The sequence below is a fragment of the Falco rusticolus genome, chromosome 7 (genome assembly GCF_015220075.1).
Source record: "Falco rusticolus isolate bFalRus1 chromosome 7, bFalRus1.pri, whole genome shotgun sequence".
NCBI lineage: Eukaryota > Metazoa > Chordata > Aves > Falconiformes > Falconidae > Falco > Falco rusticolus.
The window spans coordinates 71766103-71868390 of NC_051193.1; the positions used below are offsets into that span (position 1 = coordinate 71766103).

General features: G+C 42.6%; 4 protein-coding genes and 1 long non-coding RNA gene across 7 annotated transcripts; 3 read left to right on the top strand and 2 right to left on the bottom strand.

Moving 5' to 3' along the window:
• Positions 1–1300: 1300 nt before the first annotated feature.
• On the top strand, positions 1301–21861 carry LOC119151125. Its single transcript, XR_005105314.1, has 5 exons — positions 1301–1411; positions 6627–6663; positions 7229–7460; positions 8244–17578; positions 20012–21861. It is a non-coding gene; the product is annotated as an uncharacterized LOC119151125 (long non-coding RNA).
• On the bottom strand, positions 18351–24456 carry OIP5 (Opa interacting protein 5). 2 transcript variants are annotated; one of them, XM_037394617.1, is made up of 5 exons: positions 24135–24456; positions 23896–23962; positions 23026–23148; positions 22470–22551; positions 18351–22189 (listed from the first exon to the last, which is right to left on the bottom strand). In XM_037394617.1, the coding sequence occupies exons 1-5, from the start codon at positions 24439–24441 to the stop codon at positions 22154–22156; spliced, it is 615 nt and encodes a 204-aa protein (XP_037250514.1). In that variant the 5' UTR covers positions 24442–24456; the 3' UTR covers positions 18351–22153. The 2 variants fall into 2 exon arrangements, with proteins under 2 accessions (XP_037250514.1, XP_037250513.1); XM_037394616.1 differs by having other exon boundaries at positions 18351–21094; positions 24135–24448.
• A 251-nt stretch (positions 24457–24707) lies between these two features.
• On the top strand, positions 24708–36804 carry NUSAP1 (nucleolar and spindle associated protein 1). 2 transcript variants are annotated; one of them, XM_037394613.1, is made up of 12 exons: positions 24708–24876; positions 25863–25928; positions 26960–27145; positions 28131–28305; positions 30048–30140; positions 30861–30973; positions 31746–31811; positions 32001–32185; positions 33740–33912; positions 34525–34635; positions 35207–35318; positions 35745–36804. In XM_037394613.1, exons 1-12 carry the CDS (start codon positions 24784–24786, stop codon positions 35830–35832), a joined length of 1461 nt encoding a protein of 486 aa, XP_037250510.1. In that variant the 5' UTR covers positions 24708–24783; the 3' UTR covers positions 35833–36804. The 2 variants fall into 2 exon arrangements, with proteins under 2 accessions (XP_037250510.1, XP_037250511.1); XM_037394614.1 differs by lacking the exon at positions 31746–31811 and having other exon boundaries at positions 24710–24876.
• A 751-nt stretch (positions 36805–37555) lies between these two features.
• On the bottom strand, positions 37556–46486 carry NDUFAF1 (NADH:ubiquinone oxidoreductase complex assembly factor 1). The gene is made up of 5 exons (XM_037394615.1): positions 46298–46486; positions 43489–44114; positions 41397–41582; positions 40231–40305; positions 37556–38023 (listed from the first exon to the last, which is right to left on the bottom strand). The coding sequence occupies exons 2-5, from the start codon at positions 43996–43998 to the stop codon at positions 37883–37885; spliced, it is 912 nt and encodes a 303-aa protein (XP_037250512.1). The 5' UTR covers positions 43999–44114; positions 46298–46486; the 3' UTR covers positions 37556–37882.
• A 56-nt stretch (positions 46487–46542) lies between these two features.
• Positions 46543–77037, top strand: RTF1 (RTF1 homolog, Paf1/RNA polymerase II complex component). The gene is made up of 18 exons (XM_037395066.1): positions 46543–46724; positions 49281–49391; positions 58179–58326; positions 59828–60032; positions 62148–62262; positions 63866–63977; positions 65432–65567; positions 66139–66316; positions 67244–67326; positions 68497–68584; positions 68674–68781; positions 69368–69445; positions 70543–70664; positions 71031–71088; positions 71655–71732; positions 72918–73013; positions 73319–73430; positions 75234–77037. Exons 1-18 carry the CDS (start codon positions 46647–46649, stop codon positions 75338–75340), a joined length of 2013 nt encoding a protein of 670 aa, XP_037250963.1. The 5' UTR covers positions 46543–46646; the 3' UTR covers positions 75341–77037.
• The last annotated feature ends 25251 nt before the right edge of the window (positions 77038–102288 follow it).

A 102288-nucleotide genomic window follows, 5' to 3' on the forward strand; every position in this document is an offset into this window, starting at 1 on the left:
ACTAAGCTGTAGAGATAAAAGCAGATTTCCACAAAAGTATTTTTAGCATACTTGATTGCTTGTAGACATTATCTTAAATCTTCTTGAGAACAAAGGTCATCTGTGAAGGTTGAAGTCTGGAAGAGGAATAAAATAGCGCAAAGGCAGAGCTGCTTCACGTTACATCTCTCTCTTTTAAAAAAACAGCGTAAGGGATAGGTATTTAATCAGACGAACCATTTGGCCGTCTACCGGCAAACAGCGAGTCAAGTCCGTTTGCCAGTCTGCAGCGCGTTCTGTTGGGAACCGCCGGCTGCGGGGGCCCGTGGCTGCCGCCAGGTTGGGCTGTTGGGGCGCGATGCAGCCTGCAGAGCGGCAGCGGGTGTGATAGCTGACCGATCCTGGGGGGCGGCGAGCGGGCTGCCTGCAGCACCGGGCATCCAAACACCGCACCTGGCGCATGAGGAGCAGGAGCGACGTAACTCTGCAATGGGAAATGGCTTTAAAAGTCCTTTGAGACCGCGGCTTCGGTTGTGAGTAACACATGGATGTAACATGAGGTTGGCAGAAGCGTTTCACCTGAGCCGGCAGTCTGCGGGAAGGCGCCCAACACGCGGACCGAGGCCCCAGCGGCGGTGGGTGTCGGGTGGATCACGGTTACACGGGGGTGTTTCCTTGGAGCTTCTGAATGGGAGTGCGCCTCTCCTCACCGCTCGCCGCGTTCACCCCTCAGGCTCCAGCGTAACATTACCGGCTGCTAACAACCCCACAAACAGTAACGAAACCCGGCCCGCAGCGGCGGAAGCCCGGCCGCAGGGCGAGGGACCAGCGGCCCCGGGTGCCGGGCCGCGGTGACGCGCAGGCCGGGGGAGCGGCGCTCACGCCTCGCCACAGCAGCCCCGGCCGGGCGGCCCCCGTGACGGGCATGCTCCCCACGCCCCGGGTGCCGGCCCGTGGCGCAACCCCGGAGCTCCAGGCGGGTGCTGGTAGGGCTGCTAGAGCGGGGACACCCCCCCCCCCCCCCCGCCGAGCCGGAGCCGCCCCACCGCGTACCGCTCGGCGAGCGGCTCCTTTAAATTCCTCTGGAGGTCACCGGAGGCCTCGCCCCTGGCCGGCCCTGTTCGCGCGGCTTCAGCCAATCCCCTTCCAGGCGTGGGCCCTCCCCGGGGCCAATCGGAAAGGAAAGCCTTGGAGGCGGGAGGCCAGCCTCTGTGACGGACGGCTTCGCTGGCCAATCGCTGCCAAAACTGGACGTCTGATGGCATAGGAGCGGCACCCAATAGGCCTGCGGCCGAGTGGGCGGGCCCGGCGTCGCTGGGCGCTGCGAGCCCCCCGCCGGCTGGCCGAGGTAAGGAGGGGAAGATGGCGGAGTGAGAGGAAGAGGCGGAGGGGCCGGGGCCGGCCGCAGCCCCGCGGCCGCGGCCGCGTTCAGGTGAGTGCGGCGGGGAACAACGGCGTCGGGCGTGGGGCCGCACCCAACCAGGACCCGGTGCTCGTGCCCTGATTGGGCTGGGCCCGGGCGCCCGCGCACCCGCCTCCCCGTCCTGCTCCGTGATTGGGCTGGGCCCGGGGACGTTCGTGCCCGCCGCTTCCTGAGGTGCCCTCGGCCCTGCGCCGCCGCCCCGGGCCGGTGAGCCCGCCTCGCTCGGCCGCCACACTCGCCCGGTCGCCTCACCGGGCCGCCCCCCGCCTGCCTCAATCGGCCGCTTGGTCTCCGCGCTGGGGCGGCCCCGAGCGCCGGGGCGCGGGGCTGGGACCTGGGCCGCTTCCCTGTAACTTCAGGGCTGGGGCTGAGGGCGCGCCGCGGCCCCGGCGGGAGCGGCAGCGGGCTGTAGCAGGTGGCTGGGGGAGAGCGAGCCGCCCCCCGCACCGCCGTGCCCTGCGGCCGGGGCCGCGCTGGGGCGAGCAGCGGCGGCCGGCCGCGGGCGGGGGGAAGCCGCCGGGCCTCCTGTGGAATGAGGCTTTGCATCGCCGCCGCGGGTGCAGCCCTGGCTGGTTGCGCTGGCTGATGGTAGTGAGTCGTCTGGTGGCATGGTTATTCGTGGGATCCGTGTGCTAGGTGGATTTTGCTACTCTACTAAGCAGTTAAATCCTTTTCTGATACCTTTATGTCTTAATGACACATGGCCGCACAAAGGGGATGGCTTCCGAGTCATTTGGCAAAACCAGGATGTACAAGTAATCTGCAGTGCAATGTAACTTTCGTGGAGAGGATTATAGCCTATGAATTCATGTGATTGTTGATAACCAGGTGACAAGGACTTTACAGGTGTGAAACTTAATAAAAACTCTCTCCTTTCCACGTTGGTAACGTGCAGGTCAGGTAACCCCTGAATTTTTCAAAATTATTGGAGGTATTTTGTAATGTAGAATGGTACTTTGTTTAAATAAAAAAAAAAGGGGGGGGGGAACACGTCTTGCTGAAAGCACAAGGATTACTGTCACTGGCATGAGATTCCTTATGTTCTTCATCTGATAACAATTATTTAAATCTCAAATTTGTCATAGAATTTTAAGTGACCACACTTTCAGTGTTCATGTTAGCTAAAAGTAAAAAACTGAAGTGGTTAAATGAGAAGCACAGCTTTAGACCTTGTGGAGATACGGCATGTTGTCTTACATGATCTAATGAGGTAGTTGTATTTCTGTTCCTTCACCAAACAAGTGTGTTTGTCACAACTATTTCTGAAAGCAGTAGCTGCTTATGAGAAAAATTTCCTAAGGCACACTTTACCAGTTCCACGTGTTTTATTATTCATGTAGGAACAGTAATAGCAGCTTATGAGCAACATAACATTAAGGCACAGTGTGCTGCTATTGATGAATACTCTTACTTACACATGCCCATGCGCAATCTGTTACAGTATGCTGGAGATTTGCCTTTGGCATATTACATTTAAAGATAATTCTGCTTTATGTTATCATTAAAAGAATAATAAGCGATCAGCTTTCAGTTGTACACTATTTTAGCAGTAAGTAAATTAATTTGGATTAATATTTATTCTTAATTGCTTCGAATGCACAAGAGTTGTGGCAAGTAGTATCTTAAAAAATAAACAAACAAAAAATTCAAGAGTATTTGGTTACCCCGGTTTATGTCAAATCAACTATATGCACTGCTTTACGATCTTGCCTACACAGTAAAGATTTGCATGAACTGGCTGTAAATCTTACAATGGTGACCTGTGTGACACAGGCGTGTCAAAAATTGTGGGCCAGCTAAGTCTAAAAATTCTGACTGAGTCTGTGAAGAGTCTGGAGGATCTCTTGAACACCTCCCACGTTCATTCTTAGAAACTAGAAAAGGAAGAGTGTTTGAAACTAGTCCTGACATGCCGGAGGTTACGTGAATGGAAGATGCGAGGGCCTGTGCAGTCTTTGGAGGATTAAAAAAAAAAAAAGAGGAGGAGGATTTATCTAAAATAGGGTGCAGAGGAAGGGATGTTTCTTTGCCTGAGTACACTCAAGGAGCATGTTACTGTGGTGTGTGTATCATGGAGTAGAAAGCCCACTGTACAACAGTCCTCCCTCCTTTCTCTGCTGCTGTAGGAGGTACTGTTACAAGATTGTAACGGCAATGTAGCAAATAGCCATTGGAAACCTCACCAGAGAGGAAGGTGGTTTTATTTAGAATACAAAGTGGAACAAAACACTCAGGCTGGCAATCTCTTAAAGTGGCAGAATACGTGCAGTGCCTAAGGTGTCTATCCAGCAGCCAGGCGCTGTGGCAGGGGTGTTTAAGCTGTGTGTGCAGCAGTCTGGCGCTGTGTTGCTCATGTCCAGATGCTAAGTCCAGGATCCCTTGTAGAGCACAAGGGACATCAGCTGGCACATCCTTATGCCTTCTGGCCTCTTCCTAGGTTGGGAACCACTCTAGGTTTCAGATACGCCTTTGTGTACCCTTTTGGAGGTGACAGTGGTCTGTGTCTCTACCCTGTCCCATTCTGTGGATTATCAGTGTTCTTTGTCTCCAGATCTGGGTGTCTTCCGAAACTGAAACCGCAGGGGGATGTGCTGGGGTCTGGCTGACCTGCTAACCTGGGTGCCGTTAACACAAGCCCTTTTGAGAGGCCTGTTCCAGCTGTATGTTCCTTACCTTTCTCCAGTCACACCAGTACCTAGCCTTTCTATTTATTACACTGCCTCATAGATTGGGTCTAGATGCCTTTTTTAAAAGTTTACCTAGAAAGTGAAAGAAGCACAAAGGCAGCTATTTTTTTTTTTTGCAGGACTGTAAGCTACTTCTACTGTATTTTGTGTTTATGATTTAAGCTTTTGTCATTATCAGCTTTCCAGGTTAAAATCGATGCTTTTTAAGACATAGGAAAGGTCTTAGTGAATTTGTGATCTGTAGTGCTTAATTTTGCTTTCTGTATCTTCACACATCTCCACCACATTTTACTTTCCAGTTTTTGTGTCTTGGTCTTTCTACATAAACCTGTTTCTAGATCTTTCATTCCTCACTTATTTCTTGGGCTGTAGGGAAGAGAGGTCTAATAATCTTCTATGTCTGTTAATTCTGCTTGTCTCCTGGAGCATCTCTGTGTGAGTGAGAGGGAGAAAGGTAGTGTTTTGGAAAGCCAGATCTGACGGATCTGAATTTTTGCTGACCAGTGTAACTAAAACTAAAGGTACCTTAAAACAGGGTGCAAGGGGTGGGGTGAATCTTGGTAGTTTAGCTGTACACTATTCATTTTAGTATGATTTCCAATTCCAGTGTGCTGATTATGTCATGTCAGAACAGTGACTTCTCCCCCCCACCCCTGCATTGATGCTTTGGTAATAGGACATGTTGCTCTATATGAAAAGACAAATATTGCAGTTCTGCTGGTAAATTTATTTATGAGCTATTTCTTCATCTCTTTTTGGCTTTGAAATTCTTGAAGTTAGTTGCCTGTACCCAAGAAGCTGTCTATCTGAATATGAGATGTAAAGTTCGCGGAAACTAATCTTTAGTTACAGTACAGCAAAAAAACCCCAAATAGGTAAAAACTTTAATTAAAATAATATTTTCTGAATTCTTAACATAAAAGGATTAATATATATAATGTTCAGTTTTCACAAATATTACTTGTTCCAGATCAATTGATTGTATGTTCAGTAAGGTATGAAACAAGAAAAGCAGTCTTTTGGTCTGTCATCCGTCATCCCCCCCCTTCATAATTTCCACTAGCTTTTAACTGTAGAGTTGATATTGTCACCATCAGCTTCGGTGACTGCTAATTTTTAATAGCTTTGATTTATATCCAGTTGCATTTGCAAGCTCTGTTGGTACTAGTGTGAACTCTGTTCCCACACAACGTATGAAAATGGGATAGAAAGTATATCAAGCAGAGTAGTTAAAAATTGGGGCATCCAAAGTCAGTGAAGTTTGTTTTTTTTTAAAAAAAAAAAGAAATTGGTTAAAGCCAACTGATTTTCAGTATTGGATGAATTATTCACTTGTATGAGTTGCTTTAAGTGTCACCTGCTGCTTTTTTATAATAAGACTTACTTTAGTATTTAGTTTGGTTAATTTGTAGCTTTAAAATAAGTGATAGAAAACCCAGTTTTTCAAAGATTGGCATTGGGAATTGTTTCCATTATGATATATAAGTTTGGAAGAGTTTCTGATAACTGTTCCTTGTCAAATTAATTGTTCTCTGATTAATTTGCTGTTTGTTCCTTTATCTCTCAAAGTCACATAGTGCTTGACAGGTTCTTGAGGGAGGACTTGTGTAGCAAGGGTCAGAATTGACAACATGAGAATGGAGTAACTGCCCAGAAATACAGCGCTAGGGATTATCTGATGACTGCGGATTTTCTGAAGGTGCGGGTCCCTGGTGCTTGCAGAAATGCTGCATTGTGCGGGAGTGTGGAGGCTAGTAATACTTTGGTGATACTGGAAGTTTTTAATAATTTAAGTTCTGTGTGATGAGATAGTTCTGCTTACAATCCATTATTCTTTCCGTTAGGTTGTCAGCTCAGCATCCTTGAGAACAGTCATTATGCTTCCTTGCTGTTGGGAGCGGTTTGTTATTAACAGGAGAGAGTTTCTTGCCCTACTGGAAACTGAAATTGTGTCCATCTCAGTTCCTGTGAAATGTGTCTGTTGATGGTAGCTTACCCTAACAAGGTCATTTATCTTCAAAATATGCACAATTAAAAATTGTTTCAGTAGCGGTGTGTACTTAATGCTCCAGGTAGAGTCAGTTTGGCATGGGCTGTAGGCTGTTCTCAGTTAAGTGGAAACCAACAGATTCCTGGACAAAAAGGAGTTCAGGACTGTGTAAACTACATTCTGTGGAATGCTTGACATGCATGGTTTTACTCCAGGAAGCAGAATGCTTTCTGAACAGAAGTCTTTCAGGCATGTTTTTGGGTGTTTGCTTTTCCTCCCCAGCCTGTTCTTAGTTAAAGTTTTCCTGTGCTGGGTCTTCCATACTTGGGCCCAATTCACTTGACTATCCTTTCCCTTAAACAGTAGGCGGGTGGATACGATCATTTGAAAAGTGACATCAACATGTTTTTTGTAGAATGTCTAAAAATGTTAACTGGTTCCTGGAAGGTACCGCTAATCTTGTGTATCTCATGCAGATAATCATGCATGATCTGAATTGCTTCCTAGATGCAAATTTAATTTCATTTGTTCATCACTTTCTCTCCAGGCTCTCTGAAGAGAATGTGGATTGATCAAAAATAATGGTGAGTAAAGCCATAAGGTTATTTAGATACTAAAATTGTCAAGTTTCTTTGATTTAGGTTGATTTAGGTTTTTTCTTTTCTTTTTTTTTTTCTGTCCAAAGAAATCAGTCATTGAGATTTTAATTTTTCATAGGATACTTTCAGAGAACTGGAATGTTGCCACAGTGTCAGCTTTCAGCTTAGATTTTGCTTGAAAGAAAGCTCAATTTAACTATGTATTCTAAGAAGAATAAATGCTTTTATAGTTGTAAAATTCCTGTCCCATGTTGTCGTTTTGCTCTGCTGAGAGACATGAATTGTGTAATTGTATTGGAGTAGTTATCCTAAAAATTGTATTTGTTAAACAATGTGACTGGAAGAAAACATAACTGCATGTCAATTATCAAACAGAAAAAAGTTCATTCAAAATTTCTAAGAATGGCAATCAACTTCTGGAGTTTTGGTTTTGGTTGTTTGGGTTTTTTTTTCCCAGTGAATGAAATAAAGAAATTCTGGTAGTTAAGGTAACAGAGTGCTATATTGTGTTCTGAGCTCTGTCACAAACCTTTGGCATGTTTTGTTACAGCTCTCCAGGTCTGCTTTTCCCCATCTTCATAACAAGAATAAGACTTGCCCAACAGTGTGAGCATGGATGGTCAAGCTCATGATCAGCTGACATATTTGAGTGCCTCAGAGAGAAAATGATGACGACCCACACTCTTATCTCCATTTTCATGACCTACCTGCTGCTTCTAACATATGAGTTGAAAATCGTCACTGGAAGATTATTTCTGAACTTGATCAACTAAAGGGTTAAGGTAATCGGAATAAGATGATAAATACAGACAGAGAAAAGAGAGGAAGGGGTTAGAAAATAGGTCATATCCTCATGTTCTTGTATGTGAGAAAGAGAAACCAAAGAAAAAAAACTTCTTTCACATCTTTCACTGTAATACAGGAGAATGATAATAAACATTTCTGGCACTAGCTGTGCAGGAGTGCACCCACGTTACCTTCCAACCCAGGCTGGCATCAAACTTAAAGCAAAAAAATCACGTCTTAACAGCTACTGTGACTAGGTGATACCAAGTGAGTGTCACTGATGAAAAGCCAGGAGATCAGTGACAAGATGAGGTACTGAAGTATGTCTACACTGTGGATAAGTGGCGAGAAATGAGTAAAAATAAGTACATCATCTGTGTGATCTTCCAACTGCCTAAGTGCTTTTTTCCTCTGCAGCACTGACAGTTTTGTAGTTCAGGGTACATTCTGGTGCTACCTAACATTGTCATGCTCTGTGTTGGAGCCATAGTTAAGAAGCCCCATAGCTAATTAACACTGGTTTGGTTTTAGGTGCATTGCTTCCAAGTAAGTGTATAGTTCCGCATTTCTGTAGTGTTTCCTTAACCAGCTTGTGGACATGTACAGTTAAGATAAAAAATCATAAAGAGCAAGGGATTATTGTGGTTTGTGAAGCCAGCTGATTTTGTCCGTTAGAGTCAGGCTTTTAAAGTAATGAGCCAGTGGGCATTTTAATGTGAAATGTATTTTATTCTGATTCCTAAACTACCTCATCTGGTTTTTTTATTTTGGGATTCCAGATCCTCTCCTGACGTTCAAGAAAAAGGTGGTTCTGTTGCTTGCTCATAAGCTGCGGGATGTGAATGTTTCTCTTCTAGCAAGCAAAAACCTGCCCTTCACTTCCATGGAGCTGAACGAACAAAGATCTCTCCACTCCCAGTTTCAGCCATCTCACCCAACATTGGATTCACCACATGACTTCTCCCACAGAAGTGCTCCACCATTTTATCAAAACTCGAAAGCAGAGTAACAGAAATCAGCATTTGTTTCCCTGAAGAAATGTTTTGTGTGCCAGCTCTTCATCCAGCTTTCTGCATTCTGTTTTAAAATGAGAAATACTTTGCAATCAGATACAAGTGCAAGCTGGTGTTCTTCACTGGTATCTCCTTCTTCATTTTAGGAAGGTTAGGTACTTCACTGTGTCATATTGGAATTCCTAGCAGATAAAGTGTCTGCATGCCAAACTGTCTTGACCTGTATGAAAAGTTGCAGCAGGAAAACCAGAACATATTTTCTGCTCTGACATGAGGTCTCAATCAACTGGGGACATCCCGTACAGGTATTTTCTGCTCCAGGACCCAGGCTTGCCTGTGTAGATAGATGTCTTGATGTCAACTTGCATAAAGCAGCTAATGCACAGGAACAAATGCAGAATCACCTTGTCTATAGTGTGTAAATGCATTGTCCCAGTCTGTGATCAATATGTATATTTGCATGTGTAAACCTATGTAAATGCTGGATATGAAGAGCTTTCACCAGAAGGAGAAATTACTCTGCACCATTTCATTTTTAGCAAAGAAAAATGAAGCTTTAAAAGCCTCTGTGGTAACAGGATAACGATTAGGTTTATGTTAAATCATTCCCTCTCTGTGGCTTTTTATGAATCCTTAGCAGCAAAAGGAACAAAAATATTCTGCAGTAAAAGAGATGGGGCAGAACTTATTTCTTTATTGAAGAAATTAATTTTTGGTGGGATGGAAGAGACCAGAGGCGTAAACTTGCAGTTGATCCACTCAGCTTCCTTGGCACAGTTTCAGCTTTTCATACTGCTGATGGAGTCAGCTTTTTGATTCTTCTGTGATTGAAAACTGAGATGACCTGTATGTTTCCATTATCTAGGTAGAAACAGGCCCAAGGGAATGGCCTGTTAGCCACGTAAGAGGGGTGAGTTGAGAGAGAGCAGGAATACTTAGGACAAGCCTTTTTCTGGTTCCTCTTATATCTTCCCAAACTAAGGCGCAATCTGTTGTTCTTATGTTTACACAAGATTCTTTGTCTCCATCATTTGTGATTATATAGGGTGTTTTCTGTCATTCTCAAATGGGAGCGTATTGTTTATGTGCTCCCTGCTATGGTATTGTATATGACAAGTAAGATTTCTTGGCAAAAAAACCCCAGAACTGGGATATGTATTCTATTCCACTTCAAATCTGGAGCTTTTCTTAGTGCACCTTATTCCAAGCTTCTGATTTAGAAAATGTGGCTTAATAGCTTAAAATAATATTTTCAAACCTGGATCAAATAAAGGTATATAGGTTCTGTTAATAGGGTTTGGGAGATAATAGCATGGTTGTGGGGGGTGGTTGTTTTAGATTTCTGGTTTAGTTCTGGTTTTCCTTTTAGAAAACTGCTGCAGGGAGCCAGACAGCCTGCACGTGGCTGAAAAAGCCAACAATTGAAATCCTTCTTAAATCTTAATGATAGACTGCAAGGGCAGCATTCTGATATCTAAAATGTGGTGACGTATTATGGGACCAAGTTCCATAGCAGAGTAAGGACAAGAGGAGATGTTGATCCTAATCTTCGGAGTAGGGTTAGGTCTGTGTTTAGACTTGCATTGTAACGATAAGATTTAATGACAGCTTTACCTGGTTTTTGTTTTCATAATGAAAAGATCAGACACGTAAAGCTGAAGAGCAGTGGGCAAGACACTGCGTATCACAGTAATGCCAGCTGTAATGAGCAGAGAGGTGCACTAAAATTGTGTGTAACATTGAGATGAGCTGTGTGGTAAGAGTTACATTGATCTTGACAAGGTGACCACCAGCTTGGCCTGACTCCTTTTAAGAACATAGGATTTCTTTGCTGAATATGGTCTGAATTTTCTGGCCTCGGAGGCAACTAAAAAAGCACACTTCCTTTTAGGGCCTCCTTGTGTTAAAACCAGTGGGATTTAATGTAGATATCTGTAGAAGCAGGATCCATCTCTAAGTGATGGAAAATACTGTCAATATCATAGGATTATAAGTGGTTGGGAGTTATCTGGTATAAAAAACATCTGATTTTTAGGTCTGGGCATTTCCTTTTCTTCCTTCTGCCCATACTTACCCTTCTGACTTTAGAGCTAGCAGTTTTCTTGCACAGCTTGATGACAAAATACTTGGGGGACAGGAAGTTATTTTTGTTTCCTGTGGGCATGTACAAAAGACATTTGTCTGGCTAGAGAGTAGACACTTGCAGCTGTTTGATTTCTTTTTCCACAGGAATAATCTTCAATATTTTGTAACCCTGCATTGTAACAAAAAACCAGAATTGCTGATTTTCCCTGACTCCTATCCATGACAGCGTAATAACATTAGTTTTCAAGTTTAATTTCAGAACATAGTATTTTTGCAAGGCTAAGGATCTGTGGCTTTCACAGAAGTAATACTCCAATAGTGCATGCCCAGAAGACCCCATTGCCATACCTTTCTGGCCAGCACCTTTATAAAACTGCTGTGTTAGAAATGCTGCCTCAGCCTACTTACTTTTTCTTGCTCCACTTTTTCTCTGTGTTGGTTGGAAATCTTCCCATGTGAAAGATTACAAAAACAAGGGGCATGTGCAATAGATCATATATATATACATATATATATTTTAATACTTGTGGACAAAATGATGTTACAAGTTGTTTGAAAACAACAAAATCACCAATGTCTTCCATTTTGAGATGTGTATAGTTCCATAAGCATTAGTGCTTTGTAGCAAACTGTAGTGCCATGTTAGGATCAGTGCATGAGCCTAGTAGTATTTTTACAATTTCAGAGTGACAAATTTATTAATAAACAGTGATGATAATGTAATTAACACTGGAAGGGATACAATAGAAATGTCACAAATGTGGTCTAAACATGCAGTATCCTCCCTTTGACAATGGCAAAGCTATCTTTAGAAATGGAATGCGTTCACTTAACGGGCTTCATAGAATCATAGTTGACTTTGGTTTTAGTTTATCTGTCCAACTGCAATAGTAAGCTAGTGTGTGTAAACGTCTAGAATTCTCATCTCTTTCAGTGGGATTCTTTTCTTTTTAGTCTTTTTCGAAGGTGTTTTCTTCCACGTGCAGCACTTTTTATTATTACCCATCATGTGATATACTCAAAAAAGTATGAATACGCTAAGGAGTTCGTGTGCATTTTGTACGCATCTCTGCTACCTTAAGATCATTTACAAAATCTCTTAGGTATTTTTTTTTTCAGATCTGATATATAATTGTTATAACTGGTTAAACATTATCCTTATTATATAATAAGTTAATGGTTGCAAAATGCTATCTGCCAGTTACGCATAGAAGGCTTTTATTCATTATCGCAGGAATGGGGAACCTTTTCTGGCTGAAGTCCTATTGAATCTTTTAACATCTTTGGTGGATCCTGCATTTACATACATCTTAATGTTAATAATAATGAGAGAGAATATGATAAAGTCAAGAGCTGTTGAAGAACAACATTGCAGGCTCTATCTGTGCAGCAGGCTATCTCTAGCCTATGGATCAGAGATTCCCCACCCCTGTATGATTGAGAATTCACTATCCTGTATTTTAGGTAACTTCCAGTATTGCTTTCCAGCTCTAAGTTTGATTTTAATAATTTCTGCCTCTCCCTCTGCTTTTTTCAGAAGGAAAGTTTAGACCAGGGGAGGTCCAAATGATTTAGCACTCAATGGGCAGCTTGGACTGGTCAAATAAGAGACTGGTATGATTCCTGAGTTGTGCAATGCTCTATGGATGGCATTCTCTGATTTCCTAGGAGAAAGTATTTCATTTGGTCCCAGTGTTGCTCTTCACTCATTTCTCTCTTTTGCAAGAACAAAATTCACTTTCAGTTTAGAGAGGATACTGCATCTTTTTTTCCTGAGATCTGCGTGTAAATGGCCATTGGGGGGGGAGGGAGGGAGGGAGGGAATGGGTAGCTTGGTTTTGTGATGTTGATACAATATATCTCTGAAGTGGTTAATCAAGAAGCACGTGCTTGGTGCAAAACCAGTAATCCATGAAGGGTTCATGTATGTAACATGGAAAAAAACCCAAACAAACTCAAACCACAAAACAAGCCCCAAAAAAACAATCCTCTGTATCTAATACATTAACAAGAAAATTGGACAGGTGGGCCATTTACAGCAGAGCTCTGGGGGACCTGTGCAGAGAGTTAGATTCAGTTCTAAATGGAAGTAGCTGTACCATTGAATAAAGTAGTTTAGTGCTTGGGAGAATCAATTGAAAAATACCTCTGAAACTGGAATGCAAAATAGCACAGTATGTAGGGGGAAGAATCCCTGATGCAAACAAAGCCATAAGATGATTTAATAAGAAAATAGAACTTTAGTAGCAATAACTGTTCTGCATGTGATAGTAAATAACTTGCATTAGCAAGACTGTACAGTAGAGTAAGTGGGTAATAACCAAAAAAGTTTGTGGCGCTCTGTGCTGCAGGGAGTTGCATGAAGAGTCTCTTCCTGAGAAGATGGGTGAATTCCTCTTATGTTCCTCTCATTGGAGGGAATTTGGCACTTGATTACTTAGTTAATGAACCTGATACAAGAAAACAAATATCAGCTTTTCATGTCTGAAGCACTGTCAATGAGTGCTGGGGGAAGGGCAGACAATTCTTTTTGAAAGGATAGCTGAAGTTTCTCTATATTTATTCCTTTTTTGTAGTCTAGCACTTGCTCTGTTTCTCTGAGAAGAAACTAAACCCTTCCAAATACTGGACTGTGAAGAGAACCTGATCCTGAAGTTAGAAGCTTTTATTGTGGGAAGTACTTTTTGTTTTCTTTGTTTAAAAAGACCGATCTGAGACGGTCTTTAAATCTAAAAAAATCAGAGAACACTTGACACTCAAGTCATTTGTACCTCTGAAGAACAATTGTAGAATTCTAAAAATGTTACTTCACAGCAAAAAATAATTTTAGCCTTGCTAAACGCTTTGTTTCAGACCATAATTGATTTCTGTTGATGCCTGAAGTTTTGCAGAGGACAGTCCTATGAAGGTTGTGGTAACACAGGGGGTTATTGATCTACAGCTGCAGCCTCTGCACCCAGCAAAGTATTCACTATCAAAAGTGTTACATGAAAGAGTTACAGGGGTTCTAAAATGTCCATAGTTGACACTGTTTTCAGTGCAGGTATGTAGTCTACTGAGACAATGCAGCCCAACAGATAATAATGTATTCTGAACAGAATTATTACATCAGAGGTTTAGCTCTGTCTGGCTGGATTTCTTCTAGAAAGCTGAAGTAATGTGGACTGCAACTTACAGCTGAACGGAGGCTTCTAATGTTTCAGAATTATGGAGGTGAAGCCCTTTGGCTCTCCATAAGTTGGTAATGGGTCTGTGAGGGCTGTGAGCATTTTTACAGTATAAAGTAATGGAGATAAGCGTGAGAATGCCTAAATTAATTGTTGTCTAATCTGTAATATGCATATGAAAAGCTAATTGATCTGGAAGGTTGTAATCCGCTTAAATTCCAGTTATTGAATTATTGATAAAATCAGAAGCTGGCCATAGGGAACCTTAATTTGATTGTTATCTCATTACATTAGAGAAATTAGAAATTTATTCTGGTCTGTGGTCAGCAAGTACATTTTACATAATTATGGAATAATGATGAAAACCACGGTCACGTTCATACTTCAGAAGTATCGCTGAACAGAATTCTTCAAGGGTTTATTCATTCAGAGAAAGAGGGGTAGGAAATCAGGACTGATGCAGCCTGGCAAGCTATCTGCATGTTCTTCCCAGTCCAGACTTCTTATAATGATCTGTATTCTGTGGGCTACTAGACTAGAAATTGCTATTGACAGCAACAAAAGGAATCCCTTTGCCTTTCAGCTCTTGTACTATGGCATGGCTTCTGCTCCAGCCCCCTTGATTCCGCTCTTTCTAAAACTTCAGTAGAAGTGCGAGATGCTACCACGTTTCAGCGTGGGCTATCAAAGGTGTAGTGACCAGTACTGTCATCCCTCCTTTAGCAGTACTAAACCCAGATGATACAAGCGTATGTTGTTTCCATATCCAGTAGTGCTGCTGCAGACAATCTAGCCAGTACTTGTGTTGGGAATTGCACCTTTAGGAATTGTACCTTCTGCAACTGAGGATAACCATCAAATTTAGGACAAAAACGAATGTCTTGCAAAGACTCCTTGACAGTGAGTGAGAAGAAATTGTACTGAGCATCAGGACACTGACACATTACACAAGGATTACATTGTCAAGAGCTGGCAGTGTCTGGTTTTGGGCAGAGAAGGGAAAAATATGGAAGAGAACAGTTTTTGATGGATAACCAGTCTTGGAAATAACTGCTTCCTGCATCCCTAGGAAACTGTCTGGTCTTCCCCCAAAACTAATAATCCTGCTTGCTGTTCAGGTACAGAGCTGCATAATGGCAGTTTAAGTTAGATTCCATTGGATTTCTTTTAATGAATGATCCAGCATTTTGCCCCTGTAGTGCTGCAACAGGCACGCAAAAGCTGGCAGTTGGACCAGGTTGTCTTGTTTAACAGTGCAGAATACTAACCATGGATTCTGATGTCTGTTCCCTTTCAGTCTGCTTTACACTTTCTCCTGAGTTGTAGAGAGTGTCGGTGTTCACGATGTCAGTGCGTGTTTCTGTCTCTGAGCCTATGTCCCAGGTTATAATATAGACAGATTCCCTAAGGCTTTACAACATCTAAGGTTAAGGAGAAAAGGTAACATACTGTTTAGTGTGTCCTACGTAAATCCTGTCTGCTTCTCTCCACTTCCCCTCCAAAGAAGTGTGTGTGCCATTCAAATGAAAGGCAGCTAGTTTGTAATGCCTTAGGCATGAAGAACTGCATGGAGAAACTGAAGGAAAGCGGCACAGGCCCACAAACCAAATCTTAGAGCTAGTATTCTAATTATGCATGATTCAAAATGTCTAGTGTAATGTAGTTATTACCAGTAAATTGAGATATGCATTTATACATAATGAAGCAATAGGAATTAATATACCAATAGCTTGAACTTCCTGCTTTGATTCTCAAATTCTGTTTTTTTAGAGAATGTGCTGCCTCTGTAGAGAAAGGGGCAGATTATATAGATAGGGACAGAAGCATGGCACCAAAACTGTAAATCAGGAACCAGGATCCGCAGAACTCGCCTTTATAACCTCTTGTCTGGTTCATATTAGTGCCCTGAGCATGTAAAAAGCAGGGCATGAACTAAGCATGTTTGGGGGCGAGATGAGGTTTCTCACCTGCTGCAGCTGTAGCAAGGAAAAGGGTGCAGAGTTTCTTACAAGATGCAGGGGGGAGCAACTGGTGGGGAAAAAAACCAACCAAACAAACACAAAACAACACAAAAAACCAAGTAACGGAAACCACAGACTCAAATTGAGTGTAGTATTTGCCAGACAGTAGGTACTAAGTTTGGGTGTGGTGAGAGAAATTATTTGGAGAAGACTGAAATTAATAAGCACAGTACATATCTTTCAGGTGTCGAATAGCTTTTTAATAGACAGTATTTTCAGGTAACTCTCTAGCCTCATAGGCAGCTGTACTGAAGCATAACTGGTACCAGCCAGCAATAATGGCACCTGCAGGAATGAACCTGAAAATACTGGTAATCTTGTGTATTTTTTAAGTTCTTTGAAGAGATTTTTAAAAACAGAAAATGAGATTTGATCACTGAAGGTCTTTATCTTCTGCAACACAGGTTGCAATAAGTCTTTTTTTCTTTATTTCACTTATTGAATAAAAGGGAATTTGGGTGCCATCTTTCTGTAAACTTTTAGTGTGTTCTCTGTAATATTTCCCAAGTCTTTTAGTGGGTAATGCAGTGAATTTCTGCTGGCAGTTTGAAAATCACATAGAACGTGTGGCATAGCCTACGTCACTAATACTTTTCCAAGTTTAATCTTGTATTCAAACATGTAGAATACTAGCTTGTTACTGCAGAGTTCCATACTTCTATCTTAGCTTAATTTTGTAGGTGGGTTTAACTTGTGCAGAACATTTCTCCGTGTACAAAGGCTCAGTCCTGTTTCTTAGTTAGAAAGAGGAAGTGTCTTGGAGGAAGAAATTGTGTGTCAAGTTAACTCCTGTTCGTACTTCATAGCCAACCATCCATAAAGCACCGTGACTTGGGTTTAGAACGGGTTTTACATTTTTTCTCATGAACGCTCTTTCTAGATATACCAGAATTGCCAAGTGAAAACAGGAATATTAGAAGATAACTATTTTATGGTATCGGAAGTTAGACTAGATGAAATCCTTTGAGCCAGCTTCTTTGAGCAAAAAGGGAATTTGTAAAACCAGTTTAGCCCAGTGGTTAACCTTGGTCACCTAATTCTTACCAGGTATTCTTTAGAACACTTTGCATTGGTTTAAACCCTGTTAAATGTGTTTCTTTTGTGTGATGAGTAAGCAGTTGTATCCTTTGTTAATGCTTATTTCCTTTGATGTAAATTCTTAAGAATAAGCTACTTCAGGATGTCTGTGGAGATATCCCCCTTTTGAAAAGTATGATGTAACTGCAAAGGAGAAGTATTAGTTACAGATTCTTAAAAATTACCTTAGTACTTAAAAAACAGGCTAGAAAATACTTATACTGAACTTCTGATGGCATGCTCACATGGGTTAGTGGAGGAAATTATTGGTGTCGCTAGAAACTATGTACTCCCATTGCACACATGTTTTATGTGGTAACAGTGAAAGAATGTCTCCCTGCAAATTCTGATGTTTTTCCAAAAGGCAGCTTGCTTTTATATCTATGCATCTTTGAGGATTTCAAAATAAGATTTTATTCTTTTGACACTGTAAAGAGGAACTGTTTAAAAATGAACTTGGAAACTCTGCACCTGTACACAAATTTTTTTAGCAATAAAGCAGCACAGGCTGAGAATGCACTAAAACTGGATGCGTCATTTGTTGAGAAGACATGAACCAGCTTCCCGTACGCTCCGCTCCTGAGATGTGTCAGTACTGGCGGTACCTTTGTTGAAACTTAACTGTTGGAGCTGAACTCCCATGTGCTGAGTATCTGCTTTGGGTCCAGCTGTTCCAGCAGACTTCAGGCACCAGAGCTCTGACTTCTTGGAAGGCAACTGAAGAAAAAATTGTTTCTCCACTCATACTAAGGTGGGCAACTTGTCAGAGAAAAGCACCAAGGGTTGTTTCACATCATAGCAGAAAGCATCTGTTGCTTGTATAGTTTGCCTAAAAGTAATAAGCCCCTCAGAAGAACTTCATGTATATGGATTGTTTAGTTTTGGCAACTATGTTCCTGAAAAATTCCTTCTGCGGCTGGCATGTCAGAGCCTGCAGGGGGGCACAACTTCCCTTGCAGTTGCTGAAAGCAGTTCGGGGAAGTGCTGTAGCACCACAGCATGACACCACCTCATGACAGCGCTGAAGCAGAAGCTCCCGTCCCTGCTACGAGCTTTCCAAAACCTGTTCGGGATTGCTAACCCTTATGCCAGCTTAGAGAAGGGTACCAGCACGACTTCAGTAGCCTGTTCAACCACCTTAATACATTCCATTTTTTAGTTGCTTTTGTCTTCAGATTCCAGAGAAGACAGCTGCTGGTTAGCTGACCTATGGTGGCCTGACCTTGAGATTTGCTTTCTTTCTAAGTGGTTGGTATTCATTTAAATAAGAGAATCCATCCCTCCCCTGGCTGCACTTAAAGCTAGAACACGTCTCTCAGGATGCCTCATTAGAGATCAGGTTCTACACTAGCATAAGAAAAATGAGTATTTGTTGGTCAGTTATAGATTAAGAGGAATTTGAATCTGGGGCAGGCTGTGGGATCACATGCTGAATCTTTCAGGAATAGAAGCTTATAATTACCACGTAAATTAAAATGCACCCATAGGTTTAAACTGGTCTCTCAGTAAACGTTAATCTCAAATTACTCAAGGTAATGCATTTATTTTATGCGGCTTGCTTCTTAAAACGGAACTTGGACAGAACACTGCGCTGCTTTGAGCGTCAGCAGCTACACCAGGCAGCAGCACCAAGAAAACATGTGATTTGGCAAATAGACACGAAGGACCATAGCTTAACAGAGCAGAGGTCCCCCATTCCAAAGATTCAAGAAACGTCATTTACAAATTTGCCCTCTGTTATTTAGCACATACTCTTTATTTGTTTAAATTCATGCCAAGTAATATATTCAAGGAACCGCTAATTTAATGCTGCATAATGAACCAGGACCCAAGCACGAGAAACCGATGGGTCTTTTTCAGCAAAATCTAAAGAAAAGAAGTGGACTTAGGACTCGCATGATGCTATCAGCAATCTGCACAATACGCATTTCTGAATTTCAGCTTTTTACAAATTTGTTTAAAAAATTTACAACTGAAAAATAATATAAAAAACTTCATAACTGACATATCTTTTAGGAGTGGACACATGGCTAAATGGAGTAAACCAATTTAGCACTATTATACATGGTATAGATGAAAAGTATATGTACAGCAAGAAACAGCCTCAGTGCAGAAACTAGAATAAAAGGGCAAAAGTGAGTAAGTGCCGTTATCAATCACGTTTCTTAGACTGATTGACAACAAAAGAGCTCTAAAAGCAACACAAAGTGAATTTATACAATGGAAAAAATTCAGCAGAGAAGGGGAGATGTTTGCACAAAATGAACTTAAGTCACAAGACCCCAGTTAATGACCAACAGCCCCTTAAACATAATGCAAAAGTCATTGCACCACACCACCTTAAAAACTTCCTTCTTAATAATGAAATAATCAAATAACAGCAAGTCTGAACTTTACATGCATATACAGTGAAAACTGTTAAGAACAACCTTGCCGTTAAGGGTTTGGGATAGAGCTCATTTTAGAGGAAATAACATTTATCGTTACAGGCAATGAAACTGATCTTCAGGAATGTAACATTTACTTCAGGTAGTTACTTTTCATACCCTGAATTTAGCTGTCATGGGAAAGCACTGTATTTTTGCACTTACACTCTTCAAACTCGTAAAACATTAATTCAGATAGCATATAGTATTAGAATTTGAAAGATCCCCTCCCTCTCCCTGCAGAATGGCTGCTGACACTCTATGTTACTGCTCCATCAGAACAGACAGACAACCTGGAACTCTTGGATCAAGAGGCAGCGTGGTGACCAGTCAGTAGTAGTACTGCAAGCACCAGCTGCCCACCTAAAGCCTCTGAGGTCCCTTGCTGTGAGTTCTGTCACCTCTACTCCAAGCCCATTACAAGAGGTTTTTTACAAATAAAACAATTAAGACCATGAAATAGAGGGAGTACTGGCATCAGCAGCAATGGGGCATGCAACCAGCCAATCCTATACGGAAGTAGAAGTAAGGGAATAGCAAATTGCCTCACTGGAATTAAGTTGATCAGGTAAATACAATCCCCCCCTAGACTACCACAGACAACTGCTAAACTTTATGGAAGGTTTAAAACAACCGTTCAGGCAGCAAAAAGGAGAGTAAAGGACCCTTAATTTCCCAGCTCACAAGAATCTGAGATACTCTGTCCCAAGAACAAGAGGTAAGTAATGTTCTTTCTGTTCCATCAAATTACTTCCTAGATGTTTGGAACCCGTTCAACACAGAGAAACGCCAGCGAGCACCCATTAGGTATTTTTTATGAAACATCTTGACTGGCCAAGTGAAGGCAGCAGGCAGATCATCACGACTTCAGCAGAGCAATGTTCCCATGACAGAGCAGAAGTGAAGAAGAAACGACTATTCCTTGGTTTCACAGCTTCAGCCCTAGCAAGGAAGGCTCGGATCTGTTAAAGGCAGTTGTTCACAGCCTCAGCTTCATGGAGCTGCCAGAACATGGCTCGGTCCTGGGCAGCCATGGGGCCGCACTTGCAGAGGACTTGGCGGGCACATGTACGTTCAAGGGTTGCCCTTGAATTTGAAATCGAAACCCTTGTGCTCCAGCTCGCGTCGTGCCATCCAGATTCACGCACTACACACACTGTGCTAGCTTGCTCCGTTTGCAGGCCACACACACAAGCAAACCTAAAAGCAGCAATCAGGCAGCCATTCAGCAGTGCCTCACATACCAGGTGTGGCTAACGAGCCACTACCAACTGCTAGGTGCCATTAACAGTGTATCTATATTGAAAGGTAGGACAAGAACTTCCCATTTATAATAGCTCCTCTCGAATATCATCATCTTGGTATGTTTTGTATAGTTCCAGAAGCTGGACTTCAGTATTTCAAAGGCTGTTTTCCCCCTGAAGTCATTAGAGAGAATCAAAGCCACGGTTATACTGTCTCAGAGAGCGATATGCTGCATGGGTGAGCTATTGATTTTTCCAAGCATAAGTTCAGTATGTCAGATTTTCAGGTGTTCCCCTTAGACTGAAGGGATGCAATTAAGCATCGGTTCTTTCCGTAAGTAGATAAAGTGACGGATCAACACTCAAACTTGTTCTGGTGCATTATTTCACCATAATGAACTCACTCAACAGCGATGCAGAAACAACTCCGGCAGTTCTTGAAAATGGTATATTAGTTGACCTCGACTATCCTGGCAGTAGGTCAACTGCAACTGATGCAGAGCTTTACCCTTCTGCCACTTTATTTTGTTCTAGTTCCTTCAACTTCTTCATCAGCAATTCTAGGCGAATGTTGAGGTCCACAATCTTTCTTTTCAGCTAGAAGAGAAATTAAAACTAGAGAAAAATGTCCTAACACTAGATCTTTGAATGAGCTGCACCCCACTTCCAGTGGCTAAAGAGCAGCTGACTTTCAAGACGGAAAATTATCCTGGGCTTTAATCTCTATACTGCATGTCTAGTACAGCCCAAACCAGAGGCCTGCGCTACAGAGAGAGAGACGAACACGTGCCAGCATCACCCCTTTCAGAGACGCATGGAAATAGTCTACGTAAGGAAACAGGGTTACTGGAGCCTCACTATCATCAATCCAATCTTTCCTAGTTAACTCGTTACAGGTTTTGACGCAGCCAGAGGCCTTTTTTGACAATATCTGGACAGACTGTTTCATCGTTAGCAAGGGAACAGATGTGGATGGTCCCTCAAAAATCCCATTTCCAGAGTCTGGGGTTGAGGTTAACACATCTAAATCACAAGAGTAAAATCCTGCTGGCATGTCTCAAAAAGCAGATTCTTGCACTTGTTCTAGTCAATAAGCAAACTCTCCACAATCACATAATTTGTGTTTGCAATGAAGTACTACCATTATTTTACTTCAGAAAAAATGTGTCTCAGCTTTAGAAGACTTGCCTGGATAGAATTTTTGCATTTTTAGCCTCACTAGACTTATAAAAACACTCTGATTTTATGGTAAGACACTGGAAGATGACTTTGAAGAGGAAAAAACATGTCACAGGCCCATTTCCACACTTAAACCAGAAACTAAACAAGAAAGAAAGAAAGAAAAAAAAAAAAAAAAAAAAGAGTATGGAACAAGCAAGCACATAAATACTGGATACACTGGCTGCCTCCTACACACAGTAACTGAGCTATGGGATAGACAATTTACTCAGACAATGACTAACCAAATTACAGAAAAGAACATCCAATTTAAACACCAAAAAAGGAGGGAGGTTCTAGTGTTGTTTCTGAAACTAAATACTGCCATGCTGTTCTGAGCTTACATAGCCATATATACAACGGGGTTAGAATCCAATTCAAATTAACAAATTGCCTTTTTTTTTAAAAAAAATAATTCTTCAACATGAATCATCAGTTCTAGGGACAACACAAGTAGTAATACTTAGGTGAAGTCTGAAAAGAAAAAAACCAAGAACCATTTAAAGTGTAGAGATAAAAGCATAACACGCTTTTGCCAGAAAATTAGCTAGAGCTCGGTATGTTTTGCTGGTAAGTGGTCCTAGAGAATGTTCTGCATGTCGCACACATCAGTCAGTCACTGTGTTTATAAGTCAGTATTTTCTCCATCTTATGCACTTAAAAAAAAGTAATTGTATCAATATTTTTGGACTAATATCCAAAAATATCAGCATTTAAAAAATATTTTCCATAGAAATTAATGTAGAAACCTTACTTCCAACACTTGTTTCTTTAAGGTCACAGCAGGAAAATACACCTTAGAAGCTTCTATTACCATTTGTTTTTTTAGGAGATAACTGGAAAACAAAAGGAGAAAGGGAAAAAAACCCAAGAAAACCAGTTAAAACCCCTGTAGTTGCATTCATTGTTTAGGCAGATATTTAAGATGATTTTAAAAGCAGGGTTGTTGCCAAAAGTAGTCAATACACTGTGAAAATATTTAAAGCATAAAAAAGTCAAGTCCTCAGTCTACCATGGAACTACTCTGATACCTTACATTAGCTAAGTGAGTCTGGAACTGATGATTTCAGTATTACAAACAACTAAATTGAAACCTTGACATTACATGAGGACACTTACAAAGCGCAAGGCAAATCAAATTGAGTCATGACAACACAAACAATATAAACATAGAGGATATTAAAATCCCATACCAACACGCTCAGTGAAAAGTAAAGCCACTTTTGTTAGTTGTAGATTAGTTGTACGCCCTGTTGTAGTAAATTAAAACCCCCGTAAAATCATTGCTCGTAAGAACACAGAACACTCACCAGAGGATGTTCTCCTTGAAGAAACAGAAGAAGCCTCGGAGATACACCAGGTCAGTGGAGGCAGAACAAAGAATAAAGCCCACGGACATGCCACACAACCGACAGGATAACTCGTTGTAAGCGCTAAAAGGAGAAGGGGGGGAAACGTTATTAAACAGACACTTTGAAACCAGACACTGCATGCCTGTCAGAGGACATCAAATCTTCAGTTCTGTTAGGATGGCAAAAGAAGACATAATAATGGTTTCTCCTTAAAGAAACTATAGATACAAAGAGAACGCACATGTAAATAGTTGGGCACGTTGTGTGAGAAATAATCTCTGCCATATGTGAAGCTGCAATTAAGGGAGGACACACGTATCTTACTATCCCAGAGCTGCTGAGGCTACACAGCTCAAACAGAGGCGGAAAGGCACCGCCTGGGCCCCCGACATTTCCTCCAGCCCAAACAGGCTATTGCCTCAAGCAGAGGGGCAGGGGGTGGAAAGCACAAAAACCCCCCAGAACCCCCACAGCAAGTCGTATATTTTAAAAGTTCCCATCCCTTGTAGTTAGTAAAACGGCCTTTAAACATCATTTAAACAATCTGCGGGTTCCCTAGGCCCTCAGGTGACACCGAAAGGCCCTTGCCGCCCGACTAGCCCCAGGGTCACCCGGCCGGCTGCCCGCTGCAGGCAGCAGCAGCTCCGCACGCACACGGACACCAACCAGCGCCCAACGGCGCTGCTCCTTCACAGGCAGGGCTGCCGGGGAGCGCCGGGGCGGGCGGGTCCCGGCCGGGGCCGCCGTGCGAGGGGCGGGCAGGGGCACCGGGCCCCCGCGGCCGCCCCCCGCGCTACCGGGGCAAGGCGAGGGCTCCTCCATACGCACCATCCCAGCAGGGCTCCCTCCAGGCCGACCAGCAGCTCGTCCTCCCACACCACATCGTTCGTGACTCCTGAGGGGAAACGGAGCCCCGCTGAGGGCCAGGGCCCCGGCCGGGCCTGCGCGACTCCGCGCCCCGGGGCTGGCACCCGCTCCCCGGGGCCAGGGGTGAAGGGAGCGAGAAGGGGGGTCAGGACCGGGGCAGGGGAAAGGTGTTGGTAAGGGAGGAGGGGCCGGGCACCGACTGAAGCAGACGAGAAGTCCGAGCCATCGCTCCTCCTGCGCGCAGAGCTGCAGCGAGTCCCCCAGCACCGCCCGGCAGCCGCGGCACTGGAACACGGCGCACTCCTTCGGCAGCGGTCTCGGCCGCCACGACAGCGCGGCGTCCCCAGTCGGCGGCAGGCGAGACTCAGGCTGGGACCGGGACGCGGGTAGCGGCCGCTCCACGGTGACCGAGTCGCGGAGCTGCACGTTCTGGAAGAGGTCCTGCAGGTATCGCCGCACCGCCATCTCCTCCCGCGCCACGGGGGCCCGCCCGGCCGGCGTCCCCATTGGCACACGCGCCTCACGCCTCCGCGTCTCCATTGGGCAGCGGCCGCATCAATCCTCACAGCGCGCGGCTATTGGGAAGAGGGCGGCACCGAGCCGTTCCGCCGCCCAATCCAGCGGGAGAGGGCGGGGCTGTCCGCGTCTATCGAATTTGAAAAGAAAGCCACACCTCGTTGGCTGCATCGCCGTTGGCGGCTTCTGTAGCCCTGGCCACGCCCTTTCCTGGGCCAGCCAATGGCGTGGCGCGGCGGGCCATTTCGAACGGCGGTGAGGGCGCCCGCTGTGTCAGTTAAGCAGCGGTTGGCGACTGCGGTGAGGCGGCGGGTGAGCCTGTAGCGAGCCGCCATGGCGCTCTCCTCGCTCCGGCACCTGGACTCCCTGAAATATGTGGAGCTGCAGCAGATCGCGAAGGCCGCCGGGCTGAAGGCCAACCTCCGGGTGAGAGGGTGCAGCGCCCCGGGCCCGAGCCGGGGGCGGCTGAGGGGGCCCCGGGCTCCCGCCTGCCCCCGAGGAGCGGCCCGGTCCCGGGGCTGCCCCCGGCCCGGCTGGGAGCTGAGGGGAGCGGGTGTCGCGTAGGGGGTGCGCCCGCCTGGGGACGGCGCAGTCGCGGCCTCCAGTCGCCGTCCCTGCCTGGGGGCAGCGTCCCCTCGTGCTGGGGGTTCCTGGGGTGCGGGAAGGCCGGCGGCACGGGCTCCGTCTCCCCGGCGTACGCCTCCGTTTGGGTTTTACCGGCGGGAGCTGGAAGGGCGGCGACGGGGAAGCGACTTCGGAATCGAGGGCGGGCCGGGCCCCTGCCGCCGGGGGCCGCTGGGGCCTGCCGGGGTCGCGGGTCTCGGGGGGCGGCTGCCCTGGCGGGCTGCGGCCTGCCGGGCCCTCGGCTCGGGGTCTGGGTTACCTCGTGGCTAAACCTCTCGTTCAGGCCTGATTTTGGTGCTGCCCTTTTCAATTAGGTGTTTCAGAGCCTGAAATACCAACGATGTAACGTTATTGCTGCCGTGCTGTTGCCGTTGACTATAAGCAGGGGACGAGAACGCTGTGCCCGCAGTATGGGCGAGGCAGAAGTTACTTTAGAAACTTGATAGAACTTAATTTGTGTTCAGCTACGCAGTGATACTAAAAACAGTCGTCTTCATTCTTGAGCAATTAAACTTTCTGGACAATAGACAGATGGGAAGAAACCCAGTCAGGAAAACTTGTTGTGCCTCTGTGGAGAATATGCCACATATTTATCTGTGGCCTTAAGCACTCTCTCTAGTTTGACTGACTCGGACGGAGCTCTAGGCATGCCTTAATCCCTTAGATGGCAGGAAATGTTCCCTTTGCTTGTTGGATCAGTTTATAGGACACTGGCTGGGTTTATACAGTTTTTTGTTTGATGACTTAATGCAATATTTGCTTCATATGTTGTTTTGATTTCTCTCCAGGCAGACAAATTGTTGCAAGCACTGAAGGAACACTTCCATGGAGCAAAAGCAGATAATGAAAATATGGTAATAGATGATAAATCGGCCATCCTTTTTCAGAAAGCCAGACCTAACTTAGTAACCAGTAGAGCAGGGCAGGTACTGAAGGTTGTTTTCCACCACGATGTGATCTGTAGTAAAAATACTTTATTCTTAATAGTGCCTTTAGTTTAATGCACTTGACTACTGACAGAAACTAATAGTAGCTTTGAAGCTGCCTCCTGTACAACCCAAAGCTGATTTCATCTCGGATGCCAAAGTTAACATTGTTTTTCAGTATTCATACAAAATTACTCTCTGTGAACAGTAACACTTAATTTCTATTGAACAAATGTTTATTCTTGCCCGTTCAGCTCCAGATACAAATATTTTATTTGCTTTGTGTGCCTAGATGAAAGGGACTAGATACACATTGGAAACCATTTTGCATCTACTACAATTTACTTACGCTGACACTGTAGTAAAAATGATACAATTATGATGTTTGCTTTATTAATTTTTTTAAGGTATTGTTTTCTTAACTCTAAGTTTTTAGTATGCTGCATTATTTTGTCAGGTATGACTATTATTTTTTACATTTTTGATGGAAAGTAAATCGATATTTACTTTCCCTAAAATATATCACCCTTTAAGCGTGTTTCCTTTAAAATCTTCTTTGAAGGTTTGAGGAAATGGTGTAATCCTTGTCAGCTTATTTTTAACAAGTGTGAAAGGCTCTGATTTTTTTGGTGAAGAGTATTCCCCAGAAATGTACAAATCTGGGAAGCTCACAGCATTGTGGAAGTTAGATTTCAAATACTAAGTATTAGGTTTTTATAATTTTATTAAAATGCCATACAATGAAACGATTCTAGGACTTCTCCTTAGCGTCTTCAAACAATGAACTTTGGTGTTTAGGGAAATCTAGATACTGCCAATTTCTTTGTTACTGTGCTACTAAATGGTATGCTACTGGTTTTCCTCTGTGAAATACTTTTTCCATTAATAGCATGGAAACTTTGGAGCATCTGAGTTCTGTTTGTCAGATGTGTTCCACATTATATATTTCTCTGCGGTAGGACTCTGAAATAAGTGCATCTACTACCACATCCGATGAACTGAGCAATCGGGAGGAAATGATGCCTGATTCAATATGTTTCATTACAAAGAGGTGTGATAAAGAAAAGAAAACAACCAGAAAAAAGCAGAACTCCAAGAAGAAAACTACCAGTGAAGAAAATACAGGTCTTTCTGATGAGAAAAAGGTGAATTGCATTGCTTGGCTGTGCGTGCTGGCTGCCCCCACTTCCCTCAAGCATAATTTGATGGGGTTTTCTACCACTGTTTATCAGGTGGTATATATTTTGTATGTGTGTGCATGCGTATATATAAGAATTTTGTATGCAAACATTCTGGTACTGGTCTTCTGTACTACTGATTTTTCTCAGTCTTGACTATGTGCCGTTCCATGATGAACAGAGGTTACTTGCTAGTCATTACTTCAAGAGAATAAATTGAATTCCTCTAAGAAATACACAATTCCAAATATTTTATATGACTGTGATTGCTTTCACTAGTTCATCACAGTATTATCAATCTTAGACTACTTTCAGAACTTAAAATAAGGCTGTTCTCACAAATTGGATGATTGCCTAAACATCTCAAGTTTTTAATTCTCACTCCTCAGAGGGTTCTTTCTTCATGGGTTATATTGACTGAGGGAGGGAAGTTTCAAGGTGAGATGGAGGTAGAATTATTTTTCTTTAGAATTACATGCAAGTAGTGGGCGAAATGAGACTTTAATTTAGAGGAGTAAAATGAGAAGATGAGCGTCAGTGTGTATTGGCATTAGACAGAATTGTACAGTAACAAAAGCTACAATAGTAAAAAATAACATAGCCAGTGAATTTCTTTTTACTTGCAAATAATTAACCTTTGTAAATACATGTGATTTCATACCAAAATGTTAAGGGCTGTACAGGTAAAAGCTTTCTAATCTAGATCTGGCTGTGAAATAACAGGGTGAGTATTTCACAGGTTAATTCAGGCTGGACTTCAGGAAGTCTCTTCCTCCCTCTCCCAGGCAAAGTGGGGTCAGTGCTTCGGGCTTTAGCTAATCTGATATTGGAAACGTCTAAGGATCGAGTCTAGCAGCCTCTCTGTTCCACTGGCTGGCTGTTCTCGGGACAGCAGCCTTTCTTTGGATTCAGTTGGAGCAAACTGTTTAAATTAAGTACGTTTAAACTGCAGGAACATTCTGAAATGAAAGAAAACAAAGTGCCTCAGGGTGAGCATGAAAAGGGACAGAAGGCATTCCAGAATGAGGAACAAGGAACTAAAAAGAGTGCTGTTGGGAAGCCAGGGATGGGTACCAATCAGGAAGAACCATCAGAGAAGAATTCTACTAAAAATAATGGACATAAATGTAAGTAAAAAATTCCAAAGAAGTCCAGCAGTACTTCTTACTACTTAAAGTGCACCTCTTTGTTATTTTATTGTGTCTGCAAACATTTTTTTGTGGCATATCTTGTGATCGGTACCATATTTGGGGATACCAGAAGAAAGTCTGTCTCGTTTGAGTTTGCGTACTTGTTTGTTTAATGTGTTGTAACGCATATCACAGAGTTTGTGGATGTAGGAATTCTGCTGTTCTATACGTCAGACCTCTGAACCTGATGTTTTTAGTGACAGTGTTCTCAAAGGTCTGAGTGTATTTGATTCGTGCCTCATTTAGGATCAGTGCCTTCTGGAATACCCCTGAGGTGCCGCTTGGCTCTGTTAAGAAGTGGCAGGGAAGGGAGAGCTTGCTTCCTATGCTGCTTTTTTCTTTGCCCACAGGTGAACAGGTTTTGTCATTTTCCTCCCAGCAGTAAAGTTAGAGAAGAGCATGCAGACAGAATTCTTAATAATTTGTTTCAACTGCCTAACAATATCAGAGTGTATTACCATGGATCACTTTTCTATCTGGTGGCTTTTTTTTTTTTTAAACCTTCAAACCATGATGCTGCTGAAAATACGAATTCATTTCTCCCCCATTCCTTTGTGCATGCAGCTGACATAAAGGAGTTTGTCGGTCCAATCTGATAATATATTGACATTGTGGGGCTGTCAAATAAGATATGTGCCATTATTTGCTCCTGTTAGATCAAGCGTACGTAGTCCTTGAGTGGTATTACAGATATTCTTGCTGTTCAGGATTTATGAAGGACATTGTTATTGGAAGTCTTTTATAATTCTGAAACTAATTGAGAAACTGAGGATTTTTAATGAAGGCTCTTTTAAGAACAGAAGCAATAGAGCCTGCAGAGGATGCTTTTGTTGAGGCAGCTTTCATCCTCACAGTTGGCACTGTACAAGTCTCTTCTATAACTGTAAGTATCTGTGCTGCTTTCTGGTTTTGTTTTTCTTTTTTTTCAGTAACTTCAGACAGCAAGAGCTGTGCAACAGAAAAATACTATGTCTGCATTCAGTGTTGAAAAGTTGATTTTTTTTTTTAACAACCCCCCACTCCTTGCTTCCAGTGAGGATTTCTTTCAATATATTGAAGTCATCCAAGTTTACTTTAAAGGGAATGTGAATTAACAGAAAAGCAAGTGTTTGCTTTTGATATGCAAATATCAAAGTAGATGTGAAGTCTTTACCTGATTTATTAAGAAAAAAATCACTAAAATGTGAATGTGAGCTTAATACTATACCTGAGAACAGAGATACTAAAAAGAACTTAGACTCTTATTATGTATATAAGGCAGTGGCAGAAAAACTGGCCAAAAAGTATTTCTTCTTTGTCATCAACCTTTTAAAAAAAACACTAGCTTTGTAAACAGATCCAGACCTGTGAATTTAAAGTTGGTTTTGTTTGCCACACAGCATAGTTTTCTTGTTAACTTTCCCTGTAAAATACTTTACTCTGGAAAGACAATAGCCTAGTACACCTGTGAGATCCATTCTGAGCTTGTGGTCTGTCGAGGGATGCTGTGACAGAGCATTGAAAAGGCTTTTGAGAGACTTAAGATTTATTCCAGCTGATGTTTTTATGCCTCAAAGTGGGTTTAGGTTTTGAGAAAATAAGGTGTGTTTTGGAACAAATACTTCTTAAAAAAGGTTGTGATGACATTAAAGTATTTTCCAGGAGTTTTAATGATTTTGTATAACCTTCCTGTGTGCCAGGTGATGCTCATCATGCAGGAGAGACGATCCCTTTATATGCAGGCCACCATGCATCTAGGTCTGGGAAAACAGGAATGAAAGCTACTACACCAAGTAAGATAACCTGCCATCTTTAGAAACAGATATGTGTTGCCTGTGTGTAAAAGGAGATGTCTTAAAATCTCTTACAACCCAAATTTCTATTTCTGTTTGGAGAACATCCTCTCTTTAAAAAGCAAGCGAACAAACAAAGTTCCCAGCAGTGACATTTTAAGGTATATCTTCCAACTTGTAAATTTGTAGCAGTAAATGACTTGCATGTATATCATAAAACTGATACATCAAAAGCTTTCATGTCTTCTGGATATAATACTTGCCTTCAGGATTTTCAAAACCACAAAGAGCAGTAAGACACGCTGTTACTCCCGCTTGCCTAGTTTTCACTTCATAAATACTACAGTTGTGCTGTATTATTATGTATTGGTTCATTTTCATCGCTTTGTAAAAGATGCTTGTTTAAATTTGGAAGTGTTTCTTTTTAACTGCAGAATTTGGGGGTTGGACTAGATGATCTTTAAAGGTCCCTTCCAACTACCATACTATGATTCTGTAATTCTCCAGAGCACACATCAGCTAACTGCCTGTGCAGGTGGTGAAGTAGATTCTATTTCATGCTGTTTGGTTGCCTGTGTGTACACCGTTTTTAATTAGAGGGATATATGTTATTTTCTTTGAGGCCATAATGATAGATATTGCAAGATTCTCCCGTTAAGTAGTAAAGTTCCTTAGGAGCGTATCTGATATGTGACTCTTTTTATTTTTGGAATTTCTTAGACTTTAAAAAGTTGCATGAGGCTCACTTCAAGAAAATGGAATCTATTGCTGACTACATTGAGAGGAAAAAAAAAATGATTGAAAACTGCAGCAGTTCTCTCAATGAAGTCAAGGTAAGTGATAACACAGAAATGTATCCATTGTTCCCGTATTCATTTATTTCCAGAGCCTCCCTGTAGAAGTCCTGTGGAGTCCCTTTAGATCAGTTAAGTAGCTGGTCACACGCACCTGCAGTGGAATGTTACAATCAGTGAAATTTAACTGCAGTCCTATGTAACTACTTATGTACAGTTATTCCTATATGACTTGCATAGTTCTGCAAGGTTTTGTATTCACAGCGCATGGTCATAGTTACAGGAGCTGACAAATAACTTGTCAGTTTTGAGTAAAAATAATTATATGAAAATTACTTTTGTGAAGAATCTCTTGGAGCTTTTGTTTACAAGTTTGAGTTCCTGCAGAACTTTAACCAAGGGGACGGGTTATTTTTCAAAGAGCAGGAATTAAGTTTCTCTTCCGTGCCTTAAAGCACCGTTGCTCAATGACTGTGTAAGACTCCTTTAAAATGTACGCAGCGCCTCTTGTTCTCAGCTCTTGTGTGCCACGCTTGCGTGGGTGTAAACTGCTAAGGGGGCCTCCTTTAGAGTGCGGCAGACCATAGAGAAGTGACAGTAGTGAATCAATGAATATACAAATGAGTATGTTAATTGCTGTAGAGTCATTTAAGTTGGAAAAGACCTTTAAGGTCATCGAATCCAACCCTTAACCTAGCAGCTCCACGTCGATATCTGAAGAGACGCACTGTAAATCCTGAGTGCTTCCCCTCTCTTGTATGGCACACATTGCATCGGGGTATGCTGAAGCCATCTTAATTACTATTGGCAGGTACTGGCCAAAAAATCCAGTTGCTTAAGAGCATCAGAAAAAGGCACTCCACATAACAATTCTAAGGTATGTAATTTCAGATCAGTTTAATAGTAACAAAACTACTTATGTTCAAAATAGGCTTATAAAGAAAAAAAGGGAAAAATTGAAGAGACTGTGTGCTTCTGATTCACAGTGTGTTTTCCCTTCCTCTATGCTGCCTTTCTGATAAAGGTTTTCGCAGAGTATGCTAACTCATGATTTGCTTTTCCCCAGAAACAAGCCAGTGGCAAAACACTTTTATTCAGCCCAAATACAGAGAGGGTCAAATTCTCCGCCACCTGTACTCCGAGTAACAGCCGGCGCTCGCCATGCCGTTCTCTGAACGCTGCCAGTCAGAGTATTTTATCCAGCAAACCTTTTAATCCTTCTGCCCTTTCAACAACCAAAATGAATGTCAGGTAAAAACAACAAACCAAACTACCGGTGAGCAATTTGGTATGATACGCATGAAATGGTCAACACTGACTGTGATTGGACTACATTATTTCTATTCCAAACATGAGAGTAATTCCAATTACTGACTTTCAGCCTAGCCTGAATGCTGGCTTAAGCCTTACTGTACTGTTGCTATCTTGAGTCTTCATTTTGATGCCTGATGGTAAGGAGCTTTGCATCTCTTTCAGCTTTCATTTTGCTAAACCAGCCAAGTTACATTATTTTCCTCCTCTTACTGTGTTAGGTTTTCTGTTTTGTCAGGCAGCCTAATAGTCTCTGTTATACTTTATCTTTGAGATTACTTCACCAGAACTGTAGGCAGTATTCCGGGCGGGTCTCACAATGGACTCCTCATTTGGCATTGCTTTGGGTACTCTTTCCCTCTTCTCCATGTGCCCTCCCTCCTGCCCCCCTGATGTCGCAGCAGGGGCTCGTCTTGTGATTAAGTACTGTAAGCAGGTTGTTTCTATCAGATGGAAATCAAGTTGACACCAGAAAGTCATGAGGAAATGCTCAATGAATGAGTTCATGCCCAGTGCTATTAAATCTCATCTCCTTTTACACATCACATGCACATCCTTATTCCTACACAGTAATCTAATTTTCTATTATGTTAATGTTTCATGAGCTTTTGTTATTGGTGAACTTATTAGCATATTCCTAACTTTTCTAAATGCTTCAACAAAAAACTCTAAAGAAGGAACCAAAAGGGCTGTCCCTGTGCCGCTCCATTGATAAATGTCCTTTTGCCCAGTTTTTTTAGCTGAAGTCCTTCTCTCTACTCTTTGTCTGTTTCTACACCATTGCAACAATTCCAAATTAATTTGGTTTACTAAACCTTCCACGGTGACCGAAGCTTGGATTTAGACATTCTGTAACTTACCCTTCTCCTCCTCCTCCTCCTGCTAGCAATACGCAGTTAATCTCGGATGTCACTTTCTGATTTTCTGGGAACCTTTGCTTCACTTCTTTTGCATGCCAAGATTATAGCTGCTGGGACTTTTTTGTCCCTGAGTAAAGTGTGTGTGGGGTGGTTATTTTCAGTACCTTTTTGATAAGGGAATTTAATTCGTACAAGATTATTGAATTTTCCTTCATGTATTTATATATATGTGTACACACAGCGAGCATGTCTGTGTATTTTGGTATGCAGGCAACTTGTGTTTTGACTGAAATTTCCAGCTTCTTTTGAGTAGAGTTCTGTTAGTTTTATTTCAGTTTTTCTTAATTTGAGTTTTCAAATTAACAGTAATTATGTATGTATTGTTTTACTAATAAATCCAAATCTAAAGTAAATCATGCTTGTTGGTGAAGAAATATCCTGGCTTGTTGCAGCCAAATAGATTTACTGTCCAGAATACCAAGAAAGGCAGCCTGTTGTAATGCAGTTTATGTATAAGCTGTGAACATCTTCTACCTGTAAGAAAAGCTGAAGGTGGAATCTTCTGTGTTTTGTCACATTGCTTACGTTCCTTGTAGATGACTAACTTTGCCTTCAAACTTCTGGTAATTTTCAGGTTCTCAGAAGCCACAAAAGATAATGAGTATAAACGCTCTCTTATCAAGACTCCGTCTAGAATGTCTCCATACTTGGAGGAGATCTGCATGCCTGATGGCCAGAAGAGCTGCAAACTAAGTCAGAAAAATGGCAAGGGAAGTGCAAGAAACAACGATGTGACTGCACCAAACGGTAAAGTGGATGGTATTGGCTCTTTCAGATCTGGACTCTTTGTCTTACTGAATTATATTTTTTAATAACCTAATGTCTTGCAGAGCCAGCTTTTAATTTTGTTCTCTAATTTGTGACTGTTTTTTTAGAAACAGAAGTATTTTCTTTGGTTTCCAGTGTTTTACGGTTAGGTGCCAAGACTTAAACCTATGGTACCTAGCTACCTACAGAAAGGGACAGAGAATCTTCTAGAGCTTTAGGGACTACATAGCAGAAGACTCGTACAACCAACACAGGGAGAGCATGTCTGCGGTGAGGGGTGTTCCCAATACCTTCTCAGGTGTCTTGTTCTCCTTGTGGGACTGGCATGCACCAGGCTTCCAGCTGTGCTATAGGGCAACCTGTCATTATCAGCCTTGGCGACCCTGAATCCTTGCTGTCTCCAGACCTGAAAGCTGCCTGTTTCGGGTGAGCTGTAATTGTGCAATTCTGGCTTTAGAGGTAGCGGGCGATAGCGTTTAATGGCTCTTTGCTCTTGGTAGTTGCAAAGTGGTCCTCACAGGCACTTTCCAGCTTGCTGTGTACAGCGACGTTCTTGCTACTGTAACTGTGATATCTTGATGTCTTTTGTAGTTCTCACCCCCTTCAAGTTTGCAGCTCACTCTGCAGAACCCACCAGTGCAAGGAAGACATTTGATCTCAAAGCCAGTCTCTCGAGGCCGCTCCGGTACCAGCCACATAAAGGTACTGTGATCCTGTGTGGTTTGTGCTAGTCACTGCACTCACACCCTGTGTGCAGGGTAAGGCGTTGACACAAACCTGGACAGCGAAGTCTTCAGTCTCTTCTCCTGCCCCTTTCCCCTCCTCTCTAGGCTCCCACTGTCTGTGGACTGACGTTAAATTTCTTTGTAATATGTGCTTTAAGAGCTTCCTACTGAAGAGTAAGTCTTTATGACCAAAAGCCCATAAATATAACAAATATGTCTCTTCAGTGGAATGCAAAGATATGTAGAGATGAGATATTCTTTACACAATAAGGCTTATTTGTATTTTATTTTTGTTTAAAAGTGGGCTGTTGTGTGGCATTTGTGTGGTGAGTGTTACTTGCAAGTACAGTCACCTGTTACTACTGATAACTAAAATTACTCACGGGGAACATGCTGGTGAAATGGGTAATACAGCTGAAGAGGCATTTCATTTTAAAGTCAACCAGCAAAAGACAGGCTAAGTAATGTAAAATTTGTGATAAGAAGTTAAGCAGACAATTACTGAACTAGTAATTTAATTAGTCTCTCTTTTTGCCCCTAAACTGTAGGACTACTAAAACCTTGGGGAGAATTGAAAGAAAACTCTGTCCTCAGTAGATCTGTCGGTAGCAAAGTCTCTTCACGTAAGAAAGACTACAAGCAGCCGCATCTCCAGACAAGGTTAGTACACCACTAGCTTTTTATGAATAGCGTTAAATGATAATGTGACTCACTCCTCATTAGGATTTAAATATGCAGTTCAGGAAAGAACACTTTCATGTTAAAGCAATTTTTGCCTCCAGTAGTATGTCTACTATCAGGATAGCGGCTCTGAATCTGACTTATTTAGTGGAAGTTTACCTTTTGCCTTGGAAGAAGCTGTGAATGCTGACATGCTGTTACCTTGAGCGTTAGATCTGTTATGTCTAAGCAGAAGTATTTGCCTGAAAGTACCATTTTTAGACTGAATCCCAACAGCACTCTCCACCCATGGCAAATGCAGCATACTGGTCGAATAAATTTTAAGCCGTGGGCAGCTTCAGATTCCTTTAGTTGCTCGTACCTCCACCTTTAATAGAACATCTGTCTCTTCTTTTTCCCCTTCAGGGAAGAAAGGCGTGAGAAACATGAGCAAGAGAGAAAAAAGAAAAAGGCTCAGGCTCTTGAAAACCGCAGAGGACTGTCTGTGGGTTAGGAGGAATAAGAAATACCCAAGAAATCACTGTAAATACTGTTTGTGTCCTGTTAATGTTTGTGCTGTGTGTAGTTCAGGTTGCTGTTAGCTAGTAGAATCCAGAGAGCATTGAATGGTATGTAATGCCTTCTAATGCATCTGAGTGTAATGCTTCTCCAACAAGATGAAAGCTCTAAACTTTTAAGAGCTTAGAACTCTAGCTACTTAATAATAATTTCCTTTAACTGAAAGATGTTAAAGGAGAAAAAATAAGTGGAAAAAAGACTCTCAAGGAGCCACTTTGCAGCTTAGGACTGACTTCTGCACCAGAAGGCCTTAGTTACCCACTACACCGCATGTTCAGACAGCAACTTCCAAATATTTGTTCTACTGGTACATTCCCACTGTTCGAGATGTCTGCCTTGCCTGTTCCCCAGTTCAGTCCTCAAATTCTGTAAGAAGTTACAGCCTTTCTGACTGCATGCCTGTGAAGTAGTAGGGAATTCCCAAGAGAAGAAAAAAAAGGCAAGCTCTCTGGAAAAACTAAAAGCTTACAGTATAACTTTGATATAAAATACCATATTCTTAAAAAGTAGCAACTGAAAAGTGGCTCTCCAGGTTGCCAGCTGCATGCTTTGAACACTTGAGTCATTCCGTTCCTTTCTATGGGAAACAGGAGCTGTAAATAAATTTCTGCTTTTCAGCTTTATGATGCTTAACAGAGGTTACAGTAGTGTCAAGGCACATTCAATACCTTAGACTTAAAAGTTGTTTGGTTTAATTTAAAAAAAAAATACATAGAAAAGCTGCCTTGATTTCTTATAGATGGAACTGGAAAGGTAATTCGGCACTTGTAATGTCAGCTGGAATTTTGAGCAAATAATTGCTTCGGTAAACTTAGTGTCCTGTCGTGTATGTGCTGAAGTGTCAAGAACAAGCCATTTTTTTATAAACTTAATGGAGGCAAAATAAATATTTTCTCTATCTTGTTTATCCCTGGTTATATCATCTAGTGTACTATGTGTGACTAGCTCCTTAATGTAGCACGTTTTGTTCATACTTGTAATTACTAAGCCATGTCAAAGATCCTTGTCACAGATTAGCCAACCTACTGCTTCATGAAAGTACGGCTGTTCTGGGATCATTAGAAACAATAACCACCACTGCTCCTGTACTCTTAAACTATTTAACCCTGTGCAAGAGGAAAATGCTAGCACAGGACACTGTTTCAGCTTGCTTTATTGTAGCTTCTTTAATATAAAATAAAGGAACAGTTAATATTTGTAAAGTACACTTAAACAAGGTCCCTGCAGGGGAGGCGAGTGCTTTCCTTAGGCTACATCTGTGGTGGCTGAAACACAACTGTGCAGCATCTGGTCTATAGAGTGTTAAACAAATTACCAAAACCCAGGCTTCCCAGCCAAAGGGAGGAAGCAGGCCTCCCTGCCACCACCTGAGGCTGTGCTTCTGACAGCATAGCTGGGCTGAGCTGTTTCAGCCCTCCTGGCAGGGGCAGCTTCTTTTTTTAGTTACTCAAGGGAGCCAAAGCTGAAGGTTGAAATGCTTCTGCCTTTTCCACTTCTGGTGCTGCTCTTTACAAATTTCAACAGCTGAATCACACTTAAGCACCGTTCCTAAGGGTATTAATTCTCATCATACTTTTTCCAGTTTAAAAATAGACATGTGTTTTACAGCTGTCTGCAAACCATATAATGTAGAAAATGGAACTTGTATAAAAAAGAACTACAACAAACTTGCAAAGTACTTTTATTTCTGTAAAGGTCAGGACCGAAACCAACACTCACCCAGTCAACAGTCCGTACTTCGTATGAGCATGTCACAGCTCTTCTCAGGCTGTGTTCCAGGCCATGTATGTCCGGTCTTCCCCAGGATTCTGTACCTGGCAGCTTGGAGATGCCAATGGCAGTAGTCAGACTGGAATGACACCATCAACGTGTCATGCACTTCTAATGTTTACATAGAATCTTCAAGTTGTAAGCCACATGTTAAGAAGTGTTCTGCAAAAGTGAGCCAGGCATCCGAAGAACATCCCAAAGGCCACCAGCCTGACTCAGACTTTAGGATTCTTTTCATATGTTTCATAGGCAAATTCTTCCGTGTGAGCTCTATCATTCAGTAGCCCAATAAAATCAATCTCCAGCTGGAATGGACCATCTATTTTATCTCCGATCGTGAATCCAAGGGTACTAATCTAATTAAAAGACACATAGGTTAGAACAGTGACAATTATGTTACACTAACACAATTGTACCTACCACTTCCATACGTTACAAACAATTCATGGCCATCTACTATTTATTCAAAAAGCAACAGCATTTCTTAAGGCTCAAATGCTTCATGGCCACGTTTTCCTGTACAGACCCCAGTGGGAAACTACTTCACATCTGCCCTTCCACCACTGTGTTGAACCCTTTATTACAAGTGGCCCGAGCCTAAAGCAACATGGCAAGTTTCATCCTTCAGGGTTTGTGCCTGGCCAGTTTCATCATGACTGGGTGTACAAACATGTTTTCACAAAGTCTGCCACAACTCTTGCGAGCAGGAAACACAAACAGAATGTAATTAAGGATGGAAGAAAACTTCCTTTCTAGACCTGCGGGCACTGTAAAACACACAGAGCTTTGTTACTGACTTATGCCACTGCTCCTCAATACAAATAATGTTCTTAAATATAAGAACACTCCTTGCTCCTTTCCCCCAATGTCCTCCCTCAACACTATTCCATTTAAAAAAAAAAAAAAAAGACAAAAACACCCCAAAAAACTGTAACTGTAATAAATTTCATAAAAACTGCACAGCTCAGGCAGCTTCCTTGCATGTCACCTCTCAGAGCCCCCACTGCTGGCTGCTCTGGGGATGCCTTGGGTCACCAGTGGCCAGCCACCTTCAAATAGCAGCTGCTCTGGAGCCTGGCTAGCAGTGCAGGTCGGAGCTGTACCTGTGATTTTCAGGGCTGCTGTACATATAGGAAAATAATGCCAAGGATGTGTCAGATAAAGTTGAGTAATTGTGGGCTGTGGCTAAATATCCATTGCAAATGTATGCTAAATAAGTAATAGCTAAGGAAATTAAGTGCACGGACATTCCTCTCTGGTTCCTGGGAAAACGCAGAGTAGTACCACGAGGGACTGCAATGTTTTATCAAGGTTTCTTTACCTGCCTTCACACTGCTTTGCCTATTTTTGTTTTTCTTTAAAATACACTTGGAAAATTACATTTTGTATTATATGCAAGTGATCACTTTTACTGTGAAATAATAAGCATAAGGTAACAAGGAATGAAAACGAAGTCAAGGATGCTTAGATCACGTGCTCTTTTGTCCCTTTAACTCCTGGTAAATATTTTTCAATGCCCCATACACAACTTTGTTTTCATTTACCATTTTGCATGGCTTTATGTCCCAAATCCTGATAAATACTGCAGTGTCTGTATTTAAATATAGGCCTTTTATAGCAATTTTCTTCCATAAAGCATATTTTTTCTTGCAGTTGATCCACCTTCTTCATAGCATTCATACTTGCTTCCTACAGCCTCAACTTCTGTTTTAAAACAGATTGTTTTCATGCTGCCAATGACTGAACTACCCTCAAATTTTTCCTGATTTTTTTCCCCCGCCTCATTAAGGCAATTAGGAACCGAATGCAACATTCCAGGTGACTAACACTCAAGTGATGGGCCTTTAATTTTCTCCCCATATATATTTCTAACACTGTTTATTTTCCTTTTGGTAGTCACTGGGCATTAAGCTGCCCTCAATTACATACACAAGGGTCACTGAAATTTAAAAAATAAAAAGATACAGAAACAATCTTTTCCCAACACGTCTCCTCCTGTGAATCAGCGAATTAGTCTACCTATTTGCAGAAATAAAAAAATACTTAACACATTTACTTAATATTTAGACTAGAAAGCCTGAAAAAAACTAAAAAAGAGCCTATAAATAAATCAGTTTACTGTGCACCATCAAGGTCACTGACACAGTACATCCTCAAATAAAACCTCACAGTATGACACCCCTCCCAATCTTCTGCCAGGAAGAAAGCTGATGATATGATACTCTTACTAGTTTTGGCAGTACTGTGCCAACCACCATTTTAGACTACTTAGTCACTTTGATCATTCCTAAAAAAGTAGGGGGGGGTGTTTTTTTTTTTTTTTCTGAAAAGCCACACTGTGAGTAGTTTCTTGGTTATACAGGTCTCTTAAAAATATTTCTGGAGCTTCTCTGAAGTGAGCGTCACTTCTATCACAAAGCAGCATAATTTAAATGCAAAGGCAAGCGCAGAAAAACAAGTACTTTATAAGAAGAGGCCCTTCCATTTCAAATCCACAAACATTAAAGAATTTGTAAATTATCTATAGGACAATATGATCATACAAAGCCTACAGACAACTTGCCTTGTCTAACCAGATAGGGTGCTGGTCATCCTGGACTCTTCCCCGACTGGAGAGAAAGAATTTGGAGAATGGGATCTGACAGGAACGGAACAAAACAAACACAGACTTCAGTGTCAGCAGTACATAAAAAATCAAGGGGGGGAAAAAAAGCCTGTCTTAGTAAATTAAATTAAACTCTGCTACATCTGGTACCAGCACCAGTTTGGTAAGCAGAACTGGTGCAGAGAACGGGCCACGTTAACCCCTTTGCTGACCACTCACAGCCAGCTCCAGGGCCACGTGCTGTGTGGCGGCCGTCTGTAGCTGTTGTGCAGGACTGTTACCCTGTTAGGACATGACAAAAGGCTACAGTGCAGAAGGTGGCTCTTGACATCGAGACTATCCCCTTCCAATAACATGTCAACATAAAAGAGAAATTACTGAAAAGTCTAGCATGCATGTATATCAACAGCTTGCCTGTACCCAAGCCATGCATTTCATAGTGCAAACTTCATACTGAGACATCAGTACTCTAGCAAAGCAGCTCAGAATCTTGTAAAAATAACTTCGAATGCAGTGGGAGCCAGAAAGAGGAGGGGCTGTCATAAGAAATAGGAAGCCGGAGGGTTGGCTAGCAGAGATGAGGGGAAAACATGCAAGTCAAGTTTCATCAGAAAAGAGCCCAAACTCCCACTTCTTACAAGTATTATTTTGTGTCACAGATTCAAAGGCCATAAATGAGAAAGCACACCTCTGAGCCTCTGACTGACTCCAGCGAGTCAGCGGGTTAAGCAAATCCTGTCGCAGGGTACAAATCCCATGCCAGCCTACGTCTGTCTGCGTTACGGATAAAATGGTTACCACAGAGAGTATTCCTAGCCACACCTGCTCAGCTTCCATCGCTGTCTGTGTTCTCCTTCGCCAGTAATAGCTAACAGCAGGCGTTCAGGCATAGCGGATCAAATCTTTAACACAATCGACACAGCATGCCCTCCCACAACCCAGTGATTTAGTTTTGGGAACTCCCAAGCCCCAGGCACGTGCCTGTTGTGCAAGGATACTAACAGCCAAACGAACAGACAGCATCAGCAACAAACTGTGCCTGTCGGAAAAGTTCCCCTTCCACAGAGCTATGATGGCCAGGACCCCAAGGCAGTCTTGTTAGTCTGAAAGACTCATTAGCTCACCTTTATTTCCTCCCAGTATGGGCCTCCTCGGGTGAACATGAAGTAGTTGTAGAGGTCGTCCTTTTGATGAGAGAAGTAAGGGTCTGTATAGATGTTTACCATCCAAGGTCTACCATCGCCACGGACCCGTAAATACAGACTATTGAAGTTTGACCAGTCATAATACTTCTTCCTAGCAAAAGATCCCTACAAAAATTAATAAATAGAATTACTCCTCCTTAATAAAGGGAAACTTCCATTACAAAGAACATAGCACGACTGCTTTGATCTCTGCCCTCATTATTATGTCAAATAATACTCAATGTGACATAGTGAAAACTGGGTTGCTCTTTCATGATACTAGTTGCTGATCTCTCCAAATGTCCTTCAGCACTGTATTAGAACCCACAAACTGCAGTATTACCACTCTGAGGACTCACGCTTTAATTAGAAACCACATCTTGTAACTATCAGAAAACAGATTTCCTTCCTAGGACCAAATTCCCCGCCAGGCAAGTACACAAACACTATAGTGATGGATCAGTAGTTATGTAGTTCATTAAGTTTAATATTCTGTGGTCAGTACTGGATTATTCAGAGGTGATTACAAGAAGGTTAAGTGGAATAATTTATCCCGTGATAACTTCCCTTATTGAAGACTGACTTAAGAAGCGGAAGCATTTCATGTTTTCCAACACATTTTGCCATTAACTGTGCACAAGGATATGGATTGCAAGTACGTCTGGTTCTCAACTGCATTTTCTTCCAAATATCTTAAAAGTCCCAGTGTTGTGATCTGCACACTGGCAGGTCCCTGAGTCTTCAGAGAGTTACACTGAGATCACTCAGAGCAATGCAGGGCAAGGGTCAGGGCTATTCTTGGCCAGAACTGCTTAAACCAAATAAAAATTAGCACCAAAAATTAGGTGATTTCCCCTTTCTTTTACAGCACTACTATGGTTACCTGTCAACTGTCCCTCTACCAACTCGTCTCATAGGTAACAGGAGGAGCAGATCATCAATACATTAATACAAGCCCTACACCTACTTGATTTTATGGTTTTGCCAGCTTTGAGCCTTTTTACTTACATAAAGAGGAGCTTTTATATTTATATTTATGTTTTTACTCTCTGATTTCAAGCTGCATGATAAAGGTAGAGTGATACACTCCACCACTTCAGAATTTGGTGGTGAAAGTCTGGGTCACATTTGCACAAGTTTGTAGCAGTCCTAGGAATTTAACTCAGGTGAGATTCAACTCGCTGTTCCATTGCTCTGACCTAGTGTCACCATTTTAATGTTCATCTGCTGCTCATTTGTCCATTGATTTTGCTCACTCCTCTCTCTGCTCCCTGAAGATTCTGGCCCAGAAGAGACTTTACGTGTGTACTTGTGCCAATTCACAAACAACAGAATGGACTAAGAAGTTAAGCATTGTATACGCTAAGTCAAAATGTTCCTTTGCTTTTAAAGGTGCTTAAAAATACAGAATGAAACAAGCAGCATCAATAATAAGCACATCCATTTCTGGCTCTATTTTGCTCAATTCTAAGCTATCCAAGATTTGTGTCTTGCTTTTCCTGATTTGCAGTAGGAGCCAGGCCCTTAAAAAGTACATTTCAAAGCATTATTTTCCATTCCTGTGAGAAAAAAGATGAGCTCATTCACCTAAACCAAATTTGATGAATAGGCCAAGTTAAAGCCCATAAAATTTGTCCTTATGACACATTCGATTAACTTAAAATCTAGGGACACACGTCTATATTAATCGTATCAGTTCTGGATATAATGGTTCATTACAGATCCTTCATTTCCAACAAGGCTGCAAACAGGGCTGTCTTAATGAGTGGATGCCCTACCGCACGTAAGTAAATGTTCAAACATTTATTATTTTTTTTCCAAGAAAGTAAAACAAAAAAACAAGAAAAAGTTGTAAGTTCCTTCCAAGTCAAAGGATAAAGCAGCAACTACATCCTTGAAGGAATATCTAACACTCCTGAAAGTGACCAGTTTCAACTGCAGTAAACAACAGTCCACTTGTTGTCACTGGGATTACACAAAAATGCTCTCCGATGAAGTAACAGAAGCTATGCAAACATGAAGCTGTACTTACCACCAGCGGTTTAGCTCTCATACTACAATATCCACTGTATTTTGTCTCCCCATCGCGAGGTACTTCTGTATTGAGGTTTCCATACAGCAGAGCAGCCTGGTTGTTCCTACCCAGTTTGAGGTAAACTTCACTCTTCCCTCCAATCTCTACATCAGAAGAAATAACCCATTTATTTAAATCTTCTTGGCACCGAAACTCCCACACCACCCTTGTCTGCTCCAGCAGGTACCGACTGAGCGAATGGCCTCCAGGCCCTACTATGTGATCTTCGGTCTCCTTCTTCAGCATGCTAAGCTGCGTCTTTAAGACATCAATGCCCTTCTTAAAACTGAAATCAGTATTTTGCAAAGACGGTTTCTTCTCGGGCTGCGCCCCTGGCCTCCTGTAGCTGCTATACAATTTTGATGTAGAATTGCTGAGGAGAGGTCCAATTAAGGGATGCAAAACATTGTGCCTGCTGCATCGACCATGTAAGTAAGCACTGTTGAGCAATGTAACAGTAAGAGCCATGCTGGTAAATTTGAAGAATTCACTTCCAGTAAGGCAATTAACAGGTCTGTAATTAATTTAACAACAAGACCGGTATCCAGAGCTATCTTACTTTAGTTACTGTAGTTTATCTTCACCTTTAATGAAAAAGAGAAAAATTTTAAAAAATTACATATAGGATGCTTGTAAAACTTTAATTTTTTAAACAGGTATTAACTAGAAATCTCAGCCATTGGAAAAAGGAATAAAAAATAACATCAACTATTACACTTCCCCAGAGGTCTAGTTTACTTAATGATTTCCACCCTATGCATTCCCCCCTCCCTGTAACGCGAAACACCCATGCAAGTCAGAAAAACTAAGTAAAATACTTCAAATAAAACTGAAAATAGAAAAAAGCAATTCCTGTTCATCCCTTTTACCATCAGTAAGTAACAGTAGCAAAAACAACTTCAGGAAGAAGGTTTCTAAAAAGGTGGCATCTATGCAACTACAAAGTACTATCACCTGCAAGAAAATCACAGTCAGGACAGGTAGACTGCTGCCATACGCACTAGAATGACAGTCTCACCTGGCAATCACAGATGTCAAGACTTTTCAGATATGAAATCCTATAGCAGCCATACTGTATGCTTTTTCCGTAAGTCATCCAGCCCCTTGCCCCCTTAACGTATGTGGTTGAGGATTACAGAGGCCAAAGAATTTAACATGAAAAACTGCAATTTGATAGGTTTTTTTATAAAGCTCTTGAAAAATTCTGAAAATCTTCTTTGCTTCTCTCGGCATCACTGCTGGTAGGAACAGCTATGCTGCATTGCTATTCTCTAATCCATAAGGGAGAACCTTAATGCTGTGTTCTGTACAGAGGCTATTAGCACTGATGTATAACATTAGATAGACTAGTTGCCTGGGTTTGGTGGGGTTTTTTTGTTTGTTTTGGGTTTTTTATATTTTATTTGGCTACAGAATAAATCCTGAAACTATGTCAAATCAGTTCACCTTCTCTAGGCTTTTAAGAATAAAGCCAGTCACCCCACAGATGCTTTCTACATGCCACATAACTTTCCCCACTCGTGGCAAAATTCACTACCGTTATTTCCATACTCCAGTTAAGTTATGCATGGTGGACTAGAACTACACTGAAGGAATTCACATTATCACACACTCAGCAAGACAGGAAGCAGGTTCCTCAAAGAAACCCCATGTGCAAGGCTTCCATGCCCCGTGGGACTGAGTCAGGGCACACACCATGACAGCAACAAGACCCCGAGCAGTGACCCCGTCCACCTCTGGGCCCTGCTGCCAAACCTGCCTCAAACGGCAAGGGAAACTACTGAAAAGCTGCAGCCCACAGCCAAGCTGAACCCCACTCCGCACAGACTCCTCCTTGTTTCCTCTGAGTACCAAGAAGGAGATCATGGGAAACTGTAAAAAATTTTACTTTTGCTCGATTTTTTCCCTAAGATGCAAGATCAAACATTGAACAGGTCAAAGGATGAGGTCAAGAAAACCTTAAAAAGGCTATCTGTCAAAACAAAATAGGAATTAGCTACCCATGAAGGTGAACTTAAAAGAACAGGCCCGCAGATGAGACCTGAGATTGATGAACCTAGTTATCAAACCATGAAGTTTGGCAAGAATTGTTAAAATACTTTGCACTTTCATTGACCCATCCTCATTATATGATTTTAACAGAAAAACACTCCTCCTTGAAAGCTACCCGCCTCCAGAGGAAGACCATCCACCCGAGGACGGGGCAGGGCAAAAATGCATTGATGATACCTCTGGACTCAAGCGAGGAAGTTGTAACCAGCGCTGTCTAAGGGGAGCGGGTGTCAGGGGACTAACCCTGGAAATCTCAGTGTGCAAGCAGCAGGCCGCTGTGCGAGCGCGGCGAGTTATCGCCCCCAGTTACCGCCCCACTCTACGCAGATCCGCAAATTAAAAAGCCTCCCCGGCTCTGTGCCCCCTCCCGGCCCTATGCGCCCCCCCCCCCCCCTCCCCGGCTCTTTTCTTCCCCCCTCCCCGGGCCGGCGCACGGCGGCGGCAGCGGCGCCGCCAGGGACCGACACCCGCCCGCGGGGGTACCAGCGCGCCGGGCTGCGGCCAGCGCTGCCCCATCGCTCGGCGGCCACGAAGACCCGGCCTACAGCCGCGGCCAGGCGCCGGCCCCGGGCCCGCCTCCACCCACCGCGGCGCGGGGGCCTGAGGCGGGGCCGGCACACGGCGGCGGCCTCTCGGCGAAACCGGCCGCCTCCCCACACCTCACGCACCCCCGGCCCCGCGGCCAACAGCTCCCGGTGCTGAGGTACCGCCTCACCTCCCCGCCGCCGCGCCGCTCCGGATCCGCCGCCGCCGCCGCGATCCCCTTCCTTGCTGCGAGAGGCCGCTGCACGGTGCCCCGGCGCCTTACCCCTGACGGCGTTCGCGCCCCGGCGGGCTGAGGGGCGGCCAGCCGGCAGCGGGGAACATGGCGGCGCGACGCCCCCGACGGCCGTTGAGGGGGGCGGCCCGCGCGCCGCAGCCCCGCCCCGCCCCGCCCCGCCCCCGCGCCGTGCGCATGCGCCGTGCCCTTTGTGTCGCGGGCGGGCGGGCGGCGCGGGGCAGGCCGGGCCGCTGAGAGCGCCGCGCCGCCGCCGGGGCGGGGAGCGGAGAGAGCCGGCTCCGCCATGGTGAAGAAGCGGAAAGGCCGTGTCCTTATCGACTCCGACACTGAGGACAGCGGTAGCGAGGAGAACCTAGATCAGGTGCGTGGGGAGGCCCGGCCTGAGCGCGGGGCCTGGGATCTCCGGCCCGCGCAGGGCTCGGCGCCGCCATCCCTCCCCTCGCTCCCTCGCTCCCGCCCGGGGTTACGCGCCACCGTCGCTCTCCTCAGCCCGATGGGGGTCCCCGTGGCCTCCGTGAGGGGAGCCCGCGCCCCCCCGACAGGGCCCCGGCCTGCCCGCCGCGGCGGCTCCCGGGGTCTCTTCGCGGCGGGCCCGGTGCTCGCGGGAGGGTGGCGCGATGCTCCGGGCGGCTCGGCCCTGCGGGGCGGGGAGCCAGGCCCGGCCGCCGGCAGCCCTGGGGCAGCGCGGCGAGCGGCCCCGGGGGCCGGGCAACTTTTCTGTGCTGCCCCGGCGCGCCGCGTCCCTGCCGCCGCCGAGCCCCTGGGGCGGGCGGGCTCCCCGGGCGGGCAGCACAGCCGGGGCCGGGAGCCGGTGTCGGTGCGGCGGGGAGGGGTTCGTTACCGCCGGGGTATCGTCCTGCGTGGGCAGCGCGGTGTCAGGGGGGCTTTAACCGGGCCGGGGCTGCGGAGGGGCAGCCCCCGCCTCGGTGCTGGGGGTGGGGGAGGGGGCTGCGTTCGCTGTGGCGGTTGGCGATGCCGTGGTTCGAACGGTAAAGCAAGACCTGGCAGGTACCGAGCGTTACGGCTGGTGTGGCAGCGCGTGCTCCGGGGGGACGTTTGGCTGGCTGGCTGTGCTGAAGCCTACATGTCTGATGTAATTTACGTGCTGGACCTTCAGGGTTTTTAATATAGAAGCTGTTGCTATGTTGCAATAAAAAGCCTTCCCAAACACTCAAAAATGGTTTTGCGGCTTGGAGGTTCAGAAAAATGAAATCAGGTAGACAAATGTATTGGAGCAGAGTGTGCCCTGATGATTGCGTGTGCCCCTCGAGTTCTTCGAGCTGCCAGCATCTCACCACTAGTTCATTAGTTTGGTGGTTTCTCCGAAGCTTGAAAACAGAAGGGGCTGGACGAGCTCTGGCATAGATCAGTGACGGTGGTAGGAATCACCCCTTGGTTCTGCATCTGTTCCGTCGTTCACTGGAAGCATGCCTCTGCAGCTGTACCTGAGCAGTAGGTGCTTCCCCCTCCACTGAGCTGCTTGTAGCAACTGTAACAGCAGGGATATGTATGTGTGAGGATGGAGGCTACGTAGTAAGGAAGAAATGTTTTTGTGGTGTGATTTAAGGATGAGAGTCTACTGAGTGAGGCCCCTGTAGGTTAAATGTTTGGCAGCTTTCCTCTGCACTCCAGGCTTGTTGAATCAAAAGACCAGGAGCCTTTTTAATACAGTGTCTTGCAAAAGAGAACAAGGGTAGAGAGAAAGAAGGAAACTTGCTTGGAATAAAAGTAGTGGTGGATATGCCAAGACAGCATCCAGGGAGGTAATCTGGGTTGAATGACTGCTTAGAGACAGGTGTGTGAGAGAAATCCTAGAAAAGGTTGTAGAAAACATCAGGAGCTTCCTGAAGAGAACTGTTAATTGTATGAACGTGCTCTGTTGGTGTTGAGTGCCTTCTTCAGAGGAAGGTTTGTAAAATGCCTTTGCTAATGGAAAGGGTTTTTGTTAGTAAGTAGCCTAGGCCATCAGTTTCTGCAGCGTGTATGTTCTCATTTGGGGTACTAAATTTTAATCCGTTTGCTGTGGACATAATCTTCCAGTTATGAAACTAATGCAAACCAATCTAGTATCGACTTCCCAAGACTGCAGAAGTTGGCGTGACTGTATTTCTACTTGCAGCTAAGGTTCATCAGCCCCAAAGCAGTGTTTTAAAGAATACATTGTGTCATGGATTATAAAGACAGTAATGCAGCTTCAGAAATGTTTGTTGTGTGCTGCTGCTGCTGTCATCTGAACAAGCTATGAACAGCAGATGATGAGATTCAAAGGCAACACACACCAGCACAAAGAGCCAAGTAAAGTGCTTCATTTGGAGAACGACTCTCCTTAGTTTCACAAACTTTGAGCCTTGATGTCTTCTGCTCTGTGCCCATCTAAAGCTTTAAGTGCATTCTGTGGTGTGTAGGCACAGTGAGAAGGAATTGAACAGCCTGACTAAATACTATCAGCCATGACAATGTGGTGATGTCCAAAGCATTTCCCTTTAAAAATGTATAATTGCAAACATCTCTTTTGTTTAGAAGAAGGAGCTGCTCTCTAGTAGTATTTGGCTTTTTGGGTTAATACAGTGTAGTTAGAGTGGTTTTGAATTCTTACCCAATCCAAATAAGAAACCTGGAGATGATTCTGAAAGTAATTTGTCTTACGGTGTTTGTGCCGAGAAAATAATGGCAGTAGTATTTACTTCTTATAACTTGTTATCCTCAAAATGCTTTTGTAGCATCCAGTTTTGTTAAAATTCTGTGTGTATATGTACATGTATTTATAAAACATAAATAGACTTCGTTCCTTAGTCTGTGGGGAGAATCATGTTACTGGGGTGTACTCGGATATCACAGAGAAGGTGCATATACATTGACCTGGATTGATAAAACTAATTACGACATTTTAAAATGAATGTATGGTTTTTCACACCAGGAGCTCTTGTCATTGGCCAAACGGAAGCGCAGTGACTCTGAAGAAAAGGAGCCACCTGTAAGCAAGCCTACTGCATCTTCAGACTCTGAGACATCAGACAGTGATGATGAGGTGAGTTTGTCATGTTATCAGTGAAGTTACTGTGAATGATTTGTCCAATTGTACCTAAGCAGTGAAAGTGTATTTATTGTACGGTATGTTTAGCCTGCTGACTTCACGGAGTGGGACTGGCCATCAGTGGACCTGATGGAGGCCCATTAAGCCCAGAGGATGTGTACTCAGAAATACTTCTTTTTTTTCTTTTAATCAGTAGGATTTGAATTGTAACTGTATACAAAACAGTCTAAACGTCTGTGGAAAAGTTGACTGCCTTTTTGATCCCACGTTCATATGTTCTGAACGGTCTGGTGATCTGCCCGCTTAAAACTAGTGTTTTTCCTCTGTAGCGCCTGTGGTTGAAGTAGTAGTGCAGCTGCTAAAGCTGGACTCTGAGTTGAGGGAGATGTTTTCAGCTTTAGAAGAGACCTTTCTTCCTCAGAGAGGGAAAGGATCAAGACAGGTGGTACTACTCTTTTACGGGTGGTAACACTGTTCTGTGTAGCTACTTTGATTCCCCAAGAACTCTGCTGTGAATGAGCTTGTCTGGTCATTTGAAAATGCAAGAGTGTGTGTTTTATTGGTGGTTTTGAAGAAAGCCAGGCAAGGAAGAATTTAGCATTGCTTTGTTCTAGCATTTTGTCAATTCTTTGTATTGTGTTTATCTGCTAGATCTGTTTTTGTTATTTGTTCTTGGTACTACCTTCTAGAGCTGGGTAAAAGTCTCTGCTTTCATCTATAAATGAAAACTGAAATAGACTTAATTAAAACGGAGGAACTGACAAACAGGTCATACAGGTATTTGAATAAAAAACACTTTCTTGAAGGCTTACATGTCTCTTGCAAGCTTTCCGCGCAATGTAGTGAGGTCATTTATTCCATCTATACTTAAAAATTTAACAGGGATCTGTTTGGGATGGATATTTTTTTCTGAAAATACAGGAAGTGCTATTCCTCGTGAGAGCTTGAAGACCAGTAGGGTAGGCCAATGATAACCTATTAAGCATTTGGTAGTGTTGCAGAGTTCTTCCAATAAATGTAAAGAATGTATAGCTTAATCCTCTTCCGAGGCATTTTTCAAATAAATATGCTTGGAACTCTGTTTCAATCAATCCTTTTCTTTCTTTTTTTTTTTTTTTTTTTTTAAAGTGACTCTAATATGTGCTTAAGGCATAAGGAGAGAGAGAATTGTGAATGGACTAGATATATTGGGTTTGTTATTGGGTTACCACTCAGTCTGTCACTGTGTGTGTTCAGATCTTCTGGCACGCAGCTTATTTATTCTGAGCTATGTGGAGCCTAGCTTGTCTGGAAAAGTAGACATAGGTGTGGAGAGCATGCCGATGATAAATCCTTCTGCTTTGTGTTTCTCGGAAAACTGACAGAAGAAATTACATTATTCAGATTATTATTTAGCTTGTATAACGACAAGAAAGTCTGTCTTTCTATTATACATAAATATGGCAATGAATCTCGTCACGAATTTGCACAAACCTTGCAGATGCAGTAGTATCTCTGCTGCAGCATGTACGTTTGATACTTTTTGTAATCTGTGTATCATTTCTAATTGATACTCTGTTCTTTCTGACCTCCATGCAGCAAGAGGAAAAGCTTTAGAGAAGAGGTAATTAGGACACTTGCTTCTATTCCTGTGCCTGAAATATGCATTCTGAACTGCTGCTTGTCACAGCAGGGTGAGACAGGCTGGGTTATAACAGTTCTGCTTCTGCCAGTCATTCAGCTGTGTGCATCCCTAGGCTTGACTACACTACTCCTGCTGAACGATTTTGGTTTTAATCAGTGTTCTTGTGATGGATTCGAAGTTGGCTCAACCTTGGGGTTTGGGAGAGGGGATCTAAAAGCTGAAATTGTCTTGCTGGACTTCCTGCAAGATGAGGACCTTGAGGGAAAAGCATGAAAATCATTGCCCTGGGCAAACATGCTTAATCATACCCATGTGCTTCCACGCAGGTTTTGTAGTGTGCACATTCTTTATGGTTCCTGCCAAAACCTAAAGGTTCCAGGACTGACGTTGCATGTACAGGAAAGGAGCCTAAACCTCTGCTTCAGTGGCAAATGCTGCATTCTGCATTTTTTTTAAAGGGAGAAAAGTTTGTGGGGCATAGGGGAGAGAAAGTGCATTTTGGAATTACAGAATAACAGCATGTACAAATCATGCCACATCTATACAATGGTGCCCACAGGATTTCAGTAGATCTTTAATGTTTTATCATTGTGTGTCTTGATGAGAATGTTCTTCTGTGAAAGCTCTTAGCCCCATCAGGTGTTCATGGTGCAGATGGTGGGTTCTATAACGCTTTAAGGACCTCTGTAGTCTGAATCAAATTGTCTAGCCAAGGGAATGAAGCTGAGTTGCAGGCAATGAAATGGGAAGGATGCTCTGAACAGTCTTCTGGTGGATCTGTGGAACGTGCATGAGTGAATTGACTATGGACTGTTGTTCAGAGAACTGATAAACAGCAATGACTGCAGGGCTCTGCAATAAGAAGTCCTACCGTTGCAGAGAGGTATACTAAGCCGGACACAGGTGTGGAGGCAGATATTTAATTTATCTGTGGAGTAATGTGTGGCCATGACTGCTCAAGAACTTGCTATCCCAAACTGCTAGCCTGCTGCACGTAACCAGTTTGGTGTTAGCCAGGTTACTCTTGGGGTGTACGTGTCCGCAAGGTACCCTCATTGCTTATTGAAGACACTCATGAAGACATGGCCTTCCTCAGTTGTAGTAGGTTAGTTCTGGGTTCCTGCTCTTCCTTTTATCCTGGTGTCATTGGTTGCAGTAAGAGAATTCTTTCTGTTGTGTGGTGAGGCCTGGATGACTTCTGCAACAACTTCACTAACATCAGCGCAGATTAGACAGAGCCACAATGCTGTAGGAGGTCCTGTTTGTTTCTCTCAAAAGGTTTGTTGTTAGCCATGCTGATGTGTGTCTGTGTCATCCTTCTGCGCTTGTTCTAATGTTGTGAGGGGTTTGGTTGTGCCTTTTAACAGCTCTAGGGTAATAGCAGAAAGAAGGACAAGAAAAGCTATATTGTGAACGCTTGGCAGCAGCCTGGAGTTTAGTGAGGAATGTCTTTTTATGCCTTTATTTGCAAATGTACAGATTTAGTAGGAATGGTATAGCTGAAGATCTTGTCAAGAGCTATGGGACAGAGGAGGAGGTGAGCAGTGGTCATGCAGCTAGTGAGGAAACTGGTCTCCAGTAACAGTTGGCGTAGCAGGCTTTTTATGGCTTTTTATGCTTTTTATGTTATCAGGAAAGGACTTGAAAGTTTGGATCTACTTACTGCACTTTGAGTTAACGCAATCTAGAAAACCTTGGATTATCGGAAAATTCCATGTGTTCCTTCTGTTTTGGGGTGTCTTGTGGGTTTGTAGAGATTGTGATGCTAAGTGTTGTCTTCTCCTGTGTGCTTTTATTTTGTAATACTGCTTAATTAGACCTTCAAGAATGAGTGGGTTCTCCAGTCCTGTGAGGCCTTTGCCATACATTTTTTGTTTCAAGCTTAAGAAATTTGAAATGATCTGTGCTTTAATCTTCTTATACACAGTCTTATAGGCTGTGTGCTTTGTAACTGACTTTTCTTGGAGACAGTTTCCTTCAGCTGTTAACGGGTGCAATAGTAAAGCTTTCCTTAAGGAAGAGAGGTGCTGTTACTTTCCTGCCCCAAAGTGCAAGCGCAAATCTGAATAGCACAGGCTAATTGCGTGGAGGCCAGCATGTCCAAAGAAGTAATGCAAATCAGTTGTGTACAAAACTAGTATAAAATTTGGTCTGCAGGTAGCTTCTTTAAATTGCAAACTAGCACGGGGATAACTTCTGGGAACTTAATTTATGTGGTATGAGAGTCTGCAGGAGCTCTGAAGTGGAGCAGGTTGCTCCAGAAATAGACTCGTGGTGGTATTGGAATTGAGTGTGTGATTTTTACTTTTTTCTCTGAATGGACTTTCCCTTTGTACCCAAGGAGCAGTTTTTGCTGAGAACAATCCAGTCATAAGGCACTAATATCTATCTAGAGAAGTCATTAAGTCTTTGTTGGTCCAGATGATGCTTGCTGGCTGGTGATGCTAGAGCCATGCAAGGCGCTTGTTGACTTAGTGTTTTATGGCTGTTGCTATCTCCAGCTGTTTGGCCCAGGCTTCCTAAATAAAACATTGCAGGTTTTTACAGCCAGTGGCATCCCGGAATTTGTTTCAGTTATGGAGAGTGCTGCTTCATTCGTATTTAGTATCTACTATCTCGATGTTTCCACTCAGCAGTTCTTGCTATTTTTCAATACGTGGACCCCTCAAAATACTTCTAGAGTATATGTCGACTTGCAGCTTAAACTGAATTTGAACCTACTATAGGTAGATGGGGTTTTTTTCCAGTTACTTGTAGTTGTCTTTCTGTGAGCTCCTTTGAGCAGTACTTGGACAATGGGTGAGGGTGGATGAGGTGTCGGGTGATATTTTGGCCCATGAAGCCTTTCAGGCAGTTCCTGGCAAAGCCTGTTCTATGGCTTCAGGAGGTGTTTCCTTTATTTGCTTATCTCCTTTCCATGTTGGTGTTGACACCTTGAGTCTCCTCTTTGTGTTTAAAATGATCCCTTAAGTTTTCTAATTACTGAACTGGTGTCATTGGGAAGGTAGTTGGGTGGCTTGCCTGGAGGACTGCCTTTTGTTTTTCCTATATGAATAGAGGAGAATGGATGAAAGTTTTTAAGCTGGGCTAATGTATTGTAACTTGGTACAAACTTATCTGGCCAGGGAAAGGAATGCCTTGGTAAGGGACCTGTTTTGCTTTGGTGTTGTGGTTTGTCATTTGCCTTTTGCTTATAAAAGCCATATCCAGAAGGGAAGGGTATTGTTGCAGGGACAGGCTGGTAACCGTTGCTGTGCATCTCTGTCTGATTTGATGTTAAAAAAAGAAATAAGAATACCTATTTGCAAAATAAAATCTCAGTGGATAATGCATTTAGATGCTGTGTGAGTAGAAGAAAATTGCAACTATCTGAGCAGTGGGGGTAAAACAATTCTGCATTCTGCACTATCAGAGCTTGCTTTTTTCTTCTTTCTCCTCAATCTCATTTCATCTCCCTAGTGGAAATATGTTCCAGGTTTGCTGAGCTATAAATTATTTTCTTCGATGATTTTGCGTAGTTGCTTTTGTAGAAGATGACTTATAAATCTGGCTAATTTCTAATGTGGGTTCTGTTTTTTTGGTGGTTTGGGGTTTTTTGGGATTTGCGTGTGTGTTTGGTTTTTTTGTTTGTTTGTTATGGGCAGTCCATTCTGGGTACTGGGGTTTCACCTGGACTACTTAGAATTGTGGAATCATTTAGGTTGGACAGGACCTTTAAGACTGAGTACAGCCATTTCTTGGGAAAATATGCAAGCTATTGGCACTGTGAACCTTGGAAGCAAGAGGAAAAATTGAAATGTTCTTCTGGCTACTTCCTGTGAACGAACCATAAAGCTCTGTTGTTTGATAGTACTAAACAGTAAGTAGAAAGCCATGTTGCAGCACACTTCTGCATGGGTTTATTAACTTGCTGTGTCTGGAACCATGGAGGGTTCCAGATGGTGGCTGAGGAGGCAGCAGTGAATAGAGGGACTGTTTAGAGGAGGCGTTATAATCATGGAAAATGTGTGAGAATTGTTCACTGGTTCTGCCTGGCTGGAACATGGAAGAGGGAACCTGGAGAAGCTGTAGCAGTAGACATGTTTTGGAAAATGTGGTGGTTGTTTGCTGTTTGGGATGTGTGGAGCTAAGGGAAACAGAGCAAACAAACACTTCTGACTAACTGTGTGCATTTTTGCTTCATGTTACATGCAAACATATTGTTGCCTTTTTGATCCTCCGCTGCCATACTAGAGCCCGAGGATGGGGCTCGATACTCTGGTTTGGACTGCAGGTTGCCATGCAGCTCATGGCTTTCCAATATTGTCTTCACCCCCCCTCCCAGACCTGCTAATCTCTGTTTTGTCTTCCTCTGCTGCAAGAAGGAACTTGATGTTGGCTAGTCTCTCTCTGAACAATACAGAGTGGTCATTCAGTGTCCAGAAGACAACTGATGGTTCCTGAGCCTGCAGAGCAATCTTTGAGCCTGAAAGAGCCTCGCACTAACTACATCCTGGTTATGATGCTTTGTTTGTCCTGAAGGCTTGCTTGAACCCTTGTCCTGTAGTGGTACCAGGAATGACCAGGCATTTATGAGAGATTGGGATAGCTGAATAACCCCTGAAGCATCTGAGTTGAATGAGGAAGAATTTGGCTTTGTGACAGCGCTGAAACTGGCAGGTGACAACCAGTTACTGTGACTTAAAAGATGTAGAGGTCACTTGCTTAAACAAAAGCAGGATGAAGTGTAATCTCCAGGGCGAAATAGAAACCCAAACAAAATTTCCTAGATTAGTGCAGATTATTTTTTTATTACTTTTTTTGTTCAAGAGGTGGTTACACAGCTTTCTCTTCAGTTCTGTCTTCCTGGACCCAGGTTCTCTCCACAATTTCCCTTGTGAGTTAAATGCTGAGATCAGTGGTCTGTAATGCATGTATCTACAGCTATTAAACATTTTATTAACTGAAGTCCCGCTGTTTTAATCTGATCTTAACTTCTTTCATCTCAGCCTGACCTCTCAAGGTCTTGCTCTAACTATGGTGTATACTATGGCTTTCTGTGTGCTGCTTTCTTGCCAGACAGCATGCTGACGCAAGGTGTAATTCAGTGTTAGAACACTGAAAGAAGTGGCAGAGCTCTGGGAAGGAGGCACCTCTGCATACCTGGTTCAGAGGGCTCTGCTCTTCCTTGCTAAATGCTCAGTTTCACTTTCTCACTGTTGTGTTTTCACTAGTATGCTGGCAGTGGGTGAGCTCTTGAACAAATAGCAAAAATGCACTTTTCTGTCATATTTGGGGGCTGATTCCTTAACGTTGAGGTCTGAGCAGATTCAGGCAGAGTACGTGCTTGTTCTTAACTGATTTACATGGGCATAATCAACCAGGAATATTGTTAGACAGCGGTATTGTAATACTGAACAAGTAAAACTTTAATGTGGAATCCAATAAAGACTTGAGTGCCAGCTCAGGCTGATATCAAGTGAGACGCGTTCTGTGCAGTTTTTCACCTGTCCTGTGGATGAAAACAGAGTGGGGTAACTGCATAGGGCATGCATTGCAGTTGGTACACCACTAGGTAGCTGCGTGTTTACCTCAGAAAAGAAAACTTCTGCCTGGCCTTTGACAGATGCTTTTGAATACACAAGCTTATGCTTAAAGGTGATGATGAAGCAGCTAGTAATATGAAAGGTGCAAGGCTGGGGGTGAGAATAATCAAAACGTAGGAAGTACTAAAGATATTAGTAGATCAGGTTGTAGCTTCGAACTACTTGGCTGAGTTCGATTTAAGAGTATTTGAACGCCAGGGTTCTCTGAAGATGGTGCGTAATCGGGCAGAAGTAGTAATCAAATTTGATGGAATGATTACTGCTTGCAGAGATGGACTTGATTCATCTCCCAGGAAGAGGTGAATGGGTGAGAAGCCTGATGTTTGTGTGCACCTGAGGTCAAATCTAAAGAATATTTATTTTTTCCAGTTAGTTTTGAGCACAAGATCTCAGTTGTGCAAAAGAGTATTTGCTCATTTGAATTGGGAATGTATTTTTTTAGTAGACTGCGTGCTTGAACAGATGGTGATATGCATGAAGGATGAGAGTAATATACAGGTGTGGAGAGGATAAACAGTATAAAAAATATATATATGTATTAAAAAAGTATTTAGAAAGAAACTGTCTTACCCCTGAAGGTCTTGCTCCTCGAGAATTTCTAGGGGAGGTAGTAAAGTGCAAAATACTGTAAAGCCTTAAAATAATACACAGGCAATCCTAACTGATTCTGTTCCCTTCTGGCTTTACCCAGGTAGTTAGGACAATGCAAAAATTCTAATAAGTCACATGTAAGGTAAATACTAGTTCTTCTTCTGGGACTTTTGGGATTTAAAGTTGCTAGCCATGTATGTGTGGTGGTATAAGTGCTGCACTTGGAAACCACAGTTTAAGTTAATTGAAGATATTATATTAAAAGAAAATGAAAATTAAGGCCTGATGTTTGTGGGGTTTTTTTATTATTTTTTTTTTCCTGATTTCTGTGATTCTGGTTTGATTCTGATTCCATCTTGGGTACGTAGATGCAGGCTGTGGCTGACATTACTGTCTATACACAAGTGAGCTCGTGGTTTGTTGCATAAAAATACAGATGCTGTGTACTCTTGGTAAAATTGAGATTTTGGAAAGACTCATATATAATTGGTGTGCCTTCATGAAATCTAAAACCTGCTCTCGAATAAACTAGTTCTGGAAACACGTCTGTTGCTTCTATTTAATAGTAGTAAACTGAAGCGAATCTGTACAAATGCAGTTGGACACTTGTTTAAAATTATTTTCCTAGAAACCTCTAGTACCTCTTTTCTCCTGACAGGTATTGCAGACTCTGAAGTCTTCATTGTTTTTTAAAAGAAGCACTCTACCAACTGTTGGCTTGCACTGTTAACTGTTTGGGTTTTTTAAGAAAAAAAACCACCCAAAACCAAACAACTACACAAGACCCCACCTCCAAAACACAAACTTTTGAGATGCTTTCATTTGATAAATTTCCTATTGGCTTTTTTTTTCCTTGTATGATTGATTTTTTTGCTGTCAGGTATTGGGCTGTTTCTGTTATTTTTACTCCAGTGTTTTGAGAGAGGAAGAAGAGAGTGATGTTTGTGTCTCACGATCCCTTTCTTGGTTCTTTCCTTGCAGTGGACTGTTGGAGGTTCTAAAAACAAAAAAAAGGGAAAAACGGGTAAGGCAGAGAAGAAAGGAGCCATGAAGAAACAGACGAACAGAGCTGCCTCTTCAGGCAGCTCAGATAAAGACAGCTCAGCTGAGAGCTCAGCACCTGAAGAGGGTAAGATAACACGTGTGCATCTACTTGCAGTGTATTTCCAACAGAAGTACCCCTTTCCACACAGTGAAGAGTGAGTGGTGTTAGATGGTGTTGTTAAAGACTGCCTTCAAGGAGTTTTGTTTGTGTTAACAATGGTCTGGATGACAGTTAAGCTTGCCATGGCTTGAAGTGCAGATAATTCGGTATAGCATTGCTGTAAGCACCCCATTACAACCAAAACACTAAATACTGTTTCATCTGAAGCATGTATGACATGTTTCATTACTTGACTTTCTCCTGGAAAATTTTTTTCTTCCTTCTAGCATGTCCCATCTGTAGCATGGGTAGCATTTCTTTTTATTCCCATTGATGTATTTTCCCTTCACAAACTTCTCTTGTGATGAAAAAGGGAGAGGTATATAGTGTTGAGCGTGATGCAAATAGGAACTTACCTTGCATGCGTTTGCACTCAGTTGGAATTTGTGAATATTTATACTGTCACAGAAGAAGAAAAATAGTTACTATAACTTCATCAGAATTTTTTTACATGAATCTTGAATCTGTTCTGATGCTGGGCAAACTTCCTGTGCTCTTTCATGTTTTCATCATGCTCAGGAAGATTGTCAGGTGGTTAGTTGTGATTTCAGTTGATACTAAAAAAACAAAGTTAAGGAAGACTATGAAGGTGACTACAGTTTTGAGTATGTTAAACACAGCGGGGACAGACCAAAGCATGAAGTGACTGATTATATCGTGCTGTATATATCAGTGCCTACAAATCAGCATGCCCCAGTGTAAGCTTGCAAAGCTGGAATATAACATACTGTTAGAAATAACGAGACCAGAATGAAAGTGAAAGAAAGGATCTTAATGGCTGCTTTGGGTGTGATGCAGTTGATTAGGTGAGATAATCACAGCACTTGGACTTGGATCAGGTTTAATGGTGGCATTACCCAGTATTACTGGGGTGTCAGCTGTTCCCTGAGCCCGTGTGCAACTGAGAGGGCTACAGTTACAGTAATAGAGCTAGCATCACAGACTTGCCAGTCCTCAGGGTAGTGTGTTCAACTTTTATCTTTTGATGTAGCAATTCATATGATGGATTTTGGTTCTTCAGGATGCTATAATGAGGTGGTGGTTAATGGTGGCATTTGAGGTGTGCACATGCACTTAACCAGGTTATGGATATATAAGCAACTTCTCAGGGACATAAGCATATAGGCGTAGAAATTTCACCTTAAGACCCCAATACCACTAACCAAAAGCTCTCCTAAAATTTGCTTGTTCTACTATTACCCAATCCGTGTTCACATGTAGTACTGCTCATTTTGTCGTTTCTTAGCATGCATATCTTAAGATGATAAAGTATTTCCTCCTGGGTTTAGCTCTCATGATATTTATGCTTTTAGTATAGTGGAAGAGGAGTGTAAAATTAATTCTTGGTATCCTTTGCTAACATGCTACAATAAAGTGGTTGGGCTTTGCCCCAGCTGAATCTTGCTGCCTTGTATTTTTGTTTTAGGAGAAGTCTCTGACTCTGAAAGCAACAGCTCCTCATCTAGCTCAGATTCAGATTCCTCATCTGAAGATGAGGAATTCCATGATGGCTATGGAGAAGATCTTATGGGAGATGAAGAAGACCGTGCTCGACTGGAACAAATGACAGAAAAGGAGAGAGAGCAGGAGCTGTTTAACCGGATAGAGAAGAGAGAAGTGCTAAAAAGAAGGTGAATTTTGTGTGTTGATACTTGGTGGCAAATCCATAGAGGGTGAATGGAGAATATGCTGACTCTGCTCTCACGTTTGAGGTCCAGGTGTTCAGCGCTATTAAGTGAATTAAGCATCATTGTGGATTTTTTGCATAAATTGTCCTTGTTGCTAGTTGAGAAGCACACAGCAGGAATTCTGCGCATTCTTGTGAAAGTCAGTTTCTGAAAGTTTCTCAGCTGTTGAATATACCTGGTTCTGTCAGCTACCATTGCAGCCATATTACTGCTTTGCATGCTAGATACCAGACAGCCAGAAGGACTGCTTTCTCATCTGTCTTTTTTTTCTGTATTAGCTGTCACACGTTGATACTGTGATAAAAGGCTAACAAAGTGTAAGGTGTATGTGAGCTTCTGGAATTTTTTGGAAAACTATTGTGAAGCACAGAGCAGTGTTAGGGTTGCCTCTGTATGGGTGTAAAGCTGGTTGGGGCTCTAATAGAAGAGAAGGGTATTGAAATAACGAGGAGTGGTGTTGGAAATCTCATTTTTGATAGATTATTTATGGATTTCTGCCTTAGGTGTTGTGGTTTTATTTGTTACTGTAATACTGTCCTGTCAGGCAGCTTCCTTGTAGTAGAGGTATTTTTCTTCCCAAGTGTCTAACAGAAAAGATTTGGCACATGGGGCAAGTTTTTTGCAGTTTCTTACCTCTTCAGTGACATCTCTCTCTCTTTTTCTCACTTGCTGAGAAATTTCTCTAGAGGACTAACACCTGAGTAAATCATGTCAATACAAGCTGCTACTCAGACTGTCCATTTGTCCAAGCCATAGTTAGAGCACTGCCTGTGTGTGGTTTTAATACTATTTTCAATGTCTTCTCTAGTCTGCTGCTCTACTCAAGGGGATCAGAAAGAGTGAAAGATGGGATTTAGATCGGGTAGAAGGATGCCACGTTTTTTAATTTCATTTGCTGTTCCATGGTAACTGGCTGTCTTTTAGAATGAATGCTGGAGAATACTTGATAGAAGCTAAACAATGTAAGCTTGAGTTACTGATTTAATCTTAAACGAGTTTGTCCTGTTCTATGTAAAGGGGTTGGCAGATAGACCTGAGGGGGGTTAGTTATTTAACTTTATGGTAAGTTGGATCTTTCCAAACGCTGTCTAGCTCTTCGTATGTCTGTTGTGCTGTGAGTTCATTGGGATTACAGCAGGCATTGCGTGTGATACCGTGCCTGTGCCTTGTGTGTTACACTTCATGGTAAGGGCATAAAGGGCAATGAGCTCATCTGGCATTTCAGTTTCTTACCTGCAAAATCCAGGTGTAAAGGACTGAAGAAGAATGGACTGTGTAGCATGCATGTGGGTAACATATTTTGAATTTCAGTTGTTGGAAGATAATCTTTTTCTTGTGTTTGTCCATGTGCACACTTCACTAAAGCAATGGCCAGTCCATGGTGCAGTGGAATCTGTCACAGGACAGTTCCAGCAAAATCAGTACTCTTCTGAAGACAGTGGCTGAAAATAAGATTTCAGGGTGACATATTTCATGAATGTAGAAATGGAAGTGACTAAATTGGACTGCAGAAACTGACAGAGTCTGATTTGGATTGTAACTGCTAAAGGAGAACTTGCTGTGACTCTTCTTGCGGTCATTCTTATACAGACTGGTGCCAGTAGAAAGGTGGAGTTTAAGCAGTGAAAAGGTAGCATGGTAATGGCTTTAAACAACCAAGTTTTTAGCTGTTGAGATTCAGATGATGTGAAATAGCCAATTGTTTTTAGAGTTGGAGGCAGCACACAATGGACACTGCACTGGCAAGGATGGAGTAAGGACAGATTTCTGGGGAGCAGCCATTACTATGCGGTCTCATCAGCCCTTTAAGTTAGCTGTCTGTCAGCCTGCACTTTTCTGTGCTCAGGTTTTCTTCACCTTATTTTTCTTGTGGAGGGAAGGGATTGGGAATGGAGGACAGAATAGCATTGAAAGGTTATCCATCTGGGGCAAGCAGTGGAAGTGTTTCTTACAGCCTGCTAACAACTTAAGCTGTTGCAGCATCTGGGCAGTACTTTGCTCACTCAAGGAGAGAATGTTCTTTCATACCTTCTTTTTGTTTTCAATATCTGCTACTAGATTTGAAATCAAGAAGAAACTAAAAACAGCAAAAAAGAAAGAAAAGAAAGAGAAAAAGAAAAAGCAAGAGGAAGAGCAGGAGAAGAAAAAACTCACACAGATCCAGGAATCCCAGGTAGGAAATGAAACTGTCCTTAGTAACAAACCCTTTTCCCTTGGCAATAGGAGATAGGATGCTGTTTCTCTCTGCCCCTGATGTTTTCCCTTAGTGTCAAACAGTGTGGTAAGCAGGTCAGAATTTAGTTTGTTTATATGCTCAAGCTATCTTTTAGCCTTTCCAGCTTATTTGAAGAAATTAACATCTTTGGCCTGCTGAGGGGTACACTGATAGCTCCTTTTAATGAAAAATGCAAAGTTGCAGCTATATGTAGAGTTGTTGTGATACTCCTCCCATATGAGAACAGGAAAGCAACCTTTTGCAGTTCCTGTAGCCAAACTTCTGTCATTCAGTCTGAAATGTTACATATGCCATCTTTCTTGCAAGCGAAAGTTTGAGAGAGCAGGCCAAGAACTGCTCGGGCTGTTGTCTTAATTATTTTGCATGCACATACAATGGAAAGAATGCTTAGTTTCTGCTAGTTGGAATGTCAAGGAAAAAGTCAACTGTAGGAGGAGCAGAACTAGTTCCATAGTTTTCCCACCTCAAGTAGAAAGAGGATAATAGCTGTTTTTGGGGTGAGGTATCTGTAACTGAACTGTAGTTTCAAATGGCTGAATTGGCTGTAGTTTCAAGTGGTTAAGATCCCATCCTTAACTACTTCTAGAGTCTGAGCAGATAGGCTCCCAGAGTGGAATGGGATTCATCTTGCCTAACTTCAGCCATCTAAGAACTAGTTGATTCCTTACGCTTGTTGTCACCTCTGTCTTTGTGCTGGAGGAGGGCATCTCCAGCTGGCAACTCACTCCATGTTACTTTCTAGTTGAAATAGGTGTTTAACACAAATCAAATTAGGTGAGATGAGTTTTCCCTTAGGCACATGTTAAGTGGATTGAATCTCATCTCCCTGCTCTTCTCAACTTATACAGTCCAAATACATGATATGTCATGTGTAGGTGCATATATATATATATATATGCATATATATATATATGCATATATAAAAGGATCTTATGCAGAGTTCTTCACAGTGTCTTCCAGAAATTACTTTGACTTACTTCAGATGACTTTTTATGCTTATTGTAGAAGCTCTTTCCATGCTACCTGGTATTCCAGACAGGCCTGTTAGAAATAGAAAATTTTAAAAGATGTATGACATCTAAGGTTTGAATCCACGTTGCCAAGTTTGCACACAACTTTGTTTTTACTTTAAGTATTTTTTAACGTAACTTTTCTTTTTGCTACTGAATGAATGCAAGCGCCTTGATTTGGCCTTGCAGAAAGAGAAGCAAATGAGAAGAGTATTTATCCAGCTTTTCCTCATTACTTGTTCATTGCAGAATTCCTTCCATTTTATTTCTCTGAACTTGGTGGCAGAAATGTTGAAGTGTAAATATGTTCATTATTTTTGATACAAAGTAGAAAAAAGAAATATACTTCAGATTAATTTCCCTCTCCTGAGCCTCTGTAAAAATGAACTTGGAAAAAATTATTTTGAAATGGAGTTTGCTAGTAGTTTCTGTTTGAAAAGTTTTCAAAGTGTGCAAACAATCTTTGTTTTAATGCATTTCAGTGTATGGATTGCACTTGGTGTTGAGGGACTTTCTGTGCATGTTTTTAGGTCATGTCACATAACAAAGAGCGGCGATCAAAGCGGGATGAGAAGCTAGACAAGAAATCTCAGGCAATGGAGGAGCTAAAAGCAGAAAGAGAGAAAAGGAAGAACAGAACAGGTATGGAAGTCTGTTGCTATTGCTACAATTTTTGAGGCATTATTACAGGTTTCTGAAAGTGCTGCTTTTTGTTTCTAATAATTGCAACATTCTTACACCTTGGTGTGAATGAATTCTGTGTCCGAGTTTTCCTTGGTCTTTTGCCTGATTTGACTACCTAGGATATTGTTTGACTCCACTGATGCTGTCTGTATTCCTCCCCACCACCCCTCCCCAGAATGGTCTGAAAACAAAGCAGACTTTCATCACAGTCCATTAAATGGCACTTGGTAATGTTTGGATCATTATTTGAATTGGTCACTTAGATTCTGTTACTTAATCTCTGAACCTTCCAAACCATATTTATTGCACATGTGTGACCGTGTCTACATCTGTTTGTTTCTTTACTGGCACATCGTCTTGTCTGTCTTGCCACAGACTTTTAATGCAACTCTTTTTGTTATTCTACTGGCTTTTATTGTCGTCCTCTCCAAACATGAGATTTATTTTTTTTATCCCCTTGCAAAGTAACAATGACTTGTCTAACTTAATAGTTCCATCTTGTCGTATTGGTCTGGCTGAGTCCCGTAGCTTCCCTCAGTGCTGAGCTCGGACTGGTAGCTAGAAAGGTGGTGATAACACACCAGTGTTGTGGCTACTGCCGAGCAGTGCTCCCACAGCGTCAAGGCTGTCTCCAACATTTCCCCCACCTTAACCAGTAGGCTGGGGATGGGCAAGGTCTTGGGAGGAGACATAGTTTGGGTCAGCTGTCCTGGCTGACCGAAGGGATATTCCATACTGTGTGACGTCTGCTCAGATACAAAACTTGGAGAAAGGAGGAGGAAGGCTGGGGTGGGTGGCATTTGTTATTGGTGATATTTACCTTCTGGAGCAACGACTATGCATACTGAAGCCCTGCTTCCCGGGAGGTGGCCAGACATCACCTGCTGATGGGAAGTAGGGAATAACATCTTTTGTTTTCTTTCACTTCCACCTGCACGACCTTTGCTATTGCTTCATTGAACTGCCTTTATCTTGACCCACAAGTCGATTTTTTTTTTTTTTCCCCATCTTACTTTCTGCCCCCCTGCTCTGCTGAGGAGGGGAGTGATGGAGCGGCTTGGTGGGCACCTGGTGTGCAGCCAAGGTCAACCCACCACAGTCGTTTATCCAGTTGTTATGTCGTATCTTGTATTGCGATGCACAGTCAAGTTGGGAGACTGAACATAAGCACAACTGAGATGTTAGATGCTTTTAAATACTTTGATTTCTCTCTTTGAATATATACAGTGGGATGCTTAGCTTACTAGTGGATTTGAACATGTGGCACTTGTAGCTGTTGATTTTACACTGGATACCTGCCTCTTTTTAAAAAACAAAACAAAAAAAAAACCCCAGTAAGGTTTCAGGCCTAAAAGGAAGCTTTCATAAAAATTTCACAGCTTGCTTTTCCTTGTTCTCTCTCTTTCCCCCAGCTGAATTGCTTGCAAAAAAACAGCCATTAAAAACTAGCGAAGTGTACTCTGATGATGAAGAGGAGGAAGAGGATGATAAGTCTAGTGAGAAAAGTGATCGCTCATCCAGATCCTCATCCTCTGATGAAGAGGAAGAGTAAGTAGTAAACACTGGACTGTGATTACTTGCAAGTGTGTGTTCAAAACCAGAGATCTACTTTATGTAAATGTACTGTTTTAGAGAATTGTTTGGACACACTTGCATCGCTTGGATTTGAGTCCTTGGCTTCTATATCATGGTGCGTGGGACTGATTTACCTTGGATGGGTCTGCAACTTCAGTTCTCTGCTGTTACCTTTACTCCCATTTACGCTGCTGTTTACAGGTCTGTTTAGTCCTACAGTTTAGCAGCTGCAGAACCCTGGCGTATTAGCAGGGCAGAGGTGCATGGTGGCTTATCTTAGAGCAGTGGCTTATAAACTGCCTTGGTGTGTGAGTCTGCTTTGCAGTGGCAGGGGTAGTAACAAGTCTGGGACTTCACATTAAGCCTTTCTTATGAATGCTAAGTTCACATATCAACAGGTAACTAGTGTATGATGAATCGTTACTTTTACTGGTAATTTAACTAGTTGGCACGCATGCTGCACCTTGCTCAGGACCCCTTTTTTGGTGATTGTCTCTACTTTTTTTTTTTTATTTCTTTATTCCTTTTCACCTTTCCCAATCAGGAAAGAAGAAATTCCTCCCAAGTCCCAACCAGTGTCCTTGCCTGAAGAGCTGAACCGAGTACGGTTATCGCGACACAAGCTGGAACGTTGGTGTCATATGCCCTTCTTCGCCAAGACAGTCACTGGCTGCTTTGTCCGCATTGGCATTGGAAATCACAATAGCAAACCTGTTTATCGGGTGAGTTTAGCTCCAGCGGATTTAGTTCTTTTTATAGTGCTGTAATATAATATTTGCAGCTTAGCAGTTCCCAGGTACCTGTGAGTGATTAATATAAAAAGATTGCTTATAAGCAGAAAACGTAATTGTTGCCAAAGAAGTGGAGGGGACTGGTTTAAAAATAAATGAATCTATGGGACCAGCTAGGTGAAGAAATACATTTAGCGAGAGAAAGGGAGCACTGACAAAGCCTGTTCTTCCAGCTTTGGTTCATGCTGTCTTGTCTCATCATTTGTATTGACCAAGTAAGGATGAGTAACATTCACTCCTTATTTCTGGGAATGTTCCCAAGTTATTGCATGGTCTCGGTTTTTGGTGTGTTGGTTTTCTTCGGAGTGTTTTGGGTTTTTTTTCCCCGAAGTGTTTCTAGTACATTAGCGTGCCTCAGAAGAGAAAGCGATTGAGAGCATAGTTTTGTTTTTCTGTTTCATTGCTGTAACTGCACGATCATAGGATGCAATAATATTCTCTAAAATTGCATTAAAAAGGTCCCTGGGAGGGGCTGCGTTTAGTGTGTGAGCAGCACTAGTGTATTTCATTTGGGACATACATTAACCCAAACCAGTGTTAGTTGAAAAAGAAATAGGAAAAGTAGAAAAGTGTCCACCACTTGGTCAGGAAGGCAGAACTGGGAAGATGGAAAAACTGTATCAAGCATTGAGGTGGTATAATTTGGCAGCTCATAGGTGGTGCATGATGCAACTGATTCAGTACCTGATAATGTACGCTGAAGAGTCTTGCTTTCCCTGATCTAATTAGACTTGTCAGTTAGTTAAGGCTTTTGATCTCTATGAAAAGGTTTGAATATGCTAGATTAGATTCCAGGAAAACACAAAAAAATCCAGCCCCTTGCATCCTTCCTCTTTTGTATTTTACACTGTGATACAGGTTGCTGAAATAACTGGTGTGGTAGAGACTGCAAAGGTTTACCAGCTTGGTGGTACCCGGACAAACAAAGGACTGCAGCTGCGGTAAGATACCAAAGTCATCCTCATCGATTCATGAATCGGTGTCCTTTTCATAGCAAATAAAACGTTCTGTGTGTGGTTTGGAGATGAGAGCTAGGAAGCAGATTGGGTCTCACCCTGCCATTTAGTGGTGGAATGTTGGGATTGGATTTGTTTGTTTGGGTGTGTCTGTCCCCCCCCTTCAGCGTAATGGAAGTTACAAAAAAACCTCCGGCAGAGGCCTATGATGTGCTGATATCTGAGCCATTCATTTGTGTTAGTGTATGCCTCTTGAGCTCTTTTTTATCTTTTCTCCACTGTTGTTGTCATCAGGTGTTAGAGATGCGCATTATTTAAAGGCATACATGGTTGGGTCTGGCATGTGTGTTACAGCATGGTACTTTGGAGGGAAGAAGCTGAATATGTAGCGTTGGATTTCTCTGTTGTTCTTATGGCCTTTATAAGGATCATGAGGTGAACGTTAAGAGTTATGATACAAAACATCCTGGTGAGATATTTGATGTGAAGATGATGTGAGCTATTTGGGAGAAACAGGAAGGTGTGTGGAGAACGCATGTGGATGCAGGTGTGGAGTAAAAACAAAAAGTCTTACCTAAATCCATTGGGACATTCAGTAACTTCTTAGGCTGCCTCAGGAGGGAGCTCCATGCTTGGAGTGAAACTTACACCATAGCAACTAATCTTACTATTGGCTAGTAGTAGTATAGTAGTTAGCTGGTAGTGCCAAAGGTAGTGTTTTGCAGAAAACGTTTAGGGATTTCTGGCTTTTGACTGATCAATGAATAGAAAACTAGCTAGGGATTGCCTCCGGCATGCTATAATTCAGTACTGGTTGAAACATGAAATCATAAGCTTTGTGTTTCTGAAGATCATGCCATCTGTCACTGAATAGGGTAGGTAAGGTTTAGGTTTGAGAGGTCTGTTTCTGTTTCCTCCTGAGCAACCGTTTCCTGCAGACTCACAGTCTAGTATTCCTTTGCATTATTACTAATAGCTGATGTAGGGTCGTGAACTGTGGCTGACCTGACTGAAGTTAGGAGTAGGTAGCATGTGAGCCATGAGATTTACCTTAAGGAGCCCAGAACCAGCCACTTGAATCAGTTTACGTCTACAGATCCAAGATAACAGCTCTGCACCATCAGAGAGGGATGCTGATACACTTTGTTGTTGCAGGCATGGCAGTGATTCACGGGTGTTCCGTTTGGAGTTTGTCTCAAATCAGGAATTTACTGAAAGTGAGTTCATGAAGTGGAAGGAAGCGGTAAGTTTTGTCAGACTTTTAGTTTCTTAGCAGCCTTTTGCCAAGGATACTTTTAAGTAGGAAGTAACCTCTTTGTCTCTTGTGTTTAGATGTTCTCTGCTGGGATGCAGCTGCCCACACTAGATGAGATAAACAAGAAGGAAGTCTCCATCAAAGAAGCCCTCAACTACAAATTTAATGACCAGGACATTGAGGAGGTAAACAGTGTGTTGTGGTGAGGCTGTGGCAATACTTTAAGGTGACAGGTACTCATGGAGTAGAGCACTAGCTGTTGCAGAGCAAGATGATCATGGTATTTGCTTCCTAAGCAAATAAGAAGCTCATAATGAAGTTGCCTAACTGGATAGAATAGCTTGGTGATCCAGCTGTTTGGGGCTCACTCCTGCGTTACTTCATCCTTTGTGCCCTGTTACCTGCTCTTGAACTTGTGTTGCAGAACCCTGAACTCCTAACTAGAGTCGGGCAACTTAGTTCTCAAGTTCTGAAAAGCTGACAGCATCATGATAGATGCATTTCTTAGTTTCTGCAGTTTAATACTTGCTTAATACTGACCAAATGTGATTAGCATCAGATTTTTTGTAGGTTTTAAGTGAGGGGAATGGAGCTGTAACTCATTACCAAGTCACAAATTTAAAAATGCAGCAGAGAGAAAAAGCATGAGTAAAATTTTGTGGCACTAAGTACGTTTCTTAGGTGATACCAGTCTGTTGCTTTTAGTGACCCAAGTATTGAAACAGATACCTCATGTTTGCGTATTCTTGCTGTTTCTTCTGCATCTTACAGATTGTGAAAGAGAAGGAAAGGTTCAGAAAAGCACCTCCAAATTATGCTATGAAGAAAACTCAGCTGTTAAAGGAGAAGGTGAGAGATGAGATGATGCCTGCAAGCTTAATGCAGTCTTTGATTTTGAAGAACTGGAGCTCATCTGGATTTTGGCCGTAGTCAGCAGTAAGCTCGACTTTATACAGCTAAAAAGGTGGATCTCAAGGTTTATCGCTGGGTTCAGAACGCTTAGAACCCAGTTAAAGCTATTGCATTCTTTTTCTAAGGCAATTGCCAACAATTATAGCTGTCCCTTAAACAAGGCCTGAAGCTGTTCTGCTTTAGGAACTGATTTTCTTTTTTCTTTTTCTCCTCTTCTTCCAAAGTACTGCATAACAACATTTGAAAGTTGATTTCCTATAGTTCTTAAAATAGTAAAAATAAGTTGTGTTAAATTGTCTTTTACTCAGGCTTGACAGAATTGTCACTCTGTGACCAGTAATTGATATTGAAAAGAATACGCTGCCAAAAGATTTACTTGCCATTGAACTGTTTTACGTGTAGGCCTCTTGGAAGGAACAGGCCTAACAGTGGTGAGAAGCCAAAGTCACGAAACAGAGTCTTAAGTATCTCTGAAGATAAAGATAGACAGAACACATGTTGTTTGTTTTTAATTGTGCAGTCCTCTTGCAAGACATTCTTGCTTCAGTACTGCGCGCGATGAAGACGCGCCGTTGGTTTTCCCTTGCAGAAGGGTGCAATTGCTCTTTAGTGCCACCAGGTGGCACAATAAGCGTCTGGTGGCTGGTAGGGGACTCCCAACTCCCTGGAGTAAGCGGCAGCTGACAGTTGCAGAAATAATCGTTCTTTTCCTGAGCTGGTAAATAGAGATGTTACATTTTAATCAAGCCTGTAACTTAAAATCATCTGACTGACTTTTCCTCTTCATGCTGGGAGTACTGTTCCTACCTCTTCCTTAGTTTAAGGGGTTTCAAAGGTTTTCAGAGTTCTTTGGTGTAAGAAGTCCCATTTTGCCTTAAGCTGTAAGGAGAGTTTAGCTCTTTGTATTCTTACAATGTGGGGCAGAACATTTGCAACTGGAATAGTGTTAGCTGGCTGATTCATGGGTCTGTCCATTGTTTCTCTGACTAGCTCTGTGGTAGAGTAGTGCCTAATGAGTTATTGTTTGGTTGAAGGCTATGGCTGAGGACTTGGGGGACCAAGATAAGGCCAAACAGATTCAAGATCAGCTTAATGAACTTGAAGAGAGAGCAGAGGCCCTGGATCGTCAACGAACAAAAAATATTTCTGCAATCAGGTAAGAAACAGATATTGGGAATGTTCTTTCTTAAATAGTATCAATCAAAATATACAGAGAAGAGAAACTAATGCAGTAATGAATCAACTGCAAGATTTTGTCTTTTCTTTCCGGTACGATATATTAATGAAATTTGTATTGTGATGGCTCTAGTAGTGTTTGCCTATCTTCACTTCCTTGTATCTGTCGTTCAGTTAAAACCGTCAAAAATGTAAATTCTCTTCCACGTACCCCAGGTAGCAGTTGTGTTGCGATAAAAATAATTTATGATCAGGATGAAGCTGTCAGGTGTTTTATTGTGCAGGGATTGATAAATGACAGTCACGTTATTTTTCTTTACCCTACCCTCCTTTTTTCTTTCTGCAGTTACATCAACCAGAGAAATAGAGAGTGGAATATCGTTGAGTCTGAGAAGGCTCTTGTGGTAAATAGTGCTGAATTAATACTTCTGTGCAAGTAGAGATGAAATGATGCAAAGGGGGATAATTGCATAGTGAAGTTACTAATTTTTTTTAATGATCTGTGATATTTTTCATATAGACAAATGACATGACTTGAAAGCAGATCACTTTATCCTTTTGATAACTCTGTTACTGACTGTAGTAGTCATGTAGTGCATTTTGTATGGGAAAGAAATTGGAAAGGAGACTTCAGAGAATAAAATAAAATATTAAAGGAAATATTCAATTTTCTGCATTGACGTTTCTGTTAAGGAAAAGTTAAGCTTGTTAACAAATGGTTAAGCCTTAACTGTCCCAAGAGTTGCACACCTATTTTCTGTGTTTTGCCCTGTGAACCATAGGGCTGTGGTTGTGTCACAGTCTTTCTAATCTGTAATCTGTTGCTAGCTTTCCTCTGATCTTGATATCATATACAGCTGATGAGTGCCAGCTATATATATAGTGCCCAGGCATGGGTGGGGTGCTGTGGGAGGATTTACAAGGGGGCAGGTAGTGAACTCTGCAAAACCATGTGCTTTTTCTTCTTCAGGCTGAAAGTCACAGCATGAAAAACCAACAAATGGACCCCTTTACTAGGCGGCAGTGCAAGCCCACAATAGTGTCTAATGTGAGTGTAATACTTAAGTTCAATTGAGGCAATTTGCAGAGAAACATAAACCAGTGCAATGCAGCAAGTAGGAAGGAGAATGTTGTTTGTATTCATTCCCATCTGTGCCATATGCTATTAACGCTCCAGATGCTAGAGTGAGATAATAATTGACTGACATCCTGGTCTGACTATCCCAAAAGAAGGAAAAAGTGGAAAAAAAAAAATATACACACATTTTTTTAATGCAAAGTGTGAAGGACATAAGTGATGTGGGTATGTACATGGTGAAGCAACTGTGGTTTAGACTTCAGTAGTGAGTTTTTCTATGTAGAATTACTCAGATTTAGTTAGCGCTGGGAAGACAGTTTGCTTTAAGTGTGAATTTTGCTTCTAATTAGTTGAAACTTTCCTGAAAGATCTGTGAAGTAGAGAGGAGCCCAAACTTTTGGGGCCTGTGACGGATAAAGTAGTTCAAACTTTAAACAAAAGTTTAAAGAAGTCACAAACTTCCCTGCGATACTATGCAAAACTGCAGTCTCTAGCTATATAAATGATGGATAGCAATGTGATCAGCTCCAGCATCTAAGTCATCTGGCTTTGTTGAGGCCTGTTGTGGAACAGGATAACATTCTGGTATCAGTACTTAAAAAAAAAAAAGACTGGTCAGGTTGGCTCTCATCAGTCTCCACAAACAGGCAAGGGAATAGAAAAGGACTTTTATTGCAGGGTTTGAATTAAATAATTATTTAAGAAATAATTATTTTATTAGGAAAAAAACATAACTGAGTAGCCTTATTATAATAGATAACTATTATGTAAAGAAAACGGTTTTCTAAAGATTTCTTCTCTCTAGTAGTGTTTCAGCCAGAACTGTAAGCTGAAAGCAAATACATTCAATGGTAGTGTGGACTAGTCATGGGAGCAAGCAATATCAACAGCAAATGTGTTTCTCATTTTCTTAAAGAAAGACTTTCTGAAGGCTAACTTTGAGTTTGTTACCTGTGTAATGCATCTGACAGTATCAGGATGATTTCAGTTGTCTCTGAAATCCTGAAGGCTGGGCTAACTGATCTACAGCCTCCTATGGTTTTAGATTCATGGATATGAGTGCCGTTTTAACAAAATAACAGTATAGTTTTTGCCGATTTAAGTACAGTGACTTTTTCTTCCTTTCCTTCCCCCCCTGCCTCATTCCCTTTGCAGTCTAGAGATCCTGCTGTCCAAGCTGCCATTCTTGCCCAGCTAAATGCAAAATACGGGTCTGGTGTATTACCAGATGCTCCAAAGGACATGAGTAAGGCAAGTTTCCATTTCTGTCTCTGTTACGTTCCTCCTACTGTCACCATTTTGCTCTAGAAGCTTATGACTAATAGTAGATGTGCATGCTTCAGTTCTAGAAATAGGTATCCTGTAGAGCATTATCATAGAAAAGAAACAGCTTTTTCTTTCTTGGGGAAAGAAAATAAAGTTTCTCTAGCAGTATGAAAGTAAACTAAGTATGTTTGGGACAGAAGTGGGGGAAAAAGCTGCTGCTTTTTTTTTTTTTAATCTCTGTTTGTTTGGACAGTTAACGGTTGAAGACTTACCTGTAGTTTTTATTTCAGGGTCAAGGGAAGGATAAAGATGTGAACTCTAAATCAGCCAGTGACCTCTCAGAAGATCTTTTCAAAGTGCATGACTTTGATGTAAAGATTGATCTTCAGGTTCCCAGTTCAGGTGGGTGTTCTAGCTGAGTTTGGGGATGCGATAGTCCAGCTCATTATGGTAGAGCTCACTTCTTCCAGAATAATTCTTTCAAAATCATTGGTGGGCTTTGGAAAATGGAAGAAAGGACTCTGTGTTTGTCATCTTGGCAAGTATCTTGAACTGAGGAGGTGGGGATGTGTGCCAATGACATCCATTGAGAAAACGGGAACAACTGTATTGTGTTAGACTGAAGGCCTGTATGTCGCCATATCCTTTCTCCAGATGCCTAGGGAGAAAAGGACGTAATGAGCATTTTCTGACCTACTCTTCCAATCTACAGTATCGATGACTTGCATAATCTTTGGGGAACAGATGGGAGCATTGCATTTAATAAGCCTTGATATCTGCCTGCCTTGATATTTACTTCTTTAATTTGTCTAATCACTTTTGAGAACAGATACACTTTAGGTGCCTGTGATGTCCTGTTCCATAATCTGTATACATGCTATGTGGATAAAGTATTTTTATTTGATTTTGAACCTGCTGCTTTACAAAGTTGTTGTTCCCGAACTGGTATTGCAGATTGTATTTTAGCAAAATTTTAGGGGAACCAAAACACTGGTCAGGAAGTGAAGGTATAGACACAAACTTGCTGACCTTCCTCTTTGTGATCTTGACTTTTTGAGAGCCCGAGATGTGTGGCAAGAACAGTTTAGTGTCATAGTCATTTAGGTTGGAAGACCCTTGAGTCCAACCATTAACTTAACGCTGCCAAGTCCACCACTAAACCGTGTCCCTAAGTGCCTTTTAAGTGCCTCCAGGGCTGGTGAATCAACCACTTCTCTGGGCAGCCTGTTCCAATGCTTGGCAGACCTTTTGGTGAAGAAATTTTTCCTACTATCAGATCTAAACCTCCCCTGGCACAACTTGAGGCAGTTTTCTCTCGTCCTATCAAGCTGTTTTGCAGTGGAGGGGAAAGCGTGGGAATATACCAATGCAATTTGACTCACGAGCCTTCTTATTTTTTGCATCACTGGAAGAATATGAGCTGAAGTTCTTGGAGGTCAACAGCTTAGGAAGTGCCATCAGAACACACAAAGACTTAAAAGTTTGTCAAGAAGGGAAAGTAGGAGAGGTTGCCTTTCCAAACTAGGTCGAGGTGGGGACTCTGGATGTAAGAATACGGAATGAGTTAGGATGCCAAGGATAGGAGACTTGCAGAGACAGATGGTTATGTACTTTAGAGAGTCAGCAAGCGGGTGGGGGTTAGGCACTGAAGGACGCTGAAAACCAGGAAGGGTACTGAAAAAGAGAAGGATGAGACACACACAATATAGGCAGAAGTTTAAGTATGACTGGTTTGGGTTTTTTCCCTTAGATACCATTTTGGCATCTTCCTTTGTGCAGTCCCCTTTCTTAGCAACGATCCTGGGGAATGACTAAAATGTTGTTGTAGATGCAGATAGGAAGTTGACTTCTGTCCACTTATTATCTGTCCCCTTGTGCTTGCTATTCTCATGGGACAATGTTTTATCGAAGATCCTGGAACTGAGCCTGAAGGCTCTGTTTGTATTGTGATTTCAGTGTGCTATAGAGTAGTTTTCTTAAGAAGAAATGAAAGTTTGCTTATCAGCAGGAGGCTGAATTGACAAACAATCAAAAGTGCGCATGCTTTGTCTATGAAGATAAGCTGTATTATTAACTGATGGTCTAACCTGATTTATACTAGAGAAGCCAAACACAATTTTGTGGTGAAGATGTCCACAAAAACAGCAAGTGGAAATCTGTAGTTTTCATGTATTTACGTCCTCACTCTTTTCTTATCCCCAACAGAATCTAAGGCACTGGCCATCACCTCCAAGGCTCCACCAGCAAAGGACGGTGCCCCTCGGCGGTCGTTGAACTTGGAAGACTACAAAAAGAGGCGGGGGCTTATTTGAGCACGCCCACTCTGCTGCTTCTGATCCTGCATGCTCCATGACGATGTCCTACCTTTTTCTTCCTCCCTTTTCAGTTCTCCCTTCTGGGTTGGAGCAGCAATGGAGCTGGGAAGAGACTCTTTAAAACTGCCAGTCATCTGTAACATAAACCATTCAACTATTTACTGTATAGACCTCCCTTCTTGCCCTTTCCTCCTGCCCCCCTCACAAATGTGGATCTGTGCTATTTGGGGTTTTCCCATTTCTTTTAGTTTGAGTTTTGTTTTTATTTTGTTGATGCAGCTCGTTGGTCCACTCTGTGTTCAGTATTAGCCTGAGGTCTGGATTTCCATAGGAGTCTCTTGGTGGTTGCAGAATCAGCACTTGGTGATCTCCCCTTACATACCACCACAGGCACGGTGAATAAACATTGGCGCAAGACCTTTGTGGCTGGAAGGTCGTCTGCACTTTCTTCCTCTTCTTCTTCCTCCTCCTTCATCCTAGCTTTGGAGAAGGGAATCTTCAAAAACTGGCTTAGGTTCAAAGTGTAAATTTTTTTGGGAGGGTTGTGTGACTTTTTTTCAGGTGTTTTTTATCATTTTTAAGCTGCAGTACTATTTGTATCCGTCTGTCACAGTTCTTTACGGCTGTTTTGAATTTCTACCAGCTGTACTTGAGCATCTGAAATTGCAAGAAACAAACTCATTAAATGTGATTCTTCTTACTAAAACGGCTTGGCTGATATAGCTGTTTAACTTCACGTTCCCTTTTTTACTTAAGCTTAACTGATGAAAGAGAGGTACACAGCTCTTGATGTGGGACTTGTCATCTGTAGCACATCTGGAGTCTCCAGCTATAACTGTATGGAGTAGATTTTTCTGGGATGGCGGTGGGGTGCTCATTGGCTGGGCTTTAATTCCTTCTCCAAGCCTCCAGTGTTACGTATTTGTTCAGTCATCGTGTCTTCACTGGGCTCCAGCTCACTTTGTTTTTTGCTTTGTGAACAATTTAAACGGGGCTTCTATAAACAAAAAAAAAAAATTTAAAAAAAAAAAATCACTTTGTGTGGAAGGGGAAGGATATAGTAAGGACATAGTAGAAAGGTCAGTGGGCCATGTATGAGAGGTAGCTGATGCACATTTTTCATATATAAACTAGTGCAAGTGGAGTGCAACACTAGCACAAGAATTGTATGGCTTTATGGAATATTTGACTGGACACAAGGTGACAGCTAAATTATCACTCAGGTGTAAAAAAAAATAATAAAAAAAAATCAAAGTGTAAATATAAGTGACATTTAACAAAGAACTTTTCCAAACAAGATACAACTGAACATGTGGAGCTAAGAACTAAATTAAAAGAGAATTAGAAGTCTAAAAGATTAGAGGCCCTCGTTCAGGTAAGCGTGCAAGCACGTGTTTGTTCCTACTCAGGCCAGTACGTACATAATAACTTAAGCACTGAACTGGATAGGAATGTTTCTGGGGGACCCTGAAGAGGGAAAATGCTGATGCTCTTCTTGTGTCGGAGCATTACTGTTTTTCTGAAATCATACACTGGTTACATTTAAACCTGTGTTTGATACTTTCTTGTTGGATTCTTAATGAAACTTTAATCTAGTTCTTATTTAACTTTCTCTTCCTTTTTTTAACAGTAGCTTTAAAGAAACATCATGTAATTGTGTGCAGATTGATCCTATGAACTGTGTATAAAAAAAACAATCAACCTATGAAGCGGCTTGTATTACCGTGTAAACAAATAATTAGAAATCCTTCAATACTTATTTACTGAATATTCCATAGTTCTGGGACACGTGGATTATTCTGTAAATATGTAATCATAGACTGCTTTATTTGATGGCCTATTTTAGCAGCTTCTCTGGAGCTGTAGTAGGCTCTCGCATATACGTACTTTTTTAAGAGTGGATTTATAGAATCTACCATGATAACTTCATAGGAGACGTCATGATTCACTGTGTAGATATGCATTTGATATGATTTTGGTTTTTTCAACAGCTTCAATGATGCTACAGATTTGTAATAAAAAAATTCAAAACTTATTTTGCAATAGCCAGTTTTCAAAATAATCGCTCTCCAATGCTTTGCAGAAATACTTGCCAAATCAAGCAATTCAGGAACTGATTTTTCCACAGAAATGCCTCAGAGCTCTGAGACACAATGACAAGCGGTCTCGAAACGTAAAGGTAATTCAGGTCCAGTGTTTTTAATAAGCTTGCCCTCGATGTGTTGGTTTTAGGTAACACAAGGATAACCTATACTACAGCCAAAATGTTGATGAGACCCTTACAGTGTTGCACGTAACTTTTGATGGAGATAACCAAAACAGGAGACGCGGTGAGTTTAGAGTGCAGATCCGAATGCTGGACTATGACGTAGTTATCTGCACCTATGAAACTGCCACTTGCCCTCTCACAGTCTCTGGATTCTGCTGAAATACTGGGTTTGAGAGGCAACAGTCAGTAAATTATCATGCAAACCTCTTAACTTTGAGAACAATACATCAGGAAAGTTCTCTTGAATAGTTACAGAACTGTGTATGAAAGCTGTAATCTTTTTTCTTTTAAGTGCATGTGAAGGTGAGTGACTACACCTCCCGCTTGTTAGAGCGGGAGAGACTTGTTTGCTTTGTTTCATTGGTGTCCTAGCATAGTTCATCACAATTGTACAGACCTCTATAAATAAACTTGGTTTGTTGGTTTAATAAGGTTGATTGTTTATGCCTTGATCTGAGGTGCTAAGGGTTTCCTGTCTGGATGTTGTTTTTCTAGAAACTGACACTTCATTTATCAGTCTGGATGATTTTAATGAAAATACTAATACTGTAAAATAACTAATGAAAAATAAGCCCCCTGTTTTGCAAGGGTGGCTGTTGACTCCTGGGTCGCTCTCTAACAATTGGAGTTGTTCGTTATCACTAGAATTAAGTGGAGCTGCTTGGAAGGTCAGTTTACTTGCACCTCTGCTGCATCTCATGAAAAAACGGACTTTGCTCATCTTGTAGAAATCCAGGCTACTTTTGTAATCAAAGATGCTAAAGCGTGTAGCTGAACTTAGGGAAGCTGCAACACTCATCTCAGGGGGTGCTTGGAGGGAGGGTGAGACACAACAGGCATGACTTGGAACAGGACAAGTTCTGCCAAGATGTAAGAGAAAAAAAATTTCACCCTTGGGACTAGGTTGCCCAGAGAGATCGTTCTGTCTCCGTTTTGGAGGTTTTCAAGAGAAGGCTGGATTAACCCATGAGTAACATGATCCAACCTTGTAGCTTACCCAGCTTTGAGCAGGAGGGTGGACCGGAGATCTCGCTGAGCTCCCCTCTGACCTGTTACCCTGTGAGTCTGTAAGTAATCTCATACTACTTTTTCCAGTTCTGTCCGTCTGCCCTGCACGTGCTGCCCCGTCCCCCTTCCTACATGCGTCGCACAGAATTTGCCTCAGCCGTGGTGGCTCACCAGGAGCAGGGCAGTGTTTCCCAGCACACGCATCCTTTCTGGGACCTTTCTGGGACCGCGCGTGTGTGCCTCTGTGGAGTTCATGCTTGGGCTGTCTGGGAAACAGAATTGTCTCCGTAGGTGTATCACTGAACAGCCTGGGAGGCTCAGCCTGTTACTCTGAAGAGCTGTAACTGAGATTTGATTAACAAAGTGTTTTTTTGGTGTGCTTCAAACAAGAGGTTTCTACCTCCTTAGGAGCTTTTTTAAAAAGCATATGCTTTTAAGCTGCTGTGCAAGGTCACAGATTTTCAAGGAATCTTTAGGATAAAAGGTCTGGAGGATGGGTTGGCAGTCTTTACTGGCTTTGGGAAGGATAGTCAGCCAAAGGAAGAGTTGTGCCTCAAAGGAAAACGAATGAACTAGTTGTGAAGAAAGTGCTTCACAGTTGGTTCATTCCTAGCAGAAGGTGAAAGCAGAAAAGTTGAGAACTATAAATGAGAGTCTGCACAAATGCTGCACTGGTTATATATGCCAGGGAATGAAAAGGCACGTAGCTGTCATCTCCAGTTTGGGATTTGGTGTCTTTGTTCCCCCCCATCTTAACTAGAAGATACTAGACCATGTTAAGCTTGGAATTTTGGGGGAAATAAGTGCTGTAAATTTGATACTTAAACTACTGATCCATATGCAGTCTTGCTGCCTTCAGCAAAGTAACTCAGTTTTAGGGGGAGATGCTTAAGTAGCTGAATAAATGGGTGAATTTTCTTTTTTTTTCTTCTTTTAGCTGGAATGGTTAAGCACTCAGTGGTTCTACCTTACCACCATCATCAGCTGCTTGAGGTTTTAGCGCGCCCCCCCCCCCCAAAAAATGCTCAGTGGCAGAAGGAATATCATATGAACGATTTCTTCAGTTGGACTGCAGGGGTAGCAAGCATGAAGGGAGTTGTGGTGGTAACATCTCAAACTCTTCTAGCTGTTTGGAAATCCACCTGTTAGATACTCCCTTGGGGTTTTTTGTGCCTTGACACCTATCTAGATGTTGGCTCCTGTGGGCCAGCTGTGTCAGGGCATAACAGGCAGGTGTTCCTCGTGTGCCAGTCTTCAGACACTTGACTGTTTTTCTTTAGCATTCCTCTTTCTACTGAGAAGAAGCAGTATTCAGCTAAGCGTATGCATAGTTACAGAAAATAAATAAAGCAGGAGCTTCCCTGGAATAGCTAATATACTGCAATCACCTGTGAGGTGGGGAGGGTGAGTATCGATAGTACTTATGATGGTGTATCTGGCATTTCGTGTTAGACTGCGTGTAGAATACTGCGTCCAGTTTGTGGGTTCCCCAGTTCAAGGAAGATTGCAACAGCTGGAGTGAGCTTAGTGGAGAGGGCCACCACGATGGCCAGGGCCTGGAGCTTGTTCGAGTGGAAGATGGTGGTGATGTGACACCGTAACACCGTCTCTGTTGTTAGCAGCAGGCCGCAAGCTAAGTGCTGAGTCTGCAAGGCCTCAGGGCTGAGGTTGATCAGGCTTCCCTTTCTGGACTCTTCCTGACCTGCCTGTAGCTTTGCTTTACTAAGCTTTGCTGTAACAGCGATTTTTTTTTTCTAACTGGTCAGGTGTCTATGGCTCATGTGTTTTACTTCTGTTTACCTTTGTGTGGCATAACTGTAGTCTCATGTATGTGAGAGCAATAAGCAGCTAATTTATGTAGAATGAGATACTTATGACCAAAACGCTGGTGTGGTGGAGGAAAATGCAGGCATGGTATGATAGCAGAGAGCTTTAGAACAGAAGAACAAAGGATGTAGCATAGAGAACTACTGACGAATGATGGGGCACACATGTGGGACTGGAGACAGGCTTAAAAACCTTCAAGTGGTTACTCACCAGGGCTTAAGTATGGGCTTGGTTGGTTGGAGTATTTTTTGTTGTTGGATTGGGGGACAGATGGGACGGATGATTTGTTTGTTGTTTTTTCTTTAAAAAAAAAGACAGAATCAGAACTGGACAATACTGTTTAGGGAGTAACAGAACAAAGAAATGGTATCTAATATATGTGAAGGGCACCATATATGATAAATTCAGATGTAGCATGGAGCTGTAGACAAACGAGGAAAGAGAAAGGTGTGAAAGCACGTTAGCAAACATAAAAAGAACCCAAGTGGATCCTAGAGGGAGGAGGAAGACAGCGGCACCGTACCCCTCCCAACAAAGGACTCCAGGAGCTGGCAGCTACATGTTATCCTTCTCACCAGCCTGGAGCCTATTGACTCAGACTCAGAGGGGCAACAGGAGGATGAACATAGCCCCTAGAAAAGGGACAGAAACAGAGGAAGGTGTGTTACAATTTTAACTCTATTACTGCAACTACTTCTGTATAGAAGTACTCTAACTGCATTATTACTCTTTCTTTTTATGTAATAGATCTAGGCTAATAGCAATCCTTGATTTGGGTTAACATTTCCATATGCTAACAGTAAATTCTTAGCTTCATTTATATACATTATGCTTCCTCTTTGACCATAGATGAGATCTTCAGTGTAACAGAAGGGACAGCTTCAGGAGGAGCTAACAAAGCCTTGCCAGTAAATATGGAGAAGTTATCAGGGAAGTAATCTGCTTTTTAAAATTGTGTGTGGTGGGAGAGTGAAAAACAACAGCATAATTTGAAACTGGAGGTTCTGGTTAAAGGTAATGAAACCCCTCGTGAGGACAGTGAGTCAGTGAACCCGCTGCCCAAAGGGGTTGTGCAGGTTGTTATCCCTGGGAGGTTTTCAACTGGGTAAAGCCCTGAGCAACATGGCCTTGGGGCTGACCCTGCTGGGTGCAGGAGGTTAATCTTGGGAACCTCCTGAGGTCCCTTTCCAGCAAAATTCTACTATGAACGATCCTATTTACAGTAAATTCTAAGTGAAACCCAAGTTTACTTCACTATAACTTTCTGCTCCATAGTCAAGCTGCTGTTTTAAAACAACTGATTGGAGTTACCCAGGTTGCCAAAGGCAGCATGTAGCTATTTGCAAATGAGGATTATAGGTTATTGATTTAGTTACAACCTGGCTTCTCTAAATACACAGTCCATGCAAAAGTTCTGTAATTTATACCTTTCAATTGAACGGAAAATGTAAAGAGCAGTTCTGCTACTGTAGCACTGCTGGGGGAGACAGCGACTCTCTTTTGGGAAGAACCTGGAATTTAACAGCTGGCTCTTCCTAAATTCTCAGCATCCTGCATTCCAGTAAGCTGTGGGTGATAAAGTGTGTTTTCTGTAGGGCAAGTAATTTGAGTGAGATTAGGTTGGGTGGAACACATTTGGGGTAGAATGTATTCTTTGCACTCAGTCTTCAGCATTGAAACGTGAGAGGAATTGTTTGAATTGGAAAAGTACTGTTTTCTCTTTACAATTGCTGGCACTTAGTGTTGAAGAGTGAGCCGAATGTTTTAATAGACTTACTACCCTTACGCAGTATGAAGTAAGGCAGTGTAATTCCGTTTCCTGAAGAATAATAGTTAAGGAGGTGTTTTCTTTGTGATTTTCTTTTCTCAATATGAAGCTTAAAAAAAATAAAAATTAAAAGTTGATCGACTTGCCTTAGTATTTTGATCCTGGTAATAGCTGATGTCTTTCTAATTCCTGAAAGCTAGTTGCAGACTCTCTGCTCTACTAAAACTATTTGTATGACATTCTGAGCTTCTGTCTTTCCACACACTTGTAATCCCCTGACAAGAGAAGAAACACTGAGCCCTAATTGGGTGGCAAAGTGTCATCAGAGTCTGGAAAATACTGACCCTCTGGTCCATGAGGATGAATACTATGCAAAGTTCAAGACATAATACGTGCTGCTTTTGGATAGCTAGCCTTCCAGTGAGCCACGTTATTTTCACCCATGTTGTAGAAAACCATCACGCAGTAAGTCATTTTCTGAAATTAGTTTTAAGGAGTGTTAAAGTTTTGAAATAGGTTAATTGGGAAATTGGTGGTTACTCATACAAATGCTTGCAAGCAGCATCCCTGACTTAATTGCATCTGCATAAAGTATCATGGATCCTGCACAAGTTTGTTTGGTTTTAGTAAAGAATTTAGTATAGAATTTTCCTATATGAAAGCTGTGGGGTTTTTTGAGTACTGTTCTGGAGAAATTGCAGTAGTTCAGTGCAGAAACCTGGGCTCACAACTTGTGAACCCATGAAAAATACTCGCTGGAAGTCTCAAGTTAATGTCCGTCCTAGATCTCATGTTAATTCTCAAGTAAAAATCCTGGTTTTCCTTAGGCTTGCTGGGGCAGGTTTTTTGTTTGTTCGTAAACCTCTGCTAGCTTGTTCTGCAGAAAATACAAGAGCGGATGGGGTAGTAAATTACCCTGCAGATGAGTAACTTTGTCAAGTTGTTAAAGCCCATTTTAGACAAGAATCATAAATACAGCTCAGTGCTAAATAACATACATGGAAGCAAAGAACAGAGGTTATTTTCTGGCACAAGTTTATATACATACAATGACCAAAATACATCAAGTCTTCAGGGAGTTTGCATTTGTGATTCAGCGGGTTGGAGGAAGGCGCTGTACTGATCAGAAGCTGGAATGATCTGCCTTCGTAAGCAGCATGAACAAGATCACTACACCTTGTTTCACTGTGCCTGCTTCAGGGAAGAAATTCAAACACTTAAGAGTGAGGAGGAGGAAATCTCGAGAGCTGTAAAATGAGCCACTAAACTGAACAGATAAAATTTCATCTGAAATCCATGATGATTGTGGCTTTGTGCTTTATGAAAGCACCGTTCTCCAATCATTTGTTTGCTCTCCTTCACGGCTACAGACGAATGTGCAATGGCCAGCTACCCCACCTGGGGCACAGGAGTATTTGCTTTGAGTGCCACAGTGTGAATGGCATCTCCTTCATTCCTTCTGTCGTTCTTCCTGGTGGCACCTCTGCCAACAGGTAACTTGCTTCCATTATTTTTCAAGGTGCAATTGCTCTGTAGAAGATCAGCTGCTAAAACCAGCTGTGTGGCTGTCAGATTTTAGGCTGTTTACTGGAAGCAGTAGCCAGAGGTACGAGCTGATGTGAGGAAGCAGCCTGAATGCCAGCGGCTTGGCAGCTGGCGTGGGACAGTTCTAGTGAAGCCTCTGCTGCTTACCTGTACCAGGTATTTCTCATCTTATTCAAGCAACAACTGACTTGTTTAAATGATTGATGGTATGGCAATTAGAACATTATTGCTTGTACCCCAAATGAGTTTTAGAAGATTACCACGGAAAATTACATCCTCTCCCAAGAGAGGTGGTTTTTTCTGGCTGCAGATGGCACAAGTACAAGCTCAACAGTTGGTTTAATATTGTAGGCTTCCTTGATTTGGAAAAAACCCTGATCTATGGGACTGGAAAAGCATATTGTATACAGCACAAACACTAAAAAGAAAAAAAAAAAAAAGACAAATTTTTGTTTCGTACGTTGTTCTTGAAGGCTTATTACTAGTAATGAAAAACAGAGTAGCTGTCCTCTGTGTAATGAAGCTCTCCCTTTGGAAGTGTTATAATGGACTATGGGGGCAAACTGTTTTTCTGCTATTAAAGTAAACTTGACTGTTTAAATAAATGCTGTCCTCCTCTGAAAAAGAGTAGATGAATTTTACATACAAAGCAGTCATTTTGCATTTTGAATCGGGATTGGTTATTACTTGATTTTTATTTCCATTACAAACTTCCACAATATTTTCTCAAATGATCAAAGAGAGGAGACTGAAGATAGCAAGGTGTGATGGCACAAAATGAAATTAAAAGTAAGCTGAGAACAATTTTAGCATTCTGTAAAATTGGTTTTTAGCTCTGCTTCTAGTAAAGGATCTGCGGTGAAGCATTCTGCAGTTTGGCTTAGCAAACAAAGTCTGGGGGTGGGAATGAACTATTGTAACTGTGTGGGATATATGGGATATTAACAAAAAAAAACAACTTTCACCTTAAATTAAAATCCCTTTACTGCTTAGCACTGAAGAGTGTTTAATATTACAGCATTAATGTTACAGAATTTACTTCTGGGTTTCCTGTCACTGTTGCCTGGTTCAGCTAGCATGATCTGTTCACAGCAGCTCGTACCCTTCCAGAGGCAGATAAGAGTATGGGGTGGGGAAAATTATGTTTATAAATTGTATCTTGAAACACTTTAGGGATGACGGCCCAGAAGCCTGAAAACAGACAGTCCGAGATACTATATCATGGTCTATTTAGCCTCTGTTGCAGCAGATGGGAAGACTCTGTGGGAGGCAGTGGGAATTGGGTAGAGTCCTCATGAGGAATATTTTCACTCACAGGTGACCTGAATTGAAAGTCACGGGGCAGGACTGTTCCCTTGGTGATTATTTTGTGTTATTTCCTGAAAGCTAAGACTGAGATCTTTGTAGACTGCCACACGCTGAAGTTCTGAGTGCTGGGCAGAGGCAGCCTGGCCTAATTCTTTGGTCTTGCTCTCTTAAAGAAGTGGTGCGTAATGGGATCCACTGTAATCTGCCATGGAGTGAGTCACCACTCGTGACAACTTTGTTGATGCCTGGTTACTAAGCATAAGTTATGACTATAAAATTAGAGAGCATTTAAATTCTAAAGGGTGCTTATTGCCCCTTTGTTTTTCTGTGTTCCTGCTCATTAACTTCCACCTTGAAATAAATTCATCGCACCTTGTGTATTTATATGGTATGTTAATTCCCTTTGCTGCAGTCTCTTTTCAAAGGGAACAATGATGCTAACTTGGAAGTAGAAACCAAGTCCCTTTCATTCATAAGAGATTTTAAGACAACCCATTTCTGGGACTGTCTTTACACATATTAAGTCTCAACTAACACTGTTCTTCAAAGTACCTGGCTATTTTTGGCCTGACTTCTTGGGGATGGTAGCAGATGGCCATAGCAGAACAACAGATGTTTTTTCAGGTGTTAAAATAGCACTGGGCTGAAGTGGGAGTTTGTCAGGAATGTAACTAGATATCAAATGTGATCTGGGCCTCAGCTTTGAAAGGAAGGGCAGGCTGAGTGGGCTGTCAGAGGACAGAGTGAGTGGTCCGTGCTACATGAAAGCATTTCTAGCTCTGGCTGAGTGGGCTTTTCAGACGTGGAAGGTGAAGTGTGGGGTTTAAGCCCGACCGCTCTGGTGCGCTTACTCACTTGGGCTCTGTGCTTTGGCAAGGTGGCAACAATAGAAACCAGGGAGAAGGCACAGCAGTGTTCCACAAACAGCCTTTCCCACTGTCCCCTCCTGCATTCTTCCTCTGCGATGGGGGGCTGTGGGGCTCGGGCAAAGCAAGGTCTGGGGTGCTGGGATGGAGTAAAGGGATCTGGTGTTGCTGAGGCTGTGGAGCCTGGGGGACAAGGAGAATGAGAGGCAGTGCCTCAGAGGCTGACCCATACAAACCTGGGAACTGTTCTTCTGAAGCAGGGCCTGGATCCACCTGCTCCACTGGTGATCCCTGGACTTGTTTTCCCAATCCCCTGAGCTCAGGAGAGCGAGGCAGCAATGTTGCTACTGAGCACGCTGAACAACTCCCCCAGCTCAGCGGCGTCTCGTAAGCACCCTTCTCCAAATGCCCTCACTGCCTTTTTGGCACAAGTTTGTAATAACACAGCTGTACTTAATTAGGTTCTGGAAAAAAGTGCCTGGAGTTCAGTATTGCCTTTGGTTTCTTTATAAAACAATATACACATATATGTATATTTCTACCCTTAACTTATTACTGTGGCTGAAAATTAACCCTGGGAAAAGGCCAACAGGGTATTGTAGAAAGTCATTCGGTATTAAAAAGAATCGATTTGTCAAGTTTGGGGAGTCAAAGCACCATTCAGCCATGGCAGGGAGCTATGGTAACCATCCACTTGGGCAAGCACGTTCAAAAGCATCACCTTGACGAGCACATGGGGGCTTTTTAATCTCTTTACCTTTTTTTCTTTAATAAATGGCTACAGCATGCACATCATCTGGGAAATCAACCACATCAGGAAACTGTAGGCTCCTCAGTAAAGCAATTCATGTAAAATTGATGAAAATATCATACCTGGTACTCACCTCTCTTCAACGGAAGACAATTTGAAGGCTCAGCGCTTAGAAAATCTGGTGACTGTTCTAGAAGTCCTGTGGCGGAAATTAGACTGTTCAAAAAATCTTGAGACAAAGCTACTGAGTCTATTAGCGAGGAGAAACAGACACACACAGCCAAGATCCAGTGAGGAGTATTTTTTTTTTGAAAGTGCACCGAGCCACATGATTTGATCAGTTTCAGTGGATTAGCAGTCGGGCTATTTTTACAATACCAGGTGCTTTTTTAATTCTAGCATTGAGCAGGGGTAGCAAAAGGTGAGTTTCTTGAGGGGTTTCTCTTGGTGTGGGAGGACTAAGACCACAGTCTTTGGATGCAAGTGAGATGGAGTGGTCTGCTTGCCTGGCTGTGGAAGGAGCTGGTGGCTCACTTGCTGAATGGGTTGAGATGGTGTCCAGCTTACACCTGGTAAAATGTTTACATGTTCTTTTTGTCTTGTATGTCTTCATCCCAGACTTTTACCTTCAGGCATAAACAAAGCTAAGACAAAATGTAATTTAATCAAACAGATACTTCTTGAGTTATCAGGAAAAAAAGAGGAGGATGACTTACTTGTAATGGTAGAACGCCTAAGGTGAAATTTCTTGTTCTTGGTAATAGCAGACCATGAGGCTACAAGCTAACTCACATCAGATGTGAACACTACATTGAGTTTCCACAGATTTAACACAGAGACTCCTGAAGCTGGTAATCGGGCTGGAGGGACAGGAGTTTTGCAGAATAATCTCTTTTTGGTCTTAAAATTGATTTGGGATTCATTTAAAACAGCAGAGAGCTTGTGAGAAAAGTTTCACAGTGAAATTGTGTGGTGAGGGAGAAATATAGTAGGTTTTCTAACAGCTTCCTAACAGGAGAGACTTATAAATCCTGCAGATCTGTCAGGTGGAGAAACAAAGATGCCAGGTGGGGAAGGGCTCCCACAAGGAGGCAGTTAGACTGCCAGAAGTTTTGCCAGAAAATACTCCATCACTTCTTTAGAGGGAAAAGCAACATTCCTCTTCTAGGCGGGGAAGGGCTGCCAACAGAGCTGCCCTGCTCGGTCTGATCAAACACCCTTTGGGCCTTTATCCCGCATCGGACAACAGCCAGCGTGGGATGGTTAGGGCAACAGGGTAAGAAACAGGGCACAAAGAAAGTGCTCTTTCCCCTTCGTAGCTTCTCCCAGCTTCTCATCACCCACAGTTCAGGGGCATCCTGAGCCAGAGGTTGTTTCAAAGCTGTTGTACCTAGTGTAACCACCCGCAGACCCAGCCTCTTTGGGCTTGTTCACAGGCTCCTTTGAAACCCAGACAAGAGCAAAGTGGCAGAAGCCACAATGTTTTTCCCAAGCAACAGAAGCAGAGAGACACGGAGAGGAGCAGTCTCTGAGATCCACTGGTAAGAGTCTATTGGAGGAGGAGCAAGGGTTGAGGAGAAAATGTGATGGTCTTCATCGCATCCAAAATTTGCAGAGGAATTGTGTAGCATGGGTGTGATTGTAGACTTTAAAGTAGCTGGTTTGTTGCTAAAGATCGTGATTTTTTTTTTTTTTTCTTTTGCCAAGCAATGAATAGGTGAAGAGGAACTAAGAGGAAAAAGTGGTCCTGGGGGAAACACATTAAGGTACTTTTCAGTTTGGGTAGTACAGGTACGTTTGTGGTGAGTGATGTCAGTGATACTTTTCAAAGTGTCCACTTCTTATTTGGAAAAAGAGCACAAACTGCAACATGAGCAGTGCAGCGGCAGAGCGTTTGCCCAGCTATCACCTCTCAGAGCTGGCTGGCGGCTGCATGTGCTCCTTGCTGAGGCATGAGCAGAGCTGAGACAGGGTTTTTTCCTGGTGTGGGACAGTGAGCATCATTCCCCTGACAGGTAGCTGTGCTCATAATCTCCTCTGCTGCCAGGGCTCAGCTGGCTGAGCTGTGCTGTCCTGAGAAAAGAGAGTGGAGAAATTGTTATAGAGCCTGTCAGGTGCTGTCCCCACAACATTGACGTCTGTCTTAATTTAATTACAAGATAACTCCGTTGGGGGACTTGTCCTAAAATCTTACTGTTTGCAGTTGGGTTGACAACATGTATGATCTGCTCTTTCTTGTTATCCTTTTTTCTGGTATATATTTTGCTAATTACATCAAACGTTGGCTATATGCCTTCGTTTACAAGGTGCTGTGCTGTTTATTCCCACCCTACTAATTATCTTTCATCATTAATGAGATGCCATCTCCTGTCTCTAATCTCTATGGCCAACCTAAATGTTTTTCAGACAAGCTTCCTCATGCTTTCTACCATGCTGCTTCTCAGGTTTTGGAGCAGTTTCGTGCAAATGCTCCCAAGGGTCTCGAATGCTCCTTCTGTTTCCCCTGCAGCCCCCCCGTCGGATCTGCCACCTCCAGCCACCTCCTTCCTCTCCTGTTCGTGCTCAGCCTTCCCCAGCTCTGCCCCAGGCAGCGCACCCCAGTGATGGGGACTGCGGCCATCCAGAGGGAGCAAGCAGCAGAGGTTTTTCCATGACGATCTTGAGCCAGCACCGGCTCCTGCAGTCTTATTTTGGGCTGCAAGTCGCCAACAGAACAGTCGAGCAGGCCGTTAAAAGGGAAACCATGTTCCCAGCTGGGGCAGGGGTACAGACTCGCTGCTCTTTGGTTCTTCCATCCTGCCGGCTGGCGAACATTACTGCTCAGCTGCCGCTTCAGTTATACCTGGTGCAGCTTTTTCTTTCCTTTCTTTTACGTTTCTGTTTTGAGGCCAAGTCAGAAGAAATGATTAGTCATGGATTTGCTAGGTGTGAATTGCTCAAATGCAGAAGAGAAGGCAACGCAGAGCAAAAAGAGCACAGACCTGCCCTGAGGCACAGCCTATACATAAAGGTCTGAAGGCTGGAAAAAGCACATTTGCCAGCTCAAACGTTTGGCTGTTCATTAGAAACTCGTGTCCCCATTCTGTGATCACTGTAGCACTTACTAGGACATCAGAGGCAAACATGGGGCCTTGGGATGTGACACCAAGCATGCCACAGGCGGGCTGTGTGCTTCAAGGGGGATGTCTTGAAGGAGAGAATAAGGGATTGCCGTTCCCCATCACGGAGCACCTTCAGCAGCTCGGTTCTGTGCAAATGCAGCAGGGTAAGAAAATGTTCGTGAGTGGTATTTTTTTATTTAACTATTCTCTTAATGTGTTTGAAAAGGAAACTAAAGTCTCAAGGCTGTTTAAGTATTCCAGATGAAAAGTTTATATCCGTATACTGGGTATTCAGAATATTTATTTTCTCACCTTCCAAAAAGAAGATAATTGTATTGCCTTCCACATATTTTCTCCTTCCATAAAACCTTTCTTCAAACCTGCCTGAGATTTTTGTAAGGTTGTTTGAAAAATTTAATTTTCTGATGAAAAATGGGAGGAATAAATCACAAATTTTTGTGGTTCTTCTACAGCTTTTTAGTACTCTTGTCCTCTCTCCTTATCACTTTCTTTTTCTGCTTGAAAATTATATGCAGCACACATTCTCTTTTCATTTGATCTTACAAATAACTAAGTACAGAGATGAACTGATTGAAATGTTCAAATGTTCTCCCCGCTCCCCCCCCCCCCCCCCAAAAAAAAAAAAAAGGATATTTTTCAAGGAGATAGAAGAAAAAATTAAAAGGTATAACTTCAGCATCTGCTTGGCTTAGGAACTTGTAGTATAAATCAGGTGAATTATTTTTTCAAATACCACTCAAATAAGTAATGAATGTGCAGGTTAATTTTGAAGATACTGATCTCTTGTCTGCTAGTGTCAATCCAGTTCGGAATAAACAAATATTTCCACCTCGCATCTTACCAGCACAAACAAGCCCAGAAAGAAACTCTTGTAAAAAAGTGTCAGATCAGTATCACAGAAAAGGCACAATGACTTGATCCCTTTACTCTGTTCAACACTTGATAAATACACCAGTAAAAATTCCTATCTGAATGAACAAAGCAAACACCTTATGTGAATGTATTTTATGTGAATCCAATCTTTGAGTAGTTTGATTGCTTGCTCTTACAAGTATTTATTCCAGTACTTCCTTGCATTAATCACAGGGCCTGAATGAAAACTTTTGTCTTAAAACATTGCTGCTTTTATGTTTGTGCCTGCTTCCAGCGTCCTGAATAGGCATCTTTGTGTGGACAGAGGACATTGTCCAATGCAGAAACTAAACCTAACTGTGGTATTTTGCAGCCTTGGAAAACAGTGCTGTCCATTCAAACTTCAGGTGCTGTTTTTCAGTAGTGCTTTAATATTTCCATTAAAACTATGAAACAGTTAAAAAGTCATCATGCAGTTCTTATGATTAGGCTAAGAGATTGCTCCTGTAATGAAGAAAAGCAGTTCATTGCCTATTGTATGTCCTGACTTTACAGGATGGCAGGTTGGAAGGACTCCTAACAATGGCATTTGTAACTTAATTTTTGACTGGTTTATTGCACCAAAGCCAAGACTCCCCTTGGATTAGCCCAGAAATGCTCATCTTCAGTCAGCTGTTGAGTCTTGTTGTATAATCACAAAACCATAGAATGGTTGAAGCTGGAAGGGTCTTGTCCAACCCCCTGCTCAAGCAGTCAACTGCACCAGGTTGCCCAAGACCGTGTTCAGATGGCTTTTGAATATCTCCTGGGGTGGAAACTCGACAACCTCTTACGGTGCTTAGTCACCCTCGCAGTAAAAAAACATTTCCTGATGTTAACAGGGAACCTCCCGTGTTTCGGTTTGTGCCCATTCCCTCTTGTCCTGTCATGGAACATCATCATCCTTTCAAAGCAAAACATATTCATATGTGTTGATGAGATCCTCCCTGATCCTTCTCTCCTCTGGACTAAACAGTCCCACCCCGCAGCCTTTCCTCATATGGGAGATGCCCCACTCTTAATCATCTTAGTGGCCCTTTGTTGGACACCAAGGAGCCCTGAACTGGACACAGTGTACTCCAGCTGTGGCCTCACCGGTGCTGAGTAGAAAGGAAAGACTGCCTCCCTCAACCCACTGGCAACACTCCTCTAAAGGCAGCCCAGGACACTTACTTTTTACCACAAGGGCATGTTTCTGGCTCACGTTTGACTTGGTGTCCACCAGGACTCCCAGGTCCTTTTCCGCAAAGCTGCCAGTTGGCTCCCAGCATGTACTGGTAACTGGGGTGTTCGTCCCCAGGTGCAGAACTTTGCACTTCCTTTTGTTGAGTTGCATAAAGTTCCTATCAATCCATTTCTCCAGCCTGTAGAGGTTTCTTGGATAGCAAGATAACCATCTGGTGTATCAGCCATTCTTCCCAGTTTTGTGTCAAGGGTAGACTCTGCTCCATCATCCAGTTCATTAATGAAGATGTTCGTCAGTACTGGACCCCCTTTGGGCCTGACCGTTCTGTCCATTGCTTCACTCCTTCCTTTCAGCTTTCTGAGTTCCATCATTTCACAGTCACTGCAGCCAAGCCTGCCTTTGATGTTTACATCCCCAGTGAGCTCTTCCCTGTTTGTATGACGTCTAGCAGAGCACCCATCTTTGGCTATGCTGTCACTTTGCTCAGGAATTTGTCATTGATGTTCTCCAAGAACCTCCTGGATTGCTTATGCCCGTCTGTGTTGTTCCTCCAGCATTTATCTGGGTAGTTGAAGTCCCTCAAGGGACTGGGGATGTCAAGCTACTTCTAGCTGTCTGTAGAAGGCCTCATTGACTTCTCTTCCTGGTCAGGTGGCCTGTAGCAGACACTCACTACAATGTCACCCATGCTGGTCAGCTCTATAGTCCTTACCCATAGGCTCTCACTTGGTTCATCACCCATCCCTAGGCAAAGCTCTGTGCACTCAAGGTGTTGTGGCACAGAGAGGGCAACTCCTCGTTCTCATCTTCCCAGCCTGTCTTCCCTTCTTAAGAGCCTGCATCCCTCTGATGGAGCACTCCAGCCGTGCAGGCCATTCCACCACGTCTCCATGATCCCAGACCGATAGTAGCCCTGCAATTGCACACAGATCTCTAACTCCTCATGTTTATTCCCTGTGCTGCATGCATGAGCGTGCAGGTGCTTCACAGGAGCACACTGATCTGCTGGTGGCTTTTCCCATAACGATGCCTTGCAGGCACTTTCTTGCTTACATACATCTGATGTAAGCAATTTGAGGTGACCTTGCTTAACCTTGGCTTGTTGGGTTTGTGTTCCTTTTCATTCACACAATCCTGGACCCTTTGCTTGTTAACCCTGTCCGTCGCTCCCTCACAGGGCTGCTGGTAACTCTGTCCTTCCCCCCTCATAACACCTGTAACTTTCTGTTCCATCATCCAGAATAGTTGTTCTGCAGAATTGCTTGTGCCTCCTGGAAAAACAAAAGCAAACCAGGCTTATCTTAAGAATGTATGGTAGGGACAGAAAATTCTATTCTGTCCTCAAATATTTATGCTCAGTGGACTTGTTGTTTCTTTTCATGCTCTACAGGAAAGACTACACAATGTGTGCATTGGGGCTAAGTAAAGGTAGCTAGGAGGAATTGTCATTCATCTTTGACACAAACAAATGTTACAAAAGTCTCTTCCAAAAACCTGAACCACACAATAAGCTTTCAGAGAAGAAAAATGGTTTGCTATGTTCACGTGTTTATTAATATTTCTCAATAAACCCAAGGGCCATACAGTTCTCAGGTGGTCAAACAATGATATACCACAATGGCTGTTTCATCATCTCCCTCTCTCCCTCTCCCTCCCCACCCCAAGCCTGAGCATGCTTTCATCTTCACCCTGTGGTCTAAATAAAGATACTAAATGTGTTAGGACTGAATATTTCTGACATGCATGATGTGAATTTCACAAAAAAATGAGAAATAAGCTATGGCTGTCCTCTACAGAAATCTGTCCTTTGGGGTTCATAAGTGTCGGTTGTCCAGGCTCACAATAATAGATTTAAACTGGTGAATAATTTGATCCAGAAAGAAGGAAAATGATGGTACAGAAAGATTTAAATTTCACTCAAGAGAAGCTGAAATCCTGTTGTTAAAATGCTGTGATAACTAGATTTGTTAATGTTATGACGTGCAGTAGCTTAGCCTCTGTTTACTATGGGCAAACATGGTGCTGGTGAACGGTGCCTGTCCTGCAGGGGAAGGTCCTTTGTCTATTCAGGGAGCACGTACTGTGCTCCCATGGTTGCTTCATTGCCCTGCCCTGCTGAGAGGAAACTTCGGGGAAGGAGGCAGAGAGGCACGGGGGTGCCCTGCCAGGGGAGATGGTGGTTAATCCTAAGCCACCAACTCTGACTTCATTCTAGCTAGCATGGAAGAGTGCTCCCTGGTACTGGGAGCATCATCTTCATTAACAGCCAAGCACAAGCAATTGTGCCAGGAGCAGGGTAGGAGAAAGAGGGTGTCGAGAAGCTGCACAAGAGCCTGTGCACGAGGAGAGGGAACCAAAACACCTGAGTGCCTGAAACTCTGCAGGAGTGTGGCAGGCAAACTGGAGATGCTGGGGTGCGAGTTGTGTCTCTCCCAGAGCATCATGTGAAAGGGAAGTAAAGCACCTGTTAAAAAGCTGCTGGATTAGAGGCTAGTTATCTGTCAAAAATACAAGGTAAGAAAAGTCAATCGGGTACCAAAGAATGTTGAATTTCCAGAAATAAAGAGAAGTGGTTTCAGTCCTTGCGATAAAACTGAGTAAAAAGATGTTGGGGAGAAGCTGTCTGATCCAAGGGCATCTTGCGAGAGGATGTTGACATCCAAACCCAAGGAAGATATAGATGGAATTTCCCAATTTTCCTACTTGGAAAACAAAAAACAACAACAAGAATGCAAAATAAAAGCAAGAAGGCTCCCAAGTTGGAGGGGAAAAAGCCTGTGTTAACCCAGATGATATTAAATAAGCACCAGGAACAGCAATGACAATGGGCAGAAGAGAATGGAAGTTAAAAGGTCCAAGGAGGAGGCTGCAGAGAGCAGCCAGCGCGTGGGCAGGGAGCGGCGTGCAGGGCTGCACACGGGAAGAACAGAGGCTGAAGCAGCTCCCAGCATTTGCAAAGAGGTGGCACACCTGTCGGGAGCAGAACTTTTTCACAAAAGCCTAAAGACAAGGACTGAAAATGCTGACTGAGAAACCAAGTAAATGTATTTTGTACAACGCAAAAGAATTATTTTGAAGACATTAAAGGGAGAGCTGTGTCAAGAGGGTGGAACATCTACTTGTTGGCTGAAATCTTAATATGCATTTGGCAGACAGTGAGGTAACGAGTTCATGTGCAGTAAGAAAAAAATAAGAAAAACATTCTTGTTAAACATGATTCAGAATGTACAGCACAGAAATAATTTCCCAGGCTTAAGTAATTTAGATACAAATATAAAATCTTGGAAATAAATAGCTTACAACTGTTTTAGAGAAGAAAGATTTATTCCATGCTTATAAACATGCCAGGGCTTGTTAGGAGGATGTGTAAATTACGTAGACATGTACTCACAGACATGATGATCAATTTAGAAATATTTTAAAGGTGTGAGAAGGAAATTGCTGTAATATAAGATGTAGTTGTGCTGCCAAAAAAAAACCCCAAACCAACACAAAACTCAACAAATGTTTCTTTAGTGTTGCAGCAAAAATGCAGAGAGGAATTTGATAAATAAAACAGCAAAGAGAAGCCTCCTAAATGGCTTAATTCTGTAGTAATTATGGAAAATGAAGGTGTGAAAGTTTGTTTAGCTTTAGCTCCAGGGAATAATGCAATATAAAAATGGCTAAACTTCTATACTGTTAACCTCAAATGAAGGTAGGTGTAGAAGCATATCAAAGAATGTGAAACGTAAAAAAAAATAATCAGAAATACCCAAGTAGTTTGTAGTGATAACCGCTTAAGATCTGCCTAGATTTGCTTGCATGTGCTTGAGAGAAATTCTGTGCTAGTTCGGGTGATCTTCTCAATTCACAGAAATAGTACTGTTCAAGTACTAAATATGCAATCTCATTTTTAAACAAACTATGAATAATACCTGGTATGTTTGTGATGCCATGGTAAATGTGATAACTGCTTATATTACGGTTTGATTACTGTAAGTTCAAATGCTTTGCAAAAAGCTATGGCTGTACCCATTTTCCATCGACTATAGAGTATCCACAATCCAATATTCCTATGGAAAAAATACAGACATTTTAAAAGACTAGAGAGTTAAACCCAAACTCTTAATTGGCATAGCTAAAAATATTTGAAACTGGGAAGTTTTCAATAAAAAGCTGAGGACTGGACTTCCTTGTAATATAATGGGCAGTATTAAAAATGTGACTATTGTGATCTGTTACTTACTTGCGCAACGGAAAAATAAAACTGAAAATATTCTAGAAAAAAAGCAGACTTAACAGTGGCAAACAAGGTGGAAAAGACTTTTCTTTTTTTTTTTTTTTAAAAAGGTGGAGGCTTTGAAATTTTTATCAGGTTCCTGCAAGATGATTATTGAACATGATCAGGTGTATAAAAGGGATAGCGCACATCTGAATTATTACACAAAAATAGAAAGGGGGGGGGAAAAGTCATAGTAGTTTCCAAGTTAAAATATAGGATTTTAGTAAAGTTAAAGTTACATTAAAATTAGGCTGGTAAAATTTGACAACTTTGAGGGACAGGACTGAGCCAAACCTTGGAGAGAGTACATGCTAGGATCTGTTTTGGAGAGTCATGAAATGTTTGAAAATGCCTTGAGTAATCTTTTTTTCTCAGGGAAGACAGAGTTGTAAATGTAACTATCCCTTTCAAAACTAGCACGATGGACCCAGATCAGCCACTGATGTAAGACAATGCAAGATGTACCTGGTTTCCGTCAAGACTTCGTTCTGCCCTAAGCTCCTTTTTTCTTTCCTACTAAATAGTCTCTTAACAATTTAAAAAATAAATTTGTACGGTTTTGATTCAGAGTTCAGAGGTTTTGATGTGTTAGGTTAGAGGGTGCAATCATTTATGCAGGCAATAAACCAAGAAAAATAAGAGTTTAAAATGAGACTGTTAGTCTAATTAGATTATCCATGAACTCACGGATTGATCATAGCAGCTTGGTGCATGTGTTATTTCTGGCTTAGTTATTCATGCTCTTCTCTTTTCCAGTAGAATAGTGGGAGGGAGACACTGAACAAACAAGGTGAGGAACAAAAAAGATATAGTTTTTTTAAAACTTGACTTGGGAACTAATTTCAGAGGATTAAGTGAAGGTCTCTTGGAAGCTGAATGAAAGGAAAATGCACAGTTATGGCATGGCAGTATGGTTGTTTCCATTCACTGTTTATCTTACTTTCTCCAGCAAATGTGATTAAAACTACACCAGCAGATATGACATTTTGCTTGGAAGGTTGCTTCTCAAAAGTGATGAGCTCCATGCACACAAGAGAATAAGGGCTTGTGGGCATCGCGAAGCCCTGTAAGCCTCACCCACACCACAGTTGCTGCGGGGAAGGTGGGAGTATGCGCTGAGCATGCCGTGAGGGCTGCTGCGGCCCCGGTGCTGACCGGGCGTGGGTGGGGGGAGCGGTTAGTCTCCAACACGTGTGCACGGACCTACGGAGAAAACAGCCCAGAGATGATTTTCAGCCGTAGATTTAAGGAAGCTGTGGCTCCCTGAGGCAAGTGGGACTCTGAGAACCAACCAGCCTCAGCAAAAGGATCCAGTTTAAGGAACTCCACTGAAAATGTTTTTTTGCAGAGTGCAGTGAACAAGTTAAAAGAATGCAAAATGAGTGTTATGTAGAAGAAATACAGCAGTATCATAAGTGGAAAGAGAAGAAGCTTAACACTGACATTTTTGAAGCTGCAGGCCTGTCAGGCTCGTGCCTGCGGCTTGCTGTAGGCACCGATGGTGTCCTGAGAGTGCCTCAGCTGGAGGGTGCTGGGCCTGGACCTGCCATGGGGCCCTGGTGGCCTGGCCGGCCTCAGCTGGGCCCCCCCTGCCGGGGGCTCCTTTAGGCCCAGCCTGGGCCCTCAGCCTGGCCGGCTGGGCGCCGTCTCCAGCTGAGCTGTGCCTGTGCCGCTCCTTGCTCCAGGCCCCGCAGGCCGGGCAGGGCCTGGCCCCCGGCTAGCCCCAGCCCTCTGGCCGCCTGCCCCAGCGCCATGAGCTTCACGCTGGGCTTCCCCCCACGGCCAGCCCCGCAGGAGTGGCCACCGTCGCTCCCTGGCCCAGCGGAGCTCCCCGGCCTTCCCTCGGGGAGCGCTGCCCTGAGGAAAGGCTGTGCTCTCAGTGTCTCATCGTTACTGCCGCACTATGGCAGCGGACTAAGCGGGTGAATAGTGTATTTAATTTAACTCTGTTTCTAAGCAAGCCAGTTTGGGCCGTTGCCTGGTGGTTGGGCCTTGTGACCCCCAAAGGTGACCCTCTGGCGGCTAGCCCTGCCTGTGGGACGGGGATCACCCAGCTGCCCCTCAGCTCCCTCCCTCCCCTTAGCTCTCCTTTGGCCTAGCTTAGGTTCAAAGCCTTGATTTATAAAATTGGTGCATATACTGTATTTTAAAGATATCAATCTTTTTCTCCCCCAGTGCTTCTTTTTTAAGTGATGGGGAGTGGTAGTTTCCCAGGACACTACAGACTGACTGCTTTACCTGAAATTCTTCTGTTCCTCTGAAGAAACTTGGTGTTTTCTTCCCCCAAAAGTATTCAAGATCCCCTAAATTAATAAGGGAAGCTTCAAATCTCACAATTTATACTCTGCAAAAAATCTCCATCCTTGGTCAAGTCTTTGTCCAGAAGATCTAGCTTGGGTTATTTATGGAAAACCTTGGTAAAATGACTGGTGTTAGTGATCAGCAGCAAGAAGACCTCATTGGTGTTTAACAACTGCTTCTCTAATTCACTCTCCTAAAAACGTAGCACAGAGATCTGCATGACCAGAAACACACTCAGGAATCACTGTTCCATTAGTTGGTTCTGACCCATCTTTGTCCACTGGGTTGAATTATTTATTTACAGTGCAAAACCTTTTAAAATGATGTATCGGTTTTCTTGGTCACATGTAATTTCAGATTTTATGGAATAGCTGGATGAGGATAAACCCAGAAACTATAGCTTCTGAACACATACCAAATTCAGAAGAGCAAGATGCCTGAAATTCTCCTTTTCGCTCCAGGCAGATGCCAGAGTTAAGACTTGTGTAGGAGGAAGAAAAACTGGTAGAAGATCCAGATACGAAGATCTAGTTCTGTGAGTAAAGACATTAGTCTTGCATTCCTGAGTACAGGAAGACTCTTGGGAAACTTTCCTTTTCACAGCTAACGTCTTTTCAGTAAGCGCTTCCAGCATTTTACTACCTCAGGATTTTCCCTAGGGTATGGGGCCTATGTTTAGGGCAGACTTTCTCATCTCATCACTTCTGTATTTTTCATCTGCCTTCCCAAATCAATATTCAGCCAGATCCCTGCAGAGTCTGAAATCTCAATCAGACTCCCTGTCATTTTTTTCTGGTTGGAAATGTCTCAGGTGTCTGGTATCTATTTTAAGGAGAGGACGAGGATTACAATCAGCAATGTTTAGTCTGACTTACAATTATTGTCCCAGAGCTTCCCAAGCATATAGGCACTTAAATGTCTGATGATTGCTTAGGTCCTCTGCATTAATTTGTTTCTATTGGCTATATTGCTTCAAATTAGGATAGTCTATAGAGACAGTGCTTAATATCAGATACCGCGATTCGTGTGTTATCTTTGGAGTCCCAACCTTCAACTTCTAGTCTTGAAGCCAAAGTAAACATCTGTTTTTCCTCCTTTATAAGTACTTCTGGCACTAGTTATTCAATTTTGCTGGGATTTCTGGCAGGGAAACTAAGAGTACTTCCTGTAACGAAGACACACTAAGGCACCTTTACCAAGAGTACGTAATGGCAGTAGGAATATCTGTATATCCATGCATGCTTGCAGTAGTTGTGTCAAGGAGAAAAATGGGGCAAAATAGGATCTCTTCTTGCAAAGGTCACTTCTTTTATAGTGGTACTTGATGTTGACAGCTACAAGGGCTGGTGAAACTCATACTTCGCTTCATACACCAAACAACAGCAGGCACCCTGAGTCCAGAATGCTTCTCAGCAGCATAGATGCAACCTTATTTTCCAGTCCTACTGCTTTTGTTGTGAGTATCAGAATAGAAATTATAGACTTCTAATGAACGAGTGAGTGTTGCTTTAGACTGGAGAATATTAGAGTTTTGGAAAGCCATCCTTGGATCTGTCGGTGTAACTGGGAGATGTGTCTAGAGGGCTATTTTGTTACCTTCTTCTAGTATCGTGTTACTTTTACAAAAATGTAAGCAAAAAAAGGGTGCAGGAAGAAAGAACCAGCAGTTTTTGAAGACAAGTCTCTGCTCTTGTGAAAGAGAGGTGGTATGAAGTCAAAATGACAGAAGTAGCACAGAGCTATGGTACTCTGCCTGCCAGCAAAAGAAGGAATTTGGAGTGAACTAGTCAACTGTTTGAGGCACAAAATGAAAGCATGCAAACCCCTAATGCTAATGGTGCTGCCTTCATAAGCCTTAGGATCGTCATGCTGGGTCAGACAAAAGCTCATGCAGCTCTGTGCCATGTCATAAGAGGGCTAATAGCTGATCTTTAAAAAAAGACGAAACAGAGCTGCTTCAGAAGCTGCCTCTGCACCATAGCCACCTAGGTTTCAAAGAAATCAGGGGTTAGGAACTTCTTAGGCTGAAGATGGTGCCACTTACTACTTCAGAAAAGGACTTTATTTTTGCAACAAAGCAACAGCAGATGGAAGCCACGCTTAAAGCTTTCCTTCTATAGTGAAACTGATTATCTTCACAAAGCTGAAGAAAATCAAATCACTGGAGATATTAGGTTTTTTCTTATTTGGATATCTGCAAGAATGTTATGCAGGCAGGAGCCTGTGACTCTGTCTGCAAAAAGAAAAATACCCCCTGGCCTGGTCATCTTAATTCAGTTTTTATTCTTTGAAACTTCCCCAAATGGCTCTTCCTTAGGATGTTCCTCAAACAGTGCTGAATAACAAAAGTGACATTAAAGATTAGAACAGTTAATACTTTCATGCACAGCATTCAGTGATTTATTTGACTCTAGTAGATGAATATAATTCCTGCAGTGCAGGACACTTCCACTCATTTGAGCTATGTCCCAGCCCCCCCTTCCATATGTTACAGAACAACATATTAGAGTAAGTAATTTGATCTCTCTGTAGGCCCCAGTCTCCCATTTTATTTAAAAAGGTTATAAAAGTTACTCAATGCTTTTCAAACAAGTGAAGATGAAGTGATAAGCAGTAGTGATTATTGCTCCTAACAGTCACATACAGGTAAATTCTGTGGTTTAATGATCACTTCGAAAAATCTTCAAGACTTCAAGCACATTCTTGCCAAATTGTGTGCAAAGGCCCAACCTATTCTGTGTTATTACGAGGTACCCAGTTGTTGCAGTAAGAAGATACCTTTAAACAAAATCATAAACTTTCTTCTCCCTCAGTTTCTCAGACAGTTGCTTATGTATTAGACTTCACAGTGCTTGCACACCTTCCCCACTCTTCTGCAGAGCCTGGAATCTTCTGTGTGACAGAAAAGCCTACTTTGTGAAACTCGTGGTGATAAGAAGAAATGTTCTCTGCACCCCTTTGAAGGGATTCTTCCAGTCCCTCCTCCCTAAAACATGCTGGCTTCCAGGGTAGCTCTGAGGTGATAGCCCAAAATATATTAGTCTGTCTTTTTCTTCTTCCTCTTGGAAAGCTCCCTCCTCACACCGTTGTCAGCTTTCATTGGGAGCATTGACTGTGGACCCAGCCTAGAGGTTGAGGAAATCCCTGCTTTCTTCCTACCCCAGAGTCCCAGGCTCTAGATTTTGCAATTTCCCCTCTCTAATGGGGTTGTGGCAGTGCCTGTAGCAAAACTGAACTCCTTGGAGGTCGTCTTAATTAGCTTTGGCGGTCCAGCCCTTTAGGGGTGCAGCACACAGGCCAAAGCAGTCTCTCTGTTAGGCTGTAGCTTACTTAGATGGGCACGCTGTGGTGCAGTGGCTCGCTCCTTCCAGGAGCAGAGAGAAGACTGATGAGGAAAAATGTCACCTTAACCACAAACATCAGCTGCAAAGTAGTCGAGGGACGCTCCCCAGACACGGCAGTGGTAGGCTCACTGTTGTAGCAGAGTGTAATGCAGAATGATCTGGGCTGCTTAGCATAAGCCAGCAGAAAGGGTTTATTTCTCTGGTGAGTGCTGACGGGCCTGAGCTGTCACCGTACACTTTCAGTGCTGTTTAAGCACTGTTTAAGGCTATAAAACCATATCACTCTTGGCAGGATGTAGTCAAGACACGTAACTTCATACAAATCTCCTTCCAAGTTATCAAAAATGTGAGTTGTAAATGTATAGTGAAATCTGAGAATAGGCTGCACAATGGCTGTATCATATGTGATTGTACTGAGATACCATCAGAAAGCTGACACTAAACTTACTCTTCCTACAAAGCAGAAGAAAGGAAACAAGACACACTGCATGAAAA

What these genes read in the sequence shown, in the direction of transcription:
- OIP5 (XM_037394616.1), bottom strand. Translation starts at nt 24,441, where the DNA reads ATGGGGACGCCGGCCGGGCGGGCCCCCGTGGCGCGGGAGGAGATGGCG. An exon ending in TTCAAGGAGAACATCCTCTG is followed by an intron (nt 22,552 to 23,025) that starts GTGAGTGTTCTG and finishes TTTGTTTTCCAG; the next exon opens with TTATCTCCTAAAAAAACAAA. An exon ending in TAAAGAAACAAGTGTTGGAA is followed by an intron (nt 21,095 to 22,469) that starts GTAAGGTTTCTA and finishes TTTCTCTTCTAG; the next exon opens with CTGAAAAGAAAGATTGTGGA.
- NUSAP1 (XM_037394613.1), top strand. Translation starts at nt 24,784, where the DNA reads ATGGCGCTCTCCTCGCTCCGGCACCTGGACTCCCTGAAATATGTGGAG. An exon ending in AATGAAAGCTACTACACCAA is followed by an intron (nt 30,141 to 30,860) that starts GTAAGATAACCT and finishes GGAATTTCTTAG; the next exon opens with ACTTTAAAAAGTTGCATGAG. An exon ending in CTCCACATAACAATTCTAAG is followed by an intron (nt 31,812 to 32,000) that starts GTATGTAATTTC and finishes GCTTTTCCCCAG; the next exon opens with AAACAAGCCAGTGGCAAAAC.
- NDUFAF1 (XM_037394615.1), bottom strand. Translation starts at nt 43,998, where the DNA reads ATGGCTCTTACTGTTACATTGCTCAACAGTGCTTACTTACATGGTCGA. An exon ending in TGAGAGCTAAACCGCTGGTG is followed by an intron (nt 41,583 to 43,488) that starts GTAAGTACAGCT and finishes TAATTTTTGTAG; the next exon opens with GGATCTTTTGCTAGGAAGAA. An exon ending in ACCCTATCTGGTTAGACAAG is followed by an intron (nt 38,024 to 40,230) that starts GCAAGTTGTCTG and finishes TCTTTTAATTAG; the next exon opens with ATTAGTACCCTTGGATTCAC.
- RTF1 (XM_037395066.1), top strand. Translation starts at nt 46,647, where the DNA reads ATGGTGAAGAAGCGGAAAGGCCGTGTCCTTATCGACTCCGACACTGAG. An exon ending in ATAGCAAACCTGTTTATCGG is followed by an intron (nt 66,317 to 67,243) that starts GTGAGTTTAGCT and finishes ACTGTGATACAG; the next exon opens with GTTGCTGAAATAACTGGTGT. An exon ending in CTCAGCTGTTAAAGGAGAAG is followed by an intron (nt 69,446 to 70,542) that starts GTGAGAGATGAG and finishes GTTTGGTTGAAG; the next exon opens with GCTATGGCTGAGGACTTGGG.